Source organism: Cucumis melo, chromosome 6 (assembly GCF_025177605.1).
Source record: "Cucumis melo cultivar AY chromosome 6, USDA_Cmelo_AY_1.0, whole genome shotgun sequence".
Taxonomy (NCBI): Eukaryota; Viridiplantae; Streptophyta; class Magnoliopsida; order Cucurbitales; family Cucurbitaceae; genus Cucumis; species Cucumis melo.
This window is the reverse complement of record NC_066862.1, coordinates 7,092,513-7,233,346: the sequence shown is the minus strand read 5'-3', so window position 1 is coordinate 7,233,346 and position 140,834 is coordinate 7,092,513. Positions and strand designations below refer to the sequence as shown.

The 140,834-nt window shown below is 31.2% G+C and overlaps 17 protein-coding genes and 2 long non-coding RNA genes across 36 annotated transcripts; 6 read left to right on the top strand and 13 right to left on the bottom strand.

Moving 5' to 3' along the window:
- The first annotated feature begins 14,157 nt into the window (after window positions 1-14,157).
- On the top strand, window positions 14,158-15,763 carry LOC103484059 (CEN-like protein 1). Its single transcript, XM_008440966.3, has 3 exons — window positions 14,158-14,958; window positions 15,055-15,116; window positions 15,312-15,763. Exons 1-3 carry the CDS (start codon window positions 14,740-14,742, stop codon window positions 15,586-15,588), a joined length of 558 nt encoding a protein of 185 aa, XP_008439188.1. The 5' UTR covers window positions 14,158-14,739; the 3' UTR covers window positions 15,589-15,763.
- Window positions 15,764-18,993: 3,230 nt separating this feature from the next.
- LOC127150022 (uncharacterized) lies at window positions 18,994-19,853 on the bottom strand. Of its 2 annotated transcripts, XR_007821950.1 has the most exons (3): window positions 19,686-19,853; window positions 19,514-19,583; window positions 18,994-19,283 (listed from the first exon to the last, which is right to left on the bottom strand). It is a non-coding gene; the product is annotated as an uncharacterized LOC127150022 (long non-coding RNA). The 2 variants fall into 2 exon arrangements; XR_007821949.1 differs by lacking the exon at window positions 19,686-19,853 and having other exon boundaries at window positions 19,514-19,679.
- Window positions 19,854-24,615: 4,762 nt separating this feature from the next.
- Window positions 24,616-30,770, bottom strand: LOC103484058 (homeobox-leucine zipper protein ANTHOCYANINLESS 2). Of its 3 annotated transcripts, none has more exons than XM_008440965.3 (9): window positions 30,638-30,770; window positions 29,333-29,550; window positions 29,092-29,209; window positions 28,296-28,982; window positions 27,964-28,065; window positions 27,684-27,887; window positions 25,896-26,070; window positions 25,452-25,819; window positions 24,616-25,358 (listed from the first exon to the last, which is right to left on the bottom strand). In XM_008440965.3, the coding sequence occupies exons 2-9, from the start codon at window positions 29,542-29,544 to the stop codon at window positions 24,969-24,971; spliced, it is 2,256 nt and encodes a 751-aa protein (XP_008439187.1). In that variant the 5' UTR covers window positions 29,545-29,550; window positions 30,638-30,770; the 3' UTR covers window positions 24,616-24,968. The 3 variants fall into 3 exon arrangements, with proteins under 3 accessions (XP_008439187.1, XP_008439184.1, XP_008439185.1); XM_008440962.3 differs by lacking the exon at window positions 30,638-30,770 and adding an exon at window positions 29,725-30,561; XM_008440963.3 differs by lacking the exon at window positions 30,638-30,770 and adding an exon at window positions 29,698-30,560.
- Window positions 30,771-36,333: 5,563 nt separating this feature from the next.
- Window positions 36,334-39,738, bottom strand: LOC103484057 (pentatricopeptide repeat-containing protein At5g04780, mitochondrial-like). Its single transcript, XM_008440961.3, has one exon. It carries the CDS (start codon window positions 39,329-39,331, stop codon window positions 36,548-36,550), a length of 2,784 nt encoding a protein of 927 aa, XP_008439183.1. The 5' UTR covers window positions 39,332-39,738; the 3' UTR covers window positions 36,334-36,547.
- Window positions 39,739-41,341: 1,603 nt separating this feature from the next.
- LOC103484054 (RHOMBOID-like protein 3) lies at window positions 41,342-44,193 on the top strand. Of its 2 annotated transcripts, none has more exons than XM_051086689.1 (5): window positions 41,342-42,020; window positions 42,692-42,855; window positions 43,258-43,421; window positions 43,544-43,797; window positions 43,936-44,193. In XM_051086689.1, exons 1-5 carry the CDS (start codon window positions 41,740-41,742, stop codon window positions 44,042-44,044), a joined length of 972 nt encoding a protein of 323 aa, XP_050942646.1. In that variant the 5' UTR covers window positions 41,342-41,739; the 3' UTR covers window positions 44,045-44,193. The 2 variants fall into 2 exon arrangements, with proteins under 2 accessions (XP_050942646.1, XP_050942647.1); XM_051086690.1 differs by having other exon boundaries at window positions 41,874-42,020; window positions 42,506-42,855.
- A 1,654-nt stretch (window positions 44,194-45,847) lies between these two features.
- Window positions 45,848-46,887, bottom strand: LOC103484056 (uncharacterized). Its single transcript, XR_536660.3, has 2 exons — window positions 46,789-46,887; window positions 45,848-46,365 (listed from the first exon to the last, which is right to left on the bottom strand). It is a non-coding gene; the product is annotated as an uncharacterized LOC103484056 (long non-coding RNA).
- Window positions 46,888-48,229: 1,342 nt separating this feature from the next.
- On the bottom strand, window positions 48,230-52,052 carry LOC103484053 (protein IQ-DOMAIN 24). The gene is made up of 4 exons (XM_008440959.3): window positions 51,367-52,052; window positions 49,888-50,088; window positions 49,372-49,452; window positions 48,230-49,188 (listed from the first exon to the last, which is right to left on the bottom strand). Exons 1-4 carry the CDS (start codon window positions 51,751-51,753, stop codon window positions 48,445-48,447), a joined length of 1,413 nt encoding a protein of 470 aa, XP_008439181.1. The 5' UTR covers window positions 51,754-52,052; the 3' UTR covers window positions 48,230-48,444.
- Window positions 52,053-53,224: 1,172 nt separating this feature from the next.
- LOC103484052 (protein MEN-8) lies at window positions 53,225-53,945 on the bottom strand. 2 transcript variants are annotated; one of them, XM_008440958.3, is made up of 2 exons: window positions 53,496-53,945; window positions 53,225-53,402 (listed from the first exon to the last, which is right to left on the bottom strand). In XM_008440958.3, exons 1-2 carry the CDS (start codon window positions 53,764-53,766, stop codon window positions 53,392-53,394), a joined length of 282 nt encoding a protein of 93 aa, XP_008439180.1. In that variant the 5' UTR covers window positions 53,767-53,945; the 3' UTR covers window positions 53,225-53,391. The 2 variants fall into 2 exon arrangements, with proteins under 2 accessions (XP_008439180.1, XP_050942645.1); XM_051086688.1 differs by having other exon boundaries at window positions 53,499-53,837.
- On the bottom strand, window positions 53,944-59,100 carry LOC103484214 (probable methyltransferase PMT15). Its single transcript, XM_008441176.3, has 6 exons — window positions 58,519-59,100; window positions 56,065-56,275; window positions 55,652-55,949; window positions 54,914-55,306; window positions 54,614-54,691; window positions 53,944-54,474 (listed from the first exon to the last, which is right to left on the bottom strand). The coding sequence occupies exons 1-6, from the start codon at window positions 59,098-59,100 to the stop codon at window positions 54,225-54,227; spliced, it is 1,812 nt and encodes a 603-aa protein (XP_008439398.1). The 3' UTR covers window positions 53,944-54,224.
- A 5,379-nt stretch (window positions 59,101-64,479) lies between these two features.
- On the top strand, window positions 64,480-67,943 carry LOC103484050 (DNA-directed RNA polymerases II, IV and V subunit 6A). Its single transcript, XM_008440956.3, has 6 exons — window positions 64,480-64,751; window positions 66,196-66,229; window positions 66,326-66,498; window positions 66,580-66,631; window positions 67,030-67,097; window positions 67,638-67,943. The coding sequence occupies exons 1-6, from the start codon at window positions 64,717-64,719 to the stop codon at window positions 67,705-67,707; spliced, it is 432 nt and encodes a 143-aa protein (XP_008439178.1). The 5' UTR covers window positions 64,480-64,716; the 3' UTR covers window positions 67,708-67,943.
- Window positions 67,944-68,299: 356 nt separating this feature from the next.
- LOC103484051 (probable transcriptional regulator SLK2) lies at window positions 68,300-74,845 on the bottom strand. 5 transcript variants are annotated; one of them, XM_051086686.1, is made up of 10 exons: window positions 74,687-74,845; window positions 72,893-74,086; window positions 72,588-72,719; window positions 72,155-72,203; window positions 71,310-71,566; window positions 71,157-71,225; window positions 70,385-70,485; window positions 69,969-70,062; window positions 69,817-69,886; window positions 68,300-69,734 (listed from the first exon to the last, which is right to left on the bottom strand). In XM_051086686.1, exons 2-10 carry the CDS (start codon window positions 73,808-73,810, stop codon window positions 68,827-68,829), a joined length of 2,598 nt encoding a protein of 865 aa, XP_050942643.1. In that variant the 5' UTR covers window positions 73,811-74,086; window positions 74,687-74,845; the 3' UTR covers window positions 68,300-68,826. The 5 variants fall into 5 exon arrangements, with proteins under 5 accessions (XP_050942643.1, XP_008439179.1, XP_016899044.1 ...); XM_008440957.3 differs by having other exon boundaries at window positions 71,310-71,524; XM_017043555.2 differs by lacking the exon at window positions 74,687-74,845 and adding an exon at window positions 74,468-74,660 and having other exon boundaries at window positions 71,310-71,524.
- Window positions 74,846-82,169: 7,324 nt separating this feature from the next.
- Window positions 82,170-85,573, top strand: LOC103484048 (protein COFACTOR ASSEMBLY OF COMPLEX C SUBUNIT B CCB2, chloroplastic). 2 transcript variants are annotated; one of them, XM_017043602.2, is made up of 6 exons: window positions 82,170-82,666; window positions 82,778-82,899; window positions 82,993-83,064; window positions 84,084-84,227; window positions 84,374-84,527; window positions 85,139-85,573. In XM_017043602.2, the coding sequence occupies exons 1-6, from the start codon at window positions 82,501-82,503 to the stop codon at window positions 85,345-85,347; spliced, it is 867 nt and encodes a 288-aa protein (XP_016899091.2). In that variant the 5' UTR covers window positions 82,170-82,500; the 3' UTR covers window positions 85,348-85,573. The 2 variants fall into 2 exon arrangements, with proteins under 2 accessions (XP_016899091.2, XP_008439173.2); XM_008440951.3 differs by lacking the exon at window positions 85,139-85,573 and adding an exon at window positions 84,732-84,986 and having other exon boundaries at window positions 82,206-82,666.
- Window positions 85,574-86,328: 755 nt separating this feature from the next.
- On the bottom strand, window positions 86,329-88,884 carry LOC103484049 (dihydrodipicolinate reductase-like protein CRR1, chloroplastic). 4 transcript variants are annotated; one of them, XM_008440955.3, is made up of 10 exons: window positions 88,673-88,884; window positions 88,472-88,594; window positions 88,325-88,399; window positions 88,172-88,237; window positions 87,940-88,035; window positions 87,721-87,837; window positions 87,342-87,434; window positions 86,895-86,996; window positions 86,648-86,734; window positions 86,329-86,577 (listed from the first exon to the last, which is right to left on the bottom strand). In XM_008440955.3, exons 1-10 carry the CDS (start codon window positions 88,781-88,783, stop codon window positions 86,545-86,547), a joined length of 903 nt encoding a protein of 300 aa, XP_008439177.1. In that variant the 5' UTR covers window positions 88,784-88,884; the 3' UTR covers window positions 86,329-86,544. The 4 variants fall into 4 exon arrangements, 3 of the variants coding, with proteins under 3 accessions (XP_008439177.1, XP_008439176.1, XP_008439174.2); XR_007821948.1 differs by having other exon boundaries at window positions 86,514-86,577; window positions 86,819-86,996; XM_008440954.3 differs by having other exon boundaries at window positions 86,329-86,734.
- Window positions 88,885-97,107: 8,223 nt separating this feature from the next.
- Window positions 97,108-99,383, top strand: LOC103484047 (BAG family molecular chaperone regulator 1-like). The gene is made up of 4 exons (XM_008440949.3): window positions 97,108-98,113; window positions 98,234-98,490; window positions 98,586-98,732; window positions 98,826-99,383. Exons 1-4 carry the CDS (start codon window positions 97,879-97,881, stop codon window positions 99,207-99,209), a joined length of 1,023 nt encoding a protein of 340 aa, XP_008439171.1. The 5' UTR covers window positions 97,108-97,878; the 3' UTR covers window positions 99,210-99,383.
- A 16,647-nt stretch (window positions 99,384-116,030) lies between these two features.
- On the bottom strand, window positions 116,031-118,112 carry LOC103484046 (protein DETOXIFICATION 49). Its single transcript, XM_008440948.2, has one exon. It carries the CDS (start codon window positions 118,021-118,023, stop codon window positions 116,392-116,394), a length of 1,632 nt encoding a protein of 543 aa, XP_008439170.1. The 5' UTR covers window positions 118,024-118,112; the 3' UTR covers window positions 116,031-116,391.
- Window positions 118,113-129,418: 11,306 nt separating this feature from the next.
- LOC103484045 (LOB domain-containing protein 24-like) lies at window positions 129,419-130,346 on the bottom strand. Its single transcript, XM_008440947.3, has 2 exons — window positions 130,093-130,346; window positions 129,419-129,929 (listed from the first exon to the last, which is right to left on the bottom strand). The coding sequence occupies exons 1-2, from the start codon at window positions 130,243-130,245 to the stop codon at window positions 129,624-129,626; spliced, it is 459 nt and encodes a 152-aa protein (XP_008439169.1). The 5' UTR covers window positions 130,246-130,346; the 3' UTR covers window positions 129,419-129,623.
- Window positions 130,347-131,759: 1,413 nt separating this feature from the next.
- Window positions 131,760-135,241, bottom strand: LOC103484043 (two-component response regulator ARR14-like). Of its 3 annotated transcripts, none has more exons than XM_051086682.1 (6): window positions 133,983-135,241; window positions 133,463-133,834; window positions 133,279-133,355; window positions 132,283-132,954; window positions 132,064-132,162; window positions 131,760-131,939 (listed from the first exon to the last, which is right to left on the bottom strand). In XM_051086682.1, the coding sequence occupies exons 1-6, from the start codon at window positions 134,164-134,166 to the stop codon at window positions 131,883-131,885; spliced, it is 1,461 nt and encodes a 486-aa protein (XP_050942639.1). In that variant the 5' UTR covers window positions 134,167-135,241; the 3' UTR covers window positions 131,760-131,882. The 3 variants fall into 3 exon arrangements, 2 of the variants coding, with proteins under 2 accessions (XP_050942639.1, XP_050942640.1); XM_051086683.1 differs by having other exon boundaries at window positions 133,279-133,349; XR_007821947.1 differs by having other exon boundaries at window positions 131,905-131,939; window positions 132,272-132,954.
- Window positions 135,242-135,372: 131 nt separating this feature from the next.
- LOC103484044 (uncharacterized) lies at window positions 135,373-138,560 on the bottom strand. 3 transcript variants are annotated; one of them, XM_008440944.3, is made up of 7 exons: window positions 138,028-138,560; window positions 137,327-137,442; window positions 137,164-137,252; window positions 136,980-137,054; window positions 136,751-136,858; window positions 136,003-136,098; window positions 135,373-135,829 (listed from the first exon to the last, which is right to left on the bottom strand). In XM_008440944.3, the coding sequence occupies exons 1-7, from the start codon at window positions 138,408-138,410 to the stop codon at window positions 135,554-135,556; spliced, it is 1,143 nt and encodes a 380-aa protein (XP_008439166.1). In that variant the 5' UTR covers window positions 138,411-138,560; the 3' UTR covers window positions 135,373-135,553. The 3 variants fall into 3 exon arrangements, with proteins under 3 accessions (XP_008439166.1, XP_050942642.1, XP_050942641.1); XM_051086685.1 differs by having other exon boundaries at window positions 137,327-137,455; window positions 138,028-138,176; XM_051086684.1 differs by having other exon boundaries at window positions 137,327-137,455; window positions 137,524-138,171.
- A 673-nt stretch (window positions 138,561-139,233) lies between these two features.
- LOC103484042 (ethylene-responsive transcription factor ERF027) lies at window positions 139,234-140,351 on the top strand. Its single transcript, XM_008440941.3, has one exon. It carries the CDS (start codon window positions 139,381-139,383, stop codon window positions 139,987-139,989), a length of 609 nt encoding a protein of 202 aa, XP_008439163.1. The 5' UTR covers window positions 139,234-139,380; the 3' UTR covers window positions 139,990-140,351.
- The last annotated feature ends 483 nt before the right edge of the window (window positions 140,352-140,834 follow it).

Below are 140,834 nucleotides of genomic sequence, written 5' to 3'. Positions count from 1 at the left end.
TATAGTGATGTTGAGGCAATGTGTAGAAGTTGAGAAACTGACGTTGGTGCTTTAAATTATGTTTAAGTTTTCATTTTTACTTCATATTATTGATGTAATTTATATTTGAATTACCCAGACGTGTACTTTTTTAATATTTTAATTAATAATCAATTCAACTTGGTATTTTTTTTTTCAATTTTATGTTAATTCTAGTTCAATTTAGAACTTTAATTTTTTATTAAGTTTACATTAATTAATAAAAGTTAGAAATAAATTAATTTTTTAAAATTAATTTTAGGTTAATTTTTTAAAAAATTAAATCTGATTGCATTGTTGACGCCACGTATTAGACAACGCTGACGTATACGGCAACGTCGACAATGAGGTATTTGCGACGCTGTTAACACGCGTCCGTAGTTTCGTACTCTCGACGTATTGACCATGTCGGCGAAGAGTGTGTTGGTAGTAATCTTTGCCAACGTCGTCCTGACCTCATGTGGGGAGAGGCGACGCCGACGCATTTCTTAGGACGTCCTTACCGACGTTGGTGTAGCTTCTACCGACGCATTTCGAAATTATGCTGCGTCAGCATACCCCTCCTTCTTTTAATACCATTTGATAACTATTTAATTTTTACGGTTTGTAAAAGAAAACTCTTACTTTTAGTTTTAAAACTTGATCCAATTTTAAAAACACTCCTAAAATGTACATGACAAAACATAAAAACTAATAGGATTAAGTGATGTTTATAAGGTTTATGTTTCTTCTTAAAAAAAGAAAGTCAAATGGTTCCTATGACTCTAGGCCCTAGCTGAGCTATAACAATAAAAAAAATGAAAAATTACAATATTTTAGTTCAAATTTAGAATTGTATCCTTGTCCTTTGAAAAGAGAAAAAGAAAACAAAAGTAATAGAAAAACCAAGGCCTAATTATAGTTTAAAATCGTAAATATCCCCACAAATTTTTGAATTAAGAAAAGAATAGTAAACACATCTCTTTTAGTTTTAAGATTGAAATCGTAAAAAGATAGTATTATAATTTTTATTTTACTTTTTTTTTAAAAAAAGAAAAAAGAAAAAAGAAAAAAGAAAAAAGAAAAGAAATGTGAAGAAAAGAAAAAGTAAAAGATAAAAAAGGCATCTTGAAATGATATACGTCAAATAAATATGGATGCAAGTTGTGAAAAATGTAAAGGAGGGATCGGTCATTTGTTCCTCGTATATTTCAAAAAATTCATTCTTTCTTCACCGTTTGTATTTGAAAAAGAAAAAAGGAAAAAGTGATAAAGTCCATTCTTCAGGATTGGTTAGTTTACTTACTAGAGTGGTTAATTATTATACCTTCTCTTTCCATCTAACAAGTTACGTACATATTTATTCTCCCTTTTACTTGTACTACTACCATCTTATTAAATCATCATTTTCCATTTTAGTTGTACTACTGTTATAAGAGTCGAGTCGAATCGAGTCAAGTCGAGTCGAGTCGAGTGAATCTTCTTATTCTTCTCTATTTCAAACTTTAATATTCATATTTTGGACCATTTCTCCTCTTCTTGCTGAGTTTAGGGAAAGGGCCGAGTGCGGGTTCCTTTTCTAGCCCGCCGACGGATGGAAGTTGAGAGACTTAAAAAAGATGGACAATCAAACCTATTTTTCCATTCAATAGAAGCCCAAAGAGATGAATAGGGTATGACTGCACCTACCACTAACAATTCCTTTATTGTTCAACAACATATAAATTTATATTTTCTTCGTCCACTCTCATTGGATGAGTACTTGTTCTTGTTTCAAAAGTATTGATGAAATCCAATTATACATTATGGAGTTATGCAATGATCTTTGCATTTATAGTACAAAAAAAAAAAAAAAAGCAAAGTTTTAACGAATCGTTTATAAAAAAAAATATTATTAAAACTTCAAATAATTTATTTCGATAGCAAAGCTGAAATAAAATTATCCTAAACTTGGCTACGGTCTTGATATCGTATTTCAAATTTTAAAAATTATCAAATGAGTTTTTGAATTTCTAATTTTTGTGTATAGTAATTTTTTAAATACTAAACACATCTTATTACGTCCCAAATTTATACAAAATTTTTATGGATTTAAAAATGTATCAACATGAAATTAGATTAGGTGACTAATACAACATTTTATTTCTTGTTTTTTTCTTTTTTCTTAAGGTTGGAAATGTGTATTATTATGTTAAATAGTATCTAATTCTACAAATAAAATTTTGACCTATTGAGTCATTTGACCAAATATATTCTGAAAGACCTAAAGAACTAATATGATAGTTGATATGTTATCCCAAAAATTTTAATTCTTTCAACTTACTTAGTTGGTATAATTTTCATTTTTAAAATTTAATTTTCTTTAATATTTAGAGGTATTTAGAAAAATAATAAAATATTAAAATATTTACACAATATAGAAAATTTCATTTACAAGGCATTCGAGATTTTGATAAATTTTATAAATAGTTTTAATTTTTGTGTTACTCATGACAATTTTTTTTTATTTTTTAAAATTATTATTATTATTTTTTGAAATTTTAGTGTTTTTTAGATTTGATTTGTATGCATAGAAACAAACAATCTAATTTGAACTAAATATTTTTCTTAAGGATGTGGATGAAGAAGGATAAAAATTTCATGTTATAATAATATATATGTTCTCATATTTCGAGACTTTGTTTTGATTAAAATAGCCTACAATTTAAGACTTTTTACTTTAAAAAACAACGACTTACACATCACAGTAAAGAAATTAGAAAGAAAACTACTTTATTGATATTTTTAATCAAATACACGTGTCGAAGTATCACAGTAATAACGAGCAAAACAGCCTTACACAAAGTACCACGTGTCAAAAGGATCAGAAAGGAACATATTCTGGCTGACTTGGTGGTGGTGCTGGTGCCCATCCCTTTCCCATCGTTATTTCCTTTTTCCTTTTCCTAAGGTCAAAATTAGTTAACATCATACTTAAAATAACACATAATGAACCATTATCGTAACATCGACTACATACTAACCACCCAAGATAATAAAAGAATAATAATAATAATAATAATAATAATAATAAAAATTTAGATACTTAAATCAATAATCCAATTGCTAAGGAAATGAATTGAAGCATGAACTGTGGTCATCGTAAGTTCAAGATGTATCCCAAAAGAAGCAAGAATGGTGGCTTGCTTCTAGCTCTTTGGACTGTTCATGGTACAGGATCCTTGGTCTAAAGAGAGGATAGTATACTATTTTCAACCCCATTCGGGTAATGGAAGGATTAAGACAGAAACCAAAATATTGAGACCAAGAGGTGCATTCCTTACGTAAAAGATGTCATCACCATGTCTCCATAACTTTTAATGAACTTTTGAGACCTAGTATTCTAATTATTTAAACTCTCATATATTAATAATTTACATTTAGTTGGGGCTAACTATTTCGTTTTCTTTTTTTTTTTTTATATATAATTTTTTATATTCAATAATTAAGCTTGTTTATTTTTTCTTTCAATATATATATATATATATATATATATAATAGAATGGTCAGTCAAACTTTTTTCTTTAAATTAAATTATTTTTTTTAGTTTTTAAATTTTGATTTGATTTTTTGAAAATATTGATAAACATTAGCTAAATAAATCAAGATATTAAAAGGTGAAAAATGCTCCATTCTTTTTAAGCTTAAAAACAAAAAACTGATGGCTTGTTTTCAATTTGTAATTTTTTAATACTAATCCTATTAAATATTATTTCTATTTCTTTTAACTTTTTTATCCACATTGTTATAAAAGGTTAACTTTATACCAATGAATATTCAACTCATTGTACGAAAAAACTTAATTTAAAAAAAAAAACCAACGAAACAAACATTATTTTTCAAACTTAATTTTAAAAAAATTAAAATGGTAACTAATACTACTTTCATCAATGTTATGTTATCTAATTTTTAACAATGATCTCAAAGTTGACACCGATTTTAAAAAATTATTAACAATATCTTTAAAAACCTATATTTTATTTTTGAATTCAGTAATTCTTAAAATAAATAGATGAGAACTAAGAAAATAAATTTGAAATAAAAAAGGAAAATAAAATAGAAACAAAGACAAAAACAAAAACCCAAACTGACTATATATTTATTAAATATTGGTGCCAAGTTTTCTTTAAATAATATTTTATTCGTACGAAGTTTAGAAAGTGGGCAATAAGTTTAATACTTATCCTCCTCATTTTTATTTCAAAACTTTTGGAAAATATACCTTAGTCTCTAAATTAATATAAAAAATATTTTTGTTGTTTGTGATCATTATTAAATAATCCTCTTCTATCACATTTCCTCACACTTCCGAACTCTAAACTTCTTCAAAAGAAGGTTTGATATCTTTATAATTAACTTTTGTACATCAAAACTTAGAATGACCTTCTTGATCCTACCCATCTTATAAATGAATATATTAAGATATTGTGATTCAATCGATCTAAACAAACCCGTGAAATTACATTTATTATATTGTGGTACCAATACCACAAAAAAAAAAAAAGGCATAAAAAGAAATTACATTGATCAATCTAACAAGCTTTAAAGAAGATCGTGTGTATGTGTGTGTGAAAGGATGAAGGGTAGGTTGAAGAAAGATTATGACGGAATTGCGATGGTTGTAAAGTAAAGAATTTAAACAAAGGGGGAAAAGTGAATGTATGGTTTTAAAAAGGTTGTCATTGGATAATCGGTAATATACCCTAAACTACGGTACAAATAAAATTTATGAATGAAAAAAATTGAAAAAGAAAAGAGAGTTGAAAAAAACAAGAAAACAATTGAGACATACACCTTAATTAGGTGAATATAAATAAATAAATAAAAAGAAATAAAGTGGCGGCGGTCCAAAGTGTCTATTCCGACAGCAATTTTTGGCGCACATTTGATTCTTTTTTAATTTAAACGTGTCGAGTTTAGAGTGGCTAATTTTGATCGGTCTTCTTCTTCTTATTTATTTATTGGTAAAAAGAAAGGGTAAGAATATCAGCTACTAATAGCAAATAAGAAGATTCTAAGGGCCTTTGGCTCTTGGAAGGCCTTCTCTTGATGTTCGAGAATACATATATGAGAAGGCTAAAGAATGATAGAATTATTCTCATAGTTACAAAAAGAGGTGATTTTGAGCACTACTATTTGGATGAGTATCAACACAATTCATGCTATACATTCTTTCTTATCAGTTTCATATGGCTTATTAATATCGTTTTAAATTAATTTTCAAATAAGTTATATATGAAAGGAAAAATCATATAATTAATATATGTGTGGAAGATCAAAAAGAAATAGTCCTCCTCAAAGACAAGTGTCAAAAGATGGATGTCATTGGATGAAATTTTTTGAAAAAGAAAACAAGATTTTATGGCGAAGATATTAATACATATGACAAATTCACAAATTCGTGGACTAAAAAAGACACCTTCAAAAATAGTTTTGATAAAGTATATCATAGGTTTTACTCGTTGGATTTTAGTTTTATTATAGATTATTTTTTAGATAGATTGATTAACTTTTTAAAACATCATATACATTTTTTTTCTATAAATTTTTAAGACTTGCCGGTAGAATAAATAAAATTAAAGAAAGAGAAAATGAAAAAAAAAAAAAGAAAAGAAAAAGAAAAAGAAAGAAGTCCATATGAATCATTGTCATAGTGATTGTAGCTTGCAGGGAGAATATAACTGCTCCAATGGTGGCTTTAATAAACATCATTCTACATCTCAAGCTTTAAAAAAACATATTTCTGAGTGGAAAGAAACAAAAGAATTAAAAAGAATTGAAAATCCCATAAATCAAGTTATATTCAGTGAATAATAATTCAGTTTCAAATTAAGATGATGACAAAAGCGAAGAAAAGACAATTCTTAAGCTATTCGATATGAATACAACTCCTTCTATATTTTTCATCTTAATTGTATCAGACAATTAGTTAGATCTTAATTAGATTAACAACCACACAAAAGAAATGCAATAAAATAATTGAGGGAAGAGAAAGCAAGTGGTAGAAAGGTATGTCATGGATAACATGAGCTTTCATCAAGTTGATCAAGTAGGATAGCAAAGCTGAAGTTTTATTTTATTCAATATGAAATCTAAATCATTTACATTTCAATAAATCAATAATATTGAATTAATATATGATTATTGTTTACGATCTAACCTATATAATCACTTAAATAAAACATTCAAAATTCTATTTGCTTCCCTCTTATTTGTTTATTTATTTATTTATACTATTTTAACTGACGCATGGTATCTTTTTTTAAAAGAAGATATATATATATATAAAAGAGAGATAATAAGGTTGTTTGATCATAATATTAAAACTTTTTCAAGAATTTAAAATCAAATTTAACTAATTTAAACTAATGAAAAATAGTAACAAAAGATAAAAAAAATTAACTTTCATGATTTATACAGAGTAGAAAAGAAAAAAAAAAGATGGTAGGGGTTATTCTTGGGAGAGTTTAGTTTGAAGGTCTTCTAAATTGGATTGGACACAAACATTCAAAACTATGTTTGTTTCACAGTTTTCAAACTTAGAAATAATTAATTTTCAGATATCTTATTTCCTACCTACAAGAATTTTTTAGTCGGTTTCCTCTTTTCTCTCTCTTATCTGTTTCTTTTTATTTTATATATAATTTCGTTTAATAATTAATTAATACTAACTTAAGAATTAATATAAAATATTTATTTTAATAAATTAGTAATAATCTATTAAAATATTTACCTAACTTATTTTACAATAAATAATTATTAAATGAATACAATTAGTTTTTTTACACAAATTATTAATTAATTAGCTAACAATATATTAAATACATTTAATTGATAACTAAGATTAATTAAATTTATTTAGTACGAAAGTTATTTTACAATTATAATAATTGATTACTTTATTATTTTCTTAAAAGTAAAAAATTATTTCTTGAGATTAGTTTTAATTTATATTACTTCATTCATTAAAACATATAATATATAATATTTATAAAATCTTGAATTGTCGTGAATAAAAAAAAGCTACGTGCAAAATATAGCAAAAAAAAAAAAAAAAAACACTTAAATTTATTAAAGAGAGTTTCACTGTAAGAAAAGTGGCATTCTACGACACTTCATTAGTACTCACATTGAGAGGAAAGAAGAAACGATTGTCATAAAAGGTTAAAAAGCGCTATTTTGATGGGAAAAAAACGCTATTTTTGGAATTTATTTTTCCATGACAGTTATTTTCTATCATAAAAGGGTTTAGAAATATAAAATAATTTTTTAAAATAAAAAGTCTCAAAATTTCCCAAATTCTCACGCCTAATTTTTCAAAAGTCTTCCACGCCTCTCCAAATTTTCTGCCGTCATTTTCAACATCCGCCAAAGCTTTGACGTCCGACCGAGTCATCGACATCCTGAAGTCGACCACCCTCGTAGATTGAAGCTCTGACCACCCTCGAAGATTGAAACTCCTCTGAAGATACAAGTTTTCTTCCGAAACTCCAACTTCAAGAATATCACGTGGTCCGCTTCCTCAAATCAAACATAAACATATCCAGCCGAGAGGATCAAATTCTAGAGATATCGAACCACATCATATTGAATTAACATAAATACAACATCAACACAAGTTTAGCTCCATAAACCAAATTTTTTCGAAAATTTCGTGTGAACACGTATTGATAAATTTTTGGAAATGAAAAACAAGATTTTATGGAAACATATTGATAAATATGATAAATTGACAAATTCGTGGACTATAAAAGAAACCTAAACATGGTTTGATAAAAAGAATATAAATTATCCATACATTAAAAGTATATCATAGGATTTTATCAGTTGGATTTTAGTTTTATTATGCATTATTTTCTAGATAGTTGATCAAATTTTAAAACATCAGATACATTTTTTTCTGTAAATTTTTAAGACTTTCATGTTGAATAAACAAAATTAAAGCAAAGAGAAAATGAAAAAGAAAAAAAGAAAGAAAAAAGTCCACATGAATCATATTTTCATAGGGATTATGTACCTTGCATGAGAGGGAGAATATCACTGCTCCCATGGAGGCTTTAATAAACTTCATTTAAAACATTTTTCGAGGAAAAAGGAACAAAACAATCAAAAGGAATTGAAAATCTAACCGTAAATTAAGCTATCAATGAATAATTCAATTTCGAAGATGATGATAAAAGCGAAGAAAAGACAGTTCTTAAATTATTCAATACGAATACAATTCCTTAAACTACATTATTCATCTTAATAGTGTTGGACTAAAGCAAGTTTTAGAAAAGTGTGTCCTGGAATAACCATGAGCTTTCATCGGGTTGATCAAGTAGATAGCAGAGCTGAAATTTTATTCCGCATAAAACCTAAATTTTTTAATTTAGGATCACTTAAATAAAACATTCAAAAAATTCTATTTTGCTTCCCTCTTATTTGTTTATTTATTTATACTATTTAACAAAATGTAGATAAAAAAAATCTAACTCAATATGTTTATAGTATAACTTTATAAGAGGGACGAATAAGGTTGTCTCCGGTCATAATAATAAGGTTGTCATAAAACTTTTTCAAGAATTTAAAATCAAATTTAATCGATTTAAACTAATGAATTAAATAGCAACGAAAGATAAATACTTAAATTTCATGAATTGTATAGAGTAGAAAAGAAAAAAAGGAGATAGTACGGGTACTTTTTAGGAGTTGTTTGGTTTAAGGGTTTTCTAGATAAGGAATGGATACATGCATTTAAAACTATGTTTGTTTCATAGTTTTCAAACTTAGAGACTTTTTATTCGGTATCCTTTTCTTCCCTATCTCTGTTTTTTATATTTATTTTATATGTAATTTCATTTGAAATACAGCTATTAATTAAGACTAATTTTAAAAATTAGTCATTTTTATTCTTTTTTACATCGTTTTATATTTTCTTCGTCTTTCTTCTTTTCCGATTCTTTTATACCTCGTTTAATCTTTCCATCATCTTTCTTCTTCTTCTTCTTCTTTTTTTTTTTTGCTGTGATTACTTTCCATTATCTTTCTTCTTTTTCTTTTTTTTTTACGTCGTTTGAATTTGGTTATCCAAATTCAAACGACTGTGTACAAAAAGATAGTAAATATAAAACATCGTGTACAAAAAATCTTTAAAAAATTCATTCAGATTGGAGTAGCCAAATGTAAACGATCGTGTAAAAAAAATAAATTATCGGTAGACAAATCTAAACGATCGTGTATCAAAAGAATTTAAAAAATCATTTAGCTAAATCTAAACGATCGTGTAAACAAATCTAAACGATCGTATAAAAAAAGATAAACGATCGTGTAGCAAAAGAATTTTAAAAAATCGTTTAGCCAAATCTAAACGATCGTGTAGCAAGATTTGAAAAAAAGTTCGTTTAGATTTAGGTCCCCAAATCTTTAAACGATTGAATCTAAACAATCGTGTAACTAAATTAATTAAACGATCGTGTAACAAAATTAAACAATAGAATTGAAAAAATAAATTGTAGTTATATCTAAACGATCGTGTAACAAATTTAAACGTAACCAAATTAAACCATCATGTAACAAAATTAAACGACATAATTGAAAAATAAATTGTAGCCATATCTAAATGATCGTGTACCAAACAATACACAAATCTAAACGATTGCAAATATATTACGCGCGCGTTGTTAATGGCGTAGTTGACAGAGTATTTTTGAAATTTTACATGGTGGACCCTTGAGCTTTTTTTATTTTTAGAATTGTTCTATAAAGTGTAAAAACTTTGCCGCTTTTTTATATTTTTGAAAAGACCCCAACATATTAAATACACCCTACATTTAATTGATAAACTAAGATTAACTATGATTGCTTTATTGTTTATTTTAAGAATCAAGAAATTATTTCTTGACATTAGATTTAATTTATATTACTTCATTAGTTAAAAATAATATAATATTTATAAAAATTTTATGGAAAATTATTAGGGATAAAAAAAAATTATTTACGAAATATAGAAAAAAAACATAAATGTACTAAAAATGATGAATTTTGATCTATTTTATAAATAGTTTTAATATTTTTTCTATTAAAAAAATACTTCTAAAAAGTTAATCAATATGGAATCCACAGTAATTTTAAACTATGAATAATTGATAAATAGTTTTTAAAAAGAAATTGATAATTGAAAAAATAGTTTTAATCACATCAAGTATAATAGAGTTGCTCCTATCTCATTTTTTATTTTTTATTTTTCATATTGTATTAAAATATATTTTTTTATAATATTTAACTAAATTAGTAACGATAAACTTAATTAAATATAAACGAGATTAAATATTAAATTGTAAATAATTTTATGTTCATTAAATATATAGTTATACTTAGAGCATTTTTAAAAATAGAAAAATATTTAAACTATTTACAAAATATAGTAAAATTTATTGGACTTTATTTAATAAACTTAAGTTTTTCTTTTGCTATATTTTATAAATAGCTCTTCATAATAATTTCCTTCATTTTTATCCAATGTTTTTCAATTATTATTTTATATTTAAATTTATAAGACTTTTTTCTATTAATTTTTTAAATTAAATTCAAACATATTTTTTGTTCATAAAATTCTAATAACATTTCTTATGCACAACCAAACGCTACCATCTTTGATTCTCAAACATCTTATTTACATGCATTCCATTCCCAGACATTTTTTATTCTTGGGTATCTATAAAATCTTTAAACAAAAAACCCCATCTGGTGATTTAAAATCTTTACTTGATTTTCTAAGACTTTTTTTTTGGTATTTTATTGCAAGAATTTTCATATAGTTAGAACCAAACAAATTTACCGTTCTTTTTATGAGTTCAAGAGTTCAAACCACACCATATCCTTTTGCATAGGTTTGGGAATCCAACCTATTCTGATCTTTTTAATGGATTCATATCAAACTATTATGATCAACAACGGTTTATAATCTACAATTAAAAATAGTAATTACTATTTCAAAAGTCTCTTTGCTATAGTCTTTACTATTTTTCACTCATTCTCTATTTTCTTCTTTGCTACAATGTTTGCAATATACATTTTATACCACATTTAATTTTTGCAATATTTGCTAAAGTGTTGAACTCAGTTTTCAAATCCTAGTTTGAATCCCTAAGGCTAGTGTGTTAGTACATAAACAAAAATAGTGTACACCTTAATCACACGAACTACTATAACCTCATAATTAAAATAGTTTGCACACAACACTAATTATATTGTTATAATCCACCAACTATAATAACCAATTCAATGCCTCAAATGCATCTCTTAGTTTATTTTGATTTGAAAAGGGAATATTTTGACGTGCCACGTCACAATTTGAGCTATCCCAATCATATGATGGAATTATCCTAATTCTAATAAGTAAATTATTTTATTCAATTATAGAAGTCTTTTACTATAAAAGAGAGAAAAAAAAAAGAAAAGGAAACAAAAAGAAAAAGTGAGTGTGCAATTGAGATGTGTTGTGTAATTACTATCATAAGCATCATATAACTTATTTCTTTCGTCCATTTTGGTGTTTTCCTCTTATAATTGACTTTGCAATGAAGTATACCATTTATGGCAAAAATATGGTCCACACTATCATGACACAAAAATTTCCACTACGTTAAAGTTCAAAATAATAATAATTATTATCATTGAGGTGAAAAGCATATAGTATAATGAAGAGATTGGAGAATTAGCACCTTAAAAGTTGAATTCCCATTTGCCAAAGATATGGTATTATAAAGCAAGAGAGAATAAAAAGTTTATATTATATTCTTCAATCTTTATCTATCCTAATATCTTAAAACACGTGTTTGGTTTTAAGAACACGTAAGGAATTGATATCAACTTTCATTATTGTATAACTTTTTGCATATCATAAGAATAAATCTCATGTCACCAACAATATTGCACGACTCTCTTTTCTCATATAACTTTGCAATAACCCTTTGTGTTCGTTAGGAAAAAAGAAAGAGAGAAAAAAAATAGACATTGCCTTTCTATACCTCATATGTATTTTTATTTATTTTTGCTCATATACATGGAGAATATTGTTAGAGATTATTATAGCATCTTCTTTATGGGAACCATTGAAAACCAACAAAATAAATTTTGGTTATTTCATGATATTTAATATCAGTAAATAAATGGGTGGGTAGGCAATTTAGATATTCTAATTTTATATTTTTTTGAACTTTTTTAGAGTCGAGCAAAAGATGTATTTGGTACCGAGATGCTGAGACTCGCACTCTTTATTGGAAACACCAAGGGAACTTACACTCTTTATGAGATATATGAGCTACTTCTCTCATTGTCAATTGATTTTGAGATAGAACTTGTATTATCAAAGATGATATCAGAGCCCATTAAACCCAAATGGGTATTTGATCCAAGATAGATGAACATGAACCTGAAGAGGTACCATCTTGAGGGGGCATGTTGAGATGTGTTGAGATTCACACTGCTTACTGGAAAAAATCAACAAGACTCACACTTCTCATAAGATAGATAAGCTACTTCTTTTATTGTCAATTGATTTTGAGATGAAACCCCATGTTTGATAGATGAGCTACTCCTTTTGCTATTTTACTTTGAAAAGGAAGAAGAAGAAGTAAAAGTAATGCAAAACCAAACCTAAAATATTAAAAATATTTTGTCCGACTTCGTGAACTTTTTTTTGTTACATGAGTCATAAATATTTTTGGATTTTGTTATATTTATATAAATTAACTTAAATGATATATATCAAAATAAAATAGGTATATATTTTCATATGAATGATATGATACTACCAAATAATAACGATGTACAAGACTTTTAACATAAAATAAGTTTGTAAGTTAATTACAATATCTCTTTTTATATAAATATACCAACAATAAATTTAGTTAGTTACTAAAATGTGAAATATAACTTTGTTTTCATTATATAATATAATTTTGCATTGTTCTAATTATATGGGAGGATCATTGAAATATCAATATGTTCAATTCGAACCTTCTTCTGTCTTTTCGTTTGAATGTGGATTAGTCGTTTTGCAAAGAATTTATTCTCTTCAAGTGGTAAATCCTGTCAACATTAAATTCTTTGTATTAATGTTTTGTGGCTTGGAAAAAAATGATAGACAACATTGTATAATATAATATTCAACCACATCTACAAAGGTCAAACTCTCTCGTCAATGAAACTTGAAAGGATATAATTATTTATTATCTACATAGTCTCAATTTGGTCTTCCAAAAATCTTACCTCCTTAATGCATGGCTATAAATGGGCATGTCTTCATATATCAATCCTAATATATAACTTTTTCACTGCCATGTAGCGGATTATAATAACCCTACGTTATATTTAATACTATTTAAAAGTCTCTTATCAAGGTAAATGTTATTTTTAAAATTCTTATTTACTATAGTAATTACTGTTTGCTACGATGTTTACTATTTTCTTTATCAAATTAACATAGTTAACACTTCAAACATATACTATTACAATCTAGAACTATAATAACAAACTTCGAACATGTATCAAAGAAAATGTTTTAAATGTATATTTATATAATTGATTGCTCTGGATTCACCTCCTGTTATATTTTTGATAGAAAGATCGTAGATAATTCAAATTATTGTCCTTTAATTTAGTTTATCGAAATAAGAAAACTAACTAATTAGTTACTAATGTATTTGGTTTGATTAATAGTCAATGGGTTAATTAATCTACAACGATGACTATTGTAGACAAGGTTTGATAATTATTTCTCTTTTAGTACTCTAGTTTTGAAATTTCACCATTATTCTCTATATTATGATTTTCACTTTTTATCTTAAAAAAGGATAAAAATCTTAACTAAAATGTAGAAACAAAACAAAAACTTATTTACTTTTATTAATATATATATATGTGTGTGTGTATGAATGTGTATTAAGCGACGAAGGAATAGTTAATTATCAAACATATATATGTTTTTTTTGTCATTAACAATATTTTTGTCTCAACTTCCTAAAACAAGAGAAACCAAAATTGAGAAACGAGAGAGGAAAAAGAAATATTACTCTAAAATATAAATGAGTTAGACGTGTTGGTGAACCCGAAGTGGAAGAAAATTATAATTACATAAAGGTTATTGTTTATTAAGAAAAGGTCGTTAGATATTACTTTTTTATGTGTCAATCTAATTGAGATGTTATGGTACCCATAACATTCGAAGACAACGAGTACATTCCAAAATCACTCTGACTCCGGCATCTTTACCCTTGGCCATGAACCTCCCTTGGATTTTTGATTCACGCAACTCTTCCTCCGATCCAAAATGAAGAAAAAAAGAAGGGAGATTCGACCCTAGTTCTTCCCCTTACAATAACTGGAATGAAAAGGGAATGAATACCAAGACGCATCCGGGAATAAAGGATTGATCTCTCTTAATAGACCGGCTGTGATGAACTTCGACCTCCGATACTTTTTTTTTTTTTTTTTCTAAAAGTAAAGAAGAAGTTGCAGCAGTCTGAAGCTTGGAAGGGTGAGAGACAATAAAAGAGTAAAATTTAATGGGAATCTAAAGCCATTAGAAAGATGTAACATGAAAATGACTAGTCATATGCATACATATAAATTATAATTAAATCCTCCCACACACACTCCTATAAATACTATCTTCATCTTCTTTCACTCCACCAAAAGCACACTACTAGCTGTTAAAAAATGTCAAGGAGCAGTAGTAACAGTAGTATAATAGAGCCATTAATAGTGGGAAAAGTAGTAGGAGATGTGGTTGATAATTTCGTTCCAAATGTGAAAATGAATGTTATTTACAATTCCTCTAAACAAGTCGCCAATGGCCACGAGCTTCTCCCTTGTCTTATCTCCTCTAAACCTCGTGTTGAAGTTGCCGGTGACGACATGAGATCAGCTTTCACTTTGGTATTATCATTATTATTATGAATACCGATTTTTAATTTCTTCATTTATTATTATTTTCTTGTTAATTCATAATTATTATATTTTTTTATTTTGTAGATTATGATCGACCCAGATGCTCCAAGCCCAAGTGATCCTTATCTGAGGGAATACCTTCACTGGTTTGTAGTTTATATATGTACTACTTACTATATGATTATGATTATTATTATTGTTACTGTTATTGTTATCATTATTTAATTTGGATAAATATATATATATATATATATATGTATGTATGTATGTATGTATGTATGTATTATTTCAAAGATATGAAAATTATTATTAGACATTCGAAATAATTTGTTGTTAATTAGGATGGTAACGGACATTCCTGGTACCACTGATGCTTCTTTTGGGAAGGAGATAATGAGTTACGAGAGTCCAAAGCCACATATTGGGATTCATCGTTACGTGTTTGTGTTGTTCAAGCAACGAGGGAGACAGACGGTGAGATTGTCCTCCTCCTCCTCCTCCTCCTCTTCAAGAGCCAATTTTAATACTAGAAACTTCTCTGAAGCCAATGGCCTGGGCCTCCCCGTTGCCGCTGTTTATTTCAATGCTCAAAGAGAAACTGCCGCTAGAAGAAAATGAACAACTAACAATATAAAGACCTGGGGGATGGGTTTTTTTCCTTCTTTTTAATTTTCTTTTTTTTTTTTGGGTCTTTCTCTCTCTCTCTCTCTCCATTTACCTTTACTTCAGCTTTCTGGTCTTTGAGAGGTTTTTATTTCTATTGCAAATAAAGTATCCATCTCTTTGGTTCGTCCCTCGTTTCTTGGAATCTTCTATCTTTACCTTTCTTTATAAATGTAATATTTTCTTCTTTATCAAAAGTTTCCAGATAGAGATTCTTAATTCTACCCATCAACTTAACCAACCTAATGTAACTTTTTGATAAAATGAGTATAGTTCACCTTTTATATATATATAGGTGAGTTAGTAACTAAAAACAGTATGCTTTGAACTTCTTCACTCTTACTCTTCCGAAAAAAGAAAAGAATTCAACGTGCAACCAACTTTTTACTTCTCTCTTGTGCATCGTTAAACTAAACGTTTGAATAACAATTTAGTCTATGAATATACTTCTAGAATATTTAGTATCAAATATTGTTAAACCATGGTTCATTTTTAAGAGGTGAAAGTTGTCACTTTTTATATATTGGATGATTAAAATACATACGTACATTTAAAAAATACGTATATTTTAATGGTACTTGATAAACAAAAAATTAAATTACTTAATTAAAGTAGGATTTAACTACCAATAACCTTGTATAGTTAAATAGTGATTAATTTGTTTGGATTTGACAAAATCATATATGGTTTAAAGTTGTGGTTGGGTAATTAATAATAAAATGTTTATAAACTGTTCTGAGTTTAGTTTTATAAAGAAATCTTTGTTTGTTTGTTTGCTTTTCAAATTTTTATTGGGAATGGAATCTTTGACCGTTAGTTATGGTGTTATTGTCAACTAATCTTTTCTGTCCATAGTTCGTATAGATTAGTTATTTAATTTGATCAAAGATTTGATTGCTTACTAATAATCTAAAGGGTATATTCTGTGTCTATGAATAATTGAAACATAATTAAATTAAAAAAACGGTTTCCTACGGCAGGAAACTTAAAAAGCTATTGCATGAACGTAACAAAGACGATATAGCATCTATTTTTCATAGAATTAAGTGATTATTCTCCATCTATATCCAAACTTTATTTAAATTAGATATATTAATTTATAGGGCCAGAAACTTAAAAAAGTATTGCATGAACATACAAAGATGGTATATCATCTATTCTCTACAAAATTAAGTGATTTGTTGTCCATCTATATTATATGAAATACCGACTATTATAACCTACCAACTACAGTAAGGATCTCGAAAATTGAAACTAACCCCGTAGGTTTGTAAAAGATCTAAATCTATGTAGCTCTTTGGAGGATGGTTTGGCCGAAAGAGAGAGGGGGAATGTATACAGATTGCGAAGCTTTAAGAAGAAAAAGGAGGAGAGAGGAGATTTAATGAATGCTTGAAAAGGAAGGAGATAGTGACACAAATTTAGATGGTGAAGGTATGGTAGGGGCTATTAAAATGCTACAATACATAATTGAAGTAGGGGTAGTGGGTGTGTGTAGGAATCTGATTGGTGGGAATCATTTGTGTAGGGTAACTTTAAGGATATGATTTGGCGACAGACACAAAGAATACACTTAACTATAGCATCGATAGGCATTTAGCCATGCGGTCCTTGGAAAAGAGGGATACGTGGCAAGCAATAAGATGGGCCGTGACGCTGTGTTTCTGTCACCACCCAATCAGTGAATAGTGACGGACGATAATAAATATTTAATTTAATTTGTTTTGGTTGTATTTATTGATAATTAAGAATTATTAAAATATGAATTTGGGGTGGTTGAACATTTTGGGCGGCGGAAAAAGAGGTTAGAGTCCACTTGCATGTATAACATGTATTCCTCAAAACAGTCAAATGTTTTTGTGTGATGTTTACACCAGGGGAGCATATCACTTGGAGTGTCTTTTGGAAGCACTTTTTTCCTTTTTTTTTTTTTTTTTTTAAATAAGATGGACTTTTCATATTTATGCCTTTTGAATGATTATTGATCATCTGCCTGAATTATTGAAATTAGGAGAATAAAGTAAGATTGTGTGTTAATGGATAATGGGTGGAGAAAGAGGATGGGTAATGTGAGAGAAATGTGTGTGGTGTATGAAGAGAGTTGAGATTTTGTGTTCGTGGGATTAATGGGAGAGAATATGTGTGTAGAGAGTGTGAATTAAGTTAAATGGGAGAAAGTATGTGTTGTATTTTAAGTGATGAATTACTTGAAAATAATCAAAATTTGATGGGACAATACTATATTGTAAGGGATGGAACTCCATTTTTTTAAATCACTTGCTAAGCGTTTGATATAATAATAGATAAAAGTTGTTTGGTTTAGAGTGTCGTCTAGTTGTGGGACCTTGAGTGTAAGGACCGAAGTTGTGGGGCTCATGAGTGGCCAAACAAGGAAGACAACTCCACTTCTTCCAACTTTGACTTGAAAAAGCATTTAAGGTGTTATGCTTCTAAGATTTTTAAAACTTTTTTCTCCGGTCAATCTAAACAAACTCTATCACATTGTGTGAATGATGTATACCACCACTATATACATACGTATACGCTAATAAGTATAATTCAATTGGTCTTACTTTGATAATGAGTCACTAATTTAAACATTTACCATCATCCATCATGTCAAAACATATAATTCAAAGTGTATTGTACTCTCTGTCTCTTTTCTTTTTATTTTCTTTCTTCTTTTGGCAATATATGGGTGAGGGGTTGAACTTGACTTGAAAGTTATATTTACAAGTCACTACATCTCATAAATATATATAATGATCAAACATTCACTACAAGAAATTTGACCTTTAATGTCGGTTTAAAACCGACATTAAAGGGCTTTAATGTCACTTGACAACCGACATCTTTGCGAGCGTTATTAAAGGCCTTTAATGTCGGTTTTACTTTAATGTCGGTTTAAAAACGACATTAAAGGCCTCTTTAATGTCGGTTTAAAAACGACATTAAAGGCCTTTAATGTCGGTTTTCAACCGACATCTTTGATAGTGTTATTGAAGCCCTTTAATGTCGGTTTGGCTTTAATGTCGGTTTTAAACCGACATCTTTGATAGTGTTATTGAAGCCCTTTAATGTCAATTGGGCTATGATGTCGTTTTAAAACCGACATTAAAGAGGTCAATAATGTCAGTTTAAAACCGACATCAAAGGCTTGTTTTTGTCCATTTTTAGAAATTTATATTTATTTAATTGTTGTATTATTGTCCATTTTTTATAAACCAACATTGAATCCAACAAGTGAAATTAACTACAAACTTGAAACTACAAGTCACATTCCGTAGGAAACCATATTATTCAAGTCTGATTCCACCAACAATGAAAATGCTATTAGCACTTGCACATAAATCCCATTCATATCTTAAAGCAACAATAAATCCCATTCATATCTTAAAGCACATAAATCCCATATTATTCAAGTCTGATTCCACCAACAATGAAAACACGCTTGTAAAATTAACTGCAACCAAACAGAATTATATAAATTCAAAGATCACGACATTTTAAAGGTCTCGAAAATGCTTCTTCAAACAATTATTAATATTGGAAACAGGCACCAAATGCAGCAAGGGCTTGACATTCCTCTTCCTGAACTGTAGCTCAAACCTTATCTAGAAACTTATCATCCTCCTCTAGTAGAAAATGACCTGGAAAAATATACAGTTATCTACATTCAATCAAGCACGACAAAAACAATTGTTATCTACATATAATATCGGAACGCTCAAAGAACACTATTGTACAAATATCTAAATGATATCAAATATCTAAATCAACCAAAAACACTCTAAATCTCTTTAGTGGTTATAGGTAAATGATATCATCAAAGAAATTAAATATGTAAATGTTTTGAGAAGCAAAATCTATAAACACTTACCAACATACAAGACAGTTATGAAATTGCACCAGCTACTAATCACAGCACCAACCCACAAGCTTACTATGGCCTGGAAATACATTCACATTAAAGTATCCACAAAAAAGTCGTCCAGGTTAAGATGGTTGTCACAGACAGCTTTCTAGTAGAATCATAATCCAGAACTTTTTACCTTGAGGGCAATTTGATGAACTTGGCCATTTAAATCTAAGCTTCGTCCCAGAATCCTTTCCCAATACAACTGAACAATACCACCACAAATGTTGGTATCTCCGGCACCAGCAGCAACAGGTACACTTTGGCCACTCTCCACAGTGTCAGGGCCAGCTCCATCACCAGCTCCATCACCAACGGGACTTTGACAATAAATTAAAAGTTCACAAACCTATGAGATGCTTTTTAAAGTTCAAGGACCCTAAACTAATACTTTAAATCTTGGTAAATTTGTTTCTTTTAAAAAATACTTCAATTATTGAATGAATAGAAAAAGACGGAGAAGATGCCTTTTTATAGCCTAATTCCATAGGTTACAAACCTAAAACTAAAAAGGAAACTAAATCTTTAACTAAGACAATTAAGAAACTAAAAAGGAAATTAAACAAGACAATTAGGAAACTGAAAAGGAAAATAAACCTTTAACTGAGACAATTAGGAAACTAAACCTTAACAATTAAGAAAACTAATTAAAATTAATTACATCACTAATCTAAAGTAGAGAGATACTAACTGGTTGATGGGAATAAAAGTTTGCACAATACTGAAGAAAGATAAGGTATTTTATTTAAATACCTGTAATACAGAGAAGAAAACTGACAGAATATAGCTGTGGAGGCCCATGGAAACATATAAGGTGCCCAACATACTACCAATAAAGATCACTGTAAAAGGAAGTCTCTGCATCATGAAACAAAGGAACAAATAACAGAAGCGAATCAGCTAAAATATCGAGAGGGTTTTGATAGAAATGTAATGAAAGAAATATCAAGCATACCTCTTTTGAGAACAGATGGCCTTAAAATCATTTTTTGCTTCAGCTGGTGTTATTTTTTGCAGGCTGTAGCGTGAAGGACCTGGAGCCTGTTATACAATAACCTCGCTGATTATTCTCATATGTGGATTCAGGTGTTTATTGCCCAGTTTCTTACATGACAGAATACATTTCTAGTAGCAGGAAATTGATAATTTGGCTTTGGCAGCTTTAAAGTAACTTGATTGGTCGAAAATTATTTCATATTCTAAAGCTCCCAGACTAAGAAGGAAAATATGTGCCATTTCCAATGTATTTTGAAAACCAAGTCAAACACTTGGAGAATGAGTCCTTTTGGCTTTCGATATTTTTAGTTAAGATACCTTGCCATCCTTTGAATATTTGAACCTTGGTAGAAGAGCTTTCCAATTTACTCAGTAATTTTTTTCTTTTCCATTTTTTTTCCTGAAACACAAACTGCATAGGCATTTTATTATTAAACTGATGAACGAAAATCAGACGAACGAAAATCAGACGAACGAAAATCAGATAAACGAATTATTTGCAACATTTTCCCCCCCTCTCAAAGAAACATCATGGAAAATAAAACAAACACAAAATCAATAACATGAGCGAACCACAGTTTGAACCATGCACAATTTTCTCTCTTTCTCAGACTTCTAATATCTCTTCTCCAATTGATCCATGGTCATTTTATTTTCTGGCACTGATTGTAAAGCAGTTCTCAACTTCCAATTTACCCAGTAAAACAGTAACTAAAGATCAGGAATAAGGATGGAATAAGGATACTTATAGAGATTTGTAAAGTAACAATGAGTCATTATATGCTAGCCTATACGATTTCCACAGGTCAGTTTCTAAGGTGCCCAACAGACTACCCACAAAGAGGACTTTGCCTGTTGTGACAAAGATGTACCCTTGGTTGGTTTGTGGAATAGCTAAAGCAACTGGACCAATAATGATTGATATTAAGTTGCTTTCATTGATAAGCTTAAAAAATGCACAGTTCACAAAATATTTTTAGTAAGCATTGTGAAAAAGCATTTGAAGAATAAGGTATCAAACATAAAAACAAAACTTGTAACACCACGAGGTAAATTTTGCCATGAATACAACTTCACCTGGTTCAACAGCATCCGATTGTATTTTTGATGATTTCGTTGACAACTGAAAAAATTGAAAATTTTCAGGCCTCAAAGAAAAAAGTTAGAACAATAAGAACCTATCAAACTTGGAAAGACACGGTAGTCATCTGTTATTAAAGATGCAAACAAGTAGTTAAGTACAAAGACCCCTAAACAAATGAAACTGTATAATATTCAGAAACTTAAAGACTTCTTACATCAATATCTGTCAAAGTTGGACCCAACTTATCAGCCAGTGCATCCAGATGTTCCTTAGCATCCTAAAACACAAGATCGTATCCTCAGCATCCATGATACAGTATGATCAGAAATTGAGAGTCAGACAAATAAGATGAAAGGTCAATTATTTAAACGAACAGTTCATTACAAATATAACAAGTTATGGCTTTCTTCAGAATTTGCATACTGTAACAGCTTATATATGGAAGATAACAAGTCTATTTGCAAAAATCTTTGGTGCCAAAACCAGCATTCCAATACTCCTGCAGCTCCCTGAAACAGTGGACTAAGCTATAAATATAATGAAATGAAATTTCATTTTATTGACGTATTACACTATTAAACTAAAATAGAAGGAACCTTGTAAAGCAACTTAACAAATAATTCTATGAAAGTAACTTGAAAATATATCGACTATTGCCCACTTCCATGACATTGTAAATCTACTGGGATCATAATTCAAAGAACAGAATTTTTCCATATGGAACAACCAAAATCAACTTATTATTGATGCATTTCCAATGGACCCTCTCTTGTGTGTTTCAGCTTCTCCGGCCGCAGCAATGACTTAAGAAAAACTAATAACAAACAAAACATGGTTTAGATGTAATTAAGATTAAATTACTGTTTCAGAGACTGCATTTAATTAAGGAAGCTTACTCATTGGTCTCTACCGCAGCTTTAATCTCCGAGTCCAACCTTGAAAATCCTTTGGTGCCAAAAGTCCTGGAGAAAAGAAAAAAAAAAAAAGAAAAAAAACAGACTCAATTACAAACAGAGAATAAACTTTGAAAGAGTACAGAAAGAATTTTGGAAATTGGAAAGATGTTTATTTGTTTCTTCCCCAGTTACACAAAAAAAAAAAAAACAACTCACCACAGCATTCAGTTGGAATCCATTACCCAAATTGAACTAAAAATTCATTAAATAGAAACGCAATCAAATTAGAAAAGCAGCAATATACAAGGCAATTACATTGTATTGGCCTCTCTTTTTTAGTACTTCTAATTTTAATTCTCTTTTTTTTTTTTTTTTGTGAATAATATGTATAGCTCAAGTGGTTTGGTATTGGGTTTGACGAATCCGGTTGTTCTTTTGTTGGAAGAGTTGGTGTTATTCCCAGCTGTTACCACTGTGAAGGAACATGTGACTAGAAGCACAACTTCCCTGAATATTACATACACCGAAAGGAACCGAAGATGCAGATCTCTCCAAGTAGGAAGCATTTGGTGGTGACATCCGACGAAAACAACGGTGAGCCACCGAGGAGGAGAAGGAAGTCATTGAAGAAGGAGGCGATATTCTTTTAGCATATTTGGGAGGGGAAAGGAACGCTCTGATCTTCAACGACGAGGAAGGGTGATCAAAGAGCGAGCGAGATTAAAAATTGAAATGAGCGAGTATGAGGAAACATTGAAAATCCTACTTACCTTCTTCACCACTGCCAACAGCCGCTACGTTGTAACTAGCGGGATGAGATGGCGACGGCGTGAGAACGGCAACGGTGACGGCGACGGCGTGAGAAGATTGGAATGCATTCACCGGTGAGAATGTGAGAAGAAATGGACAGATTCCATTTGGAGAAGAAAGGGTTTGCGAGTGGGAGAAGATTGAAAGAGTAAAGTAAGAGAGAGAATTTGTTATTTTTTTACAAAATGAAATTATTAAAATAAAAATTTAAATGGACCTTTAATGTCGGTTTAAAACCGACATTAAAGCTTGTTATTTTTTTAAAAAATAAAATTATTAAACTTAAAATTTAAATGAACCTTTAATGTCGGTTTTCAAAATGGCGGACCTTTAATGTCGGTTTAAAACCGACATTAAAGCTTACTCTTTAATGTCGGTGGAAAACCGACATTAAACATCCGCCTTTTCAAAACCGACATTAATGCTCATTTTGCATTTTTTCCAACCGACATTAAAGCCTATATTTCTTCTAGTGATTCTACCTCTAATGAAAAAAACGAACTACATCAATCAAGCGGGAACAAATAAATATTTATATAGACTTGCAATAGAGAATATGCTATAAATATATGGTAATTATAATGGATAGCAATATTAGGAATAACAGTGGATAATTTTCAAATATAGAAAATAAACTAATTTTTTTATAAAATATAGCAAAATTTTGGATTCTATCACTATCAATGTCATTGATAGAAACATATTAGTATCAATCAATATCTATTATTGATAGAATCTAAAATTTTACTATATTTTGTAAATAGTTTGTCAAATTCGTCATATTTTACAATTCCTCAATAATAATTAAGTATATAGCAACATTTCTAAAAATTGTAAATATAGTAAAGTCGATCAAAATGAGAGAGATATTAATCGTTGATAGACTCATATGATTTGTTAGTGATAGACTAATATTTGTAACATGATATATATAGACTCCTATTATTTATAGAATTTGACAAATTTTACTATATTTATAATTTTTTTAATTATTACTATATACTTAATTATTTTGAATAAAATTGCTATATTTACAACTATCCATAAATATATTTAGCTATATCAACTTAACTCAATTAACATCTATAAGAGGTTTCAAATTAAATTATACTTAAGCAGACATTTTTTTAAAAATATATTTCGTTGAGAAGTGAAACAAATTAGACGGAAAGAGAAAATGGGCTGTTAGAGCCCAATTTAACAAGTTGGGCCGTGGATGGATTCCGATCTCTGAACCTTTGGGCCTTATTGGGCCTTTGTTTTATGACAGCTCATAGATATGTAAATCAAAACCAGAGTAGGAGAAAAGAGAGTACAAAACTACATCACAAAGAGTTTCACAACTCAAGACAAACATACAAATGAGTTCTCTTCACTGGTCATCGAGTCAATACCCGAACCGAACCACCCAAACGACAATGACTGCGTTAGAAACTTATATAAACCTGATATGAAATCTAGTATTTGCGGTTCGTTCTTGACTAGTAACCTATGTTTCCACATTCTTTGTCTGAGCTCTTTTCATGTTCATTCTATGAATTTTCCCATAAGCTTTGCATATGAGCCTACCTTTTTGACAAAAGAGAAAGAGAGAAAAAAAGGCACCAAAAGCTTGCTTGTTGAGCACGTATCGTTACGATACTTGAAGGGCAGTTTTGATCTTTTGGATGGTGCAAGAAATGAGATGGTTAACTGTCTCAACCGACTCAACAGTGAGTTTGGCAGTTGGAAGGCTATTGACCAAAATCTGGAATGCAACTGTGAGGAGACATGCACCACCATGGCCACTGTTAAGGCTTGACTTGACTGATGCATCTTGGTCGTTTGTACATGCATAGTTGGATTGATCAATGGGGAGAATTGCAAATCCTGATGGTAATAGTGATACATAAGCAGAATCTCCTCCGCGCATTACCAAATTAACTGATGATGTGTCGACTGGAGCGAAAACAACCAGTGAGCCTGATACATCAGTCCAAGTCTCTTGCAATATGAACATTGTGTTCTCATTAGCGTTCATGGGCTGCAAGAGAGAATTTTAGGAGACGATTAATAATCTTGAGGGTAAGAATTCAGCAATATAGATCATCTAAGCACACAATTCAAGATTGCTCACATTAGCACACAGTAGAGAAACACGGTTATCCGGTCCCTGGCCTTTCGAGATACGGAGCATTTCTAGCATTGGCCGGCTGTTGGATAAAATATCCCACTCACTTCGTAAGCACTCATCTTGCAAGAATTCAAACAACCTCTGTTGAGTTACTGGCATCCAAACCGAAGTTGCAGCACTCAACACAATACCGGGTGGCTCACCAGGATCGTTGATACTCTTTCTAGCCATCACTTTTACATCTTCACTAATATTGCCTACAACGAGCTTGTCCCACTTATGCAAAGTTGAACTACAAACCCCAGAACAGAAGTTATCCACCATACGCTGCGATAGCTTCAGCATACTTCTCCTACCAGATGGTGATATTCCTGTTTTAAATGACACATGTAAGAACCTGAAAGCAAACACACTGCACAAGGATGGAGTAACGAGAAACATTGAGACCTGCAGGATCTTCGGTGGGGATAGTAGAAGACATAAGAATTGCCAAACAGTCGCATTGCCTTTGAAGAGTAGCCAGCCACCGTTGTGAACCAAAGCCGCTGCCCGAACTAATTAACTGGCGGTAAAGCTGGTGTATAACCGTCTCATCATATTCTGTATGTTCCACCCATGTAACCTACAATAAACAAACCATCAATCAACATGGTGGCACCAAACAAAAGCAACCCCCACCAGATATCCATTTACTTATAGAGCAAATTTATGGTTTCTTATACCCCCAAATATCTCATTTGACAACTCAATAAAATATTTACATAAGTATTAAGTGCTCCTCTAGATCAATAACGTGCATTAAAGAAATTCGAATTTTTTACCTCTTGATCAAAAGTAGATGCCAGCCTAAACCACTTGAGTTGTGTTGTTGGTTGATAAATGTGTTTTTTAACCAGCACACATTCTTGCTTACTCCCCATTAGAGATATATAACTGTTAGATATCATATTAAATTTTCTCTTTCTCACTAGCTTAAACTTTTGGGTTGAATTGGTGATTTAAGATGGTATCAAAGTAGATGGTCTAAGAAGGTCTTATGTTCAAGCTCCTTTCCATTTAATATTCAATTCCACTTGTTTGGTTGTTCTTAATATTTCAAGCCCGTAAATGAGGGGGAATGTTAGATATTATATTAACTTTACTCTTACCCACTGGCTTAAGCTTTTGGATTGAAGGAGTGATTTAAGAATAAACTAGAAGAAAAGTCAACTTCGTGCACTTTGATTTATCTTGTAATTCCTTAATTGTTTATCTTTCAATCTATTTGGGTTCTATCAGGTTTCACGTGAGAGACTTTTCTAATGAGCAGCAAATAATCATGAAGATCCTCATAGAATAAGTTCATAAATCAATGTATTCCAAAGACCTTGACCAGCAGATTTCATGTAATACTTTAATATACATGAAAAGCCTGTCTTGTATTTTTAAAATGAAGATAAAACGTCATCATATTTCATGCGATTATAGATTAGAAACCAGTAGACCAGATCCAGGTAACACACTCCCGTGAATCAAAAACAAAACAGCAGTGATAGCGGGAGCAGAAAGCAGGTATCAAATAATAAAATATGCACGAGATGTAATGAAGATTTTATAACAAACAGCACATGGAAAAATTCCAACACTGTCATTTTAAAAATGTGGGAGTACAGTGACAGCCGATCCTTTTTTTTTTTTTCCCTTTTTTCTGAGTTTTGTTTGTTATCACTATTTAAAGAAACTTTTGGAATCTCACTCCCATTTTAAAATGAAGAAGAAAAAAAGTTGGATTTTCAAATTTGGCTGAGTAGATTAAAAAACAAATAAGCCTAGTTTCTAAAAAAAAAACTAGAAACTGTTGTTATCAAGTTGACCTTTGAAATGGACTAAATTAAAAAGGCTTACAACGTGATTAAAAAACATGCATGTTCCTTGTTTTGCTCAATCCTGATTAGTAAAGGACTAATTAAAGTATAGGCAAGAAGTAGCTTCTTTCTTTGGAATCCAAAAACTAATAAATAATAAGATTTAGAAGCATCTGCAACATTAAAATATTCATAAAAGGGTGCAAATTCCTAGGTTAAATACTTTATTATTTCTCAAAAAGCATCCCATAGTAAGCCTATTTTGGTGGATAATATTGATAAATAAATCATGTTTGGCTGTGGTTGCAGGAAATTCAATTTCCCAAATGCATAAAATTTTAGCATATAACAGATTTGAAATGAAAGAAATCTGAATATTAGCAATTATTACCTTGGAGAAACCATTGGGCATATCTTGCACAACACAGCCCGAAGGAAGTCTCCTGCAACCGAAAAATGAGTTTGAATTGGAACCTTCTCCAATGGAAACATCAACTACAGCCCATAGACCATCAGCATGCTGCTTGCAGAAGCGGAGGAACTTAAGTGTACGAACAGGAACGAGCGGGGAAAGCACTCGCAGCTCAGCATGCATCTAAAATATCAATGTTTGTTAGCTTATCTATAGTATCCAAACATTATGTTGGAAAAGGGGAGGCATAGAGAGATACCAATTGTAATGCACCATTTCTAGTTCCACCCATGCCACTTGATATCACATCGATTGTAGTAGCTCGAGCAATCAAACAAGGAAACATTTCTGCCCACCGGTTCTATTTAAAGCCAAAGAAACAATCTGTTAGTGTTATCGGAGGATTTTATTTCAACTACCAGTACATTTTAGCATTAAGAGGATATAATTAAAGAGGCGAAAAACAAAGCAAATTACCAAAAGAAAGAGAAAAATGACATAGATTTATTGCATACGTCTAAATAGACAATAATCAGTAAAAACTATTGAAGCTACACCTAAAGAATAGCAAAAAGGGTGGAGAATACATACTGCGTCCATCAATGTCTCAACAAGTGCCAAGCTGTTGATGATGACCATTGTAGTATCTCTGGTCGCCTCTGTTGTCCAAGTAGTGTGCTTTATACCAGCCGAAGAAGGAAATGTCCTTGAATATTCATCAAGGTTCAATGTCGCTTTGCTACTGTCGTCCTGAGTTCTGATCCAAAGGGGACCATCCATTTGAGCCATCTTAACCAATTCATTCATAGCTGCCAAAGCTAGATCCACATATATTGTTCTCTCAAGTGGTATATCATTGCTTAGCATGCCTATGTCAGGCTTACTAATAGGCATCACAGGGCCAGCACTGAAAAGTCCGTTTCCCAAGTTAAGCCCCATAGAATCAGAAACTGTACTCAAATTTCCGGGTCCGTTTCTTCCTACAGAAAGTTCCAAGCAAGAGTCAGAACTTGGTGAAGAGCCATGATTGACAAACGGCACAACCGGCCATCCCAAGAACTTGTTGGTGACAGCATATAATCGATGTAGTTCCTCTCTTAATCTGGCATTCTCAATCCTAAGCTGGTGTTCTTCAAATGATAATTGAACAGGAATCGAAGGGCCCCCACAAGTACTACACGTTGGGTTAGAAATAGCATCCTTCATCACACTATTCTCAGCCCGGAGCTTATCATTTTCTTGCTTAAGAATTGCATTCTCGTGTCGTTCTATTTGTGTCTGATACATTTTCAAACATCGTTACATACCTTTCTCGCAATTGAATTTTACAAACAAGCATAAACCAACAGAATATGCAAATGCACATGAATAATGATTATCTATTTACCTTCATCTGTGTTCGACGATTTTGAAACCAAAATTTCACTTGCTTTGTCTCCAAACCAAGTCTTCTACTGAGCTCATTTCTTTGTTTATCATCGGGATGAGGACACTCCTTGAAGAAACTAAACCAAACAACAAAAAGAAAGGAAAATAAATCAAAATCATAAAAAAAAAAATAATGATAAATAAGCTATGCAAGTGCTACCAAAATAAAAAACAATCAATGTGAAAATTAAGAATTATACATCTCAAGCTCTTGGATCTGATGGGGAGTATGCCTATGGTACTTCTTCCTTTTCGGTGGTTGTTCATCATTAGCATCGTGATCATCCCCCGATACAGCGCCATCGATATTGTCACTGCCGGATCTGCTATCATATTCATCTTCCCTTATCCTCACAATTCCAATAGGATCAAAGCCATCTCCAAGCAAACATACTTCTCCATAACCATCCATTTTCCTCTGCAACAGAAAGCCATCAACAGTTCATTTGCAAATCAGAAAGAATCCTTAAACTAATGCATTAACACAAACACAAAGTTAGTAGAAAACAACGATCTAAATGGAATTGAAACAACATGGTTCATGAAAACAATAAAAATGATATACATGGAAGTGGAACAAAATGGTTCATACTAAGGAACTGGAGAATTCAGAGGAACTAGGCATTGAACTGGGAATTGGGTAAGGTAGAAAGCTGGGATCAGTAATTGCACCACCAGGCATGATGAGGCTGTATTAGCCACGGCTCAAAACCACCAAAATTCCACAGTTCACACAACTTTTTGTGTTTTGTTTAGGTAAGCAAATACTTTGGCACTCTGAATTTAAGGGATTCCACGTTTGCTTCGAAGGGTTAAAGGCTTAAAAAATGGGGAATTCTAAGAGATACAAGTAACCGTCTAGTTGATTTCCGGGTTTGACTATAGCAAAGCAATGACATATTCAGCAAAACAAAGAAACTGACAGCAAAGTCTACATTTCTCAATAGAAAACAGAAAGTTCAAAGCTTTTTCCTCGTCAACGCCTATGCATGAATCATGACTTTTTTTTCACCTCCCTGTCTCTATCTTTTGAACACTTTCTCCGTCCAGAAAATCAGTTGCAGAACAGTACAAAAAACCAAAAGGAAATAAGACAAGAAAACTCCTTTTTTTCCTCATTTCCTCCCCGTTCACATCTCCATTTTTTTTAATCTTTATCTATATCTCTATCTACCAAGAAAAATGAAAATCAGCAAAAGAAAGCTTATACAGTATGAAACATAACCCTAATATTCAACATGCTTGACCCCATATTTGTCAGACCCAGAATGAGAAAAACAGAAAACAACTTAACAACAAGACAAAGGAAGACAAAAGGCCAAAGGAAGAAGTTAAAGCTTCAAGCTTTTGCTTTCGTTTCTGTTCTCATATTCACACTGTACACCACGGATTTTAACATAATAAAGATCAAAAACCAAGAAAATAAAAAACAACCCATCGTCCTTCATCTATCAGATAAGTAGAAATAGAAGGGAAAAAAAAAGGTACAATGTAAAAGGTGACACCTTTTCTTTTAGATTATTTAAACGTGAGTGAGACAGTGAAAGGGCAGAGGGAAAAGTGCAAAAGAGAGGTTTCTCTTTGCAAAAGAGCAAAAGAGAGGTTTCTCTTTGCAAAAGAGCCAAGAAATTAATGGAACTTTCAGATTCTTGCGATGGGATCTGTGGACTAGAAAAAGACATATAAAATATTCATTAAAAAAAAAAAAAAAAAACCTTATTTAGTGAGTCATCACTAAAGATGAAATTAAGACCGACAAATTTAAAACTTTAGGACTATAAACATTATGTTATGTAGCTGACTTACAGAGATTCTTTGTCTTAAGAGAGACAATCAATCCTTAAAGAAGAGTCAAATGGATCTCTTTAATAGTTAATAATACTAATATTTAATTGGAAACAGCTCCACATAAAAAGAAAATGGAAAATATATTTTTTTTTCATAGGTCAAGGGAACTGTTGGGATTCTTATTCCAAAAGAAAATAAAACTTTATTCATTCCCTTTTTCTCATATTTTTCTTTCCATCTAACTAATATTTTCCTTACATATGTATACACTATTCTATTATTATATACAACAGATTACTTCACTCCTTTTTGAGAAATTAACATCTGCTTGATAATTTTTTTTTTATTAATTTTCTTTGTTTTAAAAAATTAAGTTTGTATTTGTATTTGAAACTAAAATAAAAATTAAAAAAAAAGAGTAATTTTTGCCTTTACAAACTACTTTATTTATTTATTTATCATTGACCCCAAAAGTATGCTATGATATAATAACAATATGCATATTGTATATATATGGAGTGGTGGAACCCACAAAAGTTTGATTGGTTGGCGTTTGTCGTATTATGGAGGGAGTGATGGTGTGTGTTCCATTCTCTTGTTAGCTGTTTTTCATTTCTCAAGTGAGAAGAAGAAAAAATAAGGTATTCTTATTTTTAACGCTCAATTTTAGAGGTACCAAGTTGCCAAAATAATCACAAAGTTACAATAAGCTCTTGTTAAGGAAATATAGCTGTGGCTGTGCCACACACTCAATTTTAAACCAAGTTTACAATTTGTATTTTCCCAATTATCTTTTTCCTTTAATTTAATATGTAATAATCATACCTCTAATACAATCAAATACATATGGAATATATATATATGCATATCAATATAAATAAAGATAAATATAATTCAAACTCCACGATAGTAATTGTCCTTCAAAAAAGTTTTTTTTTTTCCTTTTTGACATAGCAAATCAAGATTACATGAAAAATAGGGAAAAGAAAAGAAAAGTGAATTACTTTCTAATATAAAAAATGTTTTAAAACATTTATAAATATAACAAAATTTTACGGTATAGATCACGATAGACTATTGTCAAGTATTTTAATTTTGAATATTTTTGCAATTTGGAAGGTCTAAAATGAAGGCTAATATGTAGATGAAACTACCATATCATTTTACGCTTACCAAGTTGTTAAATGATAGACATATATAGTAATTTATGACTGATATTTTGTTATATTTCTAAATATTTTTAGCCGTTAGACCTAAGAGTGTTCATAGGTTGGATTGAGACCCTTTTTAGACCCAATTCAATTATTTGGGAAAGTAAATTTTTTCAACTTAAATTACTTTTCTTAAAAAATGAACTCAACTCAACTCTAATATGAAATATTTTGGTTATTTTGATCCTTTATTCAAATCTTTGTCCTAACAAAAAGTTAATAGTTTGATTTAACTATTTTTATATCTTCATTTAAGATTACCAACTTAAATCTAATTTATATAAGTCAAATTTCCTTTGAAGAGTGTTAAAAAACTCATTCTAGAAGTTGGAGAATAAATTATCTTAAATCAAACGAAATTAAATATATGTATATATAACTGTATCACAAGTAAAAAAAGATTATACATGTTAAAGGTGATAATAAATTATGGTTAGTTCAAGTTGGTTTGGACACTTTAGGTGAGACCTTGCACCAACCAAAATGAAAACGGTTTTACTTATTTGAACCCAACCCGACTTAAACTCCACATTTAGATTGGTAATTATAATAGGTAGCAATTTTCAGAATAATTATTAAGTATATAATAATATTTTAAAAAAATTGTAAATATAGTAAAATCTATCAGTGATAAGCTTCTATCGTTGATAGACTTTTATAGTTTATCAGTGATAGACCAACATTTACTACATAGTCTATTAGTGATAGACTCCTATCATTGATAGATTTTGACAGATTTTGCTATATTTGCAATTTTTTAAGGAAAATTGTATAAGGTGGCACAATAAAAATCCAATTTAGCAATATTAGCACTAACATTTTTAATTTTGCAAATATAGCAACTTTTTAATTTTGGTTGATATTTCTTATTTTATTCTTTTTATTATTCCAAAATTGCCTTTCTTTGGTGTTTTCTCTTCCTCTTTCGTTATTCTTTATTGTTCTCCTTCATTTTTCATTTTCTTCTTCTCTTCTCTATCGTTCTTCTTCACCATTTCTCCTATTCACCTACTTCTTTTCTCCTCGTCTTCTTCTGCCTCTTCTCCATTATTCTTCTCCACCGTCCTTCTCTTCTCTCTTCAGTTTCGTTCTTTTAGTTTCTCCCTCTTCGTCGGCTTCTCTTTTTTTTTTATCATCTTCTCCTCGTCTTCTTCTCCTATTCTCCTCATTTTTTCTTCAGAGAAAACAAGAATTATGTATGTATTTCTTCTCCTTTTTTGAAGCTCTAATATTATTTCTGTAAATTGCTCATATATTATTTATTAAAATTAGGGCTACGATTAATTCTTCCTCATCTATTTTATTTGTTCATAGTATCTTTTATCGAAAGAAACTTTGTAGATCAGTTTGGTTTTATTTAGTTACGTTCGGTTCTTTTTTTTTTTTTTTTTGATTTGTATCAGTTTTTTATATCAACGGTACGATATACTTATATTATATGTATTAGTTGACTGATATACTTACTACGTGTTTTTTATTTTTCCAAAATTATTGCAGTTCATTGTAGTTATGGTTAAATTGGCAGTAATTGTTTTTCAAAGTGGTTAATGGGATGAGCAACATTACTACGTGGATTACAAAACAAATTGTGTTTTGGTTGATGGAGCGATATCATCATTTGATTCTTTTGTGAACTTAATTCATACTGAAATTCAGATTGAGTCATGTATTGAATTTTCAGTTTTAATTTGTTGACTATAGGCGATAATGATGTTCAACATGTTATTAAGATTGTAAACATACCATAACAATTGTATCAACAATACATAAAGTGTATCATGCTTAGTGCATCAGGTGTATTTAATTAATTGAGTGTATCAACAGTGTGTATCAACAACATATCAAGTGTTTCAAACTAATAATATGTATCAATGAAGTTTTGCAAGTGATTAAGTGTATTACATCTATCAAATGTATTAGCAAACAAACAAGTGTATCAACGATATAGAAAGTGTATCATTCTTAGCGCATCAAGTGTATTTAATTGATTAATTGTATCAATAGTTGAGCAAGTGTATCAACAACATATCAAGTGTTTCAAACTAATAATATGTATCAACGAAGTTTAGCAAGTGATTAAGTGTATTAAATCTATCAAGTATATCAGCAAACAATAACAAGTGTATCGACGATATATAACATGTATCAATTATATATAAAGTGTATCATTCTTAGTGCATCAAAGTGTATTTAATTGATTGAGTATATCAACAGTTGAGCAACTATATCAACAACATATCAAGTGTATCAAACTAATAATATGTATCAATAAAGTTTAGCAAGTGATTAAGTGTATTAAATCTATCGAGTGTATCAAGAAACAATAACAAGTGTATCAATGATATATAAAGTGTATCATTCTTAGTGCTTCAAGTGTATTTAATTGATTGAGTGTATCAACAACATATCAAGTGTTTTAAACTAATAATATGTATTAGTGAAGTATTAGAGAGTAAAAAAAAGTGTACAAGCAGTATATCAAATCTGGTGTATCGACGGCATATATTGGTGTATCAACCGTATATATTGGTGTATCAACCATATATATTGGTGTATTAGTAATGACTGAAGGGTAACTTCGTAATTTCGTAATTTTAAAATGCAGCTGGGCTTCAATTTTGCTATTTTTGCAAATGTAAAAATGATGTGCTATGGGTCTAATTTATGATACTATAATTGTCATATTTGCAAGAGCCCATTTTTTTGAAATGTTGCTATATACTTAATTATTTTGAATATAATTGCTACATTTGCAACTATCCCTTAGATTAAATTGATTGGTCTTTTAATTCGAGTTTTTTGAACCTCCATGAATTTTATCATTTAAAACTAATTTTAAAAGTAAAAAGAAAAAGATAAGATCAAGAACACAATAAATTGTATTCAACGTATAGTGCAATTTTAATTGTAATATTATTTTTTTTTTGGAAAAGGTAAAAGTTCAACTTCAACTTGGTGAAATTTAAACTTGAAACTTCCTATTCTTTGGAACAACAAATGTAAGTTAAACTAGAGCTCTGGTTGATTTTTCATCATAATATGGATAATGCTAATCATCTTGATTTTATTTTGAAATTCAAAACAATTTTATTAAACCCAAAGTTCAAAAGTTTGATCTCATTCAATCATTTCCATTTGTATAGGTATCAATTTTCACTATGATTCTCTCCCCTTTTCGCCATTCTAAAAACTTGGATTTGGAAAATTACAAATAAAAGCTAACATACTACTTTCAACTTTCAATCACAACAACATTTCAACTTTCAATTTGAAACAAAACAAACCTCAAAATTCATGAAATTACCATGTAACTTAGTCAATATTTATTTTGATAAACTAATTTAGGGTGTGATTACTTTAGTATTGGACAACCATTCAAAATAGCTTTTGAAAAAAACGAGCCTATGAAATAAGTTAGTGCGAGAGAAACACTTCAAATTGATTTGTATGATACATAAGATTACCAAAACGCCTTAACTTTCCTCTTACTTTCGCCATGGTTTTCCTCGCCTCGGCTACCACCACAACTAGTCACCCCAACAACCAACTTCGACAACCACCATTAGCGGTCATCTCTGACGACTAACTACAGCAGCGACCACCTATGCCCATCATTTATGATCAACGTCCAACTTTGATGGCCATCGCTAATGACAAACTCCGATAGCAACCTCCTAGCTACCTCTAACTCATAGTTTTTAATTGTTGTCCTGTGTAGTAATTTAATATCAATAGAAACACTTCTAATATATATCAAACCAACATACTTAAATATAAAAACACTTTTGAGAAAGTGTAACCAAATATAGATGTGATTTCGACCACGCAAAAGTGCCTTTTTCTGAATTTATTTATTTATTTTTGTAGACAGCAATCATAAAAGCAAGTACATGTAAATGATATATACACATCATTCAAAAGGGCACTCACCTGACGTCAAACGAAGTTTCTGAATTGCTTCCACAATTCTGGCTTTGCTTAGCGCTTGAGCAAACCCGGACATGTTGTTTATGGTCATTAACATCATAATCATATTAGAGGAATTTATATACTGTATCTGGTTTAATTCCTTCTAAGCCCACCTGCAGCTATGTCTTCAAAGAGCCCAACTCAAAGGAAATATTATAATGATTGCCACTAAACAGAAGATTATTTTTATGTAATCTACAAGAGTTCTAAATAAGTTGATCAATCAAATAAAGTTTGAGTAGGTATCAAATTTCTCTCATTAAAGTTCATATTTGATCTAAAAGAATGAACAAAAACAAATAAATCTTTCCTAATAATTACATGCTCTGGATTCCTTTTTAAAAAAAAAAAAAATACATGCTCTGGAAATGCCTGAAAATGCTTCCAACGAATCTTACCACAAAAATGTATCAAGTGTACAAGTGTTATATGAATAATAAAAAAAAGTTACCAATAATCACCACAAGAGCAAGAACCATCTCTGAAATGGTGGAATCTATTTATGTCTCTAACAATAATCTCACGTGCAGCGACTTTACTTATGAATTTGAATGCAGTATGACAGTCAATACATACTCTCAAATTCTTCTTAACTCGAATTGGAACCCCTGGTGGTGTAGCAATCAACCCGAAAGCCACAGCGAGTTTCTCACTGTGGTGCCATAGAAGTTGTTCTTTTTCAATTTGCTCCACATCATGTAGATCAGTCTCAATCATGGGAACATAACCTGCACTAGTCAAACGTTCGCGCAAATCGCCGAGTTTTATGTATATTTCTTTACTTCTAGGGTGGCTCCTATCTCCAACAATAAAAGTGTACACTTTATCCTTCACCTCAATCCAACTCATCGCCGGTTCCTTCTTCACTAAGCTGTCTTTCATCAATCTTCTAACCTTTGCAACATTATCCCACATTCCTGTGGATGCATAAATGTTTGCTAGGAGTACATGGGTTCCTGATTTTTCAGGTTCAAGAGTTAACAGCATCTCAGCAGCATGTCTACCAAGCTCAATATTTTTATGAATCCTAGCAGCACCTAGCAGTGCCCCCCAAACAGCAGCACTGGCTTGAAATGGCATCTCTTTTACAAGTACCATTGCCTCATCCAATCTCCCAACTCGTCCCAAGATATCAACCATGCAAGCATAATGCTCTTGGGTCGGTGTAATTCCAAACAGTTTTTCCATTAACCCAAAAAATCTGCGAGCCTCAGTTACTAAACCAGCATGATTGCAAGCAGAAAGGACACTGACCAAGGTTATGTGATTTGGAGGAATACCATCTTTGAGCATCTGATAGAACAGTTGGAGGGCTTTTCTTCCATGGCCGTGTTGAGCAAGTCCACCAATCATCGCCGACCAAGATACAATTCCCCTCCAAGATATCTCATTGAAAATGCAGCTAGCATCATCTATACTTCCACATTTTGCATACATATTAACAAGTGAGTTTCCAGCAAAAACGTCTGATAGCAATCCACATTTCAGGACGTGGACATGGATTTGTTTTCCTTGCTCATATGCTGACAAATTCGCACATGCATTGAAAAGAGAACTGAAGATGAATGCATCGGGCTTTATATCTCTATCTTGCATTCGCAAGTACATCTTTAGAGCCTCTTCGCCCAGGCCATATTGGGAATAAGCTCTAATCATTGATGTATACGCCACCAAATCTTCAGCAGGACACACTTCAAAAACTTTTGCTGCATCTTCTAATAGACAACATTTTCCATATGAATCAAGGAGGCTATTCGCTACATAACCATCATATTGATAACCAGATTTGATCGATATTGCGTGAACTTGTTCACAGAACCCAATGGCCTGAGAGCCAGCTGTAGACTTGAGGATTGTTGACAATGTGGTCTGGTTGAATTCTAAACCTTCTTTATACATATTTGTGAAGAGCGATATAGCTTCTATGTCATACCCACAATTGGAGTAACCGGAAATAATAGAATTCCATACAATCACGTCCTTTTTTGGCATTAAATCAAACACCATCCTTGCATCTTGCAGCAAACCACACTTGGAATACATATCTATCAATCCAACACCCACAAATGAATCTGATTCCATATCCCTCTTCATCAAGGCAGAGTGCAACTGCCTACCTAATTTTACAAGCCCTATCGCAGCACAAGCTTTAAGAGCACTTGATAGAGCAAACATACTAGGAGCCACTCTATAGCTTCCCATTTTCCCAAGCAATTTAAGAGCTAAATCATTCTTCTCATGAAGAACACAGCCAGCTATTACAGCATTCCATGAAACGATATCGGGTTTTGGAATTTCATAAAATACAGCTATTGCAGCCTCAGGACACCCAGATTTTGCATACATGTCAAGAAGTGCATTTGCAGAAAATGGATCAGATTCATATCCAAGCTTTATCAAACACCCATGAATTTTCATTCCATAATTTTCATCCTCCAAACCAGCGCAAGCATTTAATACAGTGGAGAGACTAAATTCATTAGGACTAATTCCAGTAGAAATCATTTCTTGAAACAAATTTATTGCTTCTCCAAAGAAATCAATCTGCACATAACAAGAAAACAAAGCATTCCACGACACAACACTTCGTTCTGGAATTGCCTCAAATAGCTTCTTCGAATCACCAAACTCCCCACATTTAGCATACATAACAACCAAAGTGTTGGCAACAAACTCGTCAGACTCAAAACCTGTCACTAAGGCAACCCCATGAATCTGCTTCCCCAGTTCCAAGTTCCTTGTCAAAGAGCACCCTTTTAAAACACTAGGGAAAGTGAACTCATTACCCTTCACTCCCAATAAATACATTTCATAGTAGGTCAAAAGGGCTTCTTCACCACGCCCATTCTGAGCATACCCAGATATCAAAGCAGACCAAGAAACTAAATCTGGCTCGGTACTATCCATAACAAGTTTCCGAGCAACTCGAAAACACTGACATTTCGAGTATAAGTTTATTAATCGGTTCCTTAGCCCTACATCTCTACACAATCCCAACCTGATGATACGAGCATGAATTGCCATGCCCGAATTTACATCCTTGGAAGCAGTAAACTGTAATAAAAGCTTTGAATAGGATATGGATGAATGGTTGCTACTGCTATCAAGTATAAACCCAGAAACATCATTGGGTCGTAGGTTGCTTATATATTTGACCGATGTGCTAAAAGTAAAGGGTTTCAGAGGTTTGCGAAGAACGGTTCGCAAAGAATGAAGATGAGGAAAATTCATTGCGCATATAATAGTATACAATCTATTTGCTCATTGAAGAAACTACTATCGAGTTTCCATTATCAGGGGGAATTCTATAAACCCAACGTGCCCAAAAAAAAAAAGCACCCTCCATTTGATCATTTGCAAATAGTAGTTGAGAAACGTAAAAGTAATTTCGTTGCATCAGTTTACGCAGGAAGACGTATTGAAGGGGAAAACAGAGAAAATAGAGCGTACACTGAAACTTGAGATGAAGGTGAACTTCTCATGTCAGTCTTGAACTTGACATTATGCATTCTCTCTCGTTCTCTAAATCTTCTTTTCATGTTTGAAACAACTGAATTTGGGAGCCATTCGAATTAGTTCTTTGTTTCAAATCATTTTCATATTTGGATGCAACACAAAAACCAGAATTTAAAATCCTAAGTTCCTAAACCTTTAGGTCAATGTTGTATCATAGCAAGAGATATTTGTAATGTTATTTCATTCTTGATTAATATTAATTTTTTAAAGTGCAAAATTTGTTGTAAGAATTTTAATGGTGGGTAATCATTTTTTTTTTCAATTTAAAAAATTAAGTCTATTTTCTTTTTAAAAAACTAAACAAATAATATCAAATGGAAGAATAAAATATGAGATAATCGGTGATTTAACTCTTTAGGATTCAAATATTGATAATGTCATAAAACCAACCACCAAATTCTCAAATTGGTTAGGAAAGAATGATTATAATATATAAGTGAGAATAATTGCCCCCATTAATATGAGCTCATTTGATGCTTCCAAAAGCAAAGCCATGAGTTTATGGTCAAAGTGGATAAAATCTATATCGTATAATTATGGAGGTACTTATCCATTCATTTCAACGTCGAATTTAAACCTAGATGATGGTTTTGAACACAAAAATAGTGACTCGTGTGGAATGATCCGTTGTTGTGCTCTATCTAACTTTACAACAAACCATCACGTAAGGAGGAATAAACCCATAAGTAGATGCAAAAGTTGCAAGACTATGAGCAATTTTGTTCTCGATCTCTAGAAATTTAACAAACAAGAAAAACTTTACGTCATCATTAAGGATAAGAACTTTCTATACATACAAAAATAAAATAAAAACCTCACATATATCAAAATCCAAAATGGTCCAAAATCTTAATAACATCAAGAGAATTTGATTCTATGTTAATTGACGAATTACGACCATTTCACACCTCCTTTAGATTTGGTTTCTAAAACTTTTCACTAATCAATTGGAAGAGAAGATCAATTTATCACCACCCTTAATTAAACGATCGTTCCAAAGGCTTAATCCAACTAGCTCATTCATGAAGGGGTTTTCGAACAATGCAACGTCAACATTCATCTTCCAATGACCAAACCCAAAAGCTTCTGGTGACATACAACATCAAGAATCCTCCCTAACCCAAAGTTTCATTCTTCGAATAGTGAGCTTTTTAAGTAGGTACTATGAAAAATATTTATATTAGTTTTTAAAGTCAGAGAAAAAGAACTATTTAGTATATACCTTTATTTTTGAAAAAAAACTAATTGATAACATGGTCTTCAATATGTATATTTGACTAATAAATATGAGCGTGTGTATATATATATATATATTATAGGTGGATTAAAATGCTACAAATTTTTAAATTTTAATAAATGAAATAGACATTTTAAAGATTCAATAATTGAAATAGTTGAACACAACAAACAAAATTTCAACATTAATTTCATACCATTTCTAAAATCATTTTCAACTAAACGACATTTTGGGGACAATTCTATTAAAATGTAACTCTAACCATCAAAATAAATATAACATTGCAACAACTTTTGTTTAAAAGAAAAATGCTAACAACTCTTAAATTAAAAGCCTTGTGGTGGAGAGATGGGAGGGGTTGGTGGTGTGACAAGTGTTTGATCTCACATGGAAAATGACGGGTAAACGACATGTCGTCTCATTGCCATTGGCATGAAATGAATGGTACCATGAGTTTCCGGCTCCCCCACTCTCACACGTACCTCTGGACTGAAGAAAAAACGCGCTAGTGGTTCAGATTAACCGCGAAAGGAAACTTCTTGTAGTGGAATGAAGAGTGGGGAATCAACAGAAAGTGAAAGCCCACGTACCCACGGAGCTAATCCACCATTTTTGTTCCCAATTCAATCGAAATGTAACTCACAACCCCAACCCTCCATTTGTAGATTCAACCAATGTCTGAATTCCCAATTCGAGTTCTATTTTCTAATTGGGTCCATCTTGCGAGGGCGTACAAAATCGGAATGTAGAGGATTCCTGATCACTATGGCAGTTGATCTCTCTTCCATTTCACTTCATAAAGACCCTTCACCAAACTTCACCATCCCAACTCACCCACATTCAATTTTCGATTCTCAGGGGGAGGCTGAGGTCAGAGAGACAAAGTATGGCCAGGCAGGATATCGAGAGCAGAGAAGTAAAGAACAGAGGAAATAGTAGCATTTCTTCTTCCACTTATGTGATTGAAGATACTGAAACCCAATGGACTTCCTGGCTTGTTCCTATGTTTGTAGTGGCTAATATTGCTGTGTTCATTGTGGTTATGTATATTAACAATTGTCCCAAGCATAATGATGGTCTTGAAGGGAAGTGTGTGGCAAGGTTTCTGGAGAGGTTCTCATTTCAGCCTTTGAGGGAAAATCCTCTCTTTGGCCCTTCTGCTGCTACGTAAGAGTTGCCTTTTGCTTTACTTACCTTGATACCCATATACAAATTTTCGGTTTCACTTAATTTTCTCTTGTTAAATTCCCCTTGGGTTAGAATTATTATCATTGTGTTGCTTGTTTGAGAAAATTCAAGTGTGTGATGTTATTTTGAATATGGGGTTTACTTACTTTTAGTTTTGTAATTAAGTTTTGATGGTTTTGGTTACTTAACAACAACTCCACTCGATCCTGTGTTTATATTGTTCTGAAGTTGTTTCTTGCTTAATCATTGTTATTGCTGTGGTTACTTTTACTTAAGAGGCTCTGCGATCAATAATTTTAGTGGCCTTTTGCCAATTACTGCTTGGGGCATGGTGGGGTTTTAATCATACTCTCCTTAATATTTCTGTTTATTGAATTTCTAAGAGATGTGTATGTTTTGTTTTCTTTTGTGCTTCTTCACAATGCCTTACGAATGATGGATGACTTCCCGGTGTAACTTTATAGATGAGCAGGGAGAACAATGAATGTCAGTCAGTTCTGAAGAATTTACTGATAAAAGAATTAGCTTTCGGGTTTATGACAAATAGAATTGAGCTAAGTGGTGAATTTTCATGGTCCCAAGATGGACAGTTGGAGTATGTTTAAATTTGAAAAGAACCAACAAATATGGAGTTCCTTATTATATTACAGATTGGAGAAGATGGGAGCTCTAGAGTCAACTAAAGTTGTGAATAAACATCAAGCATGGAGGTTGATTACATGCATCTGGTTACATGCTGGTGTCTTTCATCTGCTTGCTAACATGTTATGCCTGGTTTTTATTGGCATTCGCCTTGAGCAGCAATTTGGGTTTGGTATGTGTTGTTCTTTAATTATTATTTTTTGTTTTGGTGAAGTGAATCTTCTCAATAAGTAAAGGTGAATCAGTGCTTGTAAATTGCTAACTTGAAAGAAGGCATTTCTGCAATTACAAGTCTAGTCTTCTATACAACTGCAAATTTAGATTCTTCTCCAGATGGTTAAAATATCTACTTCTATTTATTTCCTTTCATATATTATACGGAAATTCTTGCAAGATGTGTTAATATAGAGCATACTATACGTATAATAACTTTTTCGTAAGGCTGTTCTTGAAGAATCAAGTCCAGAGTATATTCTCTTTTCAATCCAACTGTCTTATACTTTTTTCAGGACTTTATTTTTTGTGGCTCAAGTATCTTCACGGTAAGCTGATTTCTTCCTTTTATTACATGTAGTGCGAATCGGAGTTATTTACTTGGTTTCAGGATTTGGAGGGAGTGTACTGTCTTCTTTATTCATTCAGAACAACATCTCTGTGGGTGCTTCTGGTTCTCTTTTTGGTCTTCTTGGAGCTATGCTTTCAGAACTTTTCACAAACTGGACTATCTACACCAACAAGGTTCGTGATTTCAGCCCAGATAGCCAAATGCATTGCCTTTTACATAATAAACCCAACATAGTTTCTCTCACGTTATTTAGGTTTGATCTTCTGATATATTTGGTGCTTTTTTACTTCTATAGGCCATGGCATTAGCCACACTTCTGGTTATTATTGTTATTAATTTCGGGATTGGAATTCTGCCACATGTTAATAACTTTGCTCACATTGGTGGATTTCTTACTGGATTTCTACTTGGATTTGTATTGCTTCCCCGCCCCAAGTATGGATGGTTAGAGCAACGGAATCTTCCTGGTGGTAGCATTGGTCTGAGTTCCAAATACAAGACATACCAATATGTTCTATGGATCGTTTCGGTAGTTCTACTGATTGCTGGGTACGTTCATGTTTATATCTTTTTATGTAGTCTGTGAAATTTATACATAGATGAGGGCAGCACAGCACTGAATCAAAATGGTGACTTTGGTCTTGTTGCTTTTGCATGACTGTATATCAATTGGTTATAAATATGCAGGTTCACCATTGCTCTTGTGATGCTGTTCCGTGGGGTAAATGCAAATGATCGTTGCCATTGGTGCCATTATTTGAACTGTGTTTCCACTTCAAGATGGAAATGTGATTAGAAACATCTTTAGAGAGATTTTTCATCATTTGGACCATTCATTTCTCCTGTAAATGTGCAGTTCAGTAGAAATATGGTTAACATTCAGAATTTCTAGTTGCTTAGCTGAATAACGATAATGGTGCTATATTGAAGACATGTTATTGTTTATGAGCTGTGTTCTCGGCACTAGTAGTAATGGTTAGTTTTCTTGATCGATAAGCAAAACTAAAAGCAACTGCCAGATAAATAATGGATCAGACCCTAAACTTCTAGTCTCAATATGTTCCTACAGGGAGACTTTCGATTCCAAGAGCTGGAAAATGATGGATCTGGAAATCAATTTCTGTGTAGGTTAAAAGTTAAAACTTTATTGTCAAGGTTAATGCTTAAGACTGCAGAAATTTAGCAATAGGATGCTCAATCATGACCTTAATGCCCCAAGCTCTAACTTCAATTTGTCTTAAACGGCTTTCGGGAAGACTATCCTCATAAACCAACTCAAGTTTTTTCAGCATGATTTATCCTTTTTTCAGCATGATTTATCCTCACTTACATGCTTTCTAGAAAAATTTCAAGAAGTTATCCAACATAGCATTGATTTAGCTATGCATGCTTGACTTTGAAGATTCTATGATTGAGCCATCGAAAATGAAAATGCACTTTGTGAAGTAAGATTTAACTTTTTGTAAGTTTTTGCCCATAATTTCATATCCTCGCAATCCTTTTTATTCAAATTTGATATCAATTCATTCATATACCTCTTTTTGGACATATGGTGTGGCACAATCTTCACTCTTGGAAGTAGTTTAAAGACAAGTAGATAGCATGGCTAGGTCGCAGGGGATGAAAGAGAATGCTGACTTTATTAGGCGTTGAATTCGAATTTTAAATCCTAGGCTTGGCATTACCTTGAAAACTCTTATCAAAGATTGCTGGATTTTCTTCATGTACTGTTCAGCTTAAGGATTACCTTATCACGAAGCAGTGATGAGACACGTATCTTGCTAATTTCCTGGCCGCTGGAGATATTTTACTAATAGTTGAAGCAGACTCATCATACTTCAACCGCAATTACTGGTGAAGCTACCACCAAAGCTGGCTTTGGCAGGGGTTTTAAATTTCATCTCAATTCCAAGAGGAGGTCTAACTCTGTTTTCTTCTCTTTTAATCTTCAAATCTCGTACTCCCAAATTCAAATCTTCAGATATCCAGTCTCGTTCATTTCACTTTCTTTAGCCTTTAATGAATCTTAAGTTGATTAGGATCGTGTTTCTTTCGAACACTTGGTACAAATACAAAAGAAAGAGATCATAATTATTAATCAGTAGCCTTGTGACTGTTGCTGAAATTGAAGCACATGAGGATCACTTTTTCAACTTCTTATTCTGCATTATGCTAATCTAGGTTTATGCGTTAAGCCCTTAAGTTCAATCAATGGGCTGCCAAGTTTGATCCAAGGCCTTCATATAAAGAAATAATATAAATAATAGAACAAAAATATTCGTAGTACTTTCTTCTTTGAGTTGGACCTAATGAAGCAATTTCAATAGGACAAGAAAATTATCACACTTCTGACAAATTTTTTGTTGGATTCATCTGGAGTCTAACACTCTTCTGTGTCCATTTTGTCTTTGTGAAGAATAGCCATGGGAGCTCCACTAGTAGGTAGGCGACAACGAGGACCAGAAATAAGATTTTTCATGTTGTACTCTCTGTTTAACAAGAAAAAAAAAAATCACTGGAAAAATAATAATAAATTATTACTTAAAAGATACAAAGTCCACAAGAGATATAGGAAATTTACACTTTCTCGTGGAATACATAAGCTAACGAAGAAAATTGTGTAAAATATATATAGGTCTAACAGTGCTATTTCATTTAACATCAAATGGGAAGAGAATCTAGGTGATCTCTCTTGGTCATTCACTACAATTCTTTTTTAGTACAATTTGGAGGAGAAGATTCCTACCACAAACTATGTAATTAAATGTAGTTACCAAAACACTTGTATGTCAATTGAATTATACTCATTTTAACTCGTCGTTTACTGTTTTTTTCTAGTCATTACTGTTTATTCTAGGAAAAGGCCTGACTGGAGAATCCAAATAGAGAGAAATTGCCTCTTAACAACTGACATGATTGTGTACATCAGTTTTTGTCTTTCTGCTGTCTTCCATGATGATTTTCTGAAGGTGGAAGGGTCAACCAGACAGGAACTGTCGTTGATGCATTTGGATTTTACCGCCCAAATCGATGCAGCTCTCAAAAAATATCCAATCCTCGTCGGGTAAAGATAAGTGACTGAAAAGCTTCATTCTTTTTCTTTGATCCCTGAGGTTCCTGTAAGGAAATCATATCATAGCAGTAATGAAATTAGGGGAAAATGAAGGCTGAGAACCCATGGTGTTGACCTTGTTAGCATCTTACCTAAAAATTATTTTAAGCATCGTTTGGTTGATTAAGTGAGGTTATATGTTAGAGTTAGTGAGTTTATATTTAGAATATACATACGTAAAATAGAGCTTCTTAATAAATGTGCAAACTTCAATAGTGTTTATTATAAAAGTTGTTTCTACCGATTCTAGAATTTCGTGGACCAAACGGTCTCCAAATGTTTTAATTATTTTAAAGACATTGTTTGGTTGATAAAACCATCAACCTTAAAAGCTTTGTTTAGGTAGGGGAGCTATTCAAATTACTTAGACAAGTGTAATTTTGACGGTGAAAGTAATTGAGGAACATTATCTTAACAGAAGATCGTACCATATAAATATTCTTCTTCTCACTCGATGGCCTGTTGTGAGCATCCAAAGCTCCATTATGTGACAATTGCTGCAACTTACTGTAGTTTGGCCATGTGGGTGTCGAGAAACACAGAAAGTTGCTTAGAAAGCTTTGCTTATTAAGAGGGGTTCTTCGTCCGTGAATGGATAGCGATTTACAACTCCAAGTTGCACCATTTCTCTTACTTTTTCAAAACATTTCTCACCTACTTGTTAATTTGGTCTTATTTTTCCACCAAACATTAGCTTTTTCACCTTGAGAGCTATGTGTCTATTTACCCATTTTTCATGGCCCGTGATTTTTCTTTTTCGGATTAAACTGTATATTAAGTTCCCATTTTTAACTGGTTGCTAAAGTTCGATAATACCTGTCGAACTTTATTATGAACTTTATAATGATGTTGATATGATATTGTCATGATTGCTATTATATTTTATTGTAATGGTAACTTTTCTGTTAGAAAGTTGTTGAAACAGTACCCATTAATTAATAATACGAAACTAGTTGGATGAAAAGTTAATGGGTTAGGCTGTGATTTGAATAACCAAAGTATTCTTTTGATAAAGAGTTAATGGATTAGGCTTTGATTTGAATAACCAAAATATTTGTTCACACGTCATATTCTCTGCATAGACTTATGAGGATTGTCCTCTGGTTCTAGAAAAAGAAATGGTAGAATGTAAACCAAGGGGATAAGTTTAACCCAACATAACTATGTACCTACTACATGTTTGAAAAGGAAATGAGTTCGATCTATAGTGATCAACTGCTTAATGATATGAAAACCCTAGATCTAATAATTAGGGATTGAATTGGTGAATCCTAATATTAAATTCTAAAACCTCCAAATCAATTTGACATAGCGATTAAGTTAGATTTGGATTAATAGAGAAATAAGAAGAACTAGTTCCTCAATCCAAATTTGATCTCTAACTACGAACACTTGCTTTTAAACTTCAACCGTCAAAAAACTACTTTAAACAATCTAATAGCAAGGGTTAAATAGCCTCCCAATAAAACCTTAATGTCTTGGAAAAAAATCTAAATTAATCCTACTTAAATATAATTAAAAAAGATTAAACTGAAAAATACAAAAATTACATCAAACATCAAACTTAGAACAATTTTAAATAATTTAATGCCTCAACGGTTTGCATCACATAAGATTTAATATTTTGCTAATATCTTTAACATCCAAAAGTTGTATGATTGAGTGAGCTGTCTTGTGGAATTAATCAAAGTGTAATACTCGTCGATATAAAAAAAACAAAAAGAAATTTGTAGATTGACATAGTTCACGTCATTAATTTGCCAATACTCTCCTTGGAAAATAACTAGGTAAATAAGATGAAACTATAAAGAAATATATTGGCAACTATCAAAATACGGTGTTTGAAAATGTACAGATTTCATCCAGAGATTGATTAATGATTTGAAGTACCATTTAAATTTCAAAGGCATTGGGTAGAACTCGAAACATGGAAGAATCGCTGTTCATGGTCAACAAGTTGTAGACTAGACATCAGAAGTGGTCAAATAATTACAATTTCATTGCTGCAGAATAGAAAGAAAGCACACCCCCACACACAGCATAGCATAACCAAGAAGAAAAGGAGTTACAAAAACAAATAAAGATCATCTTGATTTGGTACTTGCAAACTTAGTCATGCGATCAGCTACAGAATTGGCATTGTTTGATGAATTGGGTTCATGGGAGATACCATTGTTTGAGAAGCTCCATGCATCCCAAGATACCTGAGCGTACCGCTTGTTTGATCCAAATTTCTCTAACTCGAGCCTCTGTTTTGGGGCACTTTGTGACCTGACTTTTGCTTTGGACGACTCTGTGTTGGCCATATAGTTTGGATAACCTGCATAGCCACTGAAATATCCCCATGCGTACTCACTTCTTGTCGGTGACAAGGTAGCTCGTTTTGCGGCATTTCCACGCCTGGATGAAGCAGAATGCACTTGAGGGCTATTTTCTGCCGTTCCTGGGGCTTGTTCATATTTCCCAACTGGAAATTTTAAGGAGCTCAAGGACGCTTCCCCCGAGGAAAGACTCGAAACTGGATTTGCAGCCTTTGACGAGTGTTTTGATGGGGAGTCAATCGTCATAAAGCTCTGGTGGTTTCTAAAATCTGAAGCCATTTGAGAGTTCTTAAAGCTGTTGATGTTTCCTTGAGATTTCAAATGAGGTTTCCATGTATCTACTTCAAGGATTTTGTCTGTTTTCTCATCTACAGCATGAATATTTTTTAGAGGCAACTGTCGATTGTTCCACAAATTTTCTTCCATCCAACGGTCTAACCAACTTGACCCGACTGGTGCTCCATCCACAACAGTTACATCCTTCAAGTTTGAGTTCGAACCACATCTCTGCAAGAGTTGGTAGGAAAAGTTGAAATGGATGTTACTTTTAGGATAAAATATTCAAGCATCAGAATCTGGTTTCAACATCAGTCTCCGAGAACTAGAATGAACTTAAACACTATAGCATATAGAACGCAAATATGAATGATTAGTCTTATTAGATCTTAGAAATGGCATTAAATTCTATACCTTCAGAAGTGCCGAGTTGTCAAATTTATTACTATGGTGAGCACAGAGTTGATCTCCAATTCCACTGGGGGTTGCTTGAACCTATCAACAAAAAGGAAAATAATGGTAAGCATTTTCAGAAAAATAGAGATACATAAAAGTAAAAACTTAAGTGCATCGAACAAGTAACAAACAGAAAAGGAAACTATTACATGAAGTCTCATGGAAACCCCATTCTCTAACAATCGCCATAGTTATGTTCAAAATTTAGATGAAGAATACTACAGACTCGGACATTACATTAACTCATAAAGTCAGAAGACAAAACAGAACTTCCACAATTTAGTTGACCAGATTCTTAGCTCTTTTCTTTTCGAACAGAACAATTAATTCAATATAAGCTTAAGAATCCCAGAAAGCTATAAAGAAACTGCGCTACAATGTCATTCATAGAAAAAAAAACTAAAAGAAATGCACTAAAAAAAGCATGACAATATTGGAAACTGGATATCAATGGGAGGGAAAATGAACACATACACGGATATGAGAGAGCGAGGATTTGCTGGTGGAATGCAAAGAATCCGATAAGTTTGAGCGACCAGCACAAGCTCGAGATTGCAATCTAACGAGTGTCTGCATTCGCCTTAGCATGTCAGCCATTTGCTTTCTCACAATGTGACCTCTCACCAAAGCTTGAAGCTTTACCAATGCCTTTAGTGCCCTAAGTGCCCTCCTTGCCTTCAAAATTTCCCTCCAAAAGTAAGACACAATAATAACCAAAACATCTTTCTGCAACTCATATTCAAAAAGTCCCTTGAATCACTATAATTCTGTAAACTAAATGTGGAAAGAGCTATGATGGGGGAAGGGGACCAATGCAAAAGAGAAATTCAACCAAACGCCAAACTGCAGCTTTAATACAACCATTTGAATTAAACAAAAGCTATGATAAAGCCACTTTTGCTATTTTAAGCACACCAATTTAATTAATTGTACATTTCTCCCTAGACTTTCAGAAACAAATCCCACAAAAACTTGTTGAACTCTAAAAATCAAAAGAGAAGCATAGCTGGCAATGATCCTTTGGATTAATTATCAAGGAAAAGAAAAACCAACTTGAAAAGGAAGGACCCATCAATGTCTTTTGTGATTATAGCAAAGAAATAACCAATTATATTAAATTTGGAAGATTCTTTGATAAGAGGAAGTGGAATCATGTCATAAGAAAGTATAATGAATCTCCTACAGCAACTACCATAAAAACTGGTAGCTAATGAAATTGGTGAGGGAAACAGCAAGATGTCAACACGTATTTGACCCAATACACGTGCAACCATTAGAACAGAGGATGGAGATACTACCCAATTGGACATGCGTGGACAACAGGGAGATGGATGGTCTGAGATGCTGAGATCACATATCCACTTGTGTCGGCGCACTAAATCCAACTCAATTTCTTTCTAACCACTTAATTTTCCGGGAAAATTCATAGGACCACTTCATGTTTTGTGCTTGGTTTTAGATTGAAATCCAGAGGAGAACAAAAGAGAAAGGGGAAAGTGAAGTATCGGGTAAAGGAACATGGAAATACAATCCCAAATGCCCATGTGAAGGTTTTTCTTTTCTTTTCCTGTTTGAAAAGATAAAAGTAGCTTTTTGAAAGAAATTTAAGAGTTGCAGATTAGGTAAGTTTCTTTCCATTTGGGTCTACAAGGAAAAGGGGTAATACAAAGTTTTGGTTTGAACACAAATGAAATCAAATTCTACAAAACTACGGCTAATCGCAAACTTTCTAAAACTTTCTAAAAAATCAAGTTTGAAAAATTATCACCAGCTAAACCCCATATCGAAGTAACTCAAGAAGGAAAAAGAATGAGACTTCCAACAAGGGGTGACCCCCAACATTGCTAAAATCTTCCTCTATTGAAGGTCGATGGGAATAATTACAGCCATAATGAAAAGGGAAATTTCTAAAGAAAGAATGTAAGAGTCAAGAGAGCAAAGAAGCCAACTCACCAAATAACCCCGAAAAGCGGACTGGATTTTAACGGCAGCCGCGTCCTCCATCCAACGGCGGTTAGCATTAGAGTGAGTGGTACCGCTGCTGGTGAGCCGAACAACCTCAGCAGCGGCATGGGCAGCGGCTAGAGCTGCCTCAGCGACGGCAGCGGTGGCGGCAGCCACGGCAATGGCGTGTTTGTTGGCATCGAGAGGTTCGGTGTAGGAAGAGGAGGGGCCAAATGCATTGGGTTGGGAGGAGGTAGCGTAAGGGCGAGAGTGATGGGTGTGGCCGGACTTACCGAAGCTCCAGCGCTTGTTCTTGTTGTTGTTGGGGTGTGGGGTGGAGTCAGGGAGGTTGGGAGGGGGTTTTTTCGGACGGAAAAGGCGGCGGAGAAAGCCCATAAATGGAAGTGGAAAGCTAGGAGAATGAGGAGTAGAAAAGTAAAAACATGGCTGAGAGAATATGAGAGAAAAGCATGGAAGAAGAGAAGAAAGTGAGAATGAGAGTGAGAGTTTTAATTTGAAGAAGAAGAAGAAGAAGAAGAAGAAGAAGAAGAAGAAGAAGAAGAAGAAAGTTGGATTTGGGAAATGGGAATTGGTGATGTGAGCAGCTTGAGGCCAACGCGCTTCTATGAATAGTCTACATCACGCGCTTAGCTCCCAATGTTTCTTTTTGTGGTTCTGGATTTGTGATGCTTTTTATAAAAACACATTTAAAATAAAAAGTTATAGGTTTCTCAAAATAAATAAATAAGCTGTATGTATCAACTTTATATTCTCATTTATAGTTTTCTTTAAAAAAAAAAAAAAAAAGTTTTATTTTACTTTTTATGAAAGTACTTAAAAAGTGATGAATTTAAATTAGATTTTTTTTTTAGGATCAAGTGCTTAACTCACTTACACTAACTCTATGTTTAGATCTTCTCATCCTCAAAATAAAGAGAGATTTTGAGATTATTTTATTTATTACTTATATTTTTACCCCATCATTTATTTTGGTATGTGAAATTGGAGATTTTATTATTTTGGTCATTGCCATTAGTTTCATTATAAAAAAAATTAAGGTGTTGTCTTCTTCTTCTTCTTCTTTGAGTTTTTTACTTTTAAAAAATTACATTTATTTAACATTTTTCTTTTGAAAATCTAACTAAAGTTAAAGTTTTTTCTTAAAAAAAAATTAAAATAATGTATATAACTTTTCTATCCTAGTTTAGTTGGCATATGGTGTATTAATGAATAATTGATATATGGTTCAAATCTCTTATACTTACAAATAATAATTTTTTTAACTTGCTTAAATATATAAAAAGAAAATTGCCTTTTTAGAAAGAAAAAAAACAATTGTTTTCTCCAAGAACAAACTGTTTAAAAGTTATTTGACCAAATTAAAATAGTTGTTACCTTAATAGGATAGCGTTAAACATTGACAATGTTTAACGTGGCTATATATATTAGGCTTGATCATTATCTTTACCCTTGGTTGCGAACTTGTGAGAATAAGATGCAAAATTAAATTGAATTGATTTTAGACAGATTTAAAATAGGAAAATAACTGTTTTACCCTATTTCGAATATAAAATAAATTCTTCAACTGAGGAGAAGATAAGTGTTATTGTCCTACCTCATTTGAAAGACATTATTTGCTCATCTTTCTACCTCCAATTTATTCACCAACATCCTACCTAGACTATCTCTCTATGTTCTCGGATTTAGTTAAACGAGTAGTCTCGCTTGTTGTTCATTCAACTTCTTTTAAATATTTTTTACATTCAAATCTCTAACTTTTTAATTAACGTTATATGTTTTATGTCAATCGAGCTAGAGTTTTGCGGTCCAAGTATTGTTTATATAATAATAGCAGCAGAGAGAGAAGAAAAGGGTAAAGGGTGCCTTTTTATTCAATGAAACCTGACTTCTGAGATCATTGACCTCAGATTAAACAGGAAAGGAAAAACACAAACAAAACCAAATGGAAAACTACAGCATTATTATTACTATTCATTTCATTTCTTGTGGCGATTTCCACTTCATCCTTCTCTTCTAGTTTGAACCTGAAATGAAGAAAAAAGAAAAAATAAACCTTTCGTTCAACACACAGCCAATTTCTTATGAAAAATGGTTAGAAAAACAAAGAAAAGACTGACCACAAGAGAGAGTTGGAAGATGGCAAAGAGAAGGGAGAGTGGAGGCAATTCTAAGGGTGCTGCAAAGGCAATCTTGTTGCACAGCTCCAAGTGCACCACAACACTCTGGGCTTGGGTTAGGAGCACCAGGCAGCACAAATGGTGCACAACTATTTAAGTTGCTGAGCTGAGTTGAGCAGCCTTGAGGCTGTGCCTGTGCTTGAACCAGCATCAAAGCCAGCAACGACAGAATCACAACTTGCTGCTTCCCAAGAGACTTGACGCCTGCCATAGTTGCTCCTTTTTTTTCTTTTGCTTTTAATCTGTTTTTTTGGGTTCTGAATCTGTTGTTTGATTATTTCTTTAGGTTTCGGGATGTTATTTATAGGAGTTGAAAGGTTCAACTTTGCATGAATCACCTACATAGCAATTCTTAGTTCATAGTTTTTGTGTTGAGTAACCAAAATTAACCTCAGATTGAAATTATCATTCATTCCCATTTATCACAGTTCATCAAATAAGATGGTGATATAATCCACTGTCCTTTGAATGATTACAGCACAAAAGAAAGAGAAAAATGGGAGATGAAATGTGATTTAATTGGCTGTAAAAAAAGTGATTAAAATGTAGGTGAAAACAGCTGGTTTTGGCTAATTCTTGATGGGATAATCATAAAGCATAAAGAGAAAAAAAGAAAAGGTTACATAAAAAATATAGAGAAGAGGAAGGAAAAAATAATTGAGTGAGAAGTTAAGTTGCTTTAGATTCTTGCTGTTGATCAGAAAGCTCAGGAGGGGCTGTCCAATAGTTTTTTACTGCAAATAAAAGTTTCTCCATATGATAAGGTCCATCTTCATGATGCACAATTTGACTGCTCCAATTCAGATTATCAGTTATCATTTTGATTTTCACCAAAACGTCAATGTTCTCTCGAAAGATTACGCTTCCTTCTGGCCTCAGAGTTCTGTCCATTTCAAGTAGAATGTCTTCCATTTCACATCTGCAATGTAATTCCAACAAAACACCTTTGAAAAACCAACAGACTCCACATGTTCTCTAAAGATCGACTTCGTGAAAAAGAAAGTTTAATGAAGAATAAAACTTTTCACGTTTCCTTAGACTATGAAAAAAGGCAATACCTATTTTTATAGAGGCTAAAAACTGAATCAGCATGAATGAAATCATAAGTTCTTGGATAAGTTGACATTGCCTCGCACCTGCAATCCATCCACATGACATAAATTACTTATATGAACAAAATATTAAGAATTACTTTATGCTTTAGTCACATCTCACATGTCCATTTCCTTGTGCTCATTAACTATTCAAAAGGGAATATTGGTGTGGATTATTCTTTTTACTCCTTTTGGTAAAGATTTCTTGTATCCTAGACATGAAAAACATGAATGTTATCTATCTACACAGCCTCAAAGACTTACCAATCTTGATACGTGCCGATCAAACCTCTGTCATATATGACTCCGAGCGTATTGACTTTGACATCCACAGGGACCACATTCATCACCCAAACTGGATCATCAACCAGAGCAGCAGCAAATCCACCCAAGAAAGCATTCATGTCTAAGAAATTACGGTACCGACCAGGCTTATTCAACTGATTGTTTATAGTTCTGTAATAGGTCAACCTCTTCTTCCATAGCTCAGAATCATGAATGAAAGTTTCTTCAGTCACCCCTTCCACAGTTCCTCTACTAATCCTTTGTGGGATTGCATTTAGCCTTTCTGGCCATCTTGCCAACTTCCCTCCTGCTATTTCCTTACTGTTCGAAACTTCAGGCAAATGTGTCAAACAAGCTTGCATATCTGTATACCTGAAAGGACAAAATCAAACTCAAAATAAGAGGTTAAGATCAACAATAAAAGATAAACATATAAAACATAAATGATAAAGAATGGATATAATAATTTACGTAGCTTACTAATAGTGTTTTAGCTACATCCATAGAAAGGAGGTGAGAGCAGTTTATTCTTAGAAATAAAATATCATATTACAAAGTCATAGGCATCAATAGTGTTAGAAAGTGTATAAAGCATGCCCCTCTAAACTTTGGGCCAAGGAAGACTCTCGTACGTGTCACATAACAGATTGAAAGCATTCTACGAAAGGTAAAGAAAGAGAAGTATGTGAGAGTTATGCAGGTCTATGAAGAAGATACCAAGCTCTGTCAGGATCTTGAGAATTACAGAAAGGTGGATTCTTAGTGATCTTGCGGTTTACTTTACAATTCAAGTGATTGATAGGCTTTTGCCAAATGGCAATATCACCATCTTCAACTAGTTTAGTCCAACAGAGGCTTTTGGCAACCTTTTCAATAGCAAGCTGTTCAGAATTCAAATCTTCCTTTGTTCTTTCCCAACCTTTCCAGTGTTTCTTCCAGTTAATTGGAGGGCCTGATAAAATCCAGTACCCGCCAGGACGAAGAACTCGATCAACTTCAACGAGGAAGATGCCCTCTGCAAAATCAAAAGTATACATTAAAAGGAAATTCAAAGTATTTAACTTTATGTATACAATAATGTAATGTTGCATATACACAATTATGTAATGAAAATGAAAAGAAAAGTGTACCATATTGAGACCAAGGGATTAGGCAGCGAGAGCAATGAGCCATGTCAAAGGCATTTGAAGGATAAGGGAGCCTCTTAGAAGCAAGAATGCCAATGAGTGCAGGAACTCCTCTTTCTAAAGCAAATTGAACTTGGGCTTCATGAGTGTCCCTTGGTGCAAATGACATCGTTATGATGTCCCTTGACAGTAAATAAGCTCCCCAACTTCCCACCTTCATCATCAACAAAACAGTTTGTTTTATTAATTATTTGGTTTTTGTTTTTAGTTTTTCTAAATTAAGATTATAAACACCTCTTTCACTCCTAAGTTTCTTACTTTGTTGTTGACATTTTACAAATGTTTTAAAAAACCAAATCAAATTTTAAAAACTAGAATAAGTTGTTTTCGTTTTATGAATTTGGCTAAGAATCTTATTATTGTACTTTACAAAAGTTACAAACTTTCGTAAGAAAATACGAAGAATAAATTTAATTTTCAAAAACCCAAAACAAAAAACAAAATATTATAACTAAATGGAAACTTAGTTTTTAAACATTAGAAATTAAAACTCATAAACACTTCTTTTATTTTATATATTTTTAAATTAGTTCTTGATTTTACAATTTGATTGTTAAAAAATGTTTATTTAAGCAAAATTCATAATTGAAAATTGGGAAGACAAAAAAGACAAGCATAAATATCAAAAACTAAAACAGATTGGATTAGTTATCAAAAAATCTAAAATTTGTCAAATTTGATTCTAATTAAACTTCTTAACCAGTATTGAAAACATCTTTAGAATTTTAGTTTTATAATTAAATGACCCTTAGATAGATAAATAGATTCGATGGATGAAAAAGAAAATCGTTGATATATTATTCTATTAGATACTTCCTAAAGTTAAAGTTAGACAACTATAGGAAAAGAAAATTAAAAATTTCAATTGTTTATCTTATTTAACGGCATTCAAGATTTTAAACTTGTTAGATAGATTATAATATACAAGTTTAAATCATTTTCAATAACAAATTTGAGAATTTTAATAATTCCCATATTAATTAAAAGGATTTTTAATGTATGTAGGACAAAAATTGGCATGATTAAATAAAAGAATAAAAAGTTAAAAATGATGAATATAATTAGGTGAGGCTGGCAATTATGATAATGATAAAGAAAGAATTTTGTAATTAATAATATGACAGAGAGAAGAATCAGGAGGTTTCACAAAAGGACCAGACTCTGCTCCATGACTGCCACGTGTAGCCAAGCAGGTAATAGTCAACCAAAAAAAGGGAAGCGTTAACTTAACCTAACGACATAGATATCACTGCCTTCCGACACATATTTCAAACATTCTTTTCGTTTCCCCCTTCCATACGTATTATTGCCTCATGATTAAGAAAAATGTTGTCAAATTATTTTTACTTAGACAACCAAATTAAATCTCCAACTAAATTCTTTATTGTTTTCTGGAGAGTTCTAAATGTTGTATCTTTGTGCTATAGTAGCAGCAATGAAGGGATAAAAGCTCTAATTTTAAAGGATGAGTTTTATGTCATTAGCATTAGCATTATTGGGTTCAATTCATTTTGAACCCAACTAAGTATTTTTTGGTTAAAATATCATTATTTGTATTTATATTTTGAGTTCTATTCTATTTTAATTTTTTAATTTCATTTTTTTTTATATTTTCAATAAAATTTAAAGTTTAGTTTCTTACTTTGAATGGATGTTAAATTTTTGTAGGTCAAAAAGTAATTCTTTTGAAAATTAAAATAATAACAACACTATTTTTCAAAAAAAGAAAAAGAAAACAATGTATGTCCTTTCATTAAGAAAAATTATTGTAGATAACAAAATATAATAAAGTTTCATATTTTATCAATATTTATTATAAATGGAGTATAATATTTTACTATTTTTAGTTCATTTTATTATATTAAAAAATTCTCCTTTTAATTACATATGATAGTAAAGACTAAATATAATATTTTTTAAAAAAAGAAACCAAAGATAGATAAATGAGTAGGAGAATAAATTTAAGATTAGTCGAAAATATAAAGTATATAAAAGGATATAAATTTCAAAGGGTGGGTGAGTCAAAATGGTAACAAATATTTTACTTTTGTCTTTTAAAAAATTACCTTATAAATATCCATAGAAAAAGACAGTCAATGTGTCTCTTAATATGGTTTTCACAAACCCAATTTAAAGAAATAATTTTCCAGTTTTACATTCTTATTCTTTCCATTGTAATACACAATTTTATTAAAAAATAATCAAACAATGGACTGTCGTCCTTTCCACTTAAATTTTAAAACAATTTCAAAATGAGATGAGAAAAAACATAAATTCTAAAGAAGGGATAGAGAAACAAAATCATTACCAAGGAGAAGTTATGATTTTTTGTGTTAATATGGACATAAAGGAATATTTAGGAAGGAGGTTGAGAAAGATTATGGATTTAGAAGTTACCCCACAGCCAGTATCAATGGCGGTTCTGATGGATCCATCTTTAAGATTAATTAATTTCCCAATATTATCAATATACGCATCAGCTCCGTCGGGAAACATCGTCCCTCCGCCCGGAAATCTAAACGTCTCCCCTTCATATCTAATCCAGTTCTGCACAGCTTTCTCCACCGTCAGATGCTTATGTGGCACATTCACATACCACGCCAAATCTCTACTCACTGGCCACGCGAACGGATTCCGGTATCCGGGAGGCGCAGGAATCCGGCACTTCAACGACTCCTCCTTCTCCGGGCAATGCCTCTCTCTGTAAATCAGCCTATCTCTGCTGAACTTCAGAGACCTATGCGTGTCCTCACATGGCGTGTACTCGCTGTAATTCAACCCACATGCCGGAAAAGGTTTTGCTGCAGCGGTGATGGTGGTGTTTTGGAGGGTGGTGCATCGGGGGATAGCGGCGGAGGAGGGTTGTTGGCGGAGGCCGAGAAAGTAAGAGGAAAAACAGAGGAAGAGGATTAGAGAGATGGTGTAGAATTTTGTCCGGAGGGAAATAATGGGTTGTTTTGAAGATTGTTTCGAGGCCATCTGTAAATTAAAAAAAAAAAAAAAGAAGAAGTGATGAATTGGGGTTTGATTGATTTTGTTAAAGGATGGAGAAAAGTGATTTGATTATATAAGGTAAGGGAAATTTTTGGAATGTGTATTATTTTGTGTAATGAAAATTTGGAAGGTCAGTGCCAGTAGGACGGTGAAGTAAAGAATTGTCTGTTACCTTTGAATATTGGGAGCTATATTTCATTAGGGAGAATAACACCGTTTATCTAACCTACATTACATCCAAGTCCTTTATAATTTTTATATATATAGAGTCTAACGTACAAACAACCAACTAAATAGTTATAACATAAATAACTAAAAGGTAACATTATTTACGGTTTATTTACAAAAGCTCTAATACCCTTCAAGTTTGGAAGATGCACATCGATAACATCCAACTTGGTTAACAATTTATGAAGAATTCAGGAAGATACCTTTGTAAACATGTGTAAACTAGAACGACTAGGTAACACTTTGAAGAATTTTTCGACGATCTTATCTTGCACAAAGTGATAGTCGATTTCTATGTGTTCATGGAATATGAGATTAGTTGGTTATTTGTACATCGGACCCTATATGTATAAAAGACTTCTGTGTAATGTATATTAGATAAGTGGAATTATTCTTCTTAATGAAATATAGATCCTATTATTCAATATTAGTTATAGTATTAGAGTACAATTTCTGCAATTTGTGTTGAATTTTGTTCGTGCGTGTTCTCCTTTGTATCCATTCTCCTCCATTGCAACCTCGTCGAAATTAACCTTTGTCATGGTTAATCAACAACCTACAACCTCTACTATTGTTTCCATAGATCTTGAAGTCGTTCAATCCCTACATGTTGCATAACTATGTTGTTGTCATGTTTGTTATAAGTTACAATTTTCATTTAAAGGCTTAATCGGTTTTTAACTTGAAAATTTGTGAAAATTCTTTTTAGGGTATTTTTATCTCTCTCTTTTTTTTTTTTTTTTTTTTTTGTGAAAATTCCTTAAAGATGGATACATAGTTTATAATCTTTAAGATTAATTATATTTACTCTAAAATTTAGTATTTTTATTACGGACGCAAATATAATTTCAATTTTAATGAATACTATACCTTTACTTAATTTTACTTCTTTCACGAAAAACTATTTAATTTGGCTCCGTTAGCGATGCATTGAAACAAATTATTTATTTTCATATTTAAGTTTTAAAATGTATATATTTATTTTTTTTAAATTTCATATTGTTAGGTGATCATCAAGCAATCAGAGTCAGCTTTAAGCTAAAATCGAAGTTTGATTACCAATATATCAAATTTGAATGATTTTTTTACGATTGAGTGATGTCACTGACCATCCATACAATCAATCTTTAGATTTTGGTCGATCATTTTGATAAAAAATGATAATATTAATTACATGTAACAATTGGAAAACACTTTAAAATTTGGGTAAAATCATAACATTAGAGGAGAAATTTTGAAAAATAGTATACTTTTGATTTTATATTTCAAAAATAGCACACTTTTAGAAAAAAAAAACTCTTTCAACATAATTTCTCGATCCATCTTAGTCGAGATCGACATCAAGATTGTGTTGTTCTCGATCGAGATGGCCTCGACATTTCTCCGAGTTTTAGGACAAGTTATTTATTGTGTTTTGTTACGTGTGTTTTCTGTTTTGCATATGCTTCTCTTAATAATTTTGCTTACAAGCTTTTGTTCCTTAGGAGAGCCAGCAAGAACAACCTTAAGAAAATGAGGATTTAGAGTTTAGACTAATCTACATTATATTTGTGTTAACTATTTAATGGTGTATTTATATTCAAACATTCAACCAACCACCTCAACTTATATTCTCAATTTTTTCCATAAATTCAACTAACCACCATAAACTTATTAACATAGGATGAAGAATCATCCGGGCAAGGTGAGACCAAGGAAGATTTCGAAGAGATCGAAGAATATCACCCACAATGATAACAAAAACAAAAAGAATTCGAATGAGTCATATAAAACAATGAACCAAATTTTCATCACTCCAAAATTGTTGCAAATGAGATTAATTAATAAGGTCTTATATACGCAATTTCATATTTTTTTAGCATGATAATTAGTTAATAATTAAACATAATGATAATCAATTAGTTAATTAATACAACATTTTAGGGAGCAATATTAAAATTGGGATCCAAAAAGAAAGAAATTAAAAACTCAAGACAATTTCCGACCGAAATAAGCACGATTTATCAATATAATTTTTTAGGCTTTCTCGAAGTTTGGTACAATTTTGCTCGAGATGAACTGAGATTGTCAAGTTTTTAGACTTTCTCTGTACAATTTTGATCGGGATGAACAAAGATCCATTATTCTTTTTGTAAAGAAAAAAAATCAGTTAAGATTTGGTGTAATGTTGGGCATTTAATTTCTAAAAAAGAAAAAGATAAAAAAAAAACTTAAATAAGATTTTGAACAATGGTAAAATATATCTCGATCTAATATCTACTGATATGCACCGAGGAAACAAAAAACAACCAAAATAATAGATAAGTTGGAAAGTTTTAATATTTTAGAAAAATCTTGGTATCGATTTTACCCGAGACTGAATCAAGATAAATGATTTTGCCAAGTTTTAAAGGATATGCTACTTTTAGGAAGTAAAACAAAAATGGTGCTACTTTAACCAATTTCTCACATCAGAGATGCCAAAGAGATAGTTATTAATTACATTCAATCATTTTGTGTACTGTTCAATCGTATTTTCACTTTTACAGCCATACACTAACTGTTTTCCTAATGTTATTCTAAATTAGAATTATTTTGAGAAAAAAGGCCAAATCATTCTCTCTCTCTTTTTAGGTTTAAATCCTAATTTTATTATTTTATTTTGTTTACTAAACTTGCAAGAGCACATGTTTTAGTCTCTCCACTTTTAAAAATAACATATTTTGATTAAAATTTTATATCTCTAACTGATTTGAGGTGACTTGACTTTTATATATATATATATATATATATATATATATATCGATGACTAACCTGTCAAATAAGATAATCACTTTTAAAAATTTAGGGTTTTAATTTTTAATTAAAGATCAAATGAAAAATTGATGCTTTATCGGATAACTAAAAATGAGTTAGCTTTTGAGTTTATTTGATAAATGTGTTGATTAGGGGTGATTATCGATAAATCGAAGTCGATTTTTTTGACAAAACTATCACCGAATCGACCATAGTCAGTTTAGTAAATGTTCAATCCGACCTCAACATCGATGAGTAAGGGTCAATCAACCGATATTTATCGGATCTGTTTACACTTAGAAAATACTTTTTGGAAATTCTCAATTTGAAACTTTCCAAAACTGACCCCTCTCGTTTTTCGACTGACCAACTTGGATTCTAGTAGGGTGTAAGAATAATTCGAATAACCCGAACTACCCAACCCATATTATATGAGTTGGGCTGGGTTAGTTTAAAATGTGGGTTGGGTTGGGTTGAAAATTTTGGTTTTTTTTTGTTGGTTTGGGTCTCGGGTTGGGGTTGAAAATTTTGAGTCAACCCAACCTAACCTGAATTAATAATATATATTTATATTTATATTATATATATTTTATTATTTATTTAATATTTATAGATAATGTTTGGAATGTTGAACTTTTATTGATGTTTGAAACTTTGAATTTATAGATGTTTGAATTTTTGGATGTGAGTGTTTATCGACGTTGTAAAACAATTTTAAGTCGTCAAACATTAAAAAATAATACAACCCAACAACTCAATCAAACCCAACCTTATGGGTTGGGTTAGGAATAAATACAATTCGGGTTGTCATCCCAACCAACCAGAAAATATGGGTTGTGTTGAAAATGTCCTTCAACCCAACCCGTTTACACGCCTAACCCTTAGTGTTGATTATGTTTCTGTGTTGTATGGAAATATTTATAAAATAAACTAGCAAGATTTATTAATTATTTATTAATTTATGTAATATAATGAATCTAGAGCCTAATCGTACAAATATAGAAAACACATCATCATTCCCCCTAAAAAGTATGATAAAGACTAAAGTAAGTTTATTCTTAAAATTTTTGGAACCTACAACTGACGTTTTTAAAAATTTAATGGCCAAAATAGAACAATATACAAAGTAGTTTAGAGGCCAAAATATGATTTAAACCTTTCTTTTACTAACAAAATCATATTAAAAAAAAATCTAAAAAAAACTCGTATCGAAAAGAATTATATGCCTTAATCTTTTAAAATTATATCACATATTTTGACATGTAAATACACTAACACCTTGAACATAAAACTCAACACTCTACTAAATAAGTTATAAGCAAAAATAAGTATATCTCAATTAACATAGCGTCCATATTATCAACTTCAAAATTTTGGAGTTGAATTTATCCACCGCATTTTAATATAATTTGTTTGCAAAAAGAAGAAAAAAAACCTCATTAGTTGTGGTTAATAATATCGGAAAGAAATTATGCAAAGAAACATATTAGAATTAGAACAATAGTTAGTTATAGCTTTGAAAGAAATAGTTGTGGGTGAATAATTGAATCATTCATAAACTATGCTAGTTTTGCCAAATATTTATTAAATGGTATGCTACTTTTGATTTTCCATTTGTTAAATTTATATATACTAACATATCTCAAAGTAATAATAATTATAGTATTATATTATCTTATAAATATTTTAAATAATTCTAGAATGTCTTCTAAATACGAAATACTTTAAAAATTGAAATATAGCCATCAAACAAACATTTATTTTTAAAATTAAAAATTCAGTTTATTTTTTAAAATAATCAAACAAATGTAATTAATGTCAAGAAATAATGGTGTCATCCTCTCATTGTGTATGTTAAGTTAGAAAAGTTAATCTGACCATTTAAAATCATTACATAATTTTTACATACAATTCATATATACCCAAACAAAGCTTAGCTGCTAACCTTTGCTCGTTCTCCCCTCTTCGATTCCCGATTAACGATACGATCTTGATGTATCATTTGTTCAATTTGGTCGATTTAATACTTATTTAACTATTTCATTGTTGTGATTGCTCTAATATTTGATTGATAACAAATCTAGATGGTTTTTTTAGATTTAATTTCATCGATTTGTATTGAAGCAATTCTTACTTAATCGTTGACAATTGTATTTGGCTCTTAAAATATATGGCATTCTTAATTCTTCCTTTTACTAATCTTTTCGACTGGAATTATAATTGAGTTGTCTCGTTTTATGATAATTTTCTCTACAAATCAAATTAGTGTGAGTCGTCTAAACTCGTTCTAAATTTCTAAACATTATGTTCTTGTTTGTTATAAATAGAGTAAGAAATTAGAAAAAAAAAAAAAAGGATTTACTTTTTTGAAAAAGAATTACAAATGACATCCAAATAAAATAATGTTAGGGAGGATGTTTGATAATACGAAAGTTGAGGGAATAACTTTGACATTTAACAAACTTAGTCGCCAATTTTATTAGTTATTCGTGCCGCGTCGGAGTCGGAGTTGAGGTCCGCCGTTCTCGGTTTACATTGACAACTCAGGGATCCAGGGAGTAACCGGAGAGGCGACAACAGCTTTCCTATCGATCATCAATGGCGGACGACGATTACAATGACCTCGACATGGGGTTCTCTCTCTTTCTCCATACCCATTTATCTATTCAATATGTTCTTCTCCAATCTGTTTATGTTCCTCTGGTTTCAATTGGTTTCTTACAAAATTTGTCAAATGAAAAACCCTAGTTTCTAAACTATTTCGCACCTTCAAGTTCAACTCGGTGTGGTACGGATTTGGGACTGAATTTGTGAGGGAAAGCAGTTCGGTATGATGAAATATCACTTGGGTGTTGGGAAGGAGATGCTATCAGAACCAAACTTGATTGTTTGAGCCATTCTACACAATTTGATTTTCTGTAGCTATAAGCGTGTGATGAGCAACTTAAAGAGTCACTTTGGCGAATGTTTGATTCTCCTGCCGCCTGACAGCTCACAATACTAATTTTTAAGGTTTAAACGTGTGCGATAATCTCAGATAGTTGCTTGTGCCATATTCTACTAGGGTTTTCTTTAGGTATAAGTTATTGACTTCTTCTGCCTTGAAAGCATGGCTACTGGAAAATTGTTTTTATTCAAAATTCCAACTCTTTTACTACCCTTCATAATCAGATACCAAATTAAGTTTGTAACTGCCACTTTTCATTGTAATCTTGCGGATCATACATCCTAAGCCTCGAGATACGAAAAGATTTTTACGAACTTATGCTTATTTCTTGATGATTGTGTCCAGTTCAATAAGCGTTATATTTTACTGAACGACTTTATGTTAAGTTGGTTTCGCTTATTGTTGGCAATTACACGTTTTCTTCATTAGTTAAAAAGGAACTCTGCTAACCTTCATCTTTATTATGAATTACTGTGTCTGAAAATTAAACATTGTGTGTTGAGGGATTTCTAAAAAGCTTTCCCGTTAGTAGTTTATTTAATCTGGGTACCCCTCTTGCTGTATATGTATCTTTAGATCCTCGTTAGCAACATCCAAAACTTACTTATTATTATCAGTTCTTCAAAGTTCAAAGTACTAAGTAGCCTTTTATTCACTTTGTACCCTGTTTCAGATGCCCTTTGTTAATTTGCATGAAGGACTCTGCCCTACTTCTAGTATACAGTTAGTTCATCAGTTTCTGTATCAACTTTATTTTAATTTTAATTTTTTAAAATTATCTGTTAGTTTGAATTTTGACTGTTTATAGTGTTTTGCATTACATTTTCCAAGTTCTTCCTTATTTGGGTTAATAATAAGTCTTGTTAGTTATGCAAAATATACACAATGAAAGCAGATAAATGGAGTATGGTTGTAAAAGTCTATACATGAGGACTTGAAACCCAACTCTTGGATCCACTCATAACAGTTTGTTATTTGAAGTAAATATACTAAAATTGCATTCTTAACTGTAGTTTGACCACACTGGTATTTATATTGTTTTGTGAAAGGTCTTCATATTTTCATTTTGGAATATTGGATGGTTCCAATATTTTTCCGCTCCTACGTTTATAAGTGATCTTATTCTGCAGATATGAAGATGAGCCACCAGAACCTGAGATTGAGGTAAGAAAAAATTAGTTCAATTTCATTTGAAAGAAAGTATTTTCTTTTTTAAGTTGATTGATCATAGTGACACTGAGAAGTGAGAATCATATACAGGAAGGTGCTGAAGAAGAATTGGATAATACTAACAATGATGATATTACTGGTGAACCTGTTGAAGCTGAGGAAAAGGAAGATGAAGAACCTGTTGAACGTGCGCGTAAAACCTCAAAATTTATGACAAAATATGAACGTGCTAGGATTTTGGGTACACGTGCCCTCCAAATCAGGTTCCCTTTTTAAAATTGGCCACATCCATTATGTGCGCCTAGTTGATAAATAATATGATGATTGTTTTTTCTTTTGGGCAGCATGAATGCTCCTGTGATGGTCGAGTTGGAGGGTGAGACTGATCCACTTGAGGTTAGATACTCAATTATTAAGCTAAAACCTTTGAAAGTTCTCTTTGTTTTTAGCATTCAGCTGAATGTATTTTTGTTTGTGCATGCCATAGTTAGAATGCCTGCTCGATATAAATATGGTTAAATTTATATCGTATAAGAGTACCCTCAAACTTTGAGGTCGGGGGTGAAATTAAAGGCTTTCAAACAATACAGTGTAATTGAAACTGACGTCAAAGCTTATGAAATTCGTATGATGATTGTCTACGCTTTCACCTGCCATTCATATTCATGGGTTTGTAATAGCTTCCGCTTTTATAAGGAATGAAGATGTATGCTTGTCTGCCTGGGTGCTTTGCATTCTTTTGGTTGGCTGTAGCATTGTTCTCTGGCATCTTATCTAATCTTGTACTGTCTTAGATTGCAATGAAGGAACTTCGTGAGCGGAAGATACCCTTCACCATTCGTCGCTACCTGCCAGATGGAAGGTTGAGCCTCTTAGATCTTATTCTTTCATATTTAACATTCGGATTGACCCGCCGGCAGAAACGTGTAGAAAACTGACAATATGCGAAGCAGTCGGTTTGGTGCTTTATGTATATGTATAGGTTTAGAGATATCAACTATACTGAGTATAGTTGGTCGTCTTAGTCTTAGAGTGTGTTTGAATTATCTATGAAATAAAATGTTTTTCAAAAATAAATTTTCTTTTGAACACTTTCTTTAAAATGAGTTTAAAATTTAAACACTTACACGTTTGATTAAATCTTTTTATAATTGTTTATATACATAATTTTGTTTAAAAAACTATTTTCTCAAAATTTGGTTCTTAGTGTTGTCTTTAAAGTGCATTATTTTTTAAAATGCATTTTGAAGAGTTACCAAACATCTCAAATTTTTTAAAAATAATTTTCTTTAAAATTTAAACAAGGTATTAGAGTTAGAGAAAAATAAGTATGAGGTTTTGGAAGCAACTTTTCTAGTTCTCTGTAGCGTTAAATTATTGAAACTCTGTTGGTTTTCGGCAGTTATGAAGACTGGGGCGTCGATGAACTGATAGTGGAAGACTCTTGGAAGAGGCAAGTTGGCGGCGCTTGATTAATCTGTGTTTGTTGTTACCAAATGTGAAATACTAGCGATTGGAACAAGAAGTTCCCATTTATGCAGTAGTGAAAAGGAAAACAGGACTACTGTTGTTTGTACTCATAATTCTCCTCTGTGATATATTGGAAAGGAACCTCTGTTAATGTATTGACTGGCGTTATTTTAACGACATTAAATATAAATACTAGAACGGATCTAATGAAAATAGAGTTGAATTTTGTGTTTCTAAATTGGTATTATATTCAAAATTATATTTTAGTTTAAAACAGTTGTTTTAAATGTGTGATGCAAAGATGTCACTGAACAGCAATAGTAATTGATGGATGGTAAGCATCAGTGATTTAAAAATATTTTCAGTATTTTGTCATTCTAAACAATTATTATAATATGATTATGCATTATAATTTTAAACTCAGATTCAGAATCAGAAATCATAAAAATGTTTTCAATTAACACTGGCTGGCCCCTGACAAAATTGGTAAACACGTCTACTGATTTCAGCGAAAAGAGAACAAACCTTGGGGTTGGTTTCAATTACACGAGAACCTTAAAGCTGCCCCACCTACATACTGAGGCGTAAATTGAATTTCAGTTACGAACTAGTACCTATATATTTTATTTCTTCAAAAGATCAAGTTCTTGACAATAATAACCAGAAAAGGAGGGGGGAAATCCCATGCAGTTTCCTCGAGGATTTTCAATTGAAAAAGGCATCACTCACGTTGAACTTGGGGATATAAGATAAAATTAAAATAAGTAGTCACTAGACCCTAAACCCTAAACAAGAAACCAAGGTTTCTAGATTTCCCACGTCAACTGTGATTAAACTTGGGACCATGGAACGGAAAACCCAAAGAAAGTGCTAAATCGATGAGATGTTAAACAGGGAGCATCTCCACAGGTCGGGGAGCATTCCTCAAAGGCGTTCAAATCAAAGGTTTAATGGTATGATGCGCAACAAAGCCAGATTGCGAGGGGAAAAACGGGGGGGGGGGGGGGGGGGGGGGGGGGGGGGGGGGGGAAGGATCCAACTACATCAGATTTATCATCCTGTACACATTTCTCCACCACAATTCGGGCAAGGTAGCCGATATTGTAGCCATACTATGTTAGTCAAGCCTTCCACACATAACCCAAATCCTCATCAAGCTCATTGTTAATAAAGCCGCTTTCAGGAAAATCTTGGCCTATATCTTCAACCAAACTCTCGGGAAAATGTAATTGTTGCGGCAGATCAGAAGCCTTTTGATCAAATCCACTGTTACCAGCAGAGGATTCGCTATTTGAAGCAGCTTTGAAGCTATTGCTCCTACTTGGAGCAGGAACGTTGCTACCAGATAGATTTCCAGATGCCCCAGCTGGAACTGAGGTGTTACCTACATAAGACATACCCCTTCTAGGTATACTTCTATTTGCATTTGGTCCAGTAAGGGGTTGCTGTTGTAAACTCCCACTCTTACTGTTATTTGACATCTGCAAAAGTTGCTGGATCATCTGTTGTTGTATCGCCTGGCTACCTTGCATCATCTGAGGATGATTTTGTTGGACCAAGGTTCCAGCATTTGGCGGATGCTGTTGCAGCGGTGGCTGCAATTGCTTTTGCAAGGGTGGCTGGGTGCCTGGAAAACCACCAACAGAGGAGGTCTGCACGGGGCCAGGCATCAGGGATGTAGTCCCCTGAAGAGTAGGGGATGGATTATAGTTGGAGTTATTGAAAGAGGAGGAGGCCTCCTGTTGATGTGGGCTGGGGTTCGAGTTCATAGAGTTCTGTCTCATGAGGATATTCTGGTATGTAGTCATTGCCAAAGCAGCTTGTGCTGAACCACTGAAACCTCCCCGACCAATCATCTGATGGTTATTCATCCCATGGTTATCAAGTTCAGGATGCAATGTCATCAGCTTATTAATTGTGTTGCGGTCTGTGGGAAGACCTTGAATACTCGCTAACTGTTCCATCTCCTGCATTTTTTGCATTTGGAGCTTGGCTGCAGTGGCATGTCTAGGATAGTTCTTCAAGCCCTCTGTAGAAACAAGCAAGTCCCAACATATAATTAACAATCAATCGTCACGAAGTTGCAATGGATAAGGATGTAGATGCATTACCAATAGGCCCAACTTTTTGATCCCGGCAGAAACCAATCAGATCTTTCATACTGTTGACAACCTCCGATATCTGATAATATTTAAGAAATTTTAACAAAATTAACACCGTGGGAGAGAAATAAAGAAACTCCCAGTAATGGACTAATGGTTACCTGCAGACACCGCACGTATCTTTTCGAGAAACCCAAGTCATTCAGCAACTGCAACTCCAGACTCTTAGCAAGCTGACGACCAGCTGTCAGTACCCTAAGAACTTAACCATGTTATTACAAGTCCAGCTGCGCACTGAGTGGGTAACCAACCCAGCAACTCTATGAATTCATAAACATTTGAAAATTATTTCTAACGAGAGCAATCTAGCTTTGAAGGACATCATTTAGAGACTCTCATCAAAACTTTGGCTCCTATGTCATATTCATGAACCGATCTCAAAATATTCAGAGCCTCTCATCAAAACTTTGAAGGACATCATTTAGAGCTCTCACGGAAACAAAAAGTTTTAACTAAGCAGCAGTTAACCACTGTAGTAAATATTATTGAGATCGATAATATTGTTCAAACAACTCACATATTGCTATTTGTCTGCAAATCTTTCTGAGAAACACCATCAGGCCCACTTTCAGCTATTGTGCTTTGGCATTTCTGGGCAACCTGTACCAGCTGATTCACCTGAAATAATAAAAAGACGCAATGAACTACAAATATTTTCCTTATCTGAAAGACTTAAAAGTATGTAACTGAACTTCAATTCTTTGGTTAAGTTCTTATTTTTGAAGAAAAATTAGAAAGGAAATCTAAAAGTTAAAAGTAAAATTAAAATTAAGAATGAACATAAATAAATAAAAGGCTACAACTTACAAGACAACACGAGTAACAATATAGGACTTTTGACCGAGTTCTTAAACCCTAAAGCTGAAAAAACCTAAAGTCAAAGTGGCCTTCAGCAGGATAGGATAATATGTCTGAAAATAAGAAACTGAGGAGATTTGCAATGATGTATCCATGTGCTTTAGTCGCAGAAAGAGTATGCAGACATAATATGATTCAAAATAATTTATCAAAGCAGTTGGAATTTTTTGAACAGACAACCAGAGTCGTGCTATGGCTACATTTAGAAAGGTTTGATTGGTTGGCAGAGCAATAAAAATATGTTCCTCAGCTTTTGTATTACCCTAGCTCCCTTTTGTGCATCAAAAACCAAGCACGCTTCATTTGCAATAAATTAAACTGATTGCTGATAACATCAACTAAACGAATAGCAAGAATAACCTAAAAAGACAATCAGCCCCCTCCATAATACTTTCACTCAAGTAAAGTGTGATAAGTTTCAAAACCAATACCTGAGGTGCAACCAGCCTCCGTGGAAGAAGTTCTTCATGACGCCGAGCGCAAAATTCCCAACACAAAATCTGAAGATTACATTTGCACTAGGCTTAGTAACAAATAAATTGGCTGAAAATGCTATTTTGGATTAGCAATATTAGTATATAAACCTTCAAGTCTTGTGTGAATATGATACGAAGCTGACCCTCACGAATGACTCGAAGTTGCTCATATACACTCTCTTGAATTGCTTTTCCATATTCTAACATCATAATTCCAGAAGCAAATCTCCTTTCTTGAGGAAGGTCCAGAAATAAAAGCTCATCAATAACTCCACTTCCAAATTTGATCTCGCTGAGTCTCGGGAGTACTTCAAATGTAGCCTCTTCAAAATTCAACTCATTAGCATGACAGCAAAAAGTTAGATCTGGCAAGAGACCACAGTGCCAAAAACAGCATTCAAGATGTTCAAATAAAAAATAGTTAAAGAAACTCTTTCATGTGATGTGATATTAAAAGAAAAGTTTTATGGTACATAAAATACCAGCATCTGGGATTTATGCAACATATATTTTCCGTCATAATCTAATATCATAGAGATTTACACAGACACCACAATAGGAAAAGAGTACCAAAATTAAGACAAAGAAAAGAAAAGGACGAACATACGGGCTTGGAAGAGTCAAGAAATAGGGAATCTAAAAGAAATGGTCTTTTACACGAGAAGAATAGAGTATTTCTTTTTGAAGATATGCGGACCCAGATGATTTCAACTAAAACTGCCAGAAGTTCTGAACATTATTTCTCGAGAAACTAAATATTTAACTAAAAGCTAAATAAGATATGGCCTACTTTCGGCGAAGAATTAGTTGGATGGACATCAAATGTAATAGCTACAAATCACATACATCAATGAGCATGCAAAGAAAAAAATGTAATTAAGCTTATCAAAGTCTCCAACATAACATCCCACCATTTTATGATCAAAATAGAATATTGCTTTCTTGATCCTTACCAAATCCCCTTCCTGATTTAGAACCGCAGATGTCACACTGCCACGCATCCTGGAATGAATATGGAAAGCAATAGGCATGAGTTCGAGGAAAAGTTCACAACACAGAAATGGCAGCTACAATGAATAGAAGTGAAAGGGTAACACCATTACTAGACAACTGAAACTAATAAATCTGACAGCAATAGCAAACCATTTAGACTGCTAGAATGAAGAGATATGTTCAAGGCTTAAATCAAGATCATTTTCGAAAAAATAAGAACTCTTTACTCTTTAAATGTTGAACGTGTTAAAAGTACTAAACCATGTTACATAAGAATAGACGATCCTACCTTTTCCAAACATTTAGCAATTACAAATGTATAATATAAATTAAGACCACAAGAAGACCAACTGGTAATATTTAGCAAAAAGTATGACAAGTTTATAAACTAACCATAGCTGCCTGGGGAAACACACCAAGAGCATGGTGGCCAACATTCTCATACAATGACAAGCACCATCTTTTCTTTGCACGAGGAGAGTAATACTCTGCTACAAACTTTCTCCAGTAGGCTATACTATTCTCCTATAAAAATAACATTAATAGAACAAAAGAAGGCAAAAAAAAGTTAGAGGAAGGCTCAAAATGTAGGAAGAGATACGATAATTAGAGAAGTAATCGGGCCAGAAGAAGTTGGGAATGTAGATGTATGAGTTTTTTTTAATGATGTAACAAATAGAATTAGAGAAGATACTCACGGGAGGTCTTTGCCGCTGATGGTATAAATATTGCATCAGCCGGCGAGCACAAACACCACCAGCATCATATGGGGGCCGCTTTATGGGCGATACAGGTTGCATTGCCTGCTGTTGCATTTGCTGCCTCAACTGTATCTGCTGCTGTTGCTGAAACTGAGCCCTGTACTGAGGTAGAGACTGCAAAATCTGCTGCTGCTGCCGCATTCTTTGCTGCTGAAATAAAGCTTGTAACTGTGAGTTACGGTTTTGTGACTGCATGGAATCCTGTCTCTGAAATAGCTGCTGCAAAACTTGCTGTTGCAGCACATCTTCCGGCTTTAAATCCAGTCGTGGTTTCTTCTGCACCTGGGAATAACTATTTGGATCTGGAATGAAAGATCCCTGATGTTTGGTGCCCATCGGAAGTGATGTTTGGCCTATTTGTGGTGTTGGTAAGGATGTGGCATGTGAAGCACCCTGCTGTGCCTGTTGCGGCACGTGTTGGATATTTTGGTCCTGTTGAGAATTTTGCTGCACAACGCAGGATCCATCTATAACTGAGGACCCTGACACACTAATGTTATTTGAATTGAATGACATAGGCGATGCAGGCAAGCGCATGTACGACTCTGTATTGATGCTTGCACTCCTTTGCAAATGTGGCCCCCCTGAAAGAGCGGAGTTTGCATCTGTAACTAATGAACTTGCACCCACACTGGGTCCTGAATTAGCCACACTTTCTAAAACTGCATTGTTCATATCTCCGGAAACAGGACCAAAATCAGAACATCCAGTTCCTGGAATTGAATTTGATGAATTTGCAAATGATTGGCTCAAATGAGAATTAACAATAGCCGGGGACTGCCCTTCTCCTTGGAAGAAAATCCCAGAACTCGATGGAGACTGAGCTAATCCTCCTGTCAGACGAGAAGATGCCATTGAAGCCACCACCCTTTGGTGGCCAGAGTTTAAGTAGCCAGCCAGACCTCACCGAAGTAAATATTCTCAACTCACTCAATAAGACAGAAGAGCTATACCCATGAGAAAGAAGAACGTGTGGAGAATACCATGACTCCACTTGAAAAAAAAATTAAGTAGATAGTGTCTGAGCACTTTAAACCCTGAAGCCGGGGGAAATAAGTACTATAAATTCAAGCTCTAGTAAGAACACTTGAGGCGCAGTGCTGTCGGAGTTCCAACCGTTAGTGCAAGGATCTGTGGAGGGGAAAAAAAAAAAGAAGAAGAAGAATTAGCGGAAGAATGCGAAAATGGGAGAAGCAAAATCCAATTCTAACGAGATTAAAAGCAATCTAGCTCAAAATCAACAAAGTCTAATTTCCCTTCCGACTAATAAAACCCTAAATTACGTCCATGAGAAAAACCCCCAGATGAAAACCCAAGATTGAAATTAAACTCAACGCAACATGTTAAACCTTCATCCAGTAAAATTACACAAAGCAAATTCATCGAATTTCTCATCGTTTGAGAATTAAAAACAGCGATGCAACGGAAAGCACTGAAATCGAGAATTAAAACACATCCTCACTCCAGGCCCTTCCTGCCCAGAGTAAAAAGGGGGGAAACGATAGAACGAACCAAACTCAGTAAATTAATCTGTTAAGCATCAAACTTCCCATCTAAGCACAGGCCGAACATGAAAATCGAGAGCTTAAATTTGAAAACAAACCCAAAAACAGTGAGCTTTAACAGTGTATCAAAGAAAAAAATCATGGTATCCAATGAACTGAATGAAGAAACAAAACTAGAAAAGTTGTATAAAATTATCACAATGAAGAGAAATCAATTAAAAGAAACCTTGAAAACTTGAAGAGCTTAGTCAGAGAGAGTCCCCTTTTTTTCTTGCTTAATTAGGAAACCTGAAATTTCATACAAAAGAGGGAAAGAGGAAGACTCGGAGGGTAACTTGGGTTACGTAGTTGTAGGTAGCGGGAATTGCAACGAGTGAGTGACCGGCTGCATTGATGAACCGGTAATCAATCACCGACTACTCCCGGTCAATCTCTAAACACGTGTCGTCGCGGTGATCGAGAAACGTAGACGATGCCCGATCCCGCGGTGACGAAACGAGGTCGGTTACTAACGTGGCGATGTGTCATTGGTCTGTTTTGGGGTCGCTTATGATGGGGTTTAGAGATCTTTCGTCACCGTTATTCTTTTGAAGGGAAATAATCAAGCGCATTAAAGCCTAACAATATAAAACATCCCCCGTTCGCCACCGCATCGATGCGAGGACATTTTTTTAATTTTTGAAAAATATGTAGGGGCCATATTGTACTTTCGCATGTATATTATGTTACGTGGCGCTCATTTACTGGACTGCAGTATGATTCTACAGCCAGGTGAGCGTAGATTTTCAAGGCTTGTGGATATCACTTGGATGGGGAGTCGGGGACTTATGCGTCAAATACCACGTGTAATTTGGCGTAAATCAAATTAGATTTTTTAGGAAAAGGTTGGCATGGAATTAAATACTCATATAACTATCTCATTTGCTTCCAAATAATAATAATAATTAATTAAATTTGCTTACACAAAAATTAAAATTATCAACAACAAAAAAAAAAAAAAAGGTAGTAAAATGGATAAGTTATGGGTTTAATAAACTTTTTCTTTTTATTATTAATGCTTTTTTCAATAAATAGTTTGTTTTTTTATTATTTTTTTCAGAACCCAAAATTATACTATTCTTAGTATTACTTTTTTTCATAAATGTCTCCAAACTAATTCATCCTATTGAAACATATTGAAGTAATTTGAGATTAAGCATGGCAACAACGCGAAGTCTTAAGGTTTCAAAATATATTTTATATCTCAATTTTAGTTTAATATTCTTATAATTTTACTCTAAATTTGATTTTGAAATATTTATAAAAGATTAATAGTGCTATTATATTTTTTTTCTTAAATTGGTATAAATAATAAAGAAAAAACTCTGGGACTAATTTTGCAACATTCACATTTTTTTAAAGTTAGATAATGTATCCAATATTGTCCAGAATAATAAATTATAAATTTTAAAGTAGAATAAAATGTGAGTAGAAATTCAAGCTACGTTTTAATCAATTTTACTCTTTTTAAATGGACACATTTTAATTTATATAACTAAACCATGCAATAAAGTTTTTAGCTAGCCATCTATATATTGTAAATTCATGCTCTAATGCTCACTTGTCTTTTTAGTTAGTATACATACGGGTGGTGCTTATTCGAGTATCTAACCACGCTCTTCATTATGAGCTATAATACGGATTCAAACATCTCTTGCTTTCTAAATGATATTAGAAAAACCATCTTAGTAAAACTAAACTATTTTTAGCATTTAGGTTGAAGTTGTAAGCTAAAGTTATATGTATAACTTTTAATATCACTTGATGTATTTATACCTATAGGTAAAAATCTTGAATTTTCTGTTAAGTAAGATCAGTTCTTAAAGTCTTATCCACAAAGGTCATATTCAGCTTTGGAACTGAAGACGGATGGAAGATGGATCATTGACTATTAATTAGATTCTTGGCATAGTATTGGGAATGGAATATTTTGAACACATAGAGAATTATTTGTGACGCAAACTTTTCTACGATGGTGAAAAATTTAGCAATTTCAACACAAGTTCAAACGTTTGACAAATCAAATTAGAGAACAACGAATTGTTGCAAGAACAAGACTAGACTAGAATCTGACATTGAATTGATTTTCATGCAGGGTAAATATAAATCAGTATTGAAATTTATTGAAACTATGTTATAAAAAAGAAAAAAAAACAAGAATATTGTTGAAAGATGATTGAAAATAGGGATACAAAATGTTAGAAAAATAATATAGGTAGATAATTGAAGGTACCTAAGTAGGCACAAATTGAGTTGCTTAGAAAAAGGGCAAAAGGCATAGGCAATGAGCTCCAACAAATGATTGCTTCTTTGGTATGGCCCTTAGTTTTCTTTCTTTGTTTTCTTAAAATCATTTTATTTTCATTTTTTAATATATTATCATAAAAAGTCCAACCATCTAATAAATGCTTTACTCGAAACTTTTTTATTTTATGAAAAATAAATTAAAACATACTTGCAACACTATATTGACTATTATAGTTTATAAGTTACGGTAGTTAACATTTAAGATAGAAACTATATTAATTTGGTTTATAATAGTTTGTATTTTAAAGCATAAATTATTTTTGTTTTTGTAGCGAATAGTAAATATTATAACGAAAAAAATATAAAAATACTAGCAACAGTTTTTTTTTAAAACAATATTTACTATACTTAATTGTAGATTATAAATAATAGTACACAACACAATTATAATTGATGCCCAAACAACTTCTACGTATGTACAACACCTATTGCATCCAATTAAAATTTATCACATGACAACTTATTTATTTATTTTGTATTGAAAAATGGAGAACATGAATTAGGTGTAATCTTAGAATGTATCCAATTAAAAAAAAAAAGATGAAAATTTGTTAAAATTAGAAAAATGGACAAAATATTGACACTTCATAGAAAGATGAGGTGTGCTGAATTTTTTCTTTTAGCAGTTTTGTTCTATCGAGTGTGAATAGTTTGTTTATTTTTTTTATTTTTGAAAAGCCTTCATTAAAATTATCACACGATAATTTTTTTGAAAATCTTTTTTTTTTCCTTATTTGTACAGTGTGGTCATGTTCATCAACTCAACTGATATAATGTACGCTAACCTCAATTTTTTACTTTTGTGGTGAAAAGTTAAATAAATTATTCAACATGTAGATATTCTTTTAGCCACAACATATGTACACACATGTCAAGCTGTCCATTTTTTTTTTTTTTTTGTGTGTGTGTGTGTGTGTATAGGACTAATATAATTGATCAACCAAAAAATTATGGGTACATAATATGCAATATTCACAAAAATTGGGGTGGTTTGTGCAATCTTTTTATATGTTTTAAAATAAGGATTTGAAAGAAAAAAAAGAAAAAAAGGAAAAAAGAAAAGGAAATGGATGTGGCCTACCTCAAAGTTAATTGACCATCCATCATGATGTGAGGAGGCACTAATTTTCATGTTTTAGAAAGCAAAAGCAACAATTTGTCCTTTATATCATTTTTAACAATCAAATTCAAAATAAAGATCTATTTTGTAACCCATGATGCTCTTAACAAACAGGCTATATGAATGCAAATTACAAGAACACACAGTAAAATCTTCTTAATTTCAAGTATATATAAATACACAATTAATTAATAATGTCTGACACACACATAGTTTATTAGTACAATATAAAAAAGTTCTATATGTTAAACAATTATAATAAAATATTGACAACTTCCTAAAATGAAAATATAGAAATGATTGGCATTAAAATATTAGGTCTCTATGACAGAAAAAGTAAAACCTATAGGGGAAATAATAAAAAAGGGTTCCACTTTGGTTTGTAATAATAAAGTAATGGTTGTAGATTTACATAAGAGAGAATAATATTATTAATGTAAATAATGAAAAGCAAGAAGATAGGTGTAAAGGAAAGAAGGGTTGTGTTGTGACTTGCTTTTTATTTTATTTATTTATTGAGCTTTTGTGTGAAAAAGAAAGGATTCTTTGACATATTGTTTGGTTATTGGTACTACCTAGAATAATTAATTTAACTTCTTTTTTTTTTTTTTTCTTTTTACTGCAATTGTAAACTTCTAGGTTTCTTTTATATATATATTCATATATCAAATCTGGATTCTTCAACTTTATACATATAAACAATACAAAGGATTGTTTGTTTATGATAGACCCTCCCATGTATAATACTGCCTTAAAGTAAAAAGAAGAAACAGTAAAAGATCATTTTCAAAACAGTAAGCTATTGTTCTTAATTTGATATCATACTTTATATGTTAATTTAACAAAAAGAAATAGTAAAATAAGAAAAATGAGGATAAAGTTTCGATATACCCTATAGACAGACACTCATATTTGAAGGGTCTAAGTTATCCTATTTCATGCAATCAAAGAGATCTGTGGTGTATACAGAAAAAAGAGAGCTTTAGATTTATGAATTCTATATTCTTTTCCATGGAAAAATACATGAATATCTTTGTTTTTCGCGAAAGTTTTTTTTTTTTTTTTTTTTTTTTAATTATTAATTTCACCCCTTCAATGTTCAAGAATTTTCTATATTGGGTTTTTTTCTTCTTCTTCTAATAATGATGCACGTGGTTGTTAAAGTTTCTCATTTACCGAGTTGGGGGAAAAAAAAAAGAAAACCTAACATAAACAACAACAGTACCTTTTAAGAAAAAATTAAAGGGAAGAAAAAACTTGGTACATACAGCATAGTCTTTATCTCTTTATTTTTTCTTCTTGACAGTGCATAATTCTTTTAGAAAATAATAATAGTACATAACATACTTAAAACTATTATAATCCAGAAAAACATAATTAAATATTTTTATATCAAGCCCATACCAGCTTTTTATATTTGTAAAATTAGTATTATATATATATATATATGTATTTCATTTTAATTTGACCGAATCATAATGGATATAGACAAATTATAAAAAGAATTTATAGATATAGCAAAATTTAGATCCAAACTCTTAGAGTGCATCGGTGATAGAGTTTTATCGACGATGGTAGTCTATCTACGATATTTATCATTGGTCGATTTTGCTATCGGCGACAATAGATTTTTATCAATGATTAATTCATATAAGTCTTTTATTACTGATAGCAAAATTTGTTATAGACTTCTTTCATCGATAGAAGTATGTCATTGATAGACTAGTATCGATCACTACAAGAAAAGAGAGATCTCCTGACACGCAAAAGCGTCGGGAGATATACGCAAAATTGTCGGAAAAAGGATCTTCCAATGCATAAATGCGCATCGGAACGAAAGTCAGGCAAAATGAGTTGGGAGAGGATCTCCCAACGCACAAAACGAAGCGTTCAGGAGATCCTAGACATATCCCGACACTGTACCTAGACATATCCTGACGTTGTATACAACGTTGGAATATGGCTGGGGTCTCCCGACACTTCATTTTGTTCGTCGGGAATCCTTTTTTTTAAAAAAAAAACTTCCATTTAATAATGAAAGGCCGTACAGATTGGGTAACCATCCATTTCCTTATCAAGACCATCTTCATCATCATTGCTTGGGTAGCCATCTATTTCATCATCTTCTTCAACTTCCTCCTCTTTTGCAGCTTTTGTGTGCAAACAAGCATAAACATACATGGATTCAGGCAAAAATCAAACCATGCAGACACACAAGCAATAAGTAAATGAAAAAAAAATAAAAAAAAATAAAACCATACTTTACCTTCTAAACTGACCATTATTGCCAAGAACATGAAGAGTGATTATAACACCATTCCAAACTTTTGAATATAACAAAAACAAAAATCAAGAAAAAATATTGGGAGAGTTAGAATGAAAAAAAGAAACACGCTAATATAAAAGGAAATTAAGAACAAATTCAAAGGGGTTTGTATTTAGGATTTTAAACTTTGAATTACCTCCAACTAAGAGGTCGTGACATAGACGAAGACAGAGGGAGTGGCAGCGGCGGATAGAGTGGCCACTGACGACGACGACGATGCACCGACATTGTCTACTGACGACGACGACGCACCGACACTAACAGAGACAACGATGCCAACCCTGGCAGTAGAGGAGTAACCCTAGTGCACACCATTTCTACTTATCCCTTTCCCCTTATTTGCAGATCTATAAAGGTGGGAGGATTTTTTAAAGGCTAACTCTTGACGCTTTACTTAAAGTGTCAGGATATATCCAAGAACTCCTGACGCTTTAATTAATGTGTCGGGATATATCCAAGAACTCCCGACACGTTGCTTTCTGCGCTGGGAGTTATTGGATATCCCAATGCTTTAAGTAAAGCGTCGAGAATTCTTACCTCTACCGACACCTCAGTTTGTGCATTGAGAGAGACCCTAACTCTCAACGTCATATCTTCCAACGATGTAAAATGGAGTCGGGAGATCCAAAATTTCTTGTAGTGGATGTTAGAGTATATTAGTGATACTCTATCATTGGTATAGTTTATGAGTGATATGAGGTATCAAAAATAGACTTTATCAATTATATGAGGTATCACTTATGCAAATTATTAGTAATTAGAGTTTATAACTTATGGGGTCATATTATTTGAAATCCATTAACAATAATCTAGGATAAATTTAAACTATCGTATAAAAACCTATCACTCATATAGAAGGATACTTAAAGTCTTATAAGGTACTTATAAATTTTAATCGTAGATTATACTTTTATTAGATGGGAAGGAGACACATCATATAGACATCTATTGCAAATATACATGCTCTAATTATAATATACTTTTAAACTTCAATCGTAGATTTGTACTTTTAATAGGAGGGAGGGAGGGAGTGAGTCGACGACTGGACATGCGGTAGTCAATAAAAGTAGGATGACTGGACACATGGTTGTTGATGAAGATAAGTGGAGTGGTGGTCGCGGTGAAAAAGAGATCTTGGGTGGAAGTGATATTTGTTGTTGTGAAGAAATAGAACGGTCTTTTTAATCCAATTGTATCATAATAAATGTATATTGTTACCAAATTTATTAACAATATATATCAATCAAGTGTATCATCAGAAAATCAATCAAGTATACCAACATTATAAAATAGTGCATCATTATCAAACTTATCGACAATATATTGGTCGATGGTATCATATAATCATATCAACTTTATCAGAAGTATTGACGAATCAATGGTTGACAAATTTATCAATCAAGTACAACAATATCAATTATATCAAGTATATTAGTCGAGCACATCAAGTTTATCAACAATATAAATGATTGCGTGATTGACTAGTACATCAAATATATCACGTCATCAAGTAATCAAGTGACATTAATAATATATTGAGTGTACATGAAAATAGTGAAAGCAATTTATATCGATTAGATTTCGTTTTTGATATTTTTGCAAACAACCGACCATTATGAGTTAACCAATGTACTTTGTTTGACCCTTTTACAAATGTTTCTTTCTACAAATCTCTCATATTTGTTATATATTTTTTTTAGCAACAATGTTGAATGAGAATTGAACTCTTAATCTCAAATGATGGTGTCAATACCAAGCTGATACTTTGGTCTCATATCTGTTGTAACTTTAATGCAATTAAAAGCTAGCTTGGCGTTGCATTGGTTGCATTTAAAATATCTTAACTATTTTTTGCGTTTGGTAAAATAGATTTAAATTAAATACGTTAGAATCGCTTTCTAATCTCATCGTCTAAGAAGAAAAAAACTCAATTGAACGTTGTGAAGCAAGGAAATATCTTCACACTCGAACTTGTCTCTTAACCTTACGATTTATCTCCATCTTCCTTTTTATAATAGACATAATCGACAATTTGATTGCACTAATAAACATTGCAATCTGACTATAATTATTCGTCCAATTCAAAGTGAATAAGTGATTATTTAATGCCGTAGAAAAGTTCATCGAAATTGAACGAATTTGGATGAGGATCGAACGGAGAAGTGTCCGGCCGGCGCTATGACCTCCAGTTGAATTCAAACAAGTTTTTATGTAGTTCGTTTTCTCGATTACCAAACAAGCAAAGATCATGATCAGCTCAATTCCTTCTCCCAGCCCGTTGAATCAGTTGACGTCCGCTCTCCCATTTCGCGCTAAAAGTAAGATGAAGGCTCCAGCAATTTCTGCTCGTCTTGACGATTCTAAGAACTCAGCTAATCAGCAACTCAATCTCTCTGTCCTCCGGTTCACACTCGGTATCTCTCTCTTTCTCTCGAATGGGTACTTTCTGTAGGAATTTGAGAATTTGAGGATTTGGGAACAAGTGATTTTTTCTGTGTAACACTTTGTTGTCATGTGGGGTTTAGGGATTCCTGGGTTGGATGAGTCTTACTTACCCAGATGGATTGGATATGGATTTGGTTCTCTTCTTCTATTGAATCACTTTGTTGGTTCGAATTCAGCTGCTCTCACCACCCCAGCACAGTTAGTAAGCAAACACAAATTTCTGGAACCCCCCCTTTTTTGTCCTTGTTGGATTTACATTATTTCTCCTGTTTGATGTGGTTTTTGTTATTTGTAGAGAACTGAGGCTTTAGGCATTTCCTTGGCAGCATTTTCTATTGCACTTCCCTACTTGGGGAAGTTTCTTAAGGTAACATATTATTACATTACTGTCTTGCGTATATACTTCCTTTTCTACTTACTAGAAAATTTCCGTATGAGTGGAAAAAGGGTGCGAATTAGGGGGGACTTGAAACTGTTGGTTTGTGTAGTTCTTATCACTGTTACAGTGCCGTTTTCTGCCGTCCAAGTTGGTAGTGATGATGGAAAGAGTATTCTGAAGGTGGGAGTCTGGGATGGGGACTGATATATTTGATGGAAATTTGTTAAACGAGAGGGACCTTTCCGATGGCTATAGATCCTAACATTGAGGGGTTTCTTAGGTATCAAAATTTCCTGATTTTGTATGTGTAGAATTTTAAATGGTGGGGTGGTATATTGGGGATTAATTATATTTGGGTCGGGTCGATGGCTGTTGATAACCCTAGCTGTGCTCAAAGATGCTGAATACCTATTTTGCCAAATTCTTCTCAAATTCTATCTGGCTTTTCCTTACTTTGAATATGCTTCATACAATAGTGGTAGGAGATTCAAACCATAGATCTCTTGGTCACTGATATATATGTGTGCCAAGGTCGAATATGATTGATATCTGTTACACAATAATTTTCTAGAAATCCCAGTTTTCTTACTATTATACTTGTAGAGTTCATCGGAATTTTCTTGATAGCCATCTGTCTCACTTAAATTTCTTCTCTAACATCCTTTTTTCTTTACATCAATTTGATTCAAATGTCAGCTCAAATCTCTACATTTAGCTTTTTCATTACTGATCATGACTCAGCTAGGATTGTAGCATTCCATGAGTTGCTGACCTCAGTATTAGATTAACTTCACCAGATCATGAAATAGATGCTAGTTGAGACATTGAAACTTTTTCTCCATCACAGCAGCTAGAGTCCCTGTATTTGGTTTTTGATTGATTGCTTTAGATTCCAAATTGTCAAATCAATTTAATAGTCCTCAATAAATATAAAATCTTATTCACTTTATATTTGCTTCGCCACTGCATACTGCTTAATAAGGAAAAGTACCCATCTTTGCCTGCAGGGTGCAGTTCCATCTGGCGAAGCTACCCTCCCTGAAGGCACTGAACAAATATTTCTCTTGTCACAAATTGTATCGGATAACTTGAAGGAAGACATTGCTTGGGCAACATACATCTTGCTGCGCAGTACAAACAGTATATCAGTGGTAACTCTCAAATTTTTGTCACTTGGATACATTTTATTTCACGAATATGTATGTAGTAAGAGAACTAATTGTATTCAAAAGATTGCATTATTTAGCTTTCCTGGATACTGTCTAAGTTTTAACTTTTGAATTATCTTTGAAATCAGTTAATTCAGACTCAAGGGGCATTGTGTGTTCGAGGATACTGGAATAGTCCAAATGATATATCATCAGCAGATTTACTTGCCTGGTTTGAGGAGCAGCTTCAGAGCATTGGCCTATCTGCATTAAAGGATGCCGTCTATTTCCCTCAGATTTCAGGTATAAAAATGCGTTTTTTTAATCATTTTTTCAGAAGTTTATTTTTTGTTCTCCCCTGGTGCACACGAAAAATATCTTAGAAACAATAATACTACTGGAGAAAATGTTGCTTCTCCTTAAAAATTGCTTATGCTGACAATGGAATAAATTGATAACAAGGTTGTAAGTTGTAACTTTGAAATTGCATGTTATATTTAATTGTAGAATGAGAGGCCATTCGTAGTTCATGTGTACTGGAGAACGTTGAGGGGGAAGCGCTTAGAAGATTGGAATAAGTAGTCGGGATTCTTCGTGATTTGTTTGAGTGACATTAGGAGAGAAGAGAAGTCGTGATTGAGATAGGATATATTGGATGTGGGCATCTATTGAAGCTTCTACTCTCTAATGAACTCAGGTTTTGGTTATCAACCACTATAAAAATGAAGTAATCTGCAATGTCATAATGATTTATTTTCCTTATGGTGATGAGGTGTTACTCCTGGTTGTTTTTCTGACTAGACATAAAAGTTGGAACAGTATGAGAAACTTAACCGATAGTAAAAGACTAAAAGTTAAACATACACCTATGATGCTCTATGATAGTTTTCAAGATTTTCATAACTATTTTCCAGAATCTGGACTGTGGCAAATGCTGCCCAAGGGCACTCGCTCGGTTTTGGTACAGCCGGTGGTTCAGAATCTAAAGCAAAGTGGAAATGAGATGGAAAAGATGGGAGGATTCATACTGCTGGCCTCAAGTTTAAGTTATGCATTTAGCGATAAAGATAGAGCCTGGATAAGAGCACTTGCCAACAAGTTTGATGACAGAGCCATCCTCTGATATTCGTGTGGACCTAAGTAGTAAATCTATTCGATATTCTTTTTGACAATTGACATGTGCATTTATCTGAGTTAAAGGTACTGGTAGTTGTTTTTGCAGATATAATTCGGAAATTAATTTCTTTTTGGTTCACAATAATGTTGGGGTGGGTGGGGACTTGAACCTTCATTTTCAAGGAAAGCTCATTATGCACAGATTGACATACAAAAGTTACTTTTTAGTGCAATTGTTTGCTAGAGATGGAAAAGAACAGAAACGTAATGTCGTGAATATAATCAGAACCTTTAAAAGGGAAATATTCTCTATTTCAATGCCTTTTCTTTTCTCTTCATTGCCTTTGGGTCAAAATCTACGAGACGCGCTTGTAACTCTCCATAATATATTGCATTGTGAAACCGCCATTTTCCTGATTGTTTATTTGTTTTATCTCCTGAAGTACGTGCTTGGAATTAAGTTCTGGATATCATCCACCTATTTGGTACATATTGCCGTTTTCACTTGGATAACCAAAATGAATGTTTTTTACGAATTTGTATGGGCAGATGGCAAGCAGATCTTGGCATGAGAACTTTGACATGTTGCAGCATCAAAATCTCTTGAGAACCTTGGGTTTCGCCTGATACGAACTCAACTCTCTTTCCTCAAATGTAAATTGTTGGGATGAAGATGTAAGTATCCATTAGAATCTATATGTTTGCACGTAAAAAAAAATGTACACGGAAGAAGATGAGGGCATGCAGTTATCCTAGTAACTAATTCTTAGTGGTTCTTTCTTTCACATTAAGCTGAAATTTTTTATACTCTTTCCAAATTTAAAATATTGAAGATTTTTCTGGGTAGAAATAGAGAATGAGCTCCTGAGGTCGCCATTAAGTCTCAGCGGGTTCACACTTCGCTGAGATACAATCTATCAGGGAGCATAAGTTACAGACATCTTTTTAAGTTTGCCGAGGAAAGGAAATTGGTAAGAGAATGCAGGCGGAAGAAAAAATGTGACTGGAATACTTTAAGAGCGAAATAATTTAATTTCTTCATGTACACAAGGAAAACCAAAACCAAATTATTCTCTTTCAATTCTCTCTAACTTGAGCTTCTGACTTTATTTCCTTTTTGTTATCAGGTCAAGATGGTCACTCTGTCCAATGAAAAGTAGAGGCGAAAGTTTCTGATAGAGCTACCAGGGTAGTCTTCGAAGTTCTATAAAAATTTCTCCAAGCCATACACCAGATTCTGTAAGCACAAAAAGTCAACGGTTTGACATTTGCACATTCAAGAAAAACAGGAGATCTATGTACTGTACCTTAAGGCGCACCACTTTTCTAATTGCCAATAATAAGCCTGGCATGAGGCATTGCACATTTATGATATCATGTTTGAGAGTGTAAACCTGTGATGCAAGCCATGATAAGTGTCGGAGAATGACAAAACCTACCGCTCTGGTTACAAAATGTGTAGGAAGGATTAAATTTACCAGTCCCACAGCTCGGACTCGCGCCATTTCTTTCAATTTTGGTTAAACAAGAACGGAAACACAACCTAGAACTCACCTCTCCCGGGCGTGAGAAGTAGACATTGGTGCTGGAAGGAAGCCCCGGAAGGACTAGACTGTGCACTCGAACTCCGTCTTCTCCAATGACTTGTCCCCTTGCCTAGCAGGCGAAAAGGCAAAAATAAGCAAGCTAGTATTTTTTTCAAAAGGACTTCTGAATTTGATGCTTTAGTCATCATTAATTTTCATCAGGTTCTATGAAAATCTTGTAGACATTGTCGGGTCCGTGTTGGTCAAATTTCTTTAATTCACGTCACAGTAATCAGTTTTTCTTATTCACATTCTTTGACTTTATATGGTAGTAGTCATATGATGTGAAAGTAAAAAGAATAGTAGCTGGTACAGCATTCTCATATTTTACTTTTTACCTTTTATCTTTACTCTTAGCAAATACTGATAGATCGAATTAAATGAGGCATCGACTACTCAGAAGGATTTAGCTTACCAGCACATCTGTTGAAATATCTTCTCTGTTGTAGATCTGGCCCAAGTTTGAGAGGTTGTTGGCTATTTGGGCTGCATCTGAAGATGGGAGATCCTGTCACCAAAAAAGTCAGTATTTAATGTCCTATCGGCTACATTTACTACTTTCTCTCTCTGTCTCTAGACTTCTAATAGTACTTTTTTATGGAAAAATTAAAAGTTGAGAGACTAAAAGCCATGTACTTGATTCAGATGTTTAACAAACCTAATGTAAGTGAGAGGAATAATGCATGATGATTTGTCTATTGTTTGATGACACAATGAAAATGGAGAAGTGTTGCTTATTTTTCTTTCCCTTTGAAACTGCAGAGTGAATTAGCTGTTCATATAATTTGTTTAACCTGTGCATGCTCTCTGGATTCCACTATCTCTACATTGCTATAATGAAATGAAGCTGAAATTGCTGCTTGCTGGAGAAGGATAGAGCCAATGGACAGAGTTGGGGCGACAAGACAACCCTGTGACAGAATCCATTAAAGCATTTGCACAGATAAATAAAGAGGAGAGAGAGAGAGCGAGGAGAAAAAGTGGGTTGAATTAAAATCTCACCCTGTGCTCACCATGCTAGCTTTCTCACAGAAGTTAGATAGTGCAGCCACTGTGTCTACTTTTAATCTAGGAACATAAACCACGCTTCTCATGCCAAATGCAGTTGCCTAATTTGAAAACAAAACAAGGCAGAAAGATGAAGTTTTGGGAGTTCGAATATTTCCAGAAGAGAGAGAAGATCCCATCAAAAAGAAAAAGGGAGTTTGATGTTTGCCCAGTGGGGAAGAAAGATGAAGATTCTACCTGCTTCACGTTCTCATATACTTTAGAAGGTTCGGTAAAATCAACAACTACTCCTGTTTCCTTTGACTGCGAATTAGCAATAAAATACCGAACTTTTTGAGACTTAAAGCAGACAAAGTGACAGATGAAGTTACTAATATTAAGTATTAGTACCTGAGATATTGAACCTAAAACCATGGTTAGATCATTTAATATGGGTAATTCCAGAGGTTCTTCCATGTCACACACCTAATTTCATTTGTACAGATCAGCAAAACAAAACCACAGAGAAGATAAACAAAGAGATAGAGACAGAGAGACCTTTCCAATGTCTTCTCCTACAGAATGTGAATCAACAGCACCAGCAACTTCCATTCCTCTTGCCTTTGTCACTGCAATAACTGCAGCTCTTCCAATTTCTTTGGCTGCTCCATTTATAATGACCTGTTTAAACAACATTTATGAATCTTTGCTGTTGAACTAAACACATAAGACTTATTGCAGGTGATTGTTGGGTGTGACCTTGATATTTCCCTGAGATGGTTGTACTGAGCAGAGAATTGAAGATCTAGGTTTCTTCTTCTTTGAGTTCTTATACACTGTAAAGGGAAACTGGCAACCCAGGGCCGCCATTGTTGTTGGTTTCAAAGCTCTGTTTCTTCTTCTCTTTCGGAGCTGAAATGGGTCCAACTCCGTAAGAAGATAAGCCCATTTTCATCTTAGCCTTGTGTTTTTGTTTGATAAGGTTCTTGTGTTTGTGATCTGTGAATTTGAGCTCATGCGACAGCGACGGGTTAACAATTTTCTTGAGAAAATGTAATTAAATGACTGTAAGAATTTATTTACTCCGAATTAGATTTGGGCTATTCGGCTATAGAGATTTGGTCCCCTTCTAGAATTGGTTTGTTTCTTCGTCATTTCTTTTGATTTAATTTGTGGAATTTTTAAATGTCTTTGAGCATTTTATTAGCATAATTCAATAAGTCGATACATATAATATTATTGGTTAAGATGTCAAATATTCGAATCTTATTCCTTCACATGTTAGAACTACAAAAGAATTTTGAAAATTAAAAACTAAATATAACAAACTCAAGTAAATGAGAAAGAACCAATTTATTCTCTTCAATTTGGTACCCTAAATTACTAAGTTTTTTTTTTTTTATTCTATTTGTTAACGTAGACAATGTTTCTTTGTTATTCTAGTTATGAATTGGATAATTAACTACAAAATATATTTATATATATTTACAAATTTAATTAAAAAAAAATATATCATAATGATATAGACACTAATGTCTCAACGATATGGGTGATCATCAGTTGGTCAAAGTCGTTTTTTCTTTTATAAAATCGATCCTAAAACGACCACAGTCGGTTTGGTAAATGTTCAAATCGACTCCGACATCAATAAGTAAGGGTCGATCGGTTTAACATTTAGAAATTTGTTTTTTTAAATTCTCGATTTGAAACTTTTTGAAACTGATCCCGGTTGACCCTTTTTGTTTTTTGATCGACCGACTTCAGTTTGGTCAATTGACTGGATTTTCCGGTCCATCACGCTCACTCTTGATCAATGATATTTGACAGTTATCTATTTGTGTATACCAAAGTTCATCATTGATAAATAGCGACATTTTATTATATTTTGTTATATTTGAAAAACAAATCGCTAACTATAGAATTCAAGGAAAGAATAATTTTATTAAATTAACTGTGAATTAAATGTAATAAAGTTTAAATAATTATGGATTCTTTGCAAATAATGTGGATTGTTTATGAACAAACAAGTTTTTTCTTGGTATTCTAGAATGAATTCTTCAAATATGATAAAGAAATCTAAAAAATAAAAGAAAACAAATAAACAAAATATCTCTGTTTATAGAGGGAGTTTGTCCACAAAATCTTCGTATTGTAGACCATATGATGGAAGGTATTTAAAGCAACTTATGAGCTAATTAATCCTTTGTTTGAAATGAATATAGAGATATAAGAATAATTATATTGTTGGAAGATATGAAAATATTAAAAATCTTAGGTAAGCACCAATTATTCCGATGGATGTATGGAGTTGCATTCATATATCTATTTTTATCAAAGTTAATATCAAATTAACAGATAAGTTTTAAGAGAAGAAAAGACCCATTATTTTTTTAAAAGATGAAATTACAAAAGTTAATTGATTTTATCTCTTTATAAAGATATGAATCGAATTTTGTGGGACTAATTAAACCTAACATCAACTTCAAATTCCTTCTAATAAAACTTACATTCAATTAATTATACCAAAACCTATTGACAAAATTAAATGATTGATAAGTTTTTTTTTCTTTCTATTTTTAATATATAGCATTTATACAGTATAACTCTCTCTCTCTCTACCCTCTAGATTTCCTCAACTTAAATAGAAACTTAAAAAAGGCAGTCTGTTTAATCCCTTTCCATCTATCTTCTAATTGTGATTTTGGACTAATTAACCTTCAAAAATACTTTTTAATATCTGAGGTAAATATTTTTTAATATTTTTGTCATTTACCATAATTACTCTATATTTCTTTAAACAATATTCAAATATATTCTTAATTGTATTAGCCATTTTAAACAAAAAAAAAAAAATCTAAATAAAATTTGGGATATTTTTTAAATTAGCAAAATTTATAGCAAATTATTTACAAAGTATAGTAAAAAATATATATATATTTTTTGCCATCCATGACAATTCCGTGCAATCTTTGTGTGTGTATATTTAAAAAAAAAATCTTAAAAAACAACAATATTTGGAACCTTAACTTGGAAATTTTCATTTTGATCCCAAATATAATTATGAAAAAATAGAAAAATTGAGGGGCCATATATTTGAAACTACAGAGTTGGAAGATAGTGAGAGAGAGAGAGAGAGAGAGAGAGAGTTGGGATTTGTTCCCTTTTGTTTTTCTTTTTAAGTGAAACCCAACATAAAAGAAAGCATTCCATAGACAAGTTTATTTCACAATCTATGGAGAAATAGTAAAATACAACTCCCCAAGAGTCCCCACAAACGTAACCCATGTGAATATTATTATACTATATATATATATATATATATATATATATATATATATATATATATATATGTTTTCTTTTTAATCTATAGTCTCTCACATATGACCAAGAAAAAGTAAGGACATCTAAGGGTTGAGATGGTAGAATAATATTTAAACTTTACCATCATTGTTAATGTTCTTAAGTTCCAAAAAGAAAGCTTTAAAAACCAACTACTCCTCAAAATTAAGAGAGAGAGAGAGAGAGAGAGACACACACACACACACATATTGGATCAACCAACAACCTTTCTAATTATATAAACATATTTTCTAGTTTTGCATTATCTCAACATCATTATCTTTCCATCCCCCATAGATATATTTAAAGTAAGGCAAAATAAAATTAAATGTCTTATCTTTTCCTCTATAAAGATGATTAAACAAAAAGAAATTAATTAATTGGTGGTGTTAGTACAAATAATAATGAATGAATTGCATATCATCTATATTGGGTTTTACTTAATTAATGTTCATTTATACTAATAATTCTCTTTTTGTACTTGAGAAAGTTTTTTTCTTCTTCCTTAAAAGGTTGCCAATCATCTAGAATAAGTGGAAGTGAGGGAAAAAAAAATAGTGAAAATAGAATTTTGTTTTTCTTGACATATTCACATGATCTTTTCCAAAAAGTATAATTTGGTTCAATAATTAGTATTTTTCCTATGAATTGACGCAATAAACATTCATATAAAAAGGACAAGAACAATAATGTATGTCCTAATTGATAAGAAATGGACCAATAAACTCTATTTGAATTATGAATCTATTTATAACTTTAATTTTATATATTAATGCCCAACCATTTATTTAAAATTCACTTAAACAACGGTTGGATTAAGATCAATATAAGTCTACTACTTAAAGTAAAATATTTGCTTTTGAAAGAAAAAAAAGAATGAGATTACAAAAGATAAGGAGAGATTCTAATAGAATATTATTATTCATGCCATAATTTGTGATTATTTATTTATTTATAAAAAAACAAGAAAAAGTAATGGCAAATTTACAACAAATAGAAAGAGATTTTACTTTTTACTTTTTAACCAAAAGTCTAGAGAATGGTAATTCCAAGTCCACCGACAACCGTGCAAATAAATTAAAATAATGTTGGAAAAAAGTGATTAGAAAATATAAATAAAATAAAAAAGGGTGGAAAATATATACTTTAAAAAGAGGAGAAGTCGTAATAAGAATAATATTAAAAAGAAGTAAATAAAACACTATAATTGGAATAATAATAATAATAATAATAATAATAAAGAGTCAACGAAATAGGTAGGTTGCAACGTCCCCATCGGAACGACGTCCGCATGAGATAAAAACTTTGATTTGACCTGGCACGCGCAATGACTTTTTTAATCCAATGGAAAAGTGACGCGTGGTATAGAGAGGGCGTAGTGTCGGTGGTGGTTGCCAATTGGTGAGAGGGCGAGGCGTAGATGTGGCCTTGTCCTTCTCTCCATTTGGGCCCCCCACTGCCAAATCTACACTGCTGACTTTCTTTTCAGTTCTCAAAACATTTTTTCTTTATTCTAATTTATCTTTTCTAATATAATTCAATGGCTTAATCAAGTTTTAGAGCTGCCTTTATTTTTATTTTTAACCTCCTTTTCTCTTATTACCCCAATCATAATTCACAATTACTATCTCACAATCTATAGTTTGCTCCATACCAAGTTATTTATGATATTACATTTTAGAATTACTCAATATCTCTCGTACCAGTGAAATAATTATCTTATATTATATTTATGATAATCTCTTTACCTAGCCAATGTAAGAGACTAAGTTGCGGCTTTCGCAGTTACATTAAAAAGAATGAATTTACTCAAACAATTATCATTCCATATAAAATAATATGATGTTTTGTATAAAAATCAATTTGTAATGAAAAGAGTTATTTATCTATTTAAGAAATTTTTTTAAAACTTTTTTTTTAAGGTGGGATTCTAAACCTTTACCAACATACCTTTACTTTTTTTTTTTATAATTATGATTTTTTCAATATTATATATTTTATAATATATTATATCATAAAAATATACTATAAATATTTAAATTTACAAAAATGAAATACCGACACTAACCACTATATTTATCTAAATTTTTATGTTTTTTCTTTATTTAATTATGTATTTTAAAATTCATGAATTTGATTAACAACTGAACATAAAATCATCCTATGAAAAATTTATATTTATATTAAGAATATATTTATATATTTTTTAATGAAATTAAGACTATAAAAAGCCAAGAATATATTTATATTTTTTTAAAAAGTTCAATGAATGGTGTGTTGCTTAATTTTTTTTTTTAAATGAAGAATCAAATTAAAATAAAAGTAATACAAAATTTTCAAAACGTCATTTTCAAGAAATAAAAAATCAAAATGTTAGATTTTCTCTAATTGAATGAATTTAGGTTATTTAAATTAACTCTAAGGTTTAGGAAGTTTGAGAAATTTCTGAATTGCCCCTAATTGGGAGAGACAGAAAAATCTTGAATGAAAAAAGAAAAGGAAAAAGAAGAAAAAAGAAAAAAAGAAGAAGAAGAAGAAGAAAGAAGAAGGAAAGTGTGGGATTAGCTTTTGAAGTTGCAAGGCTTCCAAAGCATTTCCAAAATGATTTTGGATTAATCAATTTGGTATACTTGCTTCTCTTAAAGCAAAAAAAGGAAAAAAACAAAATAAAATTTAGGGAAAATTTTCTACCAAAACCAAATACCAAATGCACAACTTATATTGAATGAGGAAAAATGTATTAAATACAATAATACCAAATTGAAAGAAGAAGAGAGAAGAAGAGATATTGGTATTTATTAGGAAGGTATAATAATGTGAGTAAATGACGTATAGAGGGGAAATTGGAGTCAAATTTAGAATGAATTCGGTTTCAAGTGGGAGTTGTTGAAAAACATAGTTTACTAAATATCCTTTTCATCTACAAAATTTCACATCCATACTCTTTCTATTGTTTTCCCATCGATTCATTTTCAGTTTATTATTAAAACTAATTCTCAAACTATCTCTAATATATCACAATAATTCTTTTCTTTTCTTTTTGCTTCCATTTATGCTCTTTTATTTTATTATAAAGCTTCCTTACTAAAAATTTAGTCATTTCCTCCTCGATTTTACTCCCTCATCCACTCCTAACTTTAAATTAATACCATCTAAAAGTCATATTAAAAGTTTCGTCTTCTAAAATTATATCAATTTTTTCCATCTTCTCTAATATCTCATGTAATGATAGTGATATTTTTCTTTCTCTTTCGTGAAATAAAATAAAATTTTTAAATAATTATTTAAAAAACCAACGAATTAAAAACATTTGTTAAATATTAAACTCTACTAAAAAAACATTAAACTTATATATTCTTATAAATATATTACATATAATGTTTTGCTTAAAATTTTGATATTATTCAAATGCATATTATGCATGATTTTTTATTTACTCTAAAATTTTCATCTTTTTTCAAATTTATAATTAATAGACTTTCTATTTGGTCATTTCTATATATAAATTTGTCGTTTCTTCTTCTTCTTCTTTTTTTATATTCAAAATACGAATTTACTTCCTCTTATCATCATAACATGGTTGTTTCATGAAAAAAATTTTCTTCTCAATGGTCAAATGCTCAAACTAAAACTTTGCACGTGGGTTGATTGCATTATGTACGTTGTAGACATACTTATGGTTTTGGTTGGTTTTTTTTCTCCCCACCCATAATTCATAGATGGCTTATAAATCTTCTTTTAAAGTTGTTTATTTTCAATCATTTAAAAGTGAAAATGTTGGAAAAAAAATATTTCTAAATGTGTATCTTTGTTTCTTCGTGATATGTTCTGTTCTTCTATTTCTCTCTCAAGCTCAAGATTCTCTTCCACTCTCCAATCTCATCCATAAATCCATTTATATCAAATATTAATATTTTTACTCTCAATCTAACCAAATATAACTATAAATACTTAATATTACATTAATCAAAATGTAATATTTTTTATTTGCTTCTATTAGAATTCAATATTTTGTTAACATTAATTCCACCTAGGTTATAAATTAAAACAAAAATAAATTTAAGAATTAATTTACAGGCAATTAAAACATATAGTTGAATAGTCGAACATATTCTACCTAAATTTTCCAAATAGAATCTTTAAATAAAAATTAATTCACTCGGGTATAAATTAAATTATTTCGTAGTTACATCTAAATGTAAAAAATATAAGCCATATAAAAATTGAAACTTTTATTAGTTAAATAAATTTTGCAAACAAATAAATAAAATTAAACTTAATGATTTAACTATCATTTAATTATGTTTAGTTATTTGAAATATCAAAACTTTTAAAATTTTAAAAAGTCATCTCAAATCTTTTTTTTTTTTTTTTTTTTTTTTATGGTTAAAAAGACCTTTCTAGTTTCTAATTCTTTTTCGTCGTCGTATCCTCTCATCAATTTTCTAATTAATTCATGATATAAATAACTATATCGAACTTTTATACAACGTTCAAATTTGTGATAGGTAAATCAATTTTTTTTTCTCTTTTAAGTTATATCATATACACGGACTATGATTTTTCCCTTTAAAATTTTCATTCTTCTTAATTATTTATCACAATTGTTATTTTTGTATTTTTAAATTTATCCATAAATTACAATTTACATATACTTTTAAGGTTAAATTATAATTTTCGGATTTGAATGAAATATAGCTTTCAAATTTTATTAATGAATGTTTAATCATTTTTATGTTTGTAAGACACTCATCCGAATGTATTAAGTAATTGTAAAATTGAAGAAAAACTCTTAATGTCATTAACACTAAATAATACTTATTTTTTGTTGTTGAAGTTTTGAAACTATTAAAAAGATATGAAAAATAAATATTTTCAAACAATCCGGTAATTAAATAACTTTATAATGAAAAAATAGATGAATATTCAGACGTTTTTTAGTACAACAATTGTAGAAAAGGATGATTGGCCCTCCTACCTTTTGATTGAAAGATGATGTTGGTTACAATTAATTAAGCTAAACTCACCATTTCAAGAAAAACACCCTAAAATAGTTTTTAGAAAACATACCCCAACTACTATTTTTTTTTTCTGTAACTTAGTGATATGATGAATGAATCACATCTTAAATGGTTTTACTTTTTATTTGTGTGCATTAAATGGGTCAAACATAAGGTTTTATATTTTTTTCCCTTTCCATCCTCTTCTTTCAATGACAATTAATTTTATAAATAATTTAGTTAAAATCTTGTTAAATATAAAAACCTAACCTTTACCCAAGCAAAATAGATTGAGGGGGAAAGAACATCATATGTCCAACTCATTTCCTTTGATTCTACCGAGACTTAGTCTACCTCTTTTATTTATTTTTACTTCAATCTTTTCTAACAACATAGTATAATACGTACCCAATTTTGACTATGGTTTTAGTATAAAACGTTCGTTATTTGACAAATTTAAGTTGGACTTAACTTTAGAACTAAACTGATACTGTTCAAATGTACTAATATATGTTATGATTCAAAAGTTGAAGATGAAATGAAAGTGAATTAATTATTAAAATGAAAGGCAAAGAAGTTGGAATTTTTGATATTAATCGATAACAAGAAGATGAAGAAGGGAGCACACGTGTATCATTTTAAGAAAGAAGAAAAAGATGTTTTGTTTTGAGTCATAAATTATAAGGCAAAGGAGGAAGAAGAAGAAGAAAAAAGGAGTTTCCTTTGCTTTTAAGACACACACAAAAACAGAGACAGAAAAACCATACCATACTGTATATAAAAGTAATTTTATATAAAAATGTATTTTAGTTACATATACACACACACACACACGACAGACAGTTCCTCCATACATACGTAAGTCAAAAGGCCCAACTCCTCCTTCTCAAGCTTTCTCTTCCATTTCCTTTTTCATTTTCCCTTTATAACCCACTTCCAACGCAAGCTTTGGCGGCTTTTCTTCTTTTTCTTATTTATATTTTTATTTTATATATATATATATATATATATATATATACATTTTTTATTTTCCATTTATATATCAGAATAAATCAACACACCCAACTTAGCTGTCCACTCGTTTTTATATTTTCTCTTCTTTTTCCCCTTTTCTATCTTCCTCGTTGCAGTTTCTCTCACAAAATACAGAGGGAGAGACACCAAATACTAACTAGTTTCTTTCAACTTCATTTTTTTTTTTTTTTTTTTTTGCTTCTTTTATTTCTTTGATTCTCTCAACTTTAGCAAGTGGGGTGGGGAAATTTTTCCTCAAGTAACCAACTTCATGGCTAATTTGGCTGCATCTTGATTCTCTATGGTCTGACAGATTCTGGGTTGTTCAGATTTTACTCAAAGGAGAAACCTTTGTCTCAAAGTGGTCTTAGATTACAAACCCCTTCATTTCATATTCAACAACAAGACTCCCATGAATTTTTGTTCATTGTGGTTTCTCAATCGCTGTTTTAAAACGCCTGTCTTTTGGAATTGCTTCCACAAAACTCTCTAAATGCTGCCGTCTCTTGTTTCTTCTGCAATACCCTCTTGAACTTCTATTGGGTCTCTTTCGTTTCTTCCACAGATCGCCGGGATTTTGTTTTCCACGCCGTCGAGATCTGCCGTTTTCCGATGTCAAAGTTGATGAAGTTGAAGACGAAAACGACAGAGATGTCAGAGATGAAGGGTAGTTCCACCGTCGGTGACAACCGACCGATGGATTGGGAATTACGGCCAGGGGGGATGCTTGTTCAGAAGAGAACACCTGATTCCGACACGGAATCAACTCCGGCGCCGATGATTAGAGTTAAAGTCAAATACGATTCTACTTACCACGAAATTAGTATTAGTTCTCAAGCTACATTCGGTAGAGACATTTTTTTTTTTTAATTATTATTATTATTATGTGAAGTTGAAATGGGATTAGGGGATTGATTCAATGTGGAACTGAAGACTGATTTTTGTTCTGTTTTTTGGTGTTTTACAGGGGAATTGAAGAAGATGTTGGTTGGACCTACGGGATTACACCATCAAGATCAGAAGCTGTTGTTTAAAAAGAAAGAAAGAGATTCAAAGGCCTTTCTAGACAGTTGTGGAGTAAAAAACAAATCCAAGATTGTTGTAATGGAAGACCCAATTAGTAAAGAAAGAAGGTATGTTGAGATGAGGAAGAATGCTAAAATGGAGAGAGCTTCCAAATCAATATCAGAAATCAGCCTTGAAGTTGATAGACTAGCAGGACAGGTACATTAGTTCTTGTGAAATTATGAACCTTTCTGTATGTTCTTTTGAGAAATTGATGAAATTTGGTGGGTAATCTAATGGCAATTTGGAAATAGGTTTCTGCTTTGGAATCTGTGGTTTGTAAAGGTGGGAAAGTTGCTGAGAATGATGTGTTGAATTTGATTGATTTGTTGATGAATGAATTGCTTAAATTGGATGCTATCATGGGAGAAGGAGATGTAAAGTTGCAAAGGAAAATGCAGGTTATGTTATATTCTTTTATGTTCATATCATTCATTTTTTTGTTCTTGAACTCAAAACACTTAGTTTTGAACCTTTATTTTATTCATTTGTAGGTAAAAAGAGTGCAAAAATATGTTGAAACTCTTGATTTGTTGAAGATGAAAAACTCAATGGCTACAATTCAAACACAACCACAACCACAACCACAAACTCAACTCAAATACAACAACAACAACTCTAATCATCAAAGACAAACAAGTACTAGGCCTTCCTTTGCAAACACTAAACTATCAACAATTCAAGAGGAGCACCCACGCGATCTCGCCGTCATTGACAATTTGCTACTAAGTCAGCAATCTCCAAAGCACTCGACAAAGTCGACCACATCATCCGGTACTGTCGTGACAACAAAATGGGAGATATTTGATTCTTCCCCATCAATCGTGCCCACCGAGCATCCCGTCCCACCGAGGTTCAACTGGGAATTCTTCGAGTGAGTGCCATACATTTTGTGAGGATTTGAATTCAGATTTAGCTGGTTTGGTCCCTTATCATATATCAATGTGAGCACTTTCATTCTTTACTGTATTTAGATTGAAATTTAGACACCCTCACCCCTTTTGAGGTAATAAATGGGGTTATTACAATATTATTGATCTCACCATTTAGTATTTCTTTGGGCATTCTGGAGTTCTTTTTTTCCCAATTGTTTCTTCTGTGGTTAATTAAAATTAGATCATGATTGGTTTTTTTCCCCTTTTTTCTTTTCTGGGTGTTTCTAGGATCTACATGATCAAGCAGATTGGGTTAAATTAGAAGAAAACAATGATATTTAATTAATACAAAGTTTTAAATTTTAGTGGGGGCTACAAAACTGACAAAAAAATTGGTTCTTGATGAAGATGATTTTGATAATCATCAACACACAGCTAACCCAACCAAGGATAGAAAGCCAAGTGTGATTTTTAAAGTACCAACAAATATATGATTACATTAGATTACTACTTTTTTCATCATTGTTTTTTCTTTACATCTTTGGGATAGTGATTTTCATCCCCTTGAAGCCTTTCCAAATTCAGAAGTCTTAAAAGCAATAATGGGAAGTGACCAAATAGTAGAAGGTTTGAGTTTCAGACTCTTCCATTGCCTTTCTATGAAGCAAAGAAGCAAAGAGGTAATCATGAGCCCAAAAAAAAAAAAAAAAAAAAAAGGCTCCAACTTCAATCAATCAATAGCTATAAAGAATGATAATGGGAATTATTGCTTATGCTTAAGTATTTGCAAATGGAAATGGACAAATCAGCTACTCAGCAACCAAAAAGAATAAGTATACTATTTTTAGGCATCTATTATCTTAGCCCAAAATTAGCCTCCAATTCATTAAACTTTTAATTGCTCTCTCTAAATTATTCTTTTCCCCCACTTTTTAACTAAAGAAAGATCATGAAATGATTGCAAAAATCCCATTCTGGGTGTTTTGTATATCTTATAACAAAAGTAGAATGTTCCCTTTATATATATGTGTCAAAATCTTAACAATGTTTTGTTTTTTTGTTCTTTTGTTCTTTTTTTTATTTTTATTTTTATTTTTATTTTTTATTTTTAATGTATGACACTCACACTGTTCATGTGCAAACACATTTGTTAATTTAATTCAACTTTATGTAATGTTAAAATAAAGGGATCATTATATTTTATGTCCTTACTGAATTTAAACGCAGAGGCATATAATTGTGTTTTTTGTTCCTTCATGCTTGTACATAAGAATGTGATTCATTTGTTCCTTCATGCTTGTACATAAGAATGTGATTCATATCATTGAATTTTGTAATGTAAGCATTGAATTATAAATTCTAAACTCTTATTATTCATCCTATACTAAAAGAAAAGTTCAACCTAATATTTCCTTTACTCAAAAAAAAAAAAAAAAAAAAAAAAAAGAAAAAAAAAATATATATATCATTCACATTTTTGATTGTATGATAAATTTATCAAGAAACAATAACTTTTTCTATTTATGGGTACATCTTTAATTTTGCTAGTTTTTTTTTAAAAAATCTCTTTTGTAATTTTATTTTCTTTTGATCTAATTTCTATTGTTAAATCAGAGGGAGCCTTAATGGAATTAAAAAGGAGATTTCAAGCAAATTAAATAGTAAAAGAGTATTCAGCCCAAGTGTGGATTGGGCTAGAATCAAGGCCCACCCAATCATCAACGGAAACAAAGGCCCACAAGAGTTCTCACTTCAAATATTCCCAAGCCCAAATTTGCACAAAAAGTGGATATGAATGTGAATTGAAACGAAAGCTCTCCACTAGAAGAACCCAGTTGAGTAAAAGGAAGTGGAACCAAAAAGGAATTGGCCAACTTGTTTCCCTTTTTGAACAATATTTTGGTTAGAAAGTCAAAGAAAGTGGAGAAATGATGCCTCATCACACAGTGCCAAAACTCCGAAAGCTAAAACATCGGGCACACAATAAAATCATATATTGCCCTATTTCAATTCCCACTTGAAGTCCGATTTTGAAATTTCAAACAAAAAAGAAGTAGATGAAGAAGCAAATTTGTTTGTAAAAGGGGAATCAAACTCAAAAAGGGAACTGTATTTAGACTTTCAAACAAAGGTTGCCATAACAAAAGTTAGGTCACTCAAATATTTTTATTGTTCTTTTTTTCTTTCCCCTTATATTTAACAATATTATGATCCTTACACATAAGAGTTTTGCTATGCCCATCCATCAATATTAATTTGAGGTAAATCAGATATATGAATATGATTAAATGACTCATTTAAGGGTTTCTTTGATCAATATTTTGGTTGTTTAGGATAATGATAATAATTATTAGCAATTAAATAAAAACAATTATCCCATCTTTATTGAGACGGACCCTTCGAAGAAATTAGAAGAAGATAGGCCAAAGGCACCAATGTCGTTTTAATTAATTGATTAAAGTAGTGGGAAGTTCCTCGTCAACTTATCCACATTGACAATTTTCACACTTTGTGCTGAGTGTTTTTTCTTTCATTATCCAACCCAAAGAACTATCAACTTCTTCTCATGTATTTGACCAATTAATGGTTCCATCTTATGCTTCAAAAACTTATTCATATAGTAACCATATTATAATGTTTATGCATTTATATATGAATTTAAGGTCTATGCCAAATTAAAATAATAATATTGGAAGAATACATTTTTGGTACTTACGTTTTTAGTCTAGTTTTCATTTATTTTGGTCCCTAGATTTCAATATTCTTAAGTTTTGATTGGTTTTAATTTAGTTCTTAAATTTCAAAATGTTTTGTATCCACTCCGTCTCTAAGTTTCAATATTTATATTTTTAATTAACTTTGATTTTATATTAATTGCATACTTGATTTTCACATTTACTACGAGGCTAATGTTTATTAGTTAACTTAAAGAGAAGTATAATTAATTAAATTTCACTATCTTTCCTCACTATAAAATAAATATGAAAAGTATAAATTTTGAAATCTAGAGGTGAAACTAACACAACTTGTATTTCAAAGATAAAATTATAACATACTAAAATATTTGTAGATAAAATAAAAATGTGTGCTAGACCTAAAACTTAGGATCAAGATGTATATTTGGCAAATAATATTGATGTGATTAACAGAAGTGGGCTTAATTAGCGTAGATTGGGCATGCATTACATTTCCAAGTTGATCATAAACCTAAACTAATTAGAAATTTTATTGATTGGTAGAAGTGCCTTAAAGAAATAATAGGGATAAAAGTAGTTTTTTCTTTTAGGAATTTAATTTTTGTACGTATATTGATTAAAAAAAAAACAAAAAAGGGTATTTATAAATTTAGGGTTTGAAAAGGGAATTGAGAGAAGCATGCAGTTGACACGGAAGCAAAGCCAATGGCTACTCAACTTTGTCTCAAAAATGCATAATTAAGAAGACATTAACATTAACATTAACATTAACCCTAAAACTATTTAATAATTAATATATATTTCTCCCACCAAAATCTCAACATCCTCAATTTTTGTTGCATCTTTCTTTTGGATTCTGTCTCCTCAAAACATATCATTTCCTAAACAACTTGGACTTCTTCTATATATATATATATATATATATCTTATTTCATACCTTTACTCCTCACCACTTTTACATAAATTATTGTCAATTATATATCTGGGTTGTTTATATTTATGGTTAAAATATTTGTCCATACACATTTGTGTGTGTAAAGATTAATTGATATGTTCTCATATCTTTCAATCCCAATATGAAGATGTAGATACTAATTAAAAATAGATTTAGAACTTAGGTTAGATGCTAAAATAACTTAATTATTATTTTAATAATGTTTAGTAATTAACTTTTTAATTGATAGAATTATCCATTGTGATTTTGATATATATATACTACAGTAAGTGTTGTTTTTACGACACAATACAAGAAAATATCGGAAGAAAGCAATAAATGTCTATCACTTACTTTCATTATAGGTATATATATATATATATATATATATATATATATATATATATATATATATATGTATGTATGTATATGTATGCAATTCAAACCTAAGGAATAATACGGTGTTTTTAGCCTTTTCAATTCTAGGTTTCTAAAACCGAAAGCCAAACATTCCTTTATATATATATATATATTGAAGGGTAGGGAGTGATCCAAATATATAACATTGTAAGTAGTTTTGGAATGGAAATGTTAGATGACCAAAAATATATATCATAATCATTATGTCATTTATGACATACCTTATAATTTATGAAGCATTAAAATTTGAAGAAATTGGGAAGGAAATTAGGATTATTTTAAGGTTCTTTTTGAAAATCTAAAATGGAAGTTGATTTTCAAAAAGATCCCATTATATATTTAAGATTCAACACACAATAACTTTTGTGTATTATATTGAAAATTATAAAGGTGTGCGATTGAACCCAATTCTCTTACATCTTTGAATTGAATTTCTGGTTTAAAGGTGACAACTTTATCTTAACCTTTGATTTTAATATTATTATGCATTTTCCCCTCTTTCTCTTTGAGGTGAAAAAAGAGACAAAACCACTAGTCTTTGGGCAAGCTGCTGTGGATAAAGACGGCAAATCTCCAATCCAATAATTCCAATGCTATATATATATATATATATAAATCATGCCATGTTAAAATTTAATCTAAAATCTCAAAGAAGCACAATTTCATAAATTATGGAAGGAGATAATATTGATTATTGAGTTAAGATAAGGTTATTAAATTAATTAGTAAATTGGGGTTCCCCTGTTTTTTGCTATTTGTGTTCATAGGTCGTTTATCTTTGGCCTTAAGAAAACTCTCTTTTGTCTCCCTATTACAAACTCATTTTCTTAACCTATATGATCATGAATTGTTTGGTTTAGAAGTTTGTTTTTGTTCTTCTAGAAGTTGTGATCTTCCAACATTAAGGATAAAGTTTATGTACACCCAATGTTGATGATTTCAATGGTTTTGTTTCCCTTTCCACCGTCTTAATTGAGAACATTTGATTATTGATTTTGTCCTATATTTATATATTTCAAAAAAGTTGAATAATTCTCTTAGAATAATATGCAAATCAATTAAAGTAGGCCAAACATTATAATTCTTGTTTAACGTTATTTTGATCATTTCACCCTTATTGACTACCATCCCATCAAACATGAAAACTATATGCCGTCAAGTATGAAGCATTTAGTTTAATTTCTTTAGTTATATCAAATCGCTTTTGTTTTTAGTGAAATTTTCCAATGTCACGTTCATGCATTTGAATCTAGGTCTATTTTGAAATTATTAAAATTACTTTCATCATCGTGTTGAAAATAACTAAAACGATACTTTTATTCAATCTCTTAAAATTAATTTAATTTTGCTATGGAATCGACAAATAAAGAAATCAGAAAAGAGTGTAGTTAGTAATAAAAAGTCGACAAATAGATTTATATAATTCACTAACAACATGTTAGTTACATTCACTAACAAAGAGAGAACACTTTATTATTAGAGAAGAATTTAAGAAATGTAAACTAGATAGACACTTCAAGAGTTAAGAAATTTATATATTAGACTTCTTTACTCTAAGATAAAAAACTTAAATAACATTATGACAAAAAATTCGTAAATAGCTGAACAAACCTCCGTATTTTGTCATTCGAAGTACCAGATAACAAGTTGAATGAATTTCAACAAATTTTGAGTGCTACATATGTTTTTAAATGAAAATTTAACACATGTAAAACAAGGATTTTAATTTTTTAAAATCAAACTTCCAAACATGGATCGAAGCAAATTCAACATTCTCTTTTTCTAAGGAGGGATTTAAACTTTATTTTATAATTGTTAGTAATTGAATTGAAAGTGGAAGTGAATATGTGATGCAACTAGATATCTATATTTGATCTATGCCTAACTAATTAGGTACTATCTTTTTTTTTTTATTTCCTCGTAATTTTTTTTAATTATTATTCTTCATAGGGCATTAACTAAATTCCTCTTGTCACAATGATAGAGATGGGTATCTTATTCTTTAAAGATGATTATATATCATTTTTTTTAATAAAAAAGGTAAACACTATGCTTTGTTTAAGAAAATTAGTTTCTCATTCAAAAATATATACACAAATAAGCCTTTTCAAAAATCTTCAAATAAATAATAAGAGAGGAAATAAAGAAGTAGTTGATAATTACTGTTTTCACTTAGAAAATACAAACCTCAATATATTTCAGTTTTAATTTCAAAGTTAATAATTGTCAAATGATTATATCAATCATTAATTTAAATAAAAATAATAAAAATAATAAACTTATTAATTCTATTGAATTATTTATAAGCTAGTTATATATAAACAAGAATACATAGGAGGAATTTTTAAAAGAGAAAAAAAAGTACATGGAAGGAGGATTATTATAAATAAAAATAAGAGAATTTGGGAAGAAGTAATAAGAAAATAAAGCTAATAATATTATATATGTATGTAGGTCGATTACGTATATATCCTTATACACATCATTATGATTATGATTAGGATTAATTTAAACGAATTTTTTTTATTAATGCAAGTTGACAATAAGTATTAAATATATATACTTTTTTTTTTTATAGAAAAACAAGAATATTAAAATAAGGATGAGTTTGAATTGAGAAGGTCGAAATAAAAAAAAGGAAAAAAAGAAAAAGAGGTGGGAATAGAAATGAAATAAAGAAAAGAAAAGAAAAGAAAAGAAAAGATTAATAGTAATAATAATAAAATTATAAAAATATTATGGGGAGATCTTGCCGTGACTTTTGGCAGCCGCTGGGCGTCGTAATCAAGAAGTTCGGCGCGTGATATTGGAACATTCTAAGAGCGAAAGTGGGGGAGTGGGTGGATGCGGTTGTTTTGCATTTTCCATATTTTTTCCTTTTTTTTTTTTTTTTTTTTTTAAAAAAAAAAAAAATTTACAAACGTAACTAACGCTGCTTTGCTTTTGGGAAAATTTGAAAAATCTCTTTACCGTTTTTTCTATTTGTTAAATGAAATCCTCATATACGTTTCCCACACGTCATTCTTCACGCGTGGATCTCACTTGCTGACGTCTAAACCCCCTACCGTGTTCCAACCAACTGCCCTTTATTTGTCTTTTAACAACAACTTTGGATATCCTCCATTCCCCCACTTTTTTTCTTTTTTAATTATTATTATTTTAATAATTTCATCTTTTCTTATTTCCTTATAAATTTGTCACGTAACCATTCTTTTTTTCTCCAACTTTTTTACTGTGTGATTAGAGACGGTTTTGTTGTTATTATGCGTTAAGTTATACGATAATTGTACTATTATTGATCTCTCTTTATATATTTATTTTATATTAAAACCATAACAAATTTTAAACTTTTAAAATTGTATTTGTTTAGACTAATAAATATTTGGATGGATATGTGCAAGCTCATCGGATGTTGGTCTTATATACATCACCTCTTCTTGAAATACTCTCTATCCACAATCGTCTTAAATATTAGTGCTTTTACACTAACTTTTGGATATGTTTTTTATGGACTTTTCTCTAGCCCTCTTTTTGAACACTATCATGTACTTCTTGAAATCAATTTTCGAAGTGGAAATGGTGAGGATACCAATCTAGTAGGATGCTTAGATACACATACTAACTTAAGTAACATCACTTTCTAAAAAACAACCGTGCTTTAGACTTACCATAAATAAGAAAAATAGCAAATAGAATAATCCTGCAAAATATCTCCAGACAATTGAAAGTAAATAAAATTGCAAAAAATTAATATTGTGTAAGATAGATGTTGAGAGTACATTTAAGACATCGGCAAAAAAACCACCACAAGCAATCTTAGAAAAACATAAAGCCAATAAAAAAATCTCCAACAAATTCATTCAGTAGGTCGAGACTTTATTAGTTTTCCTCCTTAAACACGAATAAAGATTTGTTGTATGACGCAGTTAAATTATAAAAATTATATACATGTCATAGGTGTTCTTAAGGAGAATTCAAATTTAACTTCTTATTTCCTACCCTCCCTACTTGGACATATATTTGGGCAGACTAATTTAACAACAAAAATAGATGTAGGAATGGTACAATTTGCTTGGTATAGTTATATTTGATGTCGAATGAGGGTCCTTCGAGGACAACTTTATAGAATTCTATCCAACCTATTCTTCGTCATCTATCAAACTTTAGTAATCTAGAGGCATTATATTATTTGAATTAATCAAATAGCTAACAAAGAAGATGACCCAAAGCATGGATAGCCTACTAGAAAGGCCAATCCACTAAAACTCTTGAAACTGTTCAATACATAATGCTTACACCATCAAATATTTGATTTCATGTTTAAAATAAAATTAAAATAAAAACGAATGATTTTTTTTTTTTATAAAAAAAAGTCTAGCTATTTAATAAATAAACATTTGAAAATTAAAGAACAAAATTTCTAAATATTTTAATTATTTTTTAAAATAATGAATAGAAAATAATGGAATTCGCTCTGTTGAGGGACTACCATTTCTTTTCAATTTAATTATATTTATTCTTCTGAAGTATTATTTCTAACAATAGAAGTTCAAGAAAATTAAAACTAATAGGTTTTCTTAAAATAAATAAATAAATAAAGCACGCAATGAAAAAGAAAAGCATAGGATAGAATATCTTAATTTCGTAGAATTCCTTTTAGAAAGTATATATTTAAATTAGTGGTTAGTATGAAGGAGTGGGAACAGAACTTTTTTCTTTGTTTATTTACAAATGAGGAACCAAAAAAAGGAATCATAGTTATAGTAACCCTAAGTTTCTTTATTTTAACAAATATATATTCTTGAAAAAATTTACTTTTCTCTTTCTTTTTTGTAAAAACTTTTATTCTTTTTCTCCACTTTTTTCCCCACTTATTTTCTATCAATCCCAAAAACCCCATTCAATTAGACAAAAAAAAAAAAAAAAAAAAAAAAGAGTACATCAGCTAGACCCCTGTTGAAATTTCAACACAATTAATATTTGGGGGGTAATATAATATTCAACTAATTACACAATTTATTATAAATGTAAGTCCACAATTTCAAGCTCTAGAGAGAGAGATGTGATTGACTTTGTAGGAAGATATTATGAATCAAAAAAAAAAAAAAAAAGAAGAAGAAGAAGAAGAAAAAAGAAGAAAAAAGAAAAAGAAGGAAAATTCGCCTTTGAGATTTTGCATGGCTTTGAAAAGAAGAATCTGTTCCCTTAAAAGTCACCAAAAAAAGAAAAAAGAAACAAAAGAGGAGAGAGAATTAGATATTAATTTGAATGAAGTGGCAACGGGAATTAATGTGTAAGAGATTTTAGAAACGAAGAGGTTGAGATGAGCTGAGCTGGCCATATGAGGATGAGAAAGTGACTGCCAACTCAGCATGTAAGGTTAATTTTGGGTTTGGGCTCTGCCTTTTCGTGGCGGCCAAGAGCCCCACGCTCTCTATTTTTTTTATTTTCTTTTTTGCCCGTTCAAAACTTCAAACAACCCCTAATTTCCTTTTTTTTTTCTTTTTTTTTTTAAATCTAAATATATCCCCCTATTTTCAAATATTCTCATATCTTTCCTTGATTCACGTGTATATATATATAATATAATCTCATCCCTTGCTTCTCCTCTTTTGTCTATACCTCTAATTATGAACATTTTTTTTGTATTAATTTTATGATGTCATCAGAGCTACCTAATCCACAATTAATAACTAACTAACTGCGACACACATGTTAAAGGATGAACTAATGACCACGGTGAAAATCAGATTACAACAATTAATTAAATTATTTATGTTCATACATACTATGGGAGAGATCAAAGTTAGAAAAAGAGGCATGAGGTGATCACTGAATTTGGGAACTTAATAAGTTCGTGAATTAATGTATTTAACATATAAACCATCCTTTTCATGTAACTGTATCAGTCAACGTTTGTTTTATTGATTAATATTATTTCTAGAGTTGAAGGTTGAATCGTCTTTCTACTATAATTATACATTGAATTGAAAAAAAATAATGCATGCTGTCCTTCATTTGGTTAATGATGTTGATGACATAAACACTGTATAGCGTGCACTCATCATAATTTAAAGATGAAGATTAATTTTATAATTTTCCTTCTAAGTTTTATGTGCAAATGCATGACATACCTTGTCCTCCCTTCATTTTATTTTTGTATAATTATTTCAAATATTTAAAGAATATATATATATATTAAAAAAACAATTTTTGTTGTTGAGATTTAGTTTAAGTTCGCATTTGGATCGATGAGTTTTTAAACTCATGAATATTACTATTGAGATTTTTTTAATCGCTTACTACTACCAGTGTTATTAAATAAAAAGATTAAAGATAAAATTATAATTAATCAGTCGGTGAACCTTTTGCTCCTTTAACTAGTTTAATATAACTTTAATATATACCTTAATCTCCATCATCCAAGCCATTATCGAATATAATATAAAAGAATACACAAAAAAGAGAAAAGAAAAGATGCAGAATACAAAAAAAGATAGATACCAAAAAGGGAGAGCAAACTGATTAAGATGGAAAAGATTTAGTAATGTTTGAGACTATTTTTAGTTCTTAACCTATGGATAGAGATTCGAATATTCTAACTTTTATATAAAAAAAGAGAAACGTTAAAATTATATAATTAAGTTAAATTTTGTTTTAATAACTATTTCATATTTAACCTTTTGCTTTTGATTTTTAAAATTAGTATTTATTCTACCACAATTTATTATAATACCTTTCATATTTTCTAATACAATACTTAAAATTTATGACTTAAACGTTGTTCGGTAATAATGTTGTTTAATTCAAAAACTAAAAACGTAGTTTTTAAATTTTTAATTATTTTAGAATTTGATAAGAGAACAATAATTATACTTAAGAAAGAGGTAAATAATTATAAGAAATGAGAAGTAAATATGTTTAATTAAAAAAAAAACCCAAAGATGATTTAAAATTTTTGAACTAAATATGAAAATACATATTCGCAAAAAATAAGAACAAACCTATTTTTTTTTCTTTATATATATATATATATATATATATAATATCAGAACTAAATAGTTTAGAAACAGATTACAATTAACTATCTTTCTCTTTATTCCTCATTTAAAATTTGATGGTTTAAATCCCCAATCTTTAGGATAAGCTTCAAAGGATCGAATAATCCCACTAGCTTTACAGTAATGTGACCCCATTAATCAGAAGTTTATAATTAATTATAGAAAAATACAACGCATACATTTTGCCAATCACATCTCAACTTCCTTTATAAGGTAATTAATTGATTAAACAATCATTTCTTTAGAATCAGATTAGCAGTAAAGTAGGAATCAAATGTGTTTTCTCATCCCCCTAATAGTAATTACTAAAATTCTCACTAATTTTTTTTTTCCCATTCTTAAGCCGTTGGAATCAATGAGAATAAACGAATATTTTAGAGCTTAATGTGAGCCCTTCAATGTGTAGTGTCACCTCATGTTTTTTATTTTCCCCTTTTCCTTTCCTTTTCAATTAAATTTGTTTGGTTTCATATTCAATCTTCCTAATTAATTAGTTGTAATGAATTTTAATCATTTTTTTAATTCAAAGAATCAATTCGAGTGTTGAATCGTAACATTTAAGATTTGATGACGTAATATTGATGTGACTTAAGTCAACTTTAAATTGTTTCTTAAATTGATGAGGAAAGATTTAGAATATCTTTCTCGAATAACGATTTAGAATAAATAAGTTTGAGATCTCATTTTAATCATGTGTGGTTTAATGTTTTTTCCGTAGAAATGTCTTGGATCAAAAACAAAAACTTGAACTAGCTTTTCTATATAAAAAAAAAATTAAAATTGATGGTGTTATAAATTAGAATTTGCTTATAAAAGACAACATAAAGTGTGACAATTAAATAATCAAATTTCTTAAACTGTGATTAAATATATTATTTAAACATAGGAAGAAAAACCATTAACATAGTTGATATAAGATATTCCTTTGGAGTTCTAATCAAGTAATCTCACCATCATATGAAATAAATATATTTTTTCATTTATTAAAATATTTATTAAACAAATTTTAAAAAAAGTCAAATCGATTTAATTAATATATATATATATATATATATATATATATATATATATATATATATATATATATATATTGCATCCAGACGTGAGTGGAAATGTTAAAGCATATAATAAAAAACTTAAATTTGTATTAATCAATGAGTTTCAGCTTCGAACACATTTTCTTTAATTAAAAATGGATTGCATATTAAATAGGTATAATTGGTTTGGAACTTTTTTGGTTCATGGATTGAAATGACATTGATTCTAAGCGTAGAATCCATGAATGCCCTGTCAAATACAAGAAAAAAAGAATGACAATTTATATTATATGCATATAAAAAATGTTAATTGAAAGGGAAATTAGAAAACTAGAAATAAAATTTATAGACTTTCAATTTCGTAAATTAATTAAATTTAAGATTTATTAAAATTAAAGAGATTACAAAAAGAGCATTATTTTAACAAATTTTAATTAGAAACCAATTAGAATTGATAGTTAAGATCTAATGAAAATGCATCCATTTAAAAATCTAAAAGTATATAATTATAAACTAAGGTTAAGTAACTTACAAGCGACTGAAATGACATTTTTGGGCTCAAACATATTATATATACATTGGGAGAGTCTTGCTGCTGACTCTTGAAGGGTGTAGCTGCGCTAGATGGGGTTGACTAATTTGGAAGCTTCTAGCAGAAGTTGTGTGTCTATATATATATATATATATGCTTAGCTGCACTAATTAAATTAACCTTTTGAGATTAAAATTTAGCATATATGCATTTGCATTTGTATTTGTTCCCTTTGGTTACTACTGAATGATTCCACTCCAATATGAATTTAAGTAAAGCTGGTAGAAAAGTAAATTTCACTAAATAGCATTGACTTCATCTTTATTTTTATAGGTCGAAGGTTTAATTTTCCGACTTATTATTATATTGATATATAAAATAAGTAGATAGCTAAGTACCTATAAAAGAAATATTTAATTAAAAAGAAAAGAAACGTTGAGTGTTATATATGTATGATAATTAATGATATTTTTAAAAAAATTGTAAATACAGTGATGTCTATTTATAATAGATTTATATTATCGTTGAATAGCTCTTATAGTCTATAAGTGATAGATCAATATTTTCAATATGGTATATTATTGATAGAATATTACAAATTTTGTTATATTTACAATTTATTAAAACATGGTTATATATGCTAATATTTTAGATCTAATTATTATATTTTACGACCGTCCTATATGTGTAATTATGAAATATTTAAGAATTTGACTGGAAACTGACATATTTGTTTTATGGTTTTTGAAATTGAATTTTATGAAGGTATAATTTCATATTTATTAATTTCTATTTATAGAAAAATCAAATGTAATTGAATTTTGTATTTTAATGATTTTTTATACGAAAGATTGTCATGGATGATAAAAAAAATTAAAAATATTTACGATATATAGCAAAAGAAAAAAACCTCAAATGAATTAAAGAGAATCTAATGAATTTTTCTTTATTTTGTAAATAACTTTAATATTTGACTGGGTTAGAAGTTGTTTTTATTTATATAAAGAGTAAACAATTTGTTTTTTTTTTTAAATTGAAAAAAGATCGTGAGAAATTTAATTTTAAAATGAAGTAAATCAGTATTCAAGATTCCATGATCATTAATTTGAATTGTACTTTTGTTAAGTAGTACTATGGACCAAACAAAATAGTTACTAGACTTTAAATTTTAATTTTACATAAAAAAAATATTAAAGATAAATAGTCAACCTGAATTTATTTATATGTTCTCCAAAGGATCTAAACACCCTGAATTCAAATCTTTTAAATTGTACTTAAAACAAAAAAAAAAAAAAAAAAAAAAAACAAAGCATCAAGGACAAGTCACCTCAAAGTTAAAAAAAAAAAAAAAAAAATACTTAATCGTGTCCTTAAACATGGCTTAATTTCTAAATTTATTTGGAAGTTGAGGATGATGAAGGAAGATAAATACCCAAAATTGTATTAATTTTTCTTAAAATCAAAATTATAAAAATCTAACCTAATAAAATGAGTCAACTTATTTACAAATATAACAAAATATTATCACTACCTACAATAAACAACGGTAGACATCAAAATTTTGATGATTATTTATCGTATTTTTTGGTTACATTTTAAGATATTTTTAACATTTAAAATAATTAATCGTCTTATAAAAATATACTTAAAAGTGAAATTTAAATTTCGAGATTGATATATACGCGAAATGGGAAAAGATTAGCAAAGTCTAGAAGAAAAAAAAGAAGATTAGTGAGATGAGAAGATTTTTAATTTGAAGAAGCAAAGTTAAGTATTAATTAGGGGATGGAAATGAATATAATTGCTCATGTGATATAAAAGGGAAAAGACTAATAAGTTTGTTTTGGTCCATTTGATGCGTTAATTAATTAAAATTGAAAGCATATATTTGACCAAAAAAACCAAAGTAACTACCAAAATTGACAGGGTGATTTTCTACAAATTCTTAAATAAAAATAAATCCTCTATTCTAACCTCATTAATTAATTTCAATTCCAAGCTTTTCAATTCAATAGTTAATTAATACGATACCCCCTCTCCAATTTATAACAAATTATTCATGCATGTCCCCCATCAAAACTTCATATCATTATACACTTCATTCAAATTTAACTTTTCCTTTTCTTTTCTTTCCATACATATATATAGAAATCTATGTGCCTACCATAGTTATATAATTACATAAATATAAATTCATTCCAAACATAGCTTATATGGACATTATATTTGTTAATAGAACCTGCCGGCTAGGCTACCTTAATGGTGGAGATTTCGATCATTCAACCATTATTTACCTTGTCAAATTTTACAATTATTTAATCTTACTATATGAAAATAATCGAAGATATGTTTTACAATATTACATACCAAAATAAGAGAGCTGTATATTTCTTTAAAGATTCATCTCTTTTGCCTTGTATTTATGCAGTAGCTATGTTGAGATTCTACATTATATATATATAAAAAATTGCATAGACTTTTTGGATATAGATAGACTATGACTCTTTTTTTATATATCGATGTTGATAGATATTTTTGAATAAATTTATTTAAAAATTATTGAAGAAAAGTAATTATATGAAGTATTATTATTTTTTTAATGTTTTTAACCAATTTATTATTTACATTAGTGATATTTTGTTGTATGTCAAAAGTTTTCTTACAATATAATGAGAAAACTAGTTCGATCTTGAAAATGTGGGAATTATCTACCCATTGTATAAACATTTTAAATCATGGATGGAATCTCATATTATATACCATGTTAAGTTGGTGAATATAAATGAGTTTCTTTTCGGTTATTAGGAAAATAATTTCACAATATGAAAAATATTTCTATATATATTACCTTTGTAGTTAATATTATTGCTTTCCTTTTAGATATAGACTGGATATATATTGTCACTAAGAAAGATAAAAACAGCATAATTCATTTACGTGATTTGTTTGGAAATTAAAATGAAAACAAATTAATATTAGTAATTCTTGTTTCTAATTTTTTTGTTTAAGAAGGAAGAGAAAAGAAAATTAGATTGGCATTATGGATTTTTAATATTTGTTAAGAACTCTGCACGCTTTTACCAAGGCTGCTTAGAACAAGAAAATTGGATAAAGACAATTTTATCAAACTCACCTCTCTCTCTCTCTCTCTCTCTCTTGATACAAACTATATGTAAATCCAACACACACACATAAATTAAAAGCATATGGACAAATTTATGGTAAAACTATAACAAAAGCACATTCCAAATATTTACAATATTATTATAGCACACAACTTTTCGGCCTACCTATACCTATACATACATATGGACAAAATTATCGGTCAAACATTACATACATACACATTATTCAAACAAAATGATATACAATCAAAATTACCCTACCATACTACATCATTCAAGAATATAGAAGTTAGGAGTTCGAATTTCTCCAACTTAAATTATTGTATGGTATCTTATTATTATTATTATTTTTGAAACAAATGACGTATAGAATTTTGTTTATGAGAAACTGAGTTTGAAAAATCATTATTTTAATGATGAGAGATGATGTGAAATTTTTTCATTCCTCGTAGTTATTGAATGGCCATGTGGTTTCCAAAGCACAAAACTACAGACTTGCATTAAATAAAACTTCAAAGGACAAAAGGAAAATAAAATCCTGAGAGAGAGAGAGAGAGAGAGAGAGAGGTCATAATAGGGTGACAACTGACAAAAGGATTTATGAGGCGAATTGTAAACAAAAGACTATATGTATATATATAATGATATGATCTCGATATTATATCTTATAGAATCAGCCCCATGTAGCTGGCCGAGATTCTTATATTTTTAATTATTCCTTTACATTTAATAAATTGACCATATTATATATACAAAAACAGATACATATGATGGTTTACTTCAAAAGATCCTCAACTTCTTCTATCCTTTACTATTATTCATAATCTCAAACCCTATTATTTTAATTTAATTTCTCTCCGATCCCTCTATAAACCCATATGAGTGTACCTCTTAACTAACTGTTTGACTAAAAAAGTTAGAAATATTGTTATGATATATTTGTATTAGAAGGTTTTAAATAATAATAATAATAATAATAATAATAATAATAATAATAATAAAAGAAGAGTAGAATAGAGAGAAATGAGTTTTGTGATGAGGAGGTTTATATATAGTTCTTTTTTATTTTTATTTTATTTTTATTTTTGGTAGTTTGTAGAATTAGAGGAGGCCTCCCTCCTTATTCCACATGATCAAAAATCCTACAATATATAAAAACCTCTTTCTCTTTCTCTCTCCCTGCCTCTCTATCTCTACCTTTTGTACATCCTCACAGAAAAAAAAGAAGAAAGAAAAAATAAAAATAAAAATAAAAATAAAAATTAATATCTTCCTTTTTCTTTTTTGAAAGAAAAAAAAAGAAGAAGAGATAAACAGATATTGTGATCAGCTTCATCATCTATGTCACAAATTTTTAATTTTGATGATTAATCTGTGAAATTAGCAGCAATCTTGTTTGTTTTTAGGCATAAGTGACTCAGCTTCCACCACTTCTTCACAACCACCAGTTAGCTTCCTAGCTCTAATTGCTTCAAATTCCCAATCGGTAAATCCCAAAACCACAAGCATCGCCGCCGCACAACAACCTTGTGCCGCCAGTAGCCCCAGCCACAATCCCCTGAAATCGAACCCTCCGAAAAACGATAATCCCACCGCCACCGGCATCCCCACCAAATAAAAACACCCCAAATTAATATTCGCCCCAATTTTCGGCCTAGCCGTCCCTCTCAGGACGCCGCATCCTGTCGTCTGCGGGCAATTTCCGAGCTCGCACAGTCCAATTATGGGCAGCACCATCGACGTTAATGCTATGATATCTTTATCCTCTGTAAACATACTTGCCCAAATCTTCCTTATCGATACTGCGAAAAACAGAGCACAAATCCCGAGGAGAAAGCTACAGGATAGTCCAACAATGGCTGCTAATTTCGCCTTTTTTGGTTGCTCTGCTCCCAATTCGTTCCCCACCCTGGTGGATACGCTGAAGCTGAGGGAAGATGGGAATATGTAAATCAATGCGGTGGTTTGAATCAAAATTCCCATGGAAGCCACGGTGGCTTTGGGGTTTAACAGGAGACCACAGAGGAGGATCATGATTTCATACCACCACCATTCGAGACAGACAGAGATACAACTTGGGATTGCTAAATTGAGAAGGTCTCCCCATTCTTTAAAGCATTGAAGAGAGAAACCAGCCCACGTATCTTTATGAACACGGAAAATTAATATGTAAAGGATCAAAGAAGCGACGAGGTTGAAATTAGTCCAAACCCCAGCTATAGCAACTCCACGAATACCAAAATTGAGATAAGAAACAAGGAGATAATTGATGGGTATATGGAGAAGGATGGAAAAAGCCGCACAGAAGGTGAGGGGGAGCGTTATGGATTGAGAACGGAGGTAAATTCGAAGAGGGTGGATGAGGGATTGAGCGAAGAGATCAGGAAGAGAGTAAAGGAGGAAGAGTTGGGCTTGAGAGGCAATGGAGGGGTCTTGTTTACAAAGGAGAAGGATATTCTTAACATTAAACCAAAGGAGAGAAATGGGGATTGAGGTAAGAGAGAGGAGAAGGACGGTTCGTTGTAAGGCAAGGCCGAGGAGAGTGAATTTTTTGGCACCAAAGGCTTGGCCGCAGATGGGTTCCATTCCCATGGCGAGGCCAGAGAGAATGGAGTAGCCGGTGATGTTGGCAAAGCCGATGGCGAGGGAGCCGCCAGCAAGAGGGAGCTCGCCAAGACGGCCGAGGAAGAGCATGGAGATGAGAGAGCGGGAGTAGAGGAGGAGGCTGGTGAGGACCATGGGAAAGGCGATTTGAGAAATGGAGAAGGCTTCTTGAACGGCCAAGGAGAAATGAGTATTGGTAGTTAGTTTTGTTGGTAATTGGAAATGTTGGGATGTCGGGAGTGGAGGGATCAATGGGTTAGTGAGATGATGCATGATTGAATTGGGATTGGGATTGGGATTGGGATTGGTAGGGTTTTGATCAGAGTGATTGATTGAATTTGAGTTAAGGTAAGAAACTTGGCAGTTGCATAATTTGGTGGAATTGGAACAACACCTTATACGACACATAATTTCCTCACAAAGTATCGTGTTAGATACACACACAAAGACAAGACACAATTGAGAGAGAGAGAGAGAGAGAAAGAGAGAGAGAGGAAATGAGTACTTGGGGGGTTCTTGCCAGACACATCACTCCCCTTTTATAGCTTATTATCGATACAATTACTCAAACGCGGAAACTCATTTCTCTCTCCTATTTCTTTATTTATTTATTCCAATCAACTAAAAACTTATCGTGAGCATTTCTAGGATTTTCGTTAAAATCACTACTTTAATCTTTATAATCCTTTTTCATACTATTTTCAATTTTTATATCATTATAAACATGTTCTATAACAAAAAAAAAAATAATTCATTATTTTAAAATCACTCCCTACTATATATATTGTTTATAAAAATTACGAATAGATAAAAGATTTCCTCAAATAATTAATTAGAAAGTTTAATTAGAAGCCCATATCTAATATAGGATATATGGATGAAATGAACATACTAGAAATGTTTAAACAAATATGGTAAGAGTTGTGTTGGAAATTCTTTTGAACTTATTCATATGTATGTATGTATTATTTGAATGTAATATAAATTTTTGTTTGTTGATTCTCCGTTGTTTTGGTTGTATAATTTCTTGATTTTTCCTAATAAGTTGAAACACATATGATATATAAATATATATATATAGATGTTTCTGGGAAAAAGGGGAGAGATTTAGATTTTAGTGAGTAGGCCAAATTTGTTGTGATTGGGAGTGAGGTTTATAGAGGGAGGGAATTGGAAGCCCAGAAAGGGCCCATGGAGTATGTGTGTCATGTGTGTGTGCATGCTTTGGATTCACCTACTACATAATTAATATATTGGTATATAGTGTTGATCTGATGTTATAAATGTTTGGTTGGAAGGTCTTGTAATTTACGAGTTTGTTCATATGACAGCAAAATCCAAACAAGCCATTAAAACCTTTGTCATTTTACACAGCTGGTTTCATCGTACAGTGTTTTGTTCCATTTCCACTAGATTGCTTCTTTGTCTTCATGGATCCATTCTAAAATGCTTCTTCTGTCCATTACATTACAATTACCCTCTCCCCCCCCCCTCTTTGGACACTCCTAGCCAAAATGCCCAATCCAAATTTTCAATGACAGTTTTTGGCTGTTTGATATTATTTTATTTTAATTAATTAGCAGCTTTCAAAATTTTGTTTTCTTCTTGGTTTTTTCCTCATCTCTTAGTCAAAACCTTACACACTACGCACACGCCTTCACCTATCGTTGTTTCAATGCCTTCCAAATTTATGCACTTAGGTTAGTTTCTTTTCTTTTCTTTTTCTTTTTTTTTTTTTGTCTACTTTCTACTAAATTTCAAAATGAATTTAACTATTTTTAAAAACTTGTTTTTGTTGTTGAAACATTGTTAAAGAATTCGATGTTGTACTTGAGAATGATGAGGATTATTCTTAGAAATGGGGAGGAAAAACTTGATTTTCAAAATAAAAAATTAAAATTAAAATGATTATCAAATAAATACATATGATTTTTAGATTTTGAAATCTATATAAGATTTTAATTACACTTAAAGTTTTTATAGCTTGCTTGGGATTTGAGAACGTAGTTTGAGAGTGGATTATAAAAAACTAAAAAATTGGAGATGTGTTGGTGGAAAGTAGTGTTTATATAATGCCTTAATCGGTATGAATTGAAGAACATTTTTTAATAAATATAGTAAAATAAACTAAAATATTTATAATATATAAATAAAATTTTAGATTGTATCAATGATAAACACTGATAGAAGCATTATTAACGATAGATTTCTATTATTGTTTATCAATATGATTGTGTCTATCATTGATAGAATTTAAATTTTGCTTTATTTTGTAAATATTTTGTTAGATTTATCAATTTTGACAATTATTCTTTACACGAAAATTGTTTTGGATTTATTGTTTTTCTCGGATATTGTGCTCATTAAAAACTCATACCATCTCTAACTTTTTTTTTCCATCTATTTTTCAAAAGACTAAATCAAACTTGAAAAATTATTTTTAAAAAAAAGAAATTTAGCTAAAAATTTAAATCTCTTTTGGTTAAGAAAGATGCCAATATTAAGAAAAATTAGATGTAATTTTCTAAATAAAGAAACAAAATAATAACCCAATAAAGGATAAAAGATAATCATCCAATAGAATTAATGATTGAAAGGTCCTCTTTTTTTTTTATAAAAAAAAAGAACAAAAATTAAAACTTAAAATGTTGAACATATATATTACACTAAATCATAATTTCTTCGCATTATTCTTAAATAAATATGTGATTACAAGTAATGAATGAAGGTAGTACGAAATATCGGAGAAATTTGTTTATCAAGAAGTAGCTAGGAAGAATTAATTGTTTAAAGTGTTAATTGACTAAAATGGAAGACAAATGATTGAAATGATTAATTAGTTCATTATTACATCATGCTGACAAAATTTGTGGTAGTATTGGGTCATCAGTACTTAATACATATACATGACCAACCATGCATTTCAGGTAGAATACAAAATTAGATTCATATCGTCCTCCGGCATATTTGACACAACTCAAATAGTGAGAAAGGAGGGTCCAATTCTTTGACTTGAAAATGAAATAAATAAATAAATAAATAAATAAATAAATAAATAATGAAAAAACTTTGATTTGTATATATAATGGATAAAGAGAGTTAGGGAGGGGAGAAAAGGTCAACTTCAAGAAAAATTAGAAATATAGATGGAATTAAATGAAGATTGGGAGTCATAAAGAGTCAATAGAGTGGACCAAGAAAGGGTGGCAAGTGGAGTTGATTAGCCGTGGGGTTAAAAAAACGAAACTATACAATATGGTGGATTGGTCTTATTTTATAAAATGTATAAGAGACATAATAGTGAGGGAGGAAGAAGGTTACAATTTGAAGTGACACTTTAAATTTCTTTTTTTGATTGTATATTGAATAATTATAATCTCCCACTTTGAAACAAAAAAAAAAAAAAAGAAAAAAAAAGAAAAAAAAAAAAGGGACATGCAGTGGTTTGGTCATAAAAACGTGTAGAGAAAAAGTCTAATTAATCAACCATTTTCATCGCCCCCACATACACACCTACGAAAATCACTATAATTAATAACCTTATTGCTTCAAACATTCCATTCATATAATATTAATAATGCTTTATTAATTGACTCTTTCCTTTTTCTTTTTTTTTATTTCTCTCCGTTTTTCATTAATCTGTATCCATCTAGTTGTTCTTAATTATCATACAAAAACAAAAGACTGTATTTGAGAAAATAAATAAAACCAAAATTTACTGTGATTAGAAAATTTGGTTGGATGGAAGCTAATTATTTTGAATTTTGGAGACAACTATTGTTTTTGAGTTGGGTGAAGGAATTAAATGTGAAATGAACCAACTTTATTTTGGGTGTATATAAGTTGTGTTTTATAGCTACCCCATTTCAATTATAATTATTTGTTTTGGTGGAACTTAATTAATTATATTGGGCGTGTGCTTGGTGAGAAGGTGAATGGGGAAAGGAGAAATCCTCTCTTAATTTTTATGAATTTATGACTAAAGAAGTGCAAATTAAAGTCAGTTTTGAAGTAGAAAAGAAGTTTGAAATAGGAAACAACAATAAAGATCAAAGATAAAAGAAACCAAAAATTAAGTCAGAATGATTGATTTGTAGGAGAAGCAAAAAATCATTTTGTGGCTTGCGAGTGTGTAAGACTATTAATTGGGTTGAAATTAAAATCCCTCTTTAAAGTGGATGGAAATTATTAATGGTTTTGTAAGGGTTAACTTAAAGAAAAAAGAGAAGTTCTTTTTCCTCCTCTCTTCTTTTCTTTTTTTTTTTTTTTTTTTTTTTTTTTTTTTTTTAAATTTATTTTAAAAGAGGTTTGCAAAAATAACAAATAATAATAATAATAATAAGACTAATGTCACTGCATATTCTAAATTACAAAAGTATTAAATTTAAAAATGGATAATACTCCGATAGCTGTATAATATATCTAATTACTTGTCATATTTGCAATAAGCAAAACGAAACTGTTTTTTTTTTTTAAATTTTTTTGTCATATGATGCAATTTTCTTGAATTTCTTTTCCTAAAAAGACTCTTGGTTTAAAACTTATTTTGAATGATTTTTAAATCTTTAAATTTTCTTAAAATGACTTATTTTCTAAATTAAACACTTAAAAAAATGTATTTGAAATACACAATAAAAAAAATGTTTAGAGTTGAATTTTATAATTTTAGTTATATATAAGATGTAGATAAGAGATTTTGAACGTTTTTTTTAGCAAGAATATTATGTTTATTAAAGTATAGTGGATGTTTTCTTAATGTTGACATAGGCGAGATCTTAAGAAAACATATAATGAGATTATTAAAGGGATTTTGGATGAGGATGGGCCGGACATGATAGTACTTTATATCCCAATCCTAAAAATTTATCATCCTCGTTATCCTCATTCTATATGTAATATGAAATAAGAAACGGAAGTAGTTATATATTAGATTTATCTTTGTATATACTATTGTAGATGATTCCAAACATGTTGCTTTTAAGATCTCTTAGGTTCAAGTCTAGGGAAGAAATGTAAGATATTAGTTTAAAATTTAGCTTTATCCTCTTGCTTAAACTTTTGAGTAAATTGATGATTAATTAAGAGAGATATCACTAAATAATTAAAAGGGTTAGTCGTATGAATCGCAAAAACCTCAAATAATAGCATATATAGTACAATAATAAAATAATTGCATAATACAAAAATTGGTAAAAGACTTAAATATCCACGTGCAACCATCATTTTAGGCACTTGTTTCTCAATTTCTCAAATTAAAAGTTATCATATATTGATACCGTCTATTAGTGATCACAACTATCAGTAATAGCATCTATTACCGATATCTGTTGTTAGTGATATGTGCTATCATTGATAACTTTCAATTTAAGAAAGGATTCTTTCACACATTTTTTCTTGATTTTTTCACGTTAAATGCTATCACCGATAGCTACAATTAATGATATATATAGCTGCTATCAAGTGATTATAACTAATATGGTTTAAAACTCTCTAAAATATGGTTTAAAACTCGCTAATAATCGTTGGTTAGTGATATGTGCTATCACTGATAGCTTTTAATTTGAGAAGTGATTTTCACACCCTTTGATCTACACGATTTTCTCATATTGAAAGTTATTGGTGATAGTTACAAATTAGTGAACATCGCTAATAGTTGCTATCAATTGTTATCACTGATAGCTGGTATAAGTTGTTATCACCGATAGCTACTATCAGTGAGAACTTTCTATTTGATAACAACACGAGTGCTTATTCTCGGTATTCTCAAATTGAAAGTCATCATTGATAGTTGGTTGTTAATGATAGCAATTGATAGTTGTTATAAGTTTCACCAAATAGAAATGTTATTAACGATAGCTTTTAATTTGAGAAATATGTTACCGTTGATATAATTAATAACGACTACTGGTGATTGCTTTTAACTTTTGATTTGAGAAATCTGCTAACAACTGAAGTTAGTGGTAACTACAGAAAGACATACTGACTTTCGATTTGAAAACTGTGCTATCAATTGTTAAAGTTCGTTGCTACTATAAATAATTTTATCAACAATAGCTTTCAATTTGAGAAATAATGTGCTATGAGTCAAATCTTCTACGAGTGATGTTTGTATTAGTTGCTACATAATTATATACTCTTTGTCTCCTTTGCCTTCACATTCACATTCCATCTCTCTCACTGATCTCTTTTTGGGTTCTTCAATTATTTAACGAAAATATAACCTACTGTGTTCTTTTTCCCCTCCACAGGTTCTAGAAGAAAAGATTAACAATTCCAATAAACCATGAAAATGGGGAGTAGTTATTCCAATGAAAGATGAATTTCACATGGAGGAGCCTGAAGAAGAAGATGAATCTTTATCCTTATGCAATCTTTCCATAAATCTATTAAAAGACGACAACCCCTATTTTTCCTTAGAAATTAAACCCAAAGTTGATAAGACTCTCGTTGCCACCGCTGATGACAAATTTGATTTTGGTTCTTTGGGGGGTTTCTGCAATTACCGCCGATCAGCGGGGATGTTTTTTTCTCACTCTCTTCCTCTTCCACACACATCAATCAACCATCTCAGTTTTAGCAAATCTACAGAGTTCTAGAATCGAGGAGGACGGAAAAGAAGAAAAGGAAAAAGAAGAAGAAGAAGAAAGGAAGGTTAAGGATCGGATGAAGAATTAGAAGGGCTGTCGGGAGGGAGAAGAAGGGAAGTCGAGGGGAGGATTGAAATTTAGAAAAAAATTAGCAATCAAATATTCTCATATTTACAAATATTGTTTCCTTGTATTATAGGTTTTATTTATTTTGGCATAGTTATCAGCTTTCCAAATTAAAATGACCATATCTCTAGTTAGTTGATTTAATATTGATGTAATAATAATTAATTGAGAGAAGAGATAGATTTTGGAAGTTTCAAAGGCAAGAAGAAAAAAAAAAAAAAAAGGTGTTGAAAAAAATAGAAAGGGTTTTGACAAATAAGGATGTTGCTTAGGCAATAATTTGAAGAGTGTTAGTTTAATTAAATGAAATGATTGTTTGGAGATGATTACTTGAAGGATTAATTTAATTTGCAAATTAATACTTTAGAAGTGATTTTAAATAACATGAAAGGAGATGTTTTGAAACGTAATGATCTCAAACCGACATATGAAGAGTAGCCACATATTTTGCATTTCTTTCACTATTTTCATTTTACAAACACCTTTGGAGGACTTTCCTCCCTATCTCTCTCCTCATTATAACTTTAATCACCTTCTTGTATCTAAATTAATATTTTCACCCCAATACTTCAAAACCCTAATGACTATAATTCAAATCTTTCACATTTAGTACTTACAATTTGAAGTTAATTATATGCTTTTACTCTAAATTTCAAAAAAGTACCCCCCTAATCTTAGGTTATATGTTGGTATATAGCACGTCAAACCTCATCATCTCATGTTGAAATATAACTTCCCTCCATTGATTACTAAGTCAAGTTTTGTTTTTTTAACCAATATTTGAACCACAAGAATTTACTCTAGCCTAAAGTCAATGATACAACTTTTATGTTAGTTGAATATGATCATTGTTGGCCCTTGGATCTCTTACGTGTTGGTGCCTTCCATTGGTTTCATCTCCTACTTATCTCATCTAGTCTTGAGATCCTTCAAACGTACTTGTGTCATAGATTCTTCTATCACTGTGGTGTTGAGCCAAAGTGTATTTTGTTGAGCCAACTTGTGTTAGAGATTCTTCTATTATTAGGTTGTCAAACAGGATGGACAATATGCTCGGAGACACTATTCCCCACTCTGTCTCTGTGAGGAATCCTCATTTTCGTCTCTGTCCCATTACCCATTTTGGGAAGTCGAGGAAATCCTCGTCCTGTGGAAAAAATTCATTGTCTATCTCTTTTTTCTTTTATTTATCTAAAATAAATTGAAAATTGAAATTAATAATAACAATTTTCTAACCATTTTTATTTATAATTTAACAAAAAATTTAAGTTAATTTAATTATTAGATTAAAAAAATAGGTATTGTTTAAAGTTTAAGTAAAAGAAAAATCCTTTAAATATAAATAAATAAATAATAATAATAATAATAAAAAGTATTTGGGGCAGGATACTTTTTGATGAGTGGTCTAAACTCCAAGGCATTGAAGTCTCCCTTTTGAGATGATACATGTTCCTCTATTCCTCTTAGTACCCTATTGGTTTGTGTCCACCCTCTTAGATTTTAAGTCTTTCTTTAGATAACTCTCAACAATATTTCTTTTAACAACCACATCATTTAGAAAAAAAAATTTAAATAAACTTAATTTAGTATGAGATGAAAGTTATTATAAAGATGTTCATTTCGCACATGTTTTAAATTAAATATTTTACCAGTGCTTTTAAATACTCCTAAAACAAGATATATTTTTTTTAATTAATATTTAATTTTCAGTTTTATCCCTTTAAATAAGATTTATTTGTTTATATGTGCATATGATCTCTCTCACCTAATCAAATTTATCCGATAATTTTCATAAGTTGAATTTGTTAATTTTTAAAAGATTATACCACATTGATTTTTTATAAAGAAAAATTAAACTATTTCTTTTTAAAGAACATAAAAGACTAATATATGTATTTATCTTTAACATAGATAAATATAGATATTAGATTATAGTATGAAGATTTGTTATATTTATATTTATTTTATTATATTTGAAAACAATCATCTATTATCATATATTAAAAAAAAAAGTAATAATAAAGGTATTTTAGCTAGTTATTATTTTTAAAACAATATTCCTTAATACTAATTTACAAAACACTGTAACCTTCTTTTGTTTCCAATTTTCAAACTGAAAAAATAATTTATTAAATAATAATCTACTTGGTTATATTCTACTTACACGTTTACGTCCGTTATTTTAAAAGTTTACGATAATTCCAAACAAAATCTTAAACTCGATTGTTTGATTAATTGAAAATTGTTATGGGAAAAGGAGAAAATTAAAGGGAGGAATTAGTAGTAAAGGGGGATAAATGAAATTAGGTATGGTATGAACAAAATTAGAATATGCTTTGGATTAAATTTTGGAAAAGGGTTTAATATATGGGAAGCCCCACAGCCATTATATATTTAAATGAAAATCTTTTGAGAAAAGTGTAAAAAAGACGGTTGAATTTAGTTTTATTATATGATGAAATATATAGAAGGTTAAGTAAGTAGTAGTTACAAAGATTCCTATCCTCAACATACAAGTCTCTAACTAAAATCCCACTATATATATATATATATATATATATATATATATATATTTTATATATGTAATAAATTAAACAAATAATTAACTATAGGTGCCTATTTATTTATCTCATCTAATTTTCAGTGCTTTTAAATTAGGTCAAGTCTAAATAATATGGTATTAAGTCCATAGCTTTTCCAAACTAATTCTTCCTTTTTCTTTATTTCACATTTAACAGGCAGCTAATTAATATATATAGGTCTTTGGAAATGCAATGTAGTAATTAATTTGTCAATATGCTTTGTATACATAATAATAATAACGTAACATCAACTGACCTCACAATTTAAGTAATATATGAAATCAGTATTTCACTTACGATCCACCCATCCCATGTTGGTTTAGTATGGTATTGAGGTTTATTAACCCAAACATACGTTAAGTCAAAAAAAAAAAAAAGTTATAAATATAGTAATAAGAGTCAAAATATTTAGAAATTTAGAACAATTTAAAACCATGTGTTGATATTATAAATTTTAGATTTAGTTCTCGAAATCTATTAGTGATAGATTATGTCATTTAATAAAAGTCATATAATTGGTAGAAATCTAACATGACTAATAGATATTAACCTATATTTTCTTTCTCAATTAGAAAGAAAATATTTTACTTTTATTGACATAAATTAACTATTTCTTAAATTGACGTGTTTTTGAAAGAAAATATTGTTAAGAGTGTATAGTAAAAGAGTGATTGGACAAAAATGTTATGTCCACGATATAATTTGTATTGATTGTAGAAAATAATTTATGAAGTTCTCTACTCATTTGAAACAAAATAACTTGTAATAATAGATCCACATTGAGCATTGTAAGCTTAAATGATATAGAGACTACGAGAAGAAAACTTATTTGTAATGTTTGTAATCCAAATACCTTTTGAATCTTAGTAAAACCTTGCTCGTATGACTATGGACTACTTTAAAAGTTCTGCAGAATAATTTGATAGAAACAAAAAAATATGGTAGATTATTTTTTGTTTGAGAGAGGGAAATGTGGTTAAAATATACGAATACAATAATTTAAAATCCTAGATAAGAAATATTATTAAGTAGAGTACAAAAGCAATACCACATAGCTAGTTAGAACGGTTTGTCATTCTTTAATTTTCACGTCAATCCATTTATGTCTTTAATCCCTCCTTAAAGGAAATTATAATACAAACACACCAACTCATCCCTCAACTACAATAACTAGAAATTTGCTTTTAGTTATTGTACCCATTTGGGCAAAGCAAAGAAAGAGGCAAGTTTTTATTTATTTAAACCCTACACCAATCACCTCCTAAAGTTGGTAGGCTAAGGTGGAAATGTTAAAAATTAGAAAGAAAAAAAAAACCCAATAACATTTAAATTCAAATCCTTAATTCACACAAGAAAAGTAGATATATATGATATGATAGGAAGAAAAAAAAGGAAAAGGAAAAGAAGAAAAAAGAAAGATTGGGATAAGAGTAATTTTGAAAGTGTAGATAATTAAAAAAAGTGGACAAATGTCGTGTAAATGAAAAAGCAAAGCTTTATGGGTTATTTTTGAGTCGCAAAGAGGGATTTGGACCAATCTTTCTCCTTTTATTATTTGATATATATCCTGATCATCAAATAATCAACAAAAGAATGTTCGTCTTGTAATTCTTTTCTTTGACTTTTATTGTGTATTTTCTTTGGTTTTGTTGGGCCACTTTAAAAGGTTGCTTTCCCATTTTGGTTTCGTACCTTAGGGCAGATCAGGGATTTACCACTACACCACGTGTCTATTTCATATTCAATATTTCTTCTTATGTTTTTCTGTTTTTGATGCGTCACCTTGATATCTATTTTTTGTTATCATGTCTTTATCTATATTGTTTTTTATTCCAATCAAAAGAAAAAGAATCTGCTCTCTTTCCGACACTAAACTGCCGACCAAAATCCCCAGTTGATTATCTTCTATGTGGATAGATTTAGAGATCAATCCCTTCGCTTTAGTTTTGGGATTTGGTACCGTTGCATCTATATATGCCTTACAAATTTCATTATTCCACCCTATTTCTCCATTCTGTGAGTGTTTGAAACATAATCGATTTAACTATACAATATTAAGATGTTTAGAAGAGTTATTTTAGATTATTAAATTACATATTGAATTCACGTCCGCTTAGAGCTATTTATTAAGATAATGTCTTCTACATAATAGTAGACTAACTTATAAAGAAAGTAAAGTATTAGATATTATACTAATTTTTCTCCATTAATTAGCTTAAGCTTCTAAGTGATTTAGTATTACATTTTTTTTTAGTTATACAAGTTTGAACTTTGAATTCCAAAGAAATGAGTATATACCAATTAACTGACAACTGAAATACTTTTATGTTGGTTATTGATTAAGAACGTGTGAATTCATGATGATTAAGTTATTTGGAACTTTTTTTAAAGAAAAAAGGTTTATTCCACTTTTAGTTTGCTTTTATATAAAGAGAAAAGTGAGACGAATTTTCATCCGTAAACTAAAACAAGACCAAAATGAAGAAAGGAGACCAAGAGAATAGGTCGTGGATAACGATCGTTTAGAATTATGAAATGGAAAATTGAAAAATACAAATAAAACAAGTGAATCAAACGTGTTTTTTTTTTTTCTTTTAAATTTTTTAAGAAAACCAATTTATAAAAAAAGATTTAAAAGAAAAAAGTGAAAGTGAAAATGAAAGGAAAAGGGACTTTTCTTTCTGTAGAAGCCATGTTTAGAACGTGTTATGAATTAGAAAAAGCTGGAATTAAAACAATGGGCCGGACTGGAAAGGCCAATTTGAGAGAACCCAACAGAATTTGGGCCTTGAATGGGCTGAAATGCAAAATCTTGGAGTTGAGGCTGTTCTTCTTGGACATTGGAAGCCACACAAGCAATCTCAGCTCGAGTCTTGGCCAACTGGGTTTCTGCCACGTGTAATTGATGTTGTAATTGGGAAATAATCCCTACACATCCATAAACTGGATCTTCAATTCTGCATTTTGCCTCAAATATTAAAGTTTCTGCTGCTTCACCTCTTAAATGTGTAGGAAGTTGCTGATTAAATTATCAAAAAAAAAAAAGAAAAAAAAGAGTGACTAAGAAATATATATAGATAATTAAGTAAGGTGGTGAGAAAGAATGGAAATAAGAGATATGATATGATATGATACGATAAGTTAAAATGGTAGGTGGAAAATGAAATATATCATAAACTTACATGGAGGAATTTAGCAACATTACTAGCACCATAAATTCGATGAACAATGGTGAATCTTTGAGGATTATTGGAAGGAAAGAAAGGGGAAAAGATACAATCGGAAGGGCATCTTCTTCTTAAATATTTACAAGCTGCACAACGACCAGAAATCATACTAAAAATCCAAACTGAATATAATATATTTGACAAGATCTAGATTTTGGAAGAAAATAAGAGAGAAGAAGATTTGGATGAAGATTCTCCAAATCTTTTGTGTATATATACATTTTATGGTGAAATATGGAGAGTGTGTGTTTTTTATTGACAATAGATAACGGCTAGTTTTTCAAATTGTGATATAGTTTACAAGGAAATGTTTAATTATGTAATTGTGTAGATATGGTAACAAAAAAAAAAAAAAAAAGGTTAATTATTTTTATCTTCCATAAATCATTACGGTTGTGGAAGGAATTTTTTTATCTTCTTTTTTTTTTCTTTGAAGATACATTAAACCATAAATTAATTAATATTTTGAATACAAAAATATGGGTCTTGAAGGAAACACAAAGCTTTTAGATTTCTGAATCTTTTATTATTGATAATTGAAGTATTTAAATTTTTGATGAATTATGAAAGTTCAACATTTGATAACCAATTTGATTTTTTTTTGTTATTAATTATTTAAACTTTGCTTTTTTTTTTTTTACAACTTCTTACTGTATATTTTATGATTAAATATTTGAATTTCTAGCCCAATTTTAGAAAATAATTATTTTGAAAACTACAGTTCATGCTAATCATTGTTGGGATTTTTTTTAATGGTTTTTATGAAGTACAACAGTTAATTTCTTTTTATATAAAAGTGATTTAAAGAATCAAATAAACTATTTTTAAAACAGAGAAAGAAAAATAGTTTCAAAAGAGTAATTGTAATGAATAGAAATAAAATGAGAATATTTGCACATATAGCACAGAAAAAAAGGTCTTTTCCAAAATATAAAAAATGATAAAATATTTAGATTAATTCTAAAAACGAAAAAAAGCCAGGGACCTATCATGTGAAATAACAAAAATGCCCCGTCAACTACGCCATCAACAACGTTATTGTTTGATACGCAATCGTTTAGATATGACTACCAATTTAGATATAATTACAATTTATACGCGATCGTTTAGATATGGCTACAATTTATCAAAACGTTTAGATTTGAAAAAAAAAAAGAAAAAAAGTTTTAACTAAGAATTCACTTATTGGTTGTTTAGGATGGATTAAAATTATAATTTTAAAAAATTGATGGGAAAACATGTAATTTTTTTCGTAAGAGAGACAATCTTCTTCGTAAAAAGATTATAAATGATAATCCTGTTGAAAATGCTTACATATTATATCAAAATTTTAGATTATATCTCTGATAGATACGGATTGATCGATAAAAATCTATTCAGCTATTAATATATATTTTAAAAATTGATATATTTTATAAATATTTTTATTTATTCTGTTATATTTAAAAATGAACGTCTCTTAGTTTTTTAAAAAATAATCCAAACAGCCAAGCAACAAATCAAAAATCAATAAAATTGAAGTAATACCAATAATTAATTAGTTTAATTTATGAAAACTAACCAATAATAATCAAAATAGTTATTAAATGAGATGATAATTATTGGAGTTCATAACATTGTATAAAGAGATGAATTCACGAAGGATTCATAAATTAACCTAACACAATGATACATTGTCTCAACTCACAAGAAATTTACTACCTTCACATATTGAGTTTTAACAGTGATATTCACCAACACTTCCTCTATGATGAATTTGAACCATCTCCAAAAAGCATTTCTAAAATTTCATCTTCCCAACCCTGCCAAAACAACAACAACCATATGTCAATTAATTAGATTTTTGAAACATAATTAAGGAATAGTTAACAATGTATTATTGATAACTAGTACTAAAATTAAAAATGAAAAGATTGTATGCATTGCCTGAGTAGGGAGGCTTGAAGGTTGGATTACATGATCCTGCTTTGTTGAAGCATCCATTTCAATCCCATTCCAAATATCAGACACGTCCATTTCTTCCTTCTAAACAAACATATAATTATTATTGTTAATCTTAATTTCTCTACATGGATCTTCAATTTATATTGTTCATTATTTAATAAATTCATATATGGTAACGTATGTAAATTACCAAACGTTTACCCTTAAAGAAGTTTGATTCTGGTTGTGCTCCATGAAGATCTCACTAAGAACATCAAAACAATTTTGGTAGTTGTCGTCACCAATATCTTCAAATGCAATGGTGTCATTAGCTGCTGCTTTCCCTTCTTCTTTTGATGACACTAAAAAGGAACCACTCTCGTCCATATTTTTGTTAGAAACCACTGGTAATTTTTTTTGCTTACCTTCAAAATTCTCAGCAAATGCCCCATTATCTTGACCTAAAAAAATCATTTGATTCTCTCCGGTCTTCGTCAACATTCCATCGCTTGAACACTTAGGGTTTTCATTCTCCATCGGCGCGATAATTTGAGCGTTTTGAGTTGAACTCGAGATGGAGTTACCGTTGCTAGAGAAGTTAGGTTTGTTGAGAATCAAAAGATCACTTGAGTGGTTTTGATTCCCAAGGCAGGGCAAAGAATGTCCTTCAAGATTAGGGTTAGGACATTGGAAGTTCAAAGGAGTTATTAGATGTAGTTTATTTTGAAGGAAACTATTTGAATTTTGGGATTGGAGTGTTGATGTATATAAATGGGATTGAAATTGGAAGTGAGAAGAATTAGCAAAATTTGACGTTGGTAATGTGCAATCAGAAAGTATGTTTATTGAATGACTTCCCTTCTCAGTAACTCGTCTCAAGAAAATTCTGTACTTCTGTGTTCATAAACAAAAGATTTAGATACAATACTTTCGTTAAAACAGAACATTAATTAATTATATGTGTAATAATGATATGATGGTTTATAAATAATTAAAATTGTGTATTAACATGATGGAAACTATTTGCATAATATAAAAGGAGGGTAAAGCAAAATCAGTGTTTTATTTAAAGTAGTAATGTCGAATATCAGATTGGTTTTTTCGGCAGTATAATGTGTACTTTCAATTAATCATGATTATGTATAGAAAATGTAACGTCAAGTACATAATTAATTAATAAATACAAAATTAAAAGAATTAAGAAGGGACATATTTAACCTGTAAATGGCTAGCAACATTTTCTCTAGTCAACCCAGGCACATTCATGAACTCAAGTATCTTCTTTGGAACTGCCTCTAAACAAAACTAAATAACTTCATTAGTACACAAAATATAATCATTTGAATTTGAAGATCAATATTAATGGTAAAATTTATAAAGCTAATTAGGATAGAAGACTTACTGTGAAGGCCTATTAGTCTAATGGCTTGTAAAAAGCGATTATGAAGTGAATTAGTCCAAATCACTTTTGGCTTTCTTATAGGAACATTTATGGATTTTTGCTTTGCCTTATTGTTCTTGAATTTTGATGACCTTGATTTAGATTTGATGATCTCCTTTTCCGAACAAGGTGTCGAAGAGTTTGACGATTTGTCGATCGACAGTTGCCGTTGGATGATTGTTGTTGTTTGGTTAGGTATAACATTTTTGGTTGTAATAACATATTGCCAAACTTGTTTGACATCCTCTAGGCTTATTGGTTTTACCATGTAAAATGCAACACCCTCTTCTAAACTCTTCAGTATCACACTTGGCTTCTCATCAGCTGACATCACTGCATTAATTAAATATATATTGCAAACAAAAGTAATGAAACTTTTATAAGACTTTATTATTATTTCTAACTTGGTATATATATATAGATATATGTTGTTAATAATATTGTAGATTGAATTATGTATAATACAAACATTATTACTTACTAATAACAGGAAGCTTGAATTCTTGCATTACTTTCTTTTGTAATTGAAGACCATTCATTTGAGGCATGTGGAGGTCAGTGACAACAAGATCAAAAAACCCTTTTCTTGCCCTAAGAGTATCGAGTGCTTCCATTGGGTTTTTTAGAGTCACAACTGAAATAAAAATATATGAGATGATCATCATTTTACAATAGCTTTCTATACTATGCTTTATTCAAATCTAAAAAGTTAACCCTCTTTATCAATATCATTAGGTATTCTCAATACTTGGGTTTGGAAGGACAAGAGGGTTTCATAAGAAAATCTTATTCTCATGTCCTTTTACTTCTACCTAAATAAATAAGATATCTCTAAGGTTCTATTATATTTGGTAACTACTTTGTTTTTAAATTTTTGAAAACTAAGTTTATAGATACCATTTCTTTCCTAGTTTTGTTTTTTAAATGTGGCTGAAAATACTCGAGTGTAAATGAACAAACATTGTTTTAAAAACGAAATTCAATAGGGTAAAACTTCCTAACTTAATCTCAAAATTGTGTAGTAATCCAAACTTAATTTAGACACCCATGTGAAAATGAAGAACCGAAAGTAGAAGAAGAAGAAGAAGCCCAGAAGAGAACGAGAAGAGAAAAGAGAAACCTTGGTATTTGCAAAGTCTAAGCATGGCTGAAACGATAGCAAGAGAAGTAGCATCATCATCCACCAACAGTATATGAATATCCACCAACAATTTTCTATCCATCCTTCAAACCTCAAACTCCTCAACCTTAATTCTCAATCTCAAAACTCTATAGTATAATCATTCTCATCAACCAAACATGCCTATATTATATCTTACGAATTACACGTTCCCAAAGTTTTACATTTAATGCAACTTACCAAACATATCATCCCCCCACTTGGACTTCCATTTCCACAAGATTCCCCCAATCTTTTCATTTATTCCTCCCTCCCTCCTTCGTTTCTCCTTTTTCTTTTTCACATCATATTACTCAATATTCTTTTCACAAATTTAATATCTATTCTAAAACTTCCTAATAAATCTTCATTGCATCATGCATGAATATAACCAAAATCACACTTGCCCCAACTCATAAAGTTATCAACTTGACTTATACTATTTAATTGTGATTCCAATCTTTCTAATCTCACTTATATATCTGTCGTTAAGTATATATTCTGAAATGGTTACATAATACTGATCCTAATTTTAGTATGACGTAATAATAGAAGACCTTAGATTCGTAATTATTGTCCTTCACTTGTGAGGATGAGAATGAGATGGAAAATATTATAGATATTCATACATTTGTTTTAATATGAAGGTAAGATTACAAGACCTTAGAGTCTTAATTATTGCCAATTCAATAGTTTATATCGAGATAAAGTATATAAAAGATTATATATCCATGATACATTCTTTTATATTTATTAAGAAATAGATAAATATACAAATCCAGCGATCAAATAGTATCTTTATACATAATCAATGTGTATAAATTTCTAATTACTTTTTCGCAAAGATATGAATTGGTGGAAAGAAGTAATTAGTTGCCATGACACCTACCTTGCTAAGGTATTATGTGTAGTTGTTTTAATTGTTCATATAAAACCCACAAGATAACACCAATTATAGTGTCTCTAACCAAGCTTTTCAGGAGACTGCTAACAAAGCCATTGGAATTACCTTCTCCAGCTTTCTTACCTGCAAGGTCTCGAAATCGTAAGTTTCCTTGGTCCGATGTTATTGCGTAAATGACACCATTCATATGGCCTCTTCCGATCACCCCGACCACCCTCTTGCTCTTGTTCACCGCCTTGCTACGCTTCAGAGACCATGCAAGGTACTGCAAATGCAACTATATTAAGCACTTTGTAATTGGGAATGTTGAATTGAAAAATGATGACTACAAAAACAAATGCGGAACCAAACCATGAATATCAAGAGAGATATTAGTCTCTTTCTCTCTTTCACACAGATAAGAAAAATATCTGAAAATGCTTGTAGGATTGCACTTACGGTATCTCGTTCATGAATGAGAGGTTGAAGGAGGGATGGATAAGAAAAACTAAGCTTCTCATAGAGCTGCAAAGAACTACCATTTCCATCGGATTCCTGAAGCACCAAATTAATCACAACACAATGATTTTTCCAACACCGTGAAGTATATGATACAGGTACCGATTTGAACTTCAACAAAAATTAATATGCTTTGATTATGGTCTTTCTTCAGATGTTAGTAAACAAGGTTCATAGGCAAAAGAAGCAATCATATTAGGGGAAAAAACACAAATGTTTGAGAAAACAAAAGAAAATTTTTAAACTTCAATCCGTTTATCTATGTAGAGTTCTGTTTAGTTTAGACTGAACCCATTTAAAAGTTTTGCAAGGAGCCAATCTATTTTCACAACAGAAGTTTCCAATATTTATGTCAGTTTGTATTTTCTATGGTCACCACCTTTGATTCGGTTCCTGGCCTGACCGGTGCCTACTAAAAACTTGGGAACATGACCCTGAGCAGGAAGTTTCCTTTTATCTTGCAACCATAGCAAAGGCTGAATCACTTAAAAACATAAACCATCAAAATCTTTGATATGGACAAGCTTTGGCTTAGAAAACATTCAAAGAACTTTGCTTATATACAGGTCCTTAATATATTTGAGGTAATAACCTATTGCACTTAAAAAGCTTTAAATTCAGTAACGGAATATCAATGAGACTGGTTGTCTTATGAACAATAACTGAAGGAGTTCAGGTGGGAAAGAACCTCATCAATGTTTTGAGAGAAATCAGATCCCGATGTTATCCCACGAATAACTGAGCTTACTAAACTCAACTTCTCAGTCCAAGTCAGAGCATTCCATGCCCTTTCTAGCTGCATGAATAAATCATATTGAAGTGAATGAACAAATTAAATTATCTGAATAGACCAAATTGTACAGTCATTTGCACTTGCCAAAACAGAATAGTCCCATCTTGCAAGAGAAAATACATACTGTTATCTCAATTGGCCGGTCCCCCAAAACTATTTGCGCACCAACTTCTTCAGATGCTTTACGAGCAGCTCGAAACTGCATGATTAGTGAGAGATTCATGAACTAGTTGCTTCCAGATATGCAGACCTAGACATAAATACATCTAGAAATCACTTGATCATTTGAAAAGCTGATTATTAAGTACCTCGTCTCCAAAAGGACGGTTGACATCTGATGAAATTTTGGATGAAAATACTGCTAGAAGCAGACGCAAAGCAAGAGCAGTCTGGCCTCCTGATAAAATGAGAAAATTTTAGACAAATTTTAAGCCAAAAACAACAGAAAAAATGTTACTCCTTAGTCATTACCTAGGTTTATGCTGCGACCAACAGCACCTAGAAAACCATCCCCACTCAAAGAGAACATGTTGGATTTCAGTTTTTGGTCTGGCTCACCAGTATCTAAAGTATACATGATACCAGCTCTGGAACAAATGTCTGCAATAATTTTAAGATGTTGATTTTCTCAAAGAAAAACAATAACTCAGCAGATCAGACTTTCTCACTTGGCATTTATTAGGAACTATATTACACCACAACTTCCAAACTTCAAACATAATCCAGCCTCTCAGCTGACATGTAGTTTTTTTACAAGATCCCTTGAAGAAGAAACACAAATTTCTCATTAGTCATTGCCATACTTTGCAAATGTTTTGAAAGAAAGATGATACTTAACGACTACTCTTTGGCTAATAGCTATCACAGAGAAGAATTTTGGTATTTTTCCTTTTCCTCTAAGATTCATCAGACCAGGAGGCAGAGAGGGCAAATGAGATTTTGGCCATTTAAGCTCTTGAAAATTTGAACGCAAAACTCAACGAAAGTGCAACATATTACCGGTGAGTCAGCCATGTGAACCAATAACTTGGACCTCAAAAGACCCCAATTCAAGCTCTCATAAATAATCGTCCAACGAAAGAAAGTGCAGAATAAGAATTCTGACGAATTATCACTTAATTCAGTAAAAGAATTAGATTAGGCCAATTTTCAAAGGAACGAATCAAACTTGCCTGCTCCTGCAAAGCTCGACGACTACATTATCAGGCTTTACTGCTCGGACAACTCGCTCGACATCCTTTACCGATTTAGAAGAAATATGCGAAGTTCCAACCAGCCATATTGCTTGGGGTTCCACGAATTCGGCCCTCCACGCTGGGACAGGCCCAAATTTCGTCTTGTCAACCAAAACCAAAATGCCATCGTCAGCCAAATCAAGCAACTCAGGGTGAGTTTCAGCGATGGCGGCTCTAGAATCCTCAGAGATTTCCGATCGGAAATCAAAGTCCGATGGGGGCGGCTTAATGGAAACGTTGATGGGCTTTAGAAATTTGGTGGCAAATGAAAGTGGGTAAGATCTGAAAATGGGAATGGCAGCGAATTTAAGAACCTCCATGGATGACAGCAGGGAAATGGAAGGAGAAGAAGAAAAAGATAAAGAAAAAGGAACGACCTTTGACGGCCATACACAGATTTGATTTGGGGGAAACTTTTTGAGGATAACAAATCGATATGGCACTGATTTGACCACAGAAAAAGAAAAAAGAAGAAAAGAAAAAGTACCGAGAAAATGACCATCTTGATCTTGATTCAGTGTCCTATTTGTGTAGCAGTGGAAATTGAAAAGACATTGTTATATATAAATATACAATATATTTTATTTATTTATTTATTTATTTTGATTTTTGATTTTTGTGGACTCAACCAATTCCAATTCTCTCTCTTCTTTACATTTAAAACCGTGTTTAGACAAGACATTAATCACATATCAAAATCTCTCTTATACATTATTAATTTCTTCTTAACCCAAGAAAATAAAAATCAAATAGGACTAAATAAATGACTTATTTTAGAATAAGAAGATCGAGTATATTCAATCTAAAAAGTTTTGACCATAAATGTACACAATGATGTCTAATATTTATTTAAAACTAAAAGATGAAGTAGTTAGTGGCAAGCAAGAATGACCCAAATTAATCATCACAAAGAAAGAAAATCAGGCAAATCAATATTTGTACCCATATATTTAATTCCCTGATAAAATTTTATTTTTGTATTTATTTTAAAACAAGTAAGCTTCAAGTAATAAATCATACAAAATTCGAACACTCTAAAATTTTGCCAGGTTGTGCATCATCAAAATATATTTATGTCGGTTTTGTTGAGCATATAGCCGCGATATCCCCACGGTCTTTACCACTCCTTACTCCCTTACTCCTTACTCCTTACTCCTTACTCCTTACTCCTTACTCCTTACTCCTTCTTCTTCTTTATATAATCCCTCTTCTTCCTTCTTTCGATTCAAAATCCATATTGCTTTTTATTTCTCCATGCATTAATATTTGATCTAATTTCTTCCGTTTCATATGTCTGATAATAATAATAATAATAATTCCCCCCTCCCTCCCGGTCGCCACCGCATCTTCCGCGGTATCCGTTCCCGTTCCGGCAAATGGGTCTCTGAAATTCGGGAGCCACGTAAGGCTACTCGTATTTGGCTTGGAACTTACCCAACTCCCGAAATGGCTGCCGCCGCCTACGACGTCGCCGCTCTCACTCTCAAAGGCCCTAATGCTTCCCTTAATTTCCCTCATTCTCTTTTATCTTATCCCATTCCTCCTTCCACTTCCCCTTCTGACATTCGCGCCGCCGCTGCCATTGCTGCCGCCGCCAGAAACCCCAATAACACTAGCCCACAAGCTTCTCCTGCTGCTGCTACTACTATTACTGCTACAACTACTGAATATTCTTCTGTGACTGAGGCGATCGATGGAGGTGGGCCGTCCTCCCATGCGACGGGGGATTGTTCCGGCAAGTTTGTGGACGAGGAAGAGTTATTGAACATGCCGAATTTACTTGTGGATATGGCGGAGGGAATGCTGGTGAGTCCACCAAGGATGAAGTCGCCGTCTTCCGATGACAATTCTCCCAACCATTCTCAAGGAGATGATGGATTATGGAGTTACTCCAAATAATTCCCAACAAATTTTCCGATTTAACAAAAAATTGAAGAGAGAAAAAAAAAAGAAAAAGAAAAAGAAAAACAGAGCAGGTGAATCATATCATAATCCAATCCCCTAATTTTTTATTTTATATTGGGTTTATTAAAAGGGACCTTTTTCTTTTTCTTGGTTTGATTGCTGCTGTTCTGATTTATCTTCCACATGATCAAAGTTTAGGATTATTAATCAATTTCTAACTATGGTTAGAGATGTTGGGAATTGGAAGATTTAATTAAAAAGAAAAGAGGAATTGAAAGGTGTAATTATTGGTGAGTCCATACACTGCCTGCTGCAGTTAATGGAACTTAGCCCCAAATCTGTCACATTCAATTAAATATCTTTTTTTCTCTCCCCCCCCCCCCCCCCCCCCCCCCCCAATTTTATTCCATTTCTCATTTCCTTCCTTTCCCTCCAGCTTCCAATAATAATGTCTCTAAACATTTATATATATCTATAATATACATTCCTTACTTTTCCAAATGAAAATGTTTCATCATTTTTTCTTAATCACTACCTGTATATGCAGTTTGATCTAACTATGGAGGAGGGAGAAATTTCTTAATTTTCTCTTTAATTCTATGCTCTAAATGTCATCATCCTATACTTTTATAATATACAAGGAGTCTTCTTCCTCTTGGTAATCCATGAAGAACATTTTGTTGTTGACACCAAAATTAGAGCTTTGGACTTCACAACTTTCTTTCTCACTTTCCTATGGTTTCTAAATTAAATAGATTGTGTAAAAATTAATATATTATGTTACATAAAATAATTTTCAATAGTTAAAAAAATCATCTTTTGTAACTTTGTTAAAAAAA

Bases quoted from the DNA above. Each gene is read 5' to 3' on its own strand.
- LOC103484059 (XM_008440966.3), top strand. From the start codon at position 14,740: ATGTCAAGGAGCAGTAGTAACAGTAGTATAATAGAGCCATTAATAGTG. The intron at 14,959-15,054 runs GTATTATCATTA...TTTATTTTGTAG, and splicing joins TGAGATCAGCTTTCACTTTG to ATTATGATCGACCCAGATGC. The intron at 15,117-15,311 runs GTTTGTAGTTTA...GTTGTTAATTAG, and splicing joins CTGAGGGAATACCTTCACTG to GATGGTAACGGACATTCCTG.
- LOC103484058 (XM_008440962.3), bottom strand. From the start codon at position 29,814: ATGCCTGGTGGTGCAATTACTGATCCCAGCTTTCTACCTTACCCAATT. The intron at 28,983-29,091 runs GTAAATAGATAA...AAAATGTATCAG, and splicing joins ATCGTCGAACACAGATGAAG to ACACAAATAGAACGACACGA. The intron at 28,066-28,295 runs GTATGTATTCTC...GGCTTTAAATAG, and splicing joins TTGAGACATTGATGGACGCA to AACCGGTGGGCAGAAATGTT.
- LOC103484057 (XM_008440961.3), bottom strand. From the start codon at position 39,331: ATGAATTTTCCTCATCTTCATTCTTTGCGAACCGTTCTTCGCAAACCT.
- LOC103484054 (XM_051086689.1), top strand. From the start codon at position 41,740: ATGGCCAGGCAGGATATCGAGAGCAGAGAAGTAAAGAACAGAGGAAAT. The intron at 42,021-42,691 runs GTAAGAGTTGCC...ATTATATTACAG, and splicing joins TTTGGCCCTTCTGCTGCTAC to ATTGGAGAAGATGGGAGCTC. The intron at 43,798-43,935 runs GTACGTTCATGT...ATAAATATGCAG, and splicing joins GTAGTTCTACTGATTGCTGG to GTTCACCATTGCTCTTGTGA.
- LOC103484053 (XM_008440959.3), bottom strand. From the start codon at position 51,753: ATGGGCTTTCTCCGCCGCCTTTTCCGTCCGAAAAAACCCCCTCCCAAC. The intron at 50,089-51,366 runs GTGAGTTGGCTT...GAAATTTTGAAG, and splicing joins CCGCTTTTCGGGGTTATTTG to GCAAGGAGGGCACTTAGGGC. The intron at 49,453-49,887 runs GTATGTGTTCAT...TTTTGTTGATAG, and splicing joins CCTCGCTCTCTCATATCCGT to GTTCAAGCAACCCCCAGTGG.
- LOC103484052 (XM_008440958.3), bottom strand. From the start codon at position 53,766: ATGGCAGGCGTCAAGTCTCTTGGGAAGCAGCAAGTTGTGATTCTGTCG.
- LOC103484214 (XM_008441176.3), bottom strand. From the start codon at position 59,100: ATGGCCTCGAAACAATCTTCAAAACAACCCATTATTTCCCTCCGGACA. The intron at 55,950-56,064 runs GTACACTTTTCT...TTGATTTTGCAG, and splicing joins AATCCCTTGGTCTCAATATG to AGGGCATCTTCCTCGTTGAA. The intron at 55,307-55,651 runs GTATCTTCTTCA...TTGTCCTTTCAG, and splicing joins CAAGATCCTGACAGAGCTTG to GTATACAGATATGCAAGCTT.
- LOC103484050 (XM_008440956.3), top strand. From the start codon at position 64,717: ATGGCGGACGACGATTACAATGACCTCGACATGGG. The intron at 64,752-66,195 runs GTTCTCTCTCTT...CTTATTCTGCAG, and splicing joins TACAATGACCTCGACATGGG to ATATGAAGATGAGCCACCAG. The intron at 66,230-66,325 runs GTAAGAAAAAAT...AATCATATACAG, and splicing joins CACCAGAACCTGAGATTGAG to GAAGGTGCTGAAGAAGAATT.
- LOC103484051 (XM_051086686.1), bottom strand. From the start codon at position 73,810: ATGGCATCTTCTCGTCTGACAGGAGGATTAGCTCAGTCTCCATCGAGT. The intron at 72,720-72,892 runs GTGAGTATCTTC...TTATTTTTATAG, and splicing joins ATCAGCGGCAAAGACCTCCC to GAGAATAGTATAGCCTACTG. The intron at 71,567-72,154 runs GTAAGGATCAAG...GTCTCTTGCCAG, and splicing joins TAAATCAGGAAGGGGATTTG to ATCTAACTTTTTGCTGTCAT.
- LOC103484048 (XM_017043602.2), top strand. From the start codon at position 82,501: ATGATCAGCTCAATTCCTTCTCCCAGCCCGTTGAATCAGTTGACGTCC. The intron at 82,900-82,992 runs GTAAGCAAACAC...TGTTATTTGTAG, and splicing joins TCACCACCCCAGCACAGTTA to AGAACTGAGGCTTTAGGCAT. The intron at 84,528-85,138 runs GTATAAAAATGC...ACTATTTTCCAG, and splicing joins CTATTTCCCTCAGATTTCAG to AATCTGGACTGTGGCAAATG.
- LOC103484049 (XM_008440952.3), bottom strand. From the start codon at position 88,783: ATGGCGGCCCTGGGTTGCCAGTTTCCCTTTACAGTGTATAAGAACTCA. The intron at 87,435-87,720 runs GTTAAACAAATT...TTTTGGTGACAG, and splicing joins AATCCAGAGAGCATGCACAG to GATCTCCCATCTTCAGATGC. The intron at 86,997-87,341 runs GTAAGCTAAATC...TTCGCCTGCTAG, and splicing joins ATATTTCAACAGATGTGCTG to GCAAGGGGACAAGTCATTGG.
- LOC103484047 (XM_008440949.3), top strand. From the start codon at position 97,879: ATGTCAAAGTTGATGAAGTTGAAGACGAAAACGACAGAGATGTCAGAG. The intron at 98,114-98,233 runs GTAGAGACATTT...GGTGTTTTACAG, and splicing joins TAGTTCTCAAGCTACATTCG to GGGAATTGAAGAAGATGTTG. The intron at 98,491-98,585 runs GTACATTAGTTC...ATTTGGAAATAG, and splicing joins TTGATAGACTAGCAGGACAG to GTTTCTGCTTTGGAATCTGT.
- LOC103484046 (XM_008440948.2), bottom strand. From the start codon at position 118,023: ATGTGTCGTATAAGGTGTTGTTCCAATTCCACCAAATTATGCAACTGC.
- LOC103484045 (XM_008440947.3), bottom strand. From the start codon at position 130,245: ATGATTTCTGGTCGTTGTGCAGCTTGTAAATATTTAAGAAGAAGATGC. The intron at 129,930-130,092 runs GTAAGTTTATGA...TAATTTAATCAG, and splicing joins ATGTTGCTAAATTCCTCCAT to CAACTTCCTACACATTTAAG.
- LOC103484043 (XM_051086682.1), bottom strand. From the start codon at position 134,166: ATGATGATCATCTCATATATTTTTATTTCAGTTGTGACTCTAAAAAAC. The intron at 132,955-133,278 runs GTTAAATATGTC...TTATGAACACAG, and splicing joins ATGTTGCTAGCCATTTACAG to AAGTACAGAATTTTCTTGAG. The intron at 131,940-132,063 runs GCAATGCATACA...TTGTTTTGGCAG, and splicing joins CTTCAAGCCTCCCTACTCAG to GGTTGGGAAGATGAAATTTT.
- LOC103484044 (XM_008440944.3), bottom strand. From the start codon at position 138,410: ATGGAGGTTCTTAAATTCGCTGCCATTCCCATTTTCAGATCTTACCCA. The intron at 137,443-138,027 runs GCAAGTTTGATT...CATTTGTTCCAG, and splicing joins GTCGAGCTTTGCAGGAGCAG to AGCTGGTATCATGTATACTT. The intron at 137,055-137,163 runs GTACTTAATAAT...CTAATCATGCAG, and splicing joins ACCGTCCTTTTGGAGACGAG to TTTCGAGCTGCTCGTAAAGC.
- LOC103484042 (XM_008440941.3), top strand. From the start codon at position 139,381: ATGTCTGATAATAATAATAATAATAATTCCCCCCTCCCTCCCGGTCGC.